At 43.8% G+C, this 140,453-nt stretch overlaps 11 protein-coding genes across 41 annotated transcripts; 6 read left to right on the forward strand and 5 right to left on the reverse strand.

Moving 5' to 3' along the window:
- Window positions 1-11,531: 11,531 nt before the first annotated feature.
- LOC133468534 (terminal nucleotidyltransferase 5A-like) lies at window positions 11,532-18,293 on the reverse strand. The gene is made up of 2 exons (XM_061754552.1): window positions 17,119-18,293; window positions 11,532-14,592 (listed from the first exon to the last, which is right to left on the reverse strand). The coding sequence occupies exons 1-2, from the start codon at window positions 17,518-17,520 to the stop codon at window positions 13,777-13,779; spliced, it is 1,218 nt and encodes a 405-aa protein (XP_061610536.1). The 5' UTR covers window positions 17,521-18,293; the 3' UTR covers window positions 11,532-13,776.
- A 5,927-nt stretch (window positions 18,294-24,220) lies between these two features.
- On the forward strand, window positions 24,221-28,931 carry LOC133467933 (inactive serine protease 35-like). Of its 2 annotated transcripts, none has more exons than XM_061753127.1 (2): window positions 24,221-24,511; window positions 27,560-28,931. In XM_061753127.1, exons 1-2 carry the CDS (start codon window positions 24,414-24,416, stop codon window positions 28,818-28,820), a joined length of 1,359 nt encoding a protein of 452 aa, XP_061609111.1. In that variant the 5' UTR covers window positions 24,221-24,413; the 3' UTR covers window positions 28,821-28,931. The 2 variants fall into 2 exon arrangements, with proteins under 2 accessions (XP_061609111.1, XP_061609112.1); XM_061753128.1 differs by lacking the exon at window positions 24,221-24,511 and adding an exon at window positions 26,900-27,119.
- Window positions 28,932-30,486: 1,555 nt separating this feature from the next.
- Window positions 30,487-55,212, reverse strand: snap91b (synaptosome associated protein 91b). 16 transcript variants are annotated; one of them, XM_061753117.1, is made up of 25 exons: window positions 54,973-55,212; window positions 54,609-54,849; window positions 48,711-48,853; window positions 48,565-48,640; window positions 47,631-47,733; window positions 47,467-47,560; window positions 47,266-47,377; window positions 46,848-46,954; window positions 46,441-46,482; window positions 45,353-45,426; window positions 44,042-44,054; window positions 43,832-43,956; window positions 43,522-43,595; window positions 43,393-43,407; window positions 42,354-42,539; window positions 40,036-40,152; window positions 38,768-38,971; window positions 37,230-37,322; window positions 36,782-36,856; window positions 34,651-34,737; window positions 34,456-34,517; window positions 32,710-32,763; window positions 32,030-32,101; window positions 31,832-31,941; window positions 30,487-31,551 (listed from the first exon to the last, which is right to left on the reverse strand). In XM_061753117.1, the coding sequence occupies exons 2-24, from the start codon at window positions 54,736-54,738 to the stop codon at window positions 31,855-31,857; spliced, it is 2,145 nt and encodes a 714-aa protein (XP_061609101.1). In that variant the 5' UTR covers window positions 54,739-54,849; window positions 54,973-55,212; the 3' UTR covers window positions 30,487-31,551; window positions 31,832-31,854. The 16 variants fall into 16 exon arrangements, with proteins under 16 accessions (XP_061609101.1, XP_061609086.1, XP_061609085.1 ...); XM_061753102.1 differs by lacking the exon at window positions 37,230-37,322 and having other exon boundaries at window positions 36,782-36,858; window positions 38,767-38,971; window positions 54,609-54,759; XM_061753101.1 differs by lacking the exon at window positions 37,230-37,322 and having other exon boundaries at window positions 36,782-36,858; window positions 38,767-38,971; window positions 54,609-54,762.
- Window positions 55,213-55,233: 21 nt separating this feature from the next.
- pgm3 (phosphoglucomutase 3) lies at window positions 55,234-62,404 on the forward strand. 9 transcript variants are annotated; one of them, XM_061753120.1, is made up of 13 exons: window positions 55,238-55,364; window positions 57,940-58,148; window positions 58,198-58,401; window positions 58,691-58,758; window positions 58,870-59,003; window positions 59,222-59,414; window positions 59,490-59,647; window positions 59,778-59,861; window positions 59,927-60,025; window positions 61,224-61,343; window positions 61,416-61,536; window positions 62,018-62,193; window positions 62,298-62,404. In XM_061753120.1, exons 1-13 carry the CDS (start codon window positions 55,293-55,295, stop codon window positions 62,385-62,387), a joined length of 1,728 nt encoding a protein of 575 aa, XP_061609104.1. In that variant the 5' UTR covers window positions 55,238-55,292; the 3' UTR covers window positions 62,388-62,404. The 9 variants fall into 9 exon arrangements, with proteins under 9 accessions (XP_061609103.1, XP_061609102.1, XP_061609107.1 ...); XM_061753126.1 differs by lacking the exon at window positions 55,238-55,364 and adding an exon at window positions 57,264-57,424 and having other exon boundaries at window positions 58,217-58,401; XM_061753119.1 differs by having other exon boundaries at window positions 55,234-55,364; window positions 59,222-59,647; window positions 61,416-61,532; window positions 62,020-62,193.
- A 271-nt stretch (window positions 62,405-62,675) lies between these two features.
- ngs (notochord granular surface) lies at window positions 62,676-68,315 on the reverse strand. The gene is given in 12 exon segments (XM_061754909.1): window positions 62,676-63,076; window positions 63,575-63,669; window positions 63,745-63,889; window positions 64,137-64,260; window positions 64,440-64,518; window positions 64,520-64,539; window positions 64,613-64,695; window positions 64,698-64,746; window positions 65,436-65,559; window positions 65,592-65,731; window positions 65,804-66,339; window positions 67,315-68,315. Coding segments are annotated over 11 exon segments (1,110 nt in total). The 5' UTR covers window positions 65,960-66,339; window positions 67,315-68,315; the 3' UTR covers window positions 62,676-62,981.
- Window positions 66,717-73,036, forward strand: ccnc (cyclin C). Of its 2 annotated transcripts, XM_061753130.1 has the most exons (12): window positions 66,717-66,876; window positions 68,337-68,443; window positions 69,035-69,119; window positions 69,228-69,297; window positions 69,706-69,757; window positions 69,857-69,912; window positions 70,673-70,708; window positions 70,883-70,974; window positions 71,047-71,114; window positions 71,184-71,263; window positions 71,654-71,772; window positions 71,841-73,036. In XM_061753130.1, exons 1-12 carry the CDS (start codon window positions 66,845-66,847, stop codon window positions 71,893-71,895), a joined length of 852 nt encoding a protein of 283 aa, XP_061609114.1. In that variant the 5' UTR covers window positions 66,717-66,844; the 3' UTR covers window positions 71,896-73,036. The 2 variants fall into 2 exon arrangements, with proteins under 2 accessions (XP_061609114.1, XP_061609116.1); XM_061753132.1 differs by lacking the exon at window positions 70,673-70,708.
- A 260-nt stretch (window positions 73,037-73,296) lies between these two features.
- Window positions 73,297-79,438, forward strand: faxca (failed axon connections homolog, metaxin like GST domain containing a). The gene is made up of 6 exons (XM_061753129.1): window positions 73,297-73,731; window positions 75,260-75,395; window positions 75,992-76,188; window positions 77,054-77,271; window positions 77,356-77,472; window positions 77,943-79,438. Exons 1-6 carry the CDS (start codon window positions 73,487-73,489, stop codon window positions 78,239-78,241), a joined length of 1,212 nt encoding a protein of 403 aa, XP_061609113.1. The 5' UTR covers window positions 73,297-73,486; the 3' UTR covers window positions 78,242-79,438.
- A 1,635-nt stretch (window positions 79,439-81,073) lies between these two features.
- Window positions 81,074-86,442, reverse strand: pou3f2a (POU class 3 homeobox 2a). The gene is given in 2 exon segments (XM_061754845.1): window positions 81,074-84,200; window positions 84,203-86,442. Coding segments are annotated over 2 exon segments (1,323 nt in total). The 5' UTR covers window positions 84,264-86,442; the 3' UTR covers window positions 81,074-82,938.
- A 24,960-nt stretch (window positions 86,443-111,402) lies between these two features.
- tmem63a (transmembrane protein 63A) lies at window positions 111,403-123,226 on the forward strand. 5 transcript variants are annotated; one of them, XM_061753734.1, is made up of 25 exons: window positions 111,415-111,636; window positions 113,104-113,301; window positions 113,378-113,457; window positions 113,666-113,744; window positions 113,831-113,868; window positions 113,948-114,090; window positions 114,407-114,458; window positions 115,168-115,276; window positions 115,357-115,427; window positions 115,511-115,591; window positions 115,755-115,872; window positions 117,119-117,252; window positions 117,496-117,639; window positions 118,005-118,158; window positions 118,225-118,331; window positions 118,405-118,491; window positions 118,719-118,784; window positions 118,928-119,090; window positions 119,364-119,469; window positions 119,937-120,104; window positions 120,229-120,344; window positions 120,419-120,469; window positions 120,549-120,599; window positions 122,005-122,078; window positions 122,364-123,226. In XM_061753734.1, the coding sequence occupies exons 2-24, from the start codon at window positions 113,131-113,133 to the stop codon at window positions 122,059-122,061; spliced, it is 2,346 nt and encodes a 781-aa protein (XP_061609718.1). In that variant the 5' UTR covers window positions 111,415-111,636; window positions 113,104-113,130; the 3' UTR covers window positions 122,062-122,078; window positions 122,364-123,226. The 5 variants fall into 5 exon arrangements, with proteins under 5 accessions (XP_061609716.1, XP_061609718.1, XP_061609717.1 ...); XM_061753733.1 differs by having other exon boundaries at window positions 122,005-123,226; XM_061753730.1 differs by adding an exon at window positions 111,737-111,924 and having other exon boundaries at window positions 111,416-111,636; window positions 120,549-123,226.
- A 3,464-nt stretch (window positions 123,227-126,690) lies between these two features.
- rsph9 (radial spoke head component 9) lies at window positions 126,691-129,344 on the forward strand. 2 transcript variants are annotated; one of them, XM_061753737.1, is made up of 5 exons: window positions 126,691-126,818; window positions 127,629-127,785; window positions 128,067-128,196; window positions 128,274-128,420; window positions 128,919-129,344. In XM_061753737.1, exons 1-5 carry the CDS (start codon window positions 126,712-126,714, stop codon window positions 129,077-129,079), a joined length of 702 nt encoding a protein of 233 aa, XP_061609721.1. In that variant the 5' UTR covers window positions 126,691-126,711; the 3' UTR covers window positions 129,080-129,344. The 2 variants fall into 2 exon arrangements, with proteins under 2 accessions (XP_061609721.1, XP_061609720.1); XM_061753736.1 differs by lacking the exon at window positions 126,691-126,818 and adding an exon at window positions 126,825-127,555.
- mrps18a (mitochondrial ribosomal protein S18A) lies at window positions 129,175-131,672 on the reverse strand. Its single transcript, XM_061753735.1, has 6 exons — window positions 131,473-131,672; window positions 131,321-131,352; window positions 130,637-130,741; window positions 130,436-130,559; window positions 129,733-129,802; window positions 129,175-129,632 (listed from the first exon to the last, which is right to left on the reverse strand). Exons 1-6 carry the CDS (start codon window positions 131,615-131,617, stop codon window positions 129,488-129,490), a joined length of 621 nt encoding a protein of 206 aa, XP_061609719.1. The 5' UTR covers window positions 131,618-131,672; the 3' UTR covers window positions 129,175-129,487.
- Between the last annotated feature and the right edge of the window lie 8,781 nt (window positions 131,673-140,453).

Raw genomic sequence — 140,453 nt, forward strand, 5'->3', positions numbered from 1 at the left:
GAAATTGTAATCTCACTATCGCAGCGTCCATGACGTCACTCGGGTCAGCTGCAAGTTTGATTGCAAACAAACAGCTGCAGTTTACTGAGAGGCGTTATCCATTAAGTGAATCTTGAACACATTTAAACTTATTGAAACCCATTTGAACTTATTAAAGTATTCCTTATATAACATCTTCCCTTGATAACGGGAACCGCCTTAGATGGGCTAAAGTAAATTATCGTGGATGTTATGGTAATTATAAACCTAACAACTGCTACTTTATCACGCACGGAGCAGCAACACATACAAACAGCATAAAATAATACTCACAGGCATATATTCTCTGCTCTGTAGGAACAAGGACTATTACTCAAGCTTAATTGAGGACCTTCTCAGCCTCTTTTTCTTTTTTTTTTTTAACTTATGCTGCATGTCTTCCAGTAGACGATTGCGGCACAATGTGGTACTAAACTGAAGGCGCTCCAAATTCTGACTTGCCTGTATACTGCAAAAACCCATTAAAAAAAAAATAAATAAAAATCATAGCTTCAAAATTCTTTGCAGAGTGTCCATGTGAATCTAATATTTTGCCCTGTAACCATAAGTTCGGCACATAAATCTGCAAATGCTCACAGATAACCGGCTGTCTCTATGACGACGTGCAGTCGTGACAGCCCACCCTCCTCGCTTCCTGGGCCGCCTCCTCCTCATCCGGCCAGCAGCTCGAGCGGATCACACGAGACCAGCTGCACCTGAGAGGAAGGGGAGGACGGGGCTTGTCTGGTATAATGCTGCTTTCATGAGCAATGTGGAAGCGAGAAACCTCTTGGGGTTGGACCACGTGCTGAAACGTTGGGGAGAGGGGCAGGTCTGGCGTGTGTGTAGAACGATGTGCTCATCCATAAGTCACATCTTTCTTGTGAGTTGAGTGTTTGTTTGAAGTGCAATAATTCTTGCTTCTAGCACCTTGGATAGTGTTTACGATCTTTTAGTTAATGCATTAAGTTCATTTTATAGGAAGTGATCTTATTTTACCATATTTGATGTATTGAATAATATTGTCTATTTTATTTATTGAAATAATTATTTTTATTTGTGTTTATTAGTAGTAGTAAAACTTTTCTTTTAAGCACTAATATGATTGCGCCGCACTGTCAGAGATAAAGTGAAACATCTCCATGTAAGCCTAAATGTATTAGTTATTAATATTTTTTGTATCCATGATATATTTTAGTGTTAGAGAGGTAATTTGTTTTTACAAATGCACAGTTTCAAAACATTTGACCAACCGGAAACATGCCGGGGAGAGAGAAGGGTCTGCTGCCCCTTTAGGGTCCCTGAAGGTGTGGAAATGATTTCTTCCTTCCATGGTATCGAAAGACGAATGGTGCTTTCATTAACAGAGTCATCTTCAAGCATGACAATGTAACACGCAAAAGAAATTCAAGCAGAAACTCTCCAAAAAGTGTAAATGGATGTAAGACTTGTGAAGCTGCTGTCAAAATCTAATTTGACTTTTTTAATTTTTGTTGTTGAAATAGGGGGAAAAATGCCACTTGTTCAATCAATGATTTTTGATTTCTGTTGTGTGTCATAATTTGGAGCATTGCATTTTAAGTTTATTTTTCAAAAAAATACTCGTTATTGGGAGGTTTGTTGAAAAGTTATATTCTGACTTGAAAAATGTTATTGTAATAATTTTTTTATGGGATTTTGAAGTTCTGTAGGAAAGGAGAGCCTCAGTCACAAAACAAAACAGTACAACACACTTGTGCAAGAGCTGCTGTCAGCCACAGCTTACACCCAGACGCTCACACGCAGACTCATTGACGTCGAGGCCCTGCCTCTTAAAGGCACATGCATGGACACAAACATCACAATTCTTACTGTTTGTTTTGTTGTGTAGGACTACATTTACGAGTGTTTAAATACATTGAAGTGTGATTAAAGGATGTTTAAATGTCAGAATCTTACTTAAAACTTAGCCTGCACTGTTAATTAAGGTCTTATGATGCGACTGGTTTGAGTCTGGAAGGCGTTTATTTAATTTGGTTCCATGGAGAAATTGTCTTTGTACCCAAACAAAATCAAGTTGTCAAGCATATTGAAACTTATTTCGGAGGTGTGTTGAGAAGCAGTACTGTAAATATGCGCTGTAATTGTTGACTGAGAAATGGTCTCATTAAAAACCTGTTATCTGCCCTGCCTAATTAAACACAATGTACTTGAGTGTATTAAATGTACCTCGTTATTGTCTATGTCTATGACGAACCCGACTTGTTTTTGTCATGAGAACGGTCTCTGCCCAGAAACGTAAAGTGCCCAAATAGGAGCTTGCCTAATTCCCAGCTGTCTGAGAGTATAATAATAAAACTTGGGCTTCCAGTCTCTCTCCCTTCCTCTTTGGCTAGCCTTCCATACCCTCACGTCTCCTTCCAGTATTTGATGTAACTTCCTGGCACTGTTGACGCAACACTCAATTCACGCATGCCTCAACACCACCTATAGACACAAAAACGTTTGATTGATGGTGATTCTTGGATGCTTTTGTGTGAAGGACTCCACTTTTTTTTTTTCTCGCAAGATGAGCATGCGTTTCACGACACTCGGCAAGATCCAACTTGCTGAAAATGTCAAGCGGACGTACGGTAAACCCGTTTATTGTGGGAGATGCGATCCAGACGCCCTCAGCAATTGGTGAAAATCCACAATATTGAGAGACCATATAAACATTTTTAGTTTTACTTCTCCCGCCTGCTTTCAACACATTTAAAGCTATTAAAACACATCGTAAACATGTTTGAACACAGAAAAAAAAAAACATTGCAAAGCATAAAATGTATAGAACAACGAATATATTGTAGCGTCTGCGTACACGCATGTGCCTTGTAGAGGCAAGGTCTGGTGGGGTGGCGTGTGACGTTGGAAAGTCCATCGCCGACTGTGACTCTCCTTTCCCACAAATGAGGGCATTACAGTAAGAAAGTGTCTGGTAAAAACGCCGAAAAAAAACTTCTAAAAAGCAATATAGCAAGTGTGCAAACGATGAACCGCACGAAAGCGAGGATCACTGCATGACGCAGTTTCAGAGAGTTTTTAGGTGTCTCCATAAAACGTCTCCAATGTTCTTTGCTCAACATGCAAATGAGATAAAGAATTACAGCCATTTAACATTATTATTATTATTATTTATTTATTTATTTTATCCTCCCCGATCTGCTTGGAAAGCGGTCAGGGCCAATAATCGTTCAACCTGTTCAACAATAAGCTTTAAAAATAACCAACGCGGGAACAGGAAAATATGGCCCTATAAAAAGCAATGCGAGCACATGGCTAGTTTATCCTCATCATGTGTGGGATCTCTCACATTTTCAAAAACAATTCAGATGTTAAAAATGAAAAATGAAAAGGCGTGCAGTCACTTTTCATTCCACGATTCCATTTCGGATCGTGGTTACACAGCGTGTGTGCACCTTACTTAAGCTTCACAGTCTCTTTCATACACACAAACAACCTCTTGAAAGTTTCAACAGTAAGCAGCCACTGACTCACTGTTATCCGACCTCATACATGCTCATTCGAAGACGTGTAACCTTTGAAAAGTAAAAGAAATAGCATAGCTGTGTCAAAAGCGGTGGGGGGGGGGGAAAAAAATGAAGTCGAGCAAAAGTTCACCGCAGTGTAACGGTCGGAACGTTGGTTAACATGAGCGCAGACCACGCATGGTCAGTACTTTAGTTGCGCTGTTACTTGATAATTGCTTCATTTCCTGATATGCAACTCTACTTCCACCATGACAGGCTCTCTTTACAGCTTAAAAAGAGAGCTATGATTTAAGACGTAACAAGGATAAAAAAACCTCTTAAATAACGCTTTTAGCCACAAATTACTGCAGCATGTTTGCACACTTTGGCTACAAATCATACCCGATTTAAAAAAACTAAGCCCGTCACTCGCAACCTCAAAGTAGAACAGTTATTTTGAGCCACATCTTTTGCGAGTCCAGGCACAGGGAGGACTATACAGTATTTGGCACCGACACTACTGGGGGTTTTCTTTTGTCCGTGTTATTGCAGTTTTCTTTGCCAGCACATTGGCCCTATTTTCAAACATTCTAAGTAAAAATTAATACATAATACATTGCACTTTAAATTAGGCCTTTGTTCAGCAGACGTCAGGTTTTTTTTGTTTGTTTTTTGTTTTTTTTTACTTTGAAAGTAGCAGGGATTACATTGCCGCATGTCCATGAGTAACAAACTAAATTGTAATTTAAAAAAATATATCCATTAGTACCATTTTTACAGCAAACCAGGGCTTTTCTTTTTACTTTTTTTTAAATAACCATGACAAGGCACATGACTAATGACATTTTGGAAGCATGTAGATTATTCACTTCAGTGACCTATACCTCACAGGTGCAGGACGAATGATGGGCGTACACTGCCAAGCCTTTCATTCCTTCTTTTGCCAGCATATTTGAGGTCAAAGTCAACAAAACATTTCAGAATTTTCCTGTCAGGACTATCAGTGAAGTTAATTTTTCTGCCATATTCCCATGGATAATGGTGCACTACTCACAAAGAAATTTTGAAATGAACCCAATATGCACAATAACCTTTCCTGGTGAACTAAATTTGACCTTCACTAAACGTTTGATTGCACATGTTCAAATGTTCAATGTTTTAGTACCTTTTTTTGCACAGCTTGCGGTTCTCTTACAAGCAGCTGAACTCAACTTGATTTATAGAACATTTTAACAACAACTGTAGCTGTAATAAGTACTCTACATAAGATTGAACATAAAACATCAACCACAATGATGATCATGACAATAATAATAATAATACAGGCGCCATTGTTGTTCAAAACGAGTTAGCAAGATGCAAAACAAACGCGAAATATTTTTTTTAAATGGGTGGAAAAGGAGAAAATTAGCAAAGCTTTTGTAACAGGCTACTGGGCGTTTTCAAAATGCAAAAACAAATTTCAAAAAGTAACAGATGTTTTATTCTTGAATGGACCAATCATTTTCCTGATTTAATTGGAATTGGTATTTAACCCATCCTCTTTATCTTTATCAAGCAGGACGTTCTTACTGAGGGTCACAGATTGTCATCAGCAAGTTGCAACGGAGAGACCGGAAGGGTCACAGAAAGTCATAGAAGTGGACATACTTGGAAATGTATTGCTCATTGATTAAAGAAATTCAAGTGAAGTTCACCCGGAAAGGTTACAGTGCACTGCAGGTTCATCCTGACCTTTCGCTCGAAAGGTGAATATCCCAAACTTTGTGTGAGTTGTGGATGCGGCACGTACAGTACCAAAGGCTCAAAGTTAGAATTCAGAGCAGCTTGCCCACCTGTGCCAGGTCCTAAGAGGTTACTTTGACCTGCTACCTTCACTTCTAACAAATGTAGGGATGAATCAAATTATGCACCAACTCTCCAAATAGTTCCTAACAGAAATGAAGCTATGGGATGCTTTTTGCACGCCGGTGGAGACACTGCCTATCTACTTACTTTATAGATTTGTATTTATTTCGTTTTACAGCAAGACTCTTATTGTGCAAACAAGCCAATCACTGCCACTGCCGCGTGTCGGGTTACACATCATCGGCTCCGTTGCCGGGGGCCGGCCGCTCTCTGCCTCGAAACAAGTTAATCTCTGTTCCAGCGCTGGCCTCCGTCCAACTGGCCAACGTTTACACAAGCCGGCATAAACACTTAAGATTGTGGATGAGTCTGATTTATTGCCACAGCCCAGACGGCTGTTTGGCATCTGATGTCTCGGAAAACTCTCATGGCGATTGGTTTATCCAACAAGTATGACTTATTAGTATTATTATTTTTGTCCTGCCTTATAATCAGACCGATCGAGTTTTGCTTACAGCTGCTTTTTGTAATCTCTAAGAGCAATGGGGTCCGAAAATGCATCACATCGAAAACTCAAGAGGAACATTTCACACACTGTGTGCACGAAAGTATCGGGACACCTGGTCCTGCTGCTTTAACAGCTTCCAGCTCTTCTGGGAAGACTTTATTCATGTTATTGGAGTGTGTCTGTGGGAATGTGTTTGTGCTTGTATTTCTAGTGTTAGGGGTACTGAAATATAAACATTGAAGATAAAAGGCTTCTATGACATCTCTAAATTACAATTTATTTTGTTTTTGGTGAGTTTTTTTCAAGATTTTGGAGTGTGTCAATGGGAAATGTTGTCAGTGTGCGTGTGTGTTTATGTACTTCCTAATGTTGGGTAGCCCCGATCTGCTCGAAAAGTGGTCGGGAGCCGACAATCGTAAACGTTAAACTTGTTCGGTATATCCCTCGTGTAGCATTTTGCCGCAGTGTAGTTAGCAAGATAAGCTAACATTTGGCCTCGTTTTTTCCGCTTCTTCTTCTGCTTCTTCAGGTCAGTCTTGGTACTACAACAGACATCTGGTTTGGGAGAGGATACTCCCGATTGTCACTGGAGATATCTGTATGTGTGCGGTGTGTTGTCGGACATCTGGACTACACCACACAATATAAGAGCAGTAAACACACAGCATTTTTTTCCTTGTCATGTGTGGGGTTGCTCACATTTTCAAAATCGGTATGCGTGTACTCCACTGCAGGCAGACTTTCTAATTTGTAGAATGTCTGTGGGAAATACTGTGGGTGTACATGCATGTGTGTGTATTTGTATTCCTGGCATTATGGGTCTCCAATTGGAGACAAAAGGCATCCATGACATGTCCAAGAAACAGAATTTAACGTTTTGGCTTAGGCAGGCTATGATCCAGTCTCTGTTCCATTCCATCCCAAAGGCATTTGGTGGTGTTCTTCCACACCACCTCATCCAAGCATGACTTTATTCATCTGTCTTTTTGCACTGGCAACAAAAAAGGGGCTCTCCTCACACTGTTTTCCCACAGGGTTGTAAGCATACAGTTATCCATAATGTGCAGAATTAATACATTGGTGCCTTGAGATACAAGCGACGTGACTTGAGTTTTTTGCGATACGAGCCGTCGTGGCGAGTGAGAATTACACGTGTATTCAAAACAACCGGACAACTTCAAGTTTGCTCGCTTAATGCTAACGCGTAATAGGAAATGCCATAGACGGACTAACGAAAGCATCCATGCGGCGGTGTTGTAAAGCTTGAAGGAACATCTATTTGAACACAAACGGTGCAGCCATACATGGAGGCAGATAATATAACTACTAACAGGCATATATTCTTTATCCTCTGTGAAAAATGACTAATATTACTGCCAGTTACTGAGTCACTTACACTAATTGTCTGAAACTCTTCTTTGTTTGCCTGCATGACTGTATTATACTGCCACCCGGTAGCAAAGTTGCACACATCACAAGGAGCTGCAATTAATTAATCATGATGTTCAAACTCTTTAATTCTTTCAATTCTATTGTTATGAATATATATTTTTAATAAAGTACAATGTTATGCAGTGCCATTCAACACATTGCAAGTTTTTGTTGTTTTATTATTTTGGGGGGAGGGTGGCTGGAATGGATTAATGGCATTTTCATTCATTTCAGTGGGGAAAGATAATTTGAGATGCAAGTTTTTTTTTTAGTTACTGTACAAGCGTGGTCACGGAAGAAATTATACTTGTATCTCAAGGCACCACTGTATGTTCCATCCCAACCAAAAATGGATCAGTGAATTTGAATTGGCAAACAAAAAAAAAATCCACCCAGTTACGTCCTTCTCGTCAGTCCCCCCCCCCCCCCCCCCCCCCTTACACAGAGATGCATACGCACACACACGGACACACACACACACTTGTTGATTCTCACAGTCTGGCTGTTGTTTGATTTACTCGCTGACCTCCGATCTAGACTGGGAGGAACTGGACTCTTTGGCCCTGCTGCCGTTCCAACTGGTCCAGCTCCAACATGACTGGATTGTGTACGTGTGAGAGTGTGTATGTGACGATGATGACCGCATCAAATTTTACATTTCCTGTCTCACACACACACACATTTAAATGTGTGATTCAGTATGTGCGTGTTGCTCTTCTGTACAAATGTGAGCCACAGGCCTGCGCACAAGCTGCATTTTGAGGTTCTACAGTATTTATCATCATTTCCTCTTTTGATGAACCGTGCAATCAACTAAAGATGGAACTTTAAAGACGATGCACATTACAAAGGAATCTTTTTTTGTATGTGTGTGTATGTGCGTGTACCTTGGGTTGCTAATAAAGTCCTGCTGCCCTGTTTCGCCTTCACATGTAGCAAATGCTGGGTGAAAAAAGTCAGCTGGCTCGTCTGCTTTCAGAGCCCACATTTGGTGGGAAGTCCGATGTTGCGCGTATGTAAATTGAGACACATACCAAAACCCTTATGCATCATTCCTATTAAAAATTACTGCACACATGCGCACAGAATGATACTGCAGCTTCTACTGAAATGGGTATGGGGGCCGCCGCTATACAGTGAACCCCCCCATGCCGCTAAATCGGTGTTCATTTTTGGCACAACCGCTATATTGCAGATGTTTAAGGAATATATTTTTAATGGGTTTTTACAGTACTATATACAGGCATCTCCACATTTAGAGTAGTGCCTCTTCAGTTTAGTACCACGTTGTTCAGAACTAAGGTCATAATTAACAGCAAGAAGATGATGCCCCTTCTGAGTAATACGGTACCACGTTTTGGCATTTTAATAGTTGTTGTTGTTCCCACAGAGCAGAGAATATATTTCTGAGTGTTGATATATGCTACTTGCATGCGTTGTAAGTGAAGTAACAATTGTTGGAAGGTTTATAATTACCCTTTACCTGTCTAAATTAGCCTGTCCATGGCGTTTTACATGACATTTTAGCATGGAGCTAGCAGACTTTGGTTAGATTAAAGGATATGGTTTTGGTGAACATTTTGGTGTTTTAAAAAAGGTTTTCTATATGATCTATATGATCGAATTGGGTCAAGTGAAGTCCCACAAAACGTCTGTGTCGGGACCACATATGGTCTCCGCGTGTTTTGCTTTTTCTTTGTTTAGTCTTTTTTTCCCTGTGGGTTACGGCGACACTTTATTCCTAATGAAGAAAGAATAATACACTCAAGGACTTCTATTCAAGATGTGGCGGCGCCATATTTACTTACTCTCGGTCGTTCAAGGTTAAGGTGGTTTTCAGTGGTTGTCTTTTCACACTCATGAAACAAAATAAAAGGAAATAAAAATTGGATGTGTCTGCAACACGACTTACCATCTTATTGCACCTACGTAATTCACCGTGAAAGACAAATTGTTTCCACGCCTAAATAAGAACAGTGATTAACATCTTTTTACGTCCGCCTCACAGCCGAGAGCTTCTGGGTTTGAATCCCAGCTAGGGGACTTCTTTCTGGAGTCTGAATGTTCTTCTCCAAGCTTGCGTGGGTTTTCTCTTGGGGGCTCCGGCTTCCTCCTACATTCCAAAAACATGCATGTTAAGTTTATTAAACTCTAAATTGTCCATAGGTGTGAATGTTGGTCTATAGTATATATGCCCTGCGATTTGCTGGCAATAAGTCCAGGGTGTACCCCGACACTTGGATGACAGTTCATGTTAAACTGTTACTTTTAAAGCAGTGACCGTTTACAGATTATTTCTTTTTCCGTTATGTCCTAAGGGGACTTTTGTTGTTATGAAATCCAAACAAATTGTTAGTACAAAGGTTGAATTCCTTAAAAAAAAAAAAAAAAGGGGGTTGGGGGCGGCAGTGTGGGTGCGATTACACATTTCCTCTTCCCAGCGCTCCTCTTGAGACACCGTACATACGCCACAAACATTCGCACTTGATCTGCCTGCGCTCGTTGGTCAGCTGGTTTCCTCATTGTGCAAAAACACCTCAATCCTTTCTTCTCACTTCCTGTCGAGGCCTTGATAAGGAAGTGGATTGCATTTTTTTTGTTGTTGCTATTCTTTCCAGTGAGAGTGAGCATCGGCGGGTGGACATTAAATCTCGGCACAGTGACAGAGTACATACCGAGGAATGATAATCAGCTTTCTGTAGATGAGCTCAAGTCTTTACAGTGGCTGAGGGGGGGGTGGCAGGGTTCTATATTTAGTGCCCATTTTCGGCCTCTTTAGCAGTGGATGACATTGTTCTTGTTCGCATATCTGCTTTAATTCATCACCACGATCATTAGCTTGACGTGATCAGATCATCGAAAATGATGAACGAGAAACGCCACGGCTCGCAAAAAGTTGGGGATACTAGGCTTGTTGGGTGAAATTTCAAAATGAACCTAAAATGTACTATAACCCTGCGATTGGCTGGCGACCAGTTCAGGGTGTACCCTACCTCTCGGCCCGAAGATCGCTGGGATAGGCTCCGGCAGGCCCGCGACCCTAGTGAGGATAAGCGCTACGGAAAATGGAAATGTACTATAACCTTTACAGGTGAACTTAAATTGACCTTCTCTCAACTTTTGGATGCATGTGTCCAACTGTTCAATTTTTCAGCACAGTAATTTTTTGCACACCTTGCTGTTCTCTAACATGGAGCTGATGGCAAAAAATGTGTTTTCTTTATATTTCCAAGGATGTCCAATTCTCTCCCTGGATCTCTGTTGCAACGTGCTGATGGCAGTCTGGCCACTTCCCTCTAAGGACTTCCTGTTTGGTCCTATTGATCAATTGTTTGGTGTCGTCTTGGTCTTATGATGTCACAATGTGAACAGCGTGACAAACTGTTTTTAATACCAATTCTAATTGGAAATGTATTGGTCCAATTATGGATACAACATCTGTTCCGCATGCTACCATTTAGCTTCTTGTTAGAGAACAGAAGTTGTTCAACGAGTCCTGAAACATTGAACATGTGAATTCAAAAGGTTAGAGCTCAACTTATTTAAGGTTACGGTGCATTTTAGGCCCAGCACACACAATGCGACGCAGCCGAAACCAACTGGAATGAAGCTTCGCAAATAAATGACAGTTGGTGACTCATGCCCACACATTGAGTAAGTGAGTCCTGCACATCCACCGACACGGAAAACTGCAACCCGATATCGGGTTTTTGAGTCTCCACGTACAGTATATATTGGGTTTTTGAGTCTCCACGTACAGTATTTTGTACTGTATAAGGAGTTGCCGAACCATGCACACCGCACGACGGTTTCAGTCAGCTTCGGCCACGTCGCTTGGTGTGTGGTGGGCTACGAGTTCCTCCTCCAATTTCACCAGCAAGCCCAATATCCAAAACCTTTTGTGAGAAGTGTAAAACCAAACAAAGTGGAAGAACGTGTATTACGAGCAGGGAAAGTGACAGCTGGAGCCGTCGCTATCCATTAGCGCGCATCCCCAGGAGGCCGAAGCTTCGCTGGTAGTAACGCGATCCAGCACGCCCGTGCCAACGCACGCTAATGAGGTGATGACGGCCGCCGCTTGTCAGCGACGTCATACCAAGGGAAATCCCTCAGGTTCAGCTGTCACTGGCTGGCAGTGTCCATGTGCGGGCGGGCACCTTAGAGCGTTGACCCGATGCCGCTGCTTGGCTGGCAAATTGATGGGGAAATTCATAGGAAATTGATGCACTCTCAGTCAGTGGTCTTTAGTTTTTATTCATTACGTTTGAGCACACACACATAATCAGATTCATCATTTCTGTGTGTGGAAAAACAATACAGCCAAGGGCAAAATCTTGAAAGCGAAAGCAAACAATGACACACTGATCGCAATTCGCACCTGCGAGTCGTCGCAGCCATCGCTCGTCTTCGGCCCGCAGTAGATCACAAAATGTACAAAATGCAACCAAAAAAAAAAGGACAAAGTGTACAAAAATTGAGATTGATAGAAAAATACGTTTGAGAGAACAACACACTGTAAAAAAGTGACTTGCACCCACTTCATTTGAAAGCGTTTCCTGATAGAAAGTGCGGTCATTTTTGCAACAGTAAACATTAGGGATGGGTGTTGCTCAATCAGGAATGAATCACGTCTTGAAATAACTGAGGCAAAATGGAGTGCACTAATTAATACATCTAAGGCAGAGGCAACTCCTCTGGGCAGTATTATTCTGCTCAACACCACACTGGCATGGAAAAGTTCAGAACAACAACAAATATTTTCAAGAGCGATTGATTGTTAATTTCTCCCCATTGTGGATGGAGCCAAAGGGCCATTCCTATTTCACACAAGTTCGAAACTAGACCATGGTGCATTCTGACTTTGCTGCAATAGGAAGTCCATTGGAAACCGAGGACCCCTTTTGCATGTGATTCCAAACAATGTCCAATCAAATAGTGACCTTGTCAAAGATGCATTGACGTGCGTTCTGTGCACCACAGTGATGTGAACAGTTCTGTTGTCGTGAACGTCAAAGTAACATTTTGGTTTTACATTCTCCATTTTTGTATGTGAACGGAAACAAGTAGATAGTATGAATTTCATTTGTGAGGGAAAAGCCTCAGAGTTCAGAGTTGGTTATGCCTACTTCATCATTTTGCGGCCAACTTGATCCAGCTGATAAGAAATGAAACTGGTCGAAATAGGTTGTTGCCCCCCCCCCCCCCCCTTCCATTTTATTAGCATAAGCATTTTTTTTTTCTTCTCATCACATCAGTCTACCGCTTCCCTTCAATTGTCTCTCTGTGTCGCCGTACAGTTCTGCCATTACTTCCTCTATGATAATCGGCCTGTGTTTCAGACCAGCGCTAGAACTGAAAAAAACAACAAAACGCTTGGTGCCTCAGTGTAGAAAGCCTGAGTCAGCAAAGGTAAACTTTGTTTAGCGATACATTCATTACGAGCTTGCAAATACACCAAATAACACACTTGTAGAACCCCCGACACTCCCAAAGAAATTGAAAAAATATACTTTTCCCTTTTTTTAGAGGCACTTAGTTGCTCTGAAGAATTAAAACGTGCATTGTTGTTTTGTTTCTCTTTTGGATATGTAAATAGCCGTCGCTTACCCTTTGTTGCATTATTAAAGGAGTCACATGGTAACCGACAGAAAGTCCCCGCGGGTTTTGACCGTGACTCAACATCGTTAGCACATCGCTCCCATTCAATCCTCTTAGTCGTTAAAAGAGGATGTGAATTGTATACATGTCTGATATGAGAGCTATAAGCAAAAACATTGGAAGGTAAGAGAAACTCTTCAAACCAGGTTGCTTGTCCTCATTTGTCCTTCCCGTTACGCTTCGTCTAAACTTGGTGATTCTCAGTATTAGTGGTATGCTTGCTTCCTCTAGTTGTACACGAAGAATTACTGAACTTGATTTTCAAACTGACTGTTAAAGTAACTGACAATAATATGAAATGTACAGTGGTGCCTTGAGATACAAGTTGAATTTGTCCCGTGACCACAGTCGTAACGCAAACTAGCGAACGTATCACTATGATAACGCACAGTGATGCAGACACAAACGAAGAATAGACTTCTTCCACTACGTCTGTGACTCAGAAATATGCTGTAACATTAGTCATTTCTTTTATAGAGGATAAAGAATATATGCCTGTGTTAGTAACTGTCTTAAAAGAACAACTCTCGATGCTAACCGTTGGCATGTCAACGACGTTTTGTATTGTTTGTTAGCATTAAGCTAAGATGACTTTTTCATCAAGAAAAGCAAGGTTGTTTTATGTTTAAAGTACACCACTGTACTTTTTAGGAATAAAGCCGCTGCCTCTTTTGGATCAACACAAAATTGTTGGCCACTAGTACTTTGGGACTTGGTGTCAAAAGTTTGAGAACCACCGGTTTAACTCCACTCAAGTCACGAAGGAACAACAAAGCAATGCATGGTTCCGAAAAATTCCACAAGCGCACAGTCGTCGTACAGGTTCTAGTTACAGGACAGCCAAGTGGCGTGCATGGGATGCTGCGAGGGAGGAATGTAGTGCTGGGGCGGCGAGGGCGGGCAGGCGAAGAGGGGCTGGACCTGGGCCACATAGTAGTTGCTGAAATTGCAGTTGGAGACGTACGGGGCGGGCTGGTAAAAGCAGGTGACGTTGGCGGCGTTTGGGATGGCGTTCTGCTCGGCCAGCGCTCGCCACGCCAGCGAGGAGATGAGGCCTAGTGTCTGACGCAGCTCGTAGCCCATCAGGCACACGGTGCTCTCCTGCACCACTTTGTACAGCACGGCCAGGTAGTCATACTTCCTGCCCTCCAGGTCCACAAAGTGGTTCTGCAGGTAGGACTCCAACTTGCGCTTCTGCTCGCCCACGTCGGGGAAGTCGATGAAGAAGCGCGAGCACATGTAGCGCTGCAAGAGTTTCATCTCGGAGTCGGAGGCCGCGCGGAAACCGCGCACCAGCAGGTGGCAGTACTTGAGCAGGCCGCCGCCCCGGATCTCCTCGGGACTCCTGGTGCAGATGAGGCGCTTGCGCAGGTGGTCGAGGGCGGCGGGGAAATCGCCGTAGACGCTCTCGCCGAGGATGGTGGGGTGGAAGGCGTCGGCCATCGGGTGCTCCGAGCACTCGTAGAAGAGCAGCAGCGAGTCCAGGCGGATCTGGAAGGAGTCCACGCTGAACTCGAACTGTCGCCGCAGGGAGTCCACAAACTTGAGCTCCACGTTCTTGCCGCGGTTGTTGTAGAGCGAGATGAGGCTCCAGCGGTCCGAGTCGTTACACACCTTCACCATCTTTTGCACGTAGGCCTCCTGGAAAAAACAGCGGAAAGCAGGTTGTGACGAGAGTCTAAACAGTGTACTCAAAGTACTGTTACTTTAGAATAATATTACTAGTCCTCTAAATAATTATTAAATAAGTATTCAGTGAAAAAAAGGCACCGATGATCAATTATATAATAATATAATTGGATTATATAACTCTAACCCACATGCTAAAAACAATTTGAGATGTGCCGACTTCAAGCTTTGTCGCTGCTGTCCATGCAGTGCGGATTGCTTCTCTCCCTGCTCCATTTGAATGCGCACAACCTTTTCTTCAGCGAGGAGCAGAGAGCTCCAAACGGGCAGATTAGGTCAGGCGAACTGCAGTTTTCTTTCACGTGCTGTGGTTGACCTGCAGCTTTTTTTTTTTTTTACATTTTGCAGAGGCAGCCTTTTGTAGGATTCTCGTGTTCCAAGTTGAGTTCTCATTTGTCCCCAATTAGCTCTTGTGAGTAGTTATGTTGACCCAAATAGAGGAGCAATTCGTTGCGGTGAGCATAGATATGAAGATTAGATACGCCAGCGCACTGTAGGAGCCCGGCCACCAATGTGCCGAAGTGGCGGCCATGTTGGGGAGGTCGACGTTCCCATCAAGGCAATGAATGGACATTGATATTAAGTCATAACTTCCTAATTTCTCAACCAATTTTCATGAGGGGTCAGCACGGCGGTCGACTGGTTAGCACATCCGCCTCACAGTTCTGAGGTCCCGGGTTCAAATCCGGCCTCGACTGTGTGGAGTTTGCATGATCTCCCCGTGCCTGCGTGCGTTTTCTCCTGGTACGCCGGTTTCCTCCCACATTCCAAAAACATGGGTGGTCGGTTAATCCAAGACTCTCAATGTGAGTGCGAGTGATTGTTTGTCTATATGTGCCCTGCGATTGGCTGATGACCAGTTCAGGGTGTATCCCAGCTATAGTTTACAACTGGAATGTAGTTAACAGAGAAGCTAACCGATAGCCTAGCTTCTCGTTCCGGCACCGCATTGTCACAAACCAGCCTATGCAGTCTTATTAGGTCACACCTCAGAAAGCCCTATTAATCATCATTAACATGGACGTCTAGTCCTCTGAACATTTGGGGTTTGCATCTTGTTTCCGCCCTTCCACCCTCAGATCACGGCGCTAGGTGGCTAACCTAGCAGCATCGCAATGCTAGGAATTTGTCGTTGGGTTCTCGCTCTGTATTCTTTCATGTCGTTCTGCAAGATGAAAAAAGGAACCCTAAAAATTGTCATGAAGTAATGTACCCCAATAGGGAACTGTTAGTATCTGTGCCAAGGTCCATTTACAAGATATGAAAGTACCAAAAAAAAAAAAAAAAAAAGCAAAACCAGTCCAGCGACAAACCACAAACATGATACTTTGACCAATCCGCCCAGCTTCTTTCTTGTTGCACAAAGGCTGCTCGTGTTACCCAACACCTCTTCTTGTGTCAGACCAGCTCAAGATGGAGTAGATAATACATCATGTTTCGCTTTTATTGGTGATGTCGATGTCATCTGCCAGCACAGAGCCACTTATTCATGTACATCTGAATCTAATTGGATTCGAGAGAATCCTTTTTGATCTTTTTATGAACAGTGACACCTTGACTAAGAGAACCACAACTTTTGTTTTTGCTTTATGTTATCCGGCAAAATTTGAGGTACTGTATGAGCACACCTTGAGTACTCCGCCGTTTGAGTGATGTGGGGGGGAAAGGTACCATTATAGAGGAGACTTCCAACTCCAGGAAGTAAGACATTTGCATTACGGTCCAATGAAACCGAGGATGAAGCTTTTGGCCATAATTCCAAAGAAATGAAGACCACCAAAACTCAGGCCTTAGTTAAGGTGGAGTGAATTATGAACCGTTCCAAATATCAGTCCGTGTTAGCACAAAACATTCAGTCTTCTGCCAATAAAGAAAAAAAAGCAACAAAACGGTCCAGAAAAACCTACTAGAACATCTGAACTTTATTTGGGGTTAATCAGACGAACTTTAAACGGTGGCAGGTGTCTGCCGACTCCTGTTCAACATGAGTTTGGTTGGATGTGATGAGCGCAGCCACATCCTCAGTTAAGAGGGTGTCCACACTTGTGCAACCACATTATCTCACCTACTTTACTTCCCCTCTCCAATTTTGTTTTTTGTTTTTTTCCAATTCAGTTATACAGGTTATAGGTCACATTAATGGTGGAGAAAAAAAAAAAAAAGATTTGTTCAATGATTTTTTTTTTTTTTTTTTTTTTTTACATGACAAAACCCTGGTGTTTTAACAAGGGTGTGTAGACTTTTGCTATCCACCGTTGAAAAGTGTCCACACTCGCCATTGCCAAATCTTCTAAGCAAACTCCACGGTCCTCCTTGGGGGTCTAGAAAGTGAAACGTGCGTGCGTGGGAGAAATGTATAAGAAAGCGTGTGCGCATGAGTTGTTTGAAGAGATGGATTAATGTAGTCGTCGTTGACAGAAAACTAGTTATAGTCAAAAAGTCCCCACTGCCCACATGCTTATTTTTCTCTTCATTTACCTTTAGGGTCAAGGCTGTGATCTTCTCCTTGTTGACCTCCTCGGGCAACAAGTCCAGCAGGCAGTCCAGCACCAAGTCTTTGACCATCTGGAACTCCTTCTCCCCCTTGAGCTCGGCGCAAAAGATGAGGTCCAGGTCGTTCCAGCCCAGGCCGCTGTCCTCGTGCAGCACGTAGCTGGCCGCCGAGCCGTTGAGCCGCACCTCCCGCACGCGGATCTGCGCTCGCTCCATGCGGCCGCGGACCGCCTTGACGATGTCGCGCGGCTTCACCTCCAGCGTGGGGAAGCTCCAGCGGCCGTGGATGGGGATGGAGCCGGCCAGGATGGCATCCAGCCGCTGCACTTGCTCCCAGTCGAGCACGCTCAGGTTGACGCTCTCCCCTCCGTCTGCATTCTCGCCCATCTTTCTTCAATGCGCTTCCTTCTCACAACTTGCCGTCTCTCGTGCGCATATGGTGGAACTCAGCGTGAGCTCGTCCTACTTCTGGGTCTGCGTGTACACTGTCCAGACAAATTGAATTCAGCAGCGCGCACCGCCTCACGAGCTGGGTCTGCATCGACCGCAGAACTGCACTTCGGGTCCGCTTTCAGTCCCCGGACTCACGTCCAGTCCAAGATTTCGGCGGACTTTTACGCACGCGTCGCTAAGTGCATCAAAACGTCTTTTCAGCTACAGAAGTGCAATTTTCTCTGCACTTTTAGTCCACCGACCCGTCCATGATGTCCTGTCGAAGATCCCCGATACGACCCTCTTTCGGCGGACCACTTAGGCACACGTCTCAAAGTACGTACTATCGACTTCCCCTCTCGCGCGCGCGTCCACACCAACTTTGATCAAGCGGCGTAATGTCGGTTGAACGCTCACATTTTGCTCCGTGATGTCATCGAGTTTGAAGGTGCACAGCTGCAAAGTCAGGGCGAGCCTGTGGCGAGCTTCCCGTCTGCATGCGAGGGGGGGCGGGATCGCCTTGATTGACAGGCGGCACTTCCAGGCTTGGGGTGGGGTGGGGGGGGCGGGTCTGCAGCTCGCCGCGGACCACAGTTACCTAACCTTTATTGAGCTCAGCCACGTCATATTTTGCATTGGAAAAAGTCTCTTTGCTTTGCGCACCACCAGGCTAATATCATCTCCCCGAAAGCACATCGAATTGTTCTGCCTGTCGCTAATGAAAAACCTCCCAAAATAAACGAGCTTGATCATATGCTTGCACAAGTGCGCACACCCTCTTAGAATTGGGGCTGTTCAGAACATTCAAACGCGTGTTAAGTAGGAGTCAGCGCACAATTGCCACCATTGACATGGCCTCTGACTCACTCCAAATAAAGTTCAAATGTTCCCGTAAAGGGGGTTTTTCGGACATTTTTGGAGTCACAGATGCATGTGAGTAATAATTGAGATCACAGGACAACAATTGTTGAGCACGCTACCGAATATTTTTCCCCGCAGCGCTCATATATGTTGCAAGGCCCCCAAACTGCCGTTGGAAAATTATTTAAAAAATACATTCCCGTAGATTAAAATGTTCACAAATTGCTAGATGTGACCAAGGTCATGATATATATATTTTGCAGGTTTTAACGTGGTCCCACAAACCGTGTCGTCACCAATGTCGAGATTCTCACCAAATTCTAATGAGAACACCCGTGAAGCCATCGTTTGAAAACAAAGAAATACAGCTAGAAGTGGCACCCTAACAATTAAAAACATGAAGGTAGTGAGTAATAGAACATTCATTCATTCATTCATTCATTTTCCATGCCGCTTCTCCTCACGAGGGTCGCGGGCGTGCTGGAGCCTATCCCAGCTATCTTCGTGGAAGAGGCGGGCTACAGCAATTAAAACAATACAACTAATTATAACTAAATGAATTTAGGGTTAGGTTTGAAGGTGCAGTGCTTAGACTCATTGTCCACGTAGTTGTGCGTCTTCCCTGATGACTTTTCACTTTGTGTGCGCACAGTTGGAAAAAAGTCAGCGGCGAAGTGCGGTCCGGCGTGAGCCTGTTTGTCAGGAAGTTGGCTGCGCGGGCCGCAGACTGCCTTTGTTAGATTTCAGGGAGAATCTGCAAGCCAGCGTACCTGCGTCACAGCAGACGAGCCCATAAACCATCTTACTGCAGATTACCAGGTGTGTGCGTGCGTGCGTGCGTGTGTGTGTCACACACATTCACGCGATCGTGTGCGGAAGTCATGCATGTGTCCTCGCACATTCTCATGTCATAATTTTAGATTTGACATGTCTATCAAGCACACTGGCAGCAGAGTTGGAGCTGTTTTGTTTGTTTGTTTGTTTGTTTGTTTGTTTGTTTTTACTCAGAGTGGCAAGCATCTTACACGACTCACAAAAAGTTCTGGCTCTTTCATTTCAGGGGGAAGTTTAAAAATGGACCTAAAATGCATTCATAACATTTACAGTAGAGATGCAACAATTAATCGATTAATCAACAACTAGTCGATTATCGAATTGATTGACAACCATTGAGTACTAATACCACGAGTACACTTGGGCCGTAAAGTTTCAATTAACGCAATGACTGATCATTTTGAACAAAGACTTTTCTTTCTTGCTGTTGCACATGGTGATTTACCGATGTGTCAAACCGCTGTGGTGTAGCGCCAACTAGTGGCAAGGAGGACTTAATCGATGTCAGAAGAATTGGGGGCTGTATCGCCAGCCTTCACGAGTATCCATCCGTCCATCCAAATTCCGAACCGGTTTTAAGGCCTGTTTCGGCACGATACCGATACCTGGTATCGATACTCGCAGGCCGCGCTCTCCCACTTTCCCCCATTCATCAAGAAGTTCAATGTCAGACTTGGCGCTCGTGACTCTAAGTGCGAAACGGCGACTTACCTGCCCTCTGACCCGTCAAGTGGATGACACCGGCTTGCTGTGCGCTGTCTGACGACATCGGCGGATTGATGAGGGGATTTCTGACAGCGGCCGTCGTTGGCCTGCCAAAAGGACGGGAGCGGGGCGCGCCGTTTGCGTCATATGCCCCGCGTGGACGAGTCACTGCCCATGTGTCGTTGCATCATATTAGTAACATTTTGGAAATGCAAACTTTTTTTTTTCACCCCCCCAAGAGCTGTAAGAAAAACTTGCAGAAGTCTTTTCGAGCAATTCCAGCGTCCAAGCCCACCTTTTCCCATCCCCTAGCCATATCAGTTGGTGCAGCTTTTCCCCCTTTTCCGCCGTTCCATGTGGAAGTTCATTAAGAGATTACAGTGAGCCCGTTAGCGGAACGTGCCTTCAACCCTCTTCTGCGTTCCCACCTATTTTTACTCTTTTGTTTGGATTTTCATTAATCGACAGGGGGAGTATTCCGCTAAACCTTTTATTGCAAGTTCAACAAAGCTCCACAAGTCGTTGGCTTCTGGCAGCTGCTCATTACAAAGACTAAAACGGCCATCCAAATCTCCAGAGGTATAAATGTTTCGATTTTTTTTCGGGCCGCGTATCCCTGACCCCCGTTGAACCCTGAACCTCGCAGGTAGACCACTGCCAAGCGCCATCCACCTTGAGGAGCGCGTTCGGCGGTCAGCCCGCGTAAGCCCCCGCTAAACTCCCGCAAGCCCACTAATGAGATTTGCTGACGTGCCCTGCTGTGTAAGCCACACTACAGCGCTTCATCACGCCGCTTGTCCACAGCGGGCAAACTAGTTCAACTCCTAATAGACGTCAGCGGGCAAGATAGCTTCTTACTCACATCTCTGCATCTGAACAAAAAAGCGGAAGTGCCGTTGGCAAGGACACAACAACGTACAGAGGAAGTAAATTGATGTGTGGCTGCGTTTCCTTTATTGTCTGCGTGCACGTTGATACCTTTTGACTTTGGTGTGTGTATATTTGTCAAATGAGAACACGTTCCCCAAACAAAACTGGGAATCTGAGCAGATCACTTTGCACCAGGATCGATTACTGACTCAAAGTGTGCACGTACAGAGGGGACGACTCCCACGCACACATTTTTCCTGCATGCCAAAATAAAGCTTTGAATAATCCCCTGCTAAAAGTGTCACAAAAATACCCTGATATAATTCAGTCCATGGTCCAAGAATAATGTCATCTAATCGGGCAAAAGGCCTCAATCCAACTGCCAGAAGGAGCTGGAGCGCCATCTGCAGGACGCCCTCGCTCATCTCGCTGAATCTCTCTAGGTGGCGCTGTTTCCCCATCACCATTTCTTGCCACTCCGATCCTCACTTTCGCCCTCACTGGAGCATGTGCTTTTGCACAGCTGTGTCGGGTAAACCAGCTGAGGTGGTAAAAGTACACACACGTTGTATTTAAGTAGTAAAAAAGTGCAATTTACTTCTGTTGTTAAGTAAATAGAGAAAAGTAGACTGTGAAATGTACTTCAGTACAAAAATAAAACAAGAAAACAGCCGACACAAAAATGCATACAAAATAGTTGCCCTCTTTTATTAACTGGGGCCTTGATGCTATCAACACAATATGTTCCAATAGCTTTGCAAACATTGTAGACAGACTAGCAAAACAAAACAAAGAAATGCTTGCATACCTAATGATAACAACTGAAAAATACACTTCAACTGTATGTTTTTCAGATTACTGTAGATATATATATATTTAGGCTGGCACAAGACATAAGGCAATTAATGGTGGACTTTCCCTGAAGTGTCCCTGTTACGTGTCCCCACGCACCAACACAACCGATGAGAACCCGCTGCCCGTCCGTCGGCCGAGTGGAGCTAGCCGGAGGCTAGCGCTTCTCGCGGTGGCGTGGAAAACCTCACAACGGCCCGGTGGGATATATTCCGGCCACCGGAACCCTTTTAAGCCGTTATATTTTCACGGCTCAAATGAGTCACATCCGAAAGATGCTAGACGTAGTTGCGTTTAATTGAAAGCCGACAGTCGAACGGGGCGTAGTTTCACGATTTTGAAGCCTCGTTTTATATACTGGATCGGCTCCAGTTCAGCCACGACCCTCACGCCGAGTTCTGTAGAAAAAGGATGACTGCAGTCTATCGTTTGCAATACGTGTTACATCAAAAGCGAAAGAAGAAGCAAACCACAAGTGTTAGAGTTAAACCTTTGAGGTTCACTAAACAGAAGTGTGGGAGGATTTCCTGCATGAAGCTGGTTAAATGTGACTTTTTTTCATCAGTTATGTCCCATTTATTTTCTTTTTGTGTTTTGTAGACGCACGTCTTTGTCTTGACGCCTCGCGATGATTAATGTCCACAAACGATGCAAACGCAGAAAACAAACAAAATGGTCGCTGCTGTATAGTGTGTGTGTGTGTGTGTTATCCTGTTTGTTTCAGAGTTGGTGGTGGTTGTTGTTTTGAAAATGATTGACGTTGTCTCACACTGCGACAAGTTGGGCTGTTGAGCCTTGCAGCGTTGTGTCTGAGTGCTTTATCAAAATGATTTATCAGGCCGCATTCTTTGCTCTTGTATCATAAATAATTGCGGCGTGTTTATAATCACAGCTTTTTCCTGTTTAGAGCAGCAGGGATGAGACACTTGAACTGGCCATTGTTAGGGATGCACACGTACGCACAGCATGACACCAGATGGACGACGTTTGGTGATGTTAGCGCCCGTATGTGCTCTATTAATGTGGATTACACTGTGCAGTAATTAGTAATTAGGTCAACATATTGGTCCACGTGCAACGAGACAACATCCTCGGAGCGCAACGGCTCATCACAGCATTCCTTCCACATTTCCTCCGGGCCGATTTGGGGAAACTCGACTTTGGGAATGTAATCATCCAGATTGGGATCAGCAGCTGCGTGTTTTTTTTTGTTTTTTTGGCTATCATTCTCCAACACCAGCTCCAGGATTGAGCCAATGTTCAAAGAATAAATCATGTTGCCTTTTGCGTCATTTTTTTCGTACTTTCATCGACCACGTCATCAGCTATTGGAGAGATGCCCTGATGTCGATTGTTAGCATGTCTATGGCATTTTTTCATTGTTAGCATTAAGCCTTTCTTTAGGCAACAGTTTGGTTGTTTTTAATACACAAGGTGTAATTCTCTTCATTTTTTTGTTTTAGTTTGACAGTAAAGTCCAACTTGGCGTGGCATCAAACAGGTTGAAGCGTCTGTTTAGATCAATTGTTCACGATTTGCCAAACTGCTGCTTCTTGTGAAGTGAAAAACTCTTACGTTGGGTCACTCGTATCTCAAGGCCCCTCCGTACTATGTTATCTAATGGTTTGTTATTGACTTGTTTAAAGATGCTTTGTCTCTATTTAATCAAAAATACAGAGCCCAAAAAGGAGATATTAGGGGAAAACCCCTGGGTGTGCACACATGGTTTTATACAGATGTACAGCAGACGGCCAAATTGTATCCCGCTGTTTCTCATGATAGAGATGACTTTTGTGCTCGATTCACAAACATACTTCTTCTTACTCATATCAGGCTGGATGTCAGTCAAAAGAAATATTATGACTCAAGATAGAGCGGGGGAACTACAGCCATAAGCCGTAAAGTGCAGTGCGTACGGCTTTGAATCGTCGGTCGGAGATCGGCCCCCCGAGCTCCGAAAACGCCTGCGACAACACAGCTGCTTCCACTTTGACAGACCTCAACATGTTCCTCCCGTACACATCCTCGCCTTATCAAGCGTTAAACGTGGTGGTCTGCCTCTCTTGTTGTGTGATGCAAGACTCGGTAAAGTAAATGCAGGGCTGTCTGCGTTGGCCGTAAACATAACGAATGGGCCACACACATGCATACATTGAACAGACCTACAGCAGGCAAAGACACACAAACAACAGTTCTGCTGTGGGGAAAATTCATCACAAATCGTCTTCTGGCTGATGGAGGGATAAGGTTTTTGTTAATGACGTACTGCAAACCTATTTACAAACTAACAAAAGTCTGCTAGCTTAATGCTAACGTATAACATGAAACACCATAGACGGGCTAATGGAAATTAGCATGGATGTTATGCAATTTATAATCAAACAATTGACAATGCATACAAACAGCATACAACAATACTCAAAGGCCTACATTCTCTCTGCTCCATGGTAACATGAATTATTATTGAATGGAGCTTAGTAGGGGACCTTCTCTGCCTCTTCTTCGTATTTTGAATGACTGCATTTCTTCCAGCAGACCTCAGTGCTGCCGGTATGAACGTTGTACTACACTGACGGTACATACCGAAATTCAGTGTCTCCGGTAAAAAAATAATTAAATAAAATTTAAAAAATGATCAAAAACCAATTGCTTAAATATCTGCAATATAGTGAACAATAAAGAGCACTATAGCGGGGGTTAACTGTTTATACACATTTTTAATTTGTATGTGTGTTTCAGAACTTTTTGGTCGGCCCGACAAAACATTGGAGAGGACGGGCAGGACAGGTTCAGAGCATGAGGGGAGCAGCTGGGGGGAAAGAGGGTGAGTCACAAACACAAAGTGCACACACACACACACTCTGTCTCTCTCTCGCTCTCTCTCCTTCCTGCAGCTGTCCCCCATCTTGCTGGATATTAAAAAAAAAAATGTTTTAATTAACAACACTGCCGTCTAGACTGCGGTGCGCAACGTCAAACGTAAATGAATGAACGAACGGTGTTCATTTTCCTCTGCAGCTGACGACTTCGACAGTGGAGTCGCTCCAGGGGAATCGAGTCCTTGTGGTCGTTTTAGGCTCATCCTGAAATTATCCTTACCGTTTTCTGAGGAGTATGCCGAGAGGAAAGGTGGCGATAATAAAAGTAGAAGTATGGAAGGTCGGTTGGTTAATTGATTGATGGATATTAGAAAAAAAATAATTTTGTGGTACGCGGGCTCGCTCTAGTGATTTGCGAAAATCCATGAATTAAATGTTCAAACTGCATAATGTTACTGTTTAAGTTAAGTAAGTACAGTACATTTAAGCACAGTTCAGTTTTATTGAACTTTTAAGTACAATATTTTTGCATTTAGTCTTTTAAAAAGGTTTGTTTGGAAGCATTTATTGAGGTAAGATTTATATATTTGTGTGCGATACGTTTCAATTGAATCACTCAGTACAGTTTTTATTTTCCTGTATTTAGGTACAGTGTTGTTGTTCAAATGGGCATAATGTAAGAGTGCTTTAGCATAATATTAAAAACACTTTTTAGAAATAAAACCTCTGCCTAATTTTCAAACACTTGGGCCTGTACAAACAAACGCTGTATTTTATTTCATGTTGATTGTTATGGAAGTACTGGAAGCGCTAAGTTTCTTCTGATGTGGGACTGATGTCCTTATTTCCAACTACTAAAAGAATCAAAATTTGATTTTGTGAAATGTCATGTCTTTTTTTTTAACATATCAGAGTGCGAGACTAAAAATACAATACTCAGCCAGTCAGTTTCTGTAGCGCATGTCCTCATTCGGGTCACAGGTGAGCTGGAGACTGACCAAGCTGACGTTGAGGTTTTTTTTCGAGATGTCGTGCCTGCCCCTCAAGTACTCTGGCACCCCCCAGTGGAGGTGCGAATAACTCCTTAAAAAAAAATAATAATAAATAAAACTTTTTGGATTTTTGATGAATGAATGGATGCAGATAGAACATTTATGGATGGATGGATGGATGGATGGATGAAGTACACATGCGCTCGTCCCTTCTCGTTTGTTCCTTTTGTCTTTGTCAAAAAGCAAACACACATTTCTCATTTGTTCCACTGGACGTCCTCCAACCAAAACATTTATTCGGTGCCTTCATTAATTTGCTTTCCTGTGAGTGAAACTCTCCCAGAGAGACAACAATCAGTCCCGAGATAACATCGCGATAACCTGAAGATAAATCCCACCTAATATCAAAACAAAACACAATTTAGAAGAAGATATGAATCACTTGCAGAGTTGTTATTAAAGTCAAAATTCAAAGTAAACGGGAAATGGGCTTTCTGGATGAACTTACACCAGACCCTCTTGTGTATTTATTTTTCTAATTTCTCATGTAGTCAGTGGTTATTTGAAGTGGTAACGCCAATTTGTGTCGTGAATTCATATCTCATGCACGACTGTGCAAAGGATATTTGAACGTAGGCATACATTCTTAAACCCCTACGAAGAATGATAAGTATTAATGTGGTTTACTGAGGACAGACCGTCTTCATGTCTGTATTACACTGCCCCCAGGTGGCCAAGGCATGCACACCAAAAGGAGCAGCCCAGTGTCCACAGAACTGAAGCAAAAAATGTGGCAAAATCAGTTTAATTCTATATATTCTATGTCAATATTTAATTCCTGTATGTTTCTTATGAAGTATAATTTCATAGACTGATATATGTCTTATTGGAAATTTGTTTTTTTTAATGTATTCATATCACAAAAAAATCCCCTTATTGCAGGATTTTGAGTGTATGGTGTAATTTTTTTCCTGGTAAAAAAATGCTTTGTTGTTCAAAACATTAAAACTGAAAGAAAAAAAAAAGAAAAAATTCATTAAAACATATTACAAGGAAGTGTTAAGAGTATGGTGGAGGTTAATAGCAGTGTGAGGAGGATTAATAAGAGTCTGGGGAGGTTCATACAGCTTTAAAATATGTATAAATAATCCTTAATAAAATACGTGGACGATACTTCACAGATTTTCCCTATTGCGGGACTGGTCCGGAACCTAACCCCGGCAATAAACGAGGGAAAAATCTGATGGAATAGACTCTAGCTCACCCGTGATCCCAATGAGAAGATTCGAAAATAACCATAAAGTTGTTTATGTTATGTAAAATTGCATCCAAACAGGCGTGACCCCCCCCCCCCCGCAAAATAGCAACACGTCTCTGCGTGTGGCTCCACAATGTGATGTGCTCATGCGATCGACACGTTCCTCTGCGCCCCCCTCCTCCTCGGCCTCCCGCATCACAGCAGTGGGACGTACACTACAGCAGACATTTGTGAGCATCCCCGCACAAAGGTTCCTCCGTTGTTAGGGGTTTAAGCTCTCGAAAAGATGGAACTCCTGAGCGGAGGGGCTTTGTAGTCACTGGAAGAATTTTACTGGAAGTGGATCCTTTTTGTCACATTCAGGTAGATTTTGAACTTGCCTTATTTGCCTCTCGTATTCATTTTTTTTTTTTACATTATGTCAGACACGTATGTCCAAATGGTTGTCATGGTTCGTATTTTATTTGGGTATTTTTTTGCAATGTGGTTGATAAGGTCATAGGTAACAGACACCACTTGCCTCCAAAGTGATTGTTCTGAAGTATTGGCATTGGCGCCATCTGCTGCTCAAAGGGTTTGAAACCAACTCGTAACCACTAACCCTTCTCTTGCCCTTGCTATTCCTGACTCTTGCTCCATTCCAGAAAATTGTCAAGTAGAAAAGCTAAAGCACAGACAAAGAAAAATACGATGAGTTAAAGAGGATCTTTGTTGTCGCGAGTGGCAAATAAAACAGGCGTAACGTGGTCCTCTGCCACATCTCACCCCTTACCTTATTTATCTTGACTGTGTCTGTTTTTAAGAGCCATGGGCCTCCTGGAGCTCCTTTGTCTGCTGCTCTATGCGGCTGTCGACAATGCCAGCGGCGAGGTGCTCCCGGTGCTGACGGACCAAAACACAGAGCTTCTAACGAAACCTTTGTTCAGAGGACCAACAGCGGATGCGAAGGGAGACGAGGTGAAGAAGCTCTGCGGTATTGAGTGTCAAACAGGCCTACCGCCCTTAAACCCGAGCGACCAAGAGCGGATTCTGGGATACGAGACGATGTACGACAACGGCACGTGCACGCGCACCGATGTCAGACTGCGGGGTTTGAACACGACAGGACCGGCTCCCTACGTTTCGTTACCGACTCGCAGGAAGCGTCAGGTTTACGGCGCGGACGGTCGCTTCGTGATCTGCGACTGGCAGTTCATCACCAGCTACCCTTTCGCCACTGCCGTGCGCCTGTCCACGGGCTGCTCCGGGGTCCTGGTCTCGCCCAAACACGTGCTGACGGCGGCTAACTGCGTCCATGACGGTCGCTACTACCTGGAGAGCGTCAAAGGCCTAAAAGTAGGAGTGCTACAACTCAAAAATCAAAGAGGGAGGAGGAGGAGGAGGTGGCAGAGAGCTGCAAGGAAAAGAAAACAGCAAAAAGGAGAGCCTTTGGAGGATGGAGAGAAGAATAGAATTGATGGAGAACTAGCAAGAGACAGGAAGACGTGGGGGGTGGGAGTTAGACGCCTGAGGAGGCAGCCTGGCTTTCGCTGGATACGAGTCAAACAAACGCGCATCCCTCAAGGCTGGATCCGCTCCGAGAACTCCACCGCCTCCCTGGCCGCAGACTACGACTACGCCCTCCTGGAACTCAGACGAGCCGTCAAACTGAAGAAGTTCATGGAGATCGGCGTGGCGCCCCGCACCTTCCTCCCGGCGCGGATCCATTTCTCAGGCTACGACCACGACAAAAGCTTGCTGACTACCCTCGGGGGAGAGCAGGTGGTCTACCGCTTTTGCTCGGTGGAGAAGGAGTCTGACGATTTGATGTACCAGCATTGTGATGCTCGGCCGGGAGCCACCGGGGCGGGGGTTTACGTCCGTCTGAGACGAGAGGACGGACGGGAGGGCGGGAAAGGGAAGTGGCAGCGGCGAGTGATCGCGGTGTTCTCGGGTCATCGGTGGGTGGAAGTCGGGGATGGTGAGCAGAGAGAATTTAACGTGGCGGTGAGGATCACTCCTGCCAAATATGCGCAAATGTGCCACTGGATCCATGGAGACCCCAGTCACTGCAAGACTCTTTGAACTACATTTTATGAAGCTTTAACTTTCAAACTTCTGTCCAACTGCGGTATTGTGCAAAAGGCTCAGGCCACTAAGGGTGCTTTCACAATAACAGCTTGCTTTTGTCTGGACCGAATGACTTGGTGTGGTTTTTAACTTTATCTGTTTCTGGTAAAAAACAAAAACAAAAAAACAATTCTAACCACGTGAGATTGCTAGTTTGTCTTAAACTTGTCATACAGTGTGCAAATAAAGCCCATTTCCAGACCGATTCAAATTGGTTCGGGTGGTCTCGGGTCATCAGTATGTGGAAGCATAGCTGCTTTAATGTTGCAGTGAGGATCTGTCCTTCCTAAGAAATATTTACAGATCTGCCACTGGCTCCTCGGAGACTCCAGTCAACGAACGACAGAGGAACGTTTTGGGAGGACTCCACTGTCAAACCGGCCACGAATGGAGCTTTCACACCAGTACTTAACGTTCTCTTGTCCAAATTACATAAACTGGGTCTTGGTTTGGTTTCTTCCAACTGAACCGCGTGCCATTTCTCTTTAACTGGTAATACACCCTGCAAATGAAATCAGTTTCACTTATGAATCCATTTCAAGACGAGTCGTGTGTAACCCTTGCAATGTACAAGGCACAAGTGAAGGACAATTGGCCACTCTTGACCGTTCAAATGATGATTGGATACATTTTGTGGGGCATTTCCATATGCTACAGTGACAATTTCTTTGCGTTTTTGCTACAGATGAGGCGCCGCTCATCTTGACGTGAGTTGCTTCGTTGTTAGCTTTGTTTTCAGCATTCGCATTCTGATTTTTGGGCGGTGGGCAGCGGTTTGAAACACATACGACCAACACCAACAAGACTTTGGGCATTAAGACTCCACTGAGACATTACGTTCCGAGCTGGTGATCTTAAACTCTGGAAAACTCTGGTCCGTGGTCAACACAAATGAGCCACTGAGAACTAGAGTGGGCTAACTCCATGTCTGCCATTTGAAGAGCTGAAATGAACTGAGAAAAGGTATATCTTGCAAATGAATACTTGTCTAAATAAAGTTTCAATTTCAATTTTGACACATAAGTGGCGCTTTTCCTGATTCATCAGCGCAACAACTGGGCCAACTCCCGTTTCCAAGATGGCTGTGCTCATGAAAGCGGCCTCCACCTCCCACAGAAAATCCCTCCAAAGTGAGGTTCAGCGATTCAGAGAAGACTCAGAAAGTGAGAAGTGCTTTCGCTTGGGTACGTAATCATTACTACATAAGTGCCCCAGATTTTATTGCAGCCCTAAAACCTTCAATCACTCTCCTGTAAAAATGGCAACAACAACAAAAAATAGTTAGTTCACTGTAGTTCTCAGTAGCTCAAGTGCACCCAAAGACTGGTTCTACTGGGCTGGTCGTGGTCTAGTGTACTGTACCAACAAATAGTTTAGCAGCCAACACACTTTGAGCGGATGATATTCAGAGAACGAGATTGAACAGGGATAAGTGAAGAGCCGTGAGGGTCATTTGGGTGATTTGTATTTTATTGCATCTCATAGGAGGACTCACATGCAGGTTAAGGAAGAGGGGGTGAGGTTGGGGGGAGACCATCCATTTTAGATCCCACCCCCACAAAAAATACACAGCCTTCATGGGAATACTGAGCAAACAATCTATCTGCATTGTCTTTGTATGTAAATGTCATTGTCCCCTTTATTATTTGTTTCTTTCAACATGTAATTGCCACAATGGATTAAGATACAGCACTTTTGGAAATAAACAACACAGAGAACATCCAGCGTACACGCGAGTGCTTTACAGCGGGCCTTCCCACTGTGCAAATGGACCAGATGCCTTCCACGCATGCTCGAATGCAAGCAACCTAATATTTCATTCCTATGCACGCCACACCAGCAGAGGGCGCCACATCAAACAGCCAGCAATGCTTTTATAATCAATACTGCCTCGACTAAACTGATGTTTTTTTGTTTTTAACATGTACATGCTTTCCCCCTAAGATATGTAACTAAAATATATGGTATTTTTTTTACTGAAAAATAAAGTATAATTTATCAGCAAAATAGTCTAAAATGCATAAGTAAATTTGAGCACAAATGTATGCCCGTTTTCATATAATACCTAAGTTAACAAAAGTAAACATAAAACAGTAGATAAGGTCACATTTGCATGTTTTTCATGACCAATCGGGAGCATGTTTGGCTAAGCTTGACATACTGCAGGTACAACCGTGACACACGTAGCTTCAGTATTAGCTGGGACGCGGAGGAGGCTAGCTCAGTATTAGATGGGACGACAAAGGAGTGTTGGGGGTTGGGGCGGACGGGGGCCAGTAAAGTTACACCAAAACACAGTCCACATCGAACAACACAGTCCATGTCTGCGAGATGCGCAAAGAAACCACCGTACCATTCCATTCAGGTCAGCTTTGTCCAGAATGAACATTCTTTTTTTTTTTTTTTTTTTTTTTTTTTTTTCCCCCCCACCGTGGTATCGTAAGTAAAGTTTAACACTGATTTACACACACACACACCCACACACGTAAAACAGAGTGTTTTGTATCTAGGGTTCACATTCACGGTTGTGCTACAACAGTTACATAATGGGGTGGGGGTCTATGAGGGGTTGCGGCTTCTGGGGTGGGGGTGGGTGGGGGGGCGTTGAGCTGATGGTCAGAGGGCGTGGCTGAAGGGAGGCAGTGGGGAAGTGCAGACATCCATAGAGCGCCCCACACAATACCACCTGTAACGTCAGAAAGAGATAAGTTCAAACAGTACAAATAACAAGTTGCTGTTCTCTAAAAAGCAGCTGAATGGGAAAACGAACAGCGGGTTTTTGTGATCAGAGCACGTTAAGTTACAGGATGTGCTTAAAAAAATAAAAAAATGACATCATTTCGTGGTCAAAAAGAAGAACAAAGATCTAAAATTTTACTTTGATGTGTAAAAAAATAACTTTTAAGGGAGACTCCCCCCCCCCCCCCCCACAATTCTTACAAAATCAAAACAGAATGGCAGTGCACCTTTTGAAGGTCTGCGTGTCGGCCTACATGAAGTCCTTGATGTTCAGGTCATCCAGAGCGTTCCTGGGTGGGGGAGGCTTTCTGGGGCTCTGGGTCATTCCGGGAGACATCTGCACACACGCGTACACAAGCCCCGCTCGCTATGTCAGCAATGCAGTCAACTGGACTTCATGTGGACAAATATTGGAGCTGGGTTACCGGGGCGCCGGTGGCAGGGAAGCCCGGCCTAACCGAAGGCATCAGGGGAGCTCCAATTACCGGTGCCCCGGGCTTTTTGACGAGACACACAAACGGGAGACGCTAAGACACAGGTGTGACATTTAAACTCAGGCTGTGTTTGGAATCATTCACTCATTCCCGAATCGCTATACAGAGATTTTCATACAGTGAGCCATATAGTTCAGTCCTTTAATACTTTAATACAGAAGACTGTGGTTACATCATCTTCCCAAAAGCTTTCTCAAATGTCTTAGAGACATGAGTGATGCAACTAATAAAACGATGTGCTGACAAGGCAGTTTCAATAGGAATTAACTTCATGCCTGACCAGTTCCTTCTGCACCGAAGCATTACGTTTTTAACCCCCCCCCCCCAAAAAAAAAAGGGCTTACGCAAACGTAACTAACCAAACTAATTTCACTCATCTATTTTCAACAATTTCCATTGGTTAACGTGGCTCAAAAATAACAGTCGACATGGGGATTGACCCTTGGTATAAAACAAAATGGCCAACATAAACTTAACGGCTACAGAGTCATTTCAAACACAGCCTGTCTGTGTGTGACAACTAAAAGGGAGTTGAGGAGAGTCAGCGTCCAAGACTTTTTTTTTTTTTTTTTTTTTTTACGGCCATTAATGGACCGGACTAGTGCTCTTACCATGCCGTAGCCTGGGTGAGTCCCCATAAATGGAGGAACACCCATGGGTGCTGGCTAAAGGTGAAGATGGGAGGGAGAGGAGGCGGAGTTGGGGTCACTACATGTAAGACAAAAACAATGCAAGACGCACGCCAACAAAAAGTGACACACAGCACAACACAATTTGAAACCGTAATACTAGTGCTTAGCACGTGTTAGCATCCTTACAAGCATTAGCCTCCTAGCATGCGAGTTAAGTCAGAGCGTGTGTATGACGAGCCGTTTGGGCAATTATTCCGTATCCAGTTTAGGTTTCAAGTACCAGTTGTTCTCACTCAAATAAAAAACACTACGTAAATTATTAAATTAAAAATGATTTCGCATAAAACTTAAATGAAAATTGCACCTAAATAAAAGTTTACGAACAAACAATTCTTTGAGATTCAATGCAAATATATTGTAATAAAAGTTCAATACAACTGAACGGCAGTGATTCTTTTTCCTACCACTAGAGGGAGCCTGCGCACCACACTTTGAGAATCACAGCACTAGTTGACATCTGCATGCTCCGAGTACTACTCCATGTAGTGAGACGCGAGATGTTAACTAGTAGAATTCTATAATGTCACTAATAGCACACCATTGTAAACTGGCACACAGTTTTGCCTCACTAGTAACATGTATTTGTACTAGTATGCCGAAGTTGTCCTACAAGTGAGGACGACAGCAAACTGGTACATGGAACTTAAGCTGCATTTTAAGGATATCAAATAAACGCTCAAACGGCTTTCCATAAGCGTGCGGACGAGAGCATTTCAACTACCAATAAATCTGTTATAATTGAAATAACACTTGAGTAACAAACTAAAAAAGTGGGGCGAGGGGGCAGAGTTAAGCGCAGGGGTGGGCAAAGTTGGTTCTTTATTTCAGCCCATTCTCAACAATACTTGTCATATTTGTTGCATTCATTTAGCCATTACCCCCCGCCCGCCGAAAATTGGTAAATTAATGTTTTATTCATTTATTTTTCATTCAGTTGTCTTACCAAATGATTGGTTAATTGAGTTCATGTAAATAATAAAATATTTTAAAATGTACATTACAATATATTAATGTTATTCAACCACTTCTTAGTTAATTATAATTAAATTAAGTATTAATGATACAATTTAAAAAATGAGAATACATTACTGGTATTTTATTTTAAGAAACAATTTTTTTTACCTCATTCACATCATTAATACAATAATTACCATTTTTTTCAAATTGTATTATTATTATTGTTATTATTAATGATGTTAAATTTGACAAATAGTTCAATAAATTTAAATATATTCATAGATTATTCATGAGTTGGTTGATTAATAACAATTCAATCAATTATAAATAATATTTTAAAAAATTGAATTAATTATTCTTTAAATAAACAATTTTACCTATTTCTCATGAAACATTTTAACCATTTTTTTTTTTTTTTTTAACCTCATCTATGAATGACTTGGCTCTGTTCGTGGGCACCAAAGTTTACCCACCGCTACTTAAGCTGCAAAGAAGGCAGCTTGCCATGCTTTTTTGTTTTGTTTTTTGTTTTTGTAATGACTTCAGCCAAGCTGTCCATCATTTGCCATTTCATCTAAAATAAGTGATTTAGTGTTTTCTGGCTGCTTCTCCTTAGCGGGACCCGGAGAGCCGGATGAAGGCAATGCGGTTGGGTCTCGCCATGCGGCTCCACTCCATGCTCACACGGTAGACACAGACAACATTTACCATGGGGGCACCCCAACTGGGGGGAGCTACCTGAGGGGCCGCTGGGGATCCCATCGTCAGATCTGAGTCAGAAAGAAAGCGATAAGAAGGTAATGCAAAATGACTTCCTGTTTAACACACCACAAATAATAAATCACGTTTGCACAACGTCACACCACTAGTGAAACGGCTATGACTAAAAAAAGGACTACTTACTACTCGCCATGTTAGCCACGGAGGTGTCAACATCGCCCGCCTGCGGGGTCAGGGTGGGCTTCATTACGTCCCCTAGCCCGTCAAACGCTACAGGGAGGGGTGGGAGAGGGAGACGTTAGCCGGTCTGGCAGCAGACACGCTTACGCTACGGTGCGGTTCTCGTGTTGCCGTGACAACCAATTGCCGTTGCCCTGACGACGGAGGGAGGAGAGCTTTCAAGGGAGATTTGAGAAGTGACACCTGTTTAAATAGGACGTGGATTCTTACAGCTAACAAAACAAGTGGAATTTAGCATCTCCAAGATAGTGGAATATTACATGACGGAAACAATCACGATTCGTAACAGAGTCATTCAAAAACACAACTGAAAAGTTTCACTTTTTCAATTGAACTCCTGAAATAAGTATAATTTTCTTATCATCTGTAATTATGAGAATGAATAGGCTAAAGTGAATCCAAGTTTTCAATTGTATGTTTGAAATGTGAGGTATCATATCCACATTACAATGTGACAGAGTGCGTTATGGGAAGGGAAGGAGGGCACTGCTGCCTTGATGGCGTCTTCAAGTCGTTCTTAAAAAAGAAACATGGAAGAACACACCGACAGGATTTATACATGCACACTATGTGTGTGTGTGTGTGTCTGTTTTTGTGTGTAATTAATGGTGTCTGTTTAATCCGTATGTGTGTAATTGTATTTGTGTGTGTCTGTCCATGTGTGTGTGTAATTGTGTCTAATTGTGCATCTATCTCCATCTCTGTGTGTGTGTGTTTGCACGGATGGGTGATATTGTGCCTGTGTAATTCTATGTGTGTAATTGTGTGTGTGTACATATAATTGTAATTGTGTGTGTGTGGCAGAGAGGCTAGTGCAACTCTCTCGCACTGCAATGCAGCACTTGCAACGTTGTGCGTGAAAAGAAGCGAGGGAAGGGGTGTGCGGGGGGAGGGTGGTGGTGGGAGGGGGGGCGGGGTAACTCACCGAGTCAAATGGCAGGAAGCGGGCGAGCAATGAGGCAGCCCGAGAGCCACACGGGGGGAGGGGGGGGGGGGGAGAGAAAGCAGGGAAGAGAGCAAAATGAGAGCCAGCGAGGGAGAGCCAAAAGTAATAAAAACACAAAGACGCCTCAGTCCAGTATGAGAGAATGTCGGTGGTGATAAAGCGATAGAAAAGGTTAAGCCTCAAAAGTTTGGGAAAAGGTTTTGGGTCGCAGTTACCATGGTGACCAGGTGCATGTTAGGGGAAAAGGTAAAGCAAGGAATTCCCTCCGGGCTTACGCAAATGAGCTGACGACGCTGACGTGAGCATTTGAACATTTCCTTCGCTGTGAGCTTTAATCAGCAAAGTGATTTTTTTAAATACATTGTGAAGCTACAGTATATACTATATAGTGAGTTTTCATCAAGATGCACCTGTAGCATGTCAGCATCTACAATGGGAAAGAATTTACCGGTAACACTGCTTATTTGTTTATTGATACTTCCATTTTAACAACTGAAAAGGACTTTGTTATTTTAAATGTAAAAAAAAGTTTCTATTTGATTGGATATTTAAAAATATATGAAAGTAACTCCCCGTTACGTGAATTGATTGTTTATAAAGTCTTTAGTCTCCCTCAAAATAATTCAATAATAATGTCAAAATGTGATTTTTATTTTTTTTTTAAGTTATACAGTGTCAACAAATTTTAAACCTCAAAACTAAGCTCAGGCTAAACTAGTAAGAATCCGACTTTTTCAAAATATACCTATATATATTAATAACTGAGCTATTTAATTTAGTTCTTTTTATGAAAACTATCAACCCTAACGCCAAACACTATTAAACCCTTTATATATATATATATATATATATATATATATATATATATATATATATATATATATATATATATATATATATATATATGAGTGCTATGACTGTACAGGTAGATGCATAAAGCCAGCCTCGTTGTACTCCTGTCAGTAGTAGTCGTGCATATTGGTGGCAGCATTATAATATGCAGCATGCAGTTACTGTTGTGTGTATAAAAAAGCAATTTGAGCATGAATTCTATACAATTGATACGGCTTTTCCATCTACAATCAATAAAGATGAAATGAGATGCAATCCATCCAGCCGTTCATTTACCTGACACGAGATCCGCTCCGGGGGCGGCGGCAGCAGCGGCGGCGCTGGCGGCGGCTGCTGGGGCATCTCCTCCTCCTGTGGACGGAGCCACAAAAACACATGATGCCCATCGCAACATGAAGGAAGAAGGGAGAGGGGAACCTATCGTCCGTTACTTGCTGAAAAACTCAACTTTTTGTGCAGGGTTGTTAACGACACTCTTATGTGTGTTGTGTCAAATTTAAAAGACGTTATTTCACTTTACAGGCATTTTTAATGTAAAAAGCTGTAAAAAAAACAAAACAAAAAAAAACAATCCCAAAACAATCACTTAAAACCTCAGTAGTAGATAGGTTCCACAAAAAGTCTGCAATAAAGTGGGGGGGAAACTAAAAAAAAAATGTGTTAAGCATCACAGTCCACTACAACTTTGAGACCTTTGGCACTTCCATGGCGTGCAGCTACCCACCACAAAACAGGCTCACGATGTCCCTGCTGTCAGTTTTGGGTGGGGGTGCGGCGGAATGGATGGGTGGGATGGCTGAGGAGTTGAATAAATCCGCTGGGGGGGAGGAAGGGATTCATGGAATTCATTTGATGTACCAATCTGTCATGCACACAAGTGGCGCGTTTCCTCAAATAGTGGCCTCTCATTCACATTTCGGCCGAGAAGCTAAATAGGTACAAGTAAGAATTCTGCGTCTCTCAAAGAAGTGAACGCCCTCAAATAAATGCTTGGTGCGCACAGTTAAATAAATCATCTCCGCTTGGCAACTATTTGAGGATTTACACATTTTGCGTGCAGAACATGCTAAAAAATGCCAAAGAGGAAAGCGTGATTTAGTAACACCCGCCTAGAAACTCTCATTCTCTCTTTTCGAGGCGCAGTGACGCAGGAAGTGAGAGCACACCAGAGGGGACAGCACGTGCGAAAAGGAGGCGGTACCTGCTGTCAACAAGTCAACTGTGGGCGTGGCGTCTGCTTGGGTGTCTGGCGTCGATGCAAAGAAGGCTACAAACACGGCCAAAATGCTCAAACATGACAGCAGGCAAGTAGAGTACGAGCGTGCTTGCATTCAAGCCAAGCGGTTCAGGCAGTGGCGGGCGGTGCGTTTGGGGACCTGCTACGACCTAATCCACTTCTTTATCACGTTGCAAGTGTAGAAACCATTAATAGTATACAAAAACGCAATACAACAGCATGCAGCTATGCTATGTACATCATCTGATGTGTCTAGACGTTTTTTAACGAGTCCAACTCGTGACCAACCAATCAGAGGACAGAAGAATTCTGACATCATGGAGGGCTAGCGTTCTGGCCCAGTGAGGACGAATTTCAAAGCTGATTGGTTAAAGGAACAGTAGCATTGCTGATGAAGTTTAAATTGCGTGGGCCAGCACGACTGATTCTCAAAGCTTTGGGCAGATTCGATTGACATGGCAACACATAGAAGCTGAAATCTGATTGGACAAATCGAGCATCCGCAAACTCTACTGGAAGCTGTGCAGATGAGAAACGCTACAAACTGAAGAGAATACAGTGAACCCCCACATAATTGCGGTTTGGCATTGGCGAATTTGATTTGAATCAGATCAGAATCAATTCTTCGCTGAATCTTTTTTGTGCTCAGGCCAAAGCCATGTCAAATATATTTTGAAAAAATGCTTCAATACCATCTCGAGCCAAGGAACAATGTTCAACTGTTCAGTTCGTCAGGCCACAGCCTTGTCTAATGGCAAACAAAATTGATTTGCCACCATCTTGTGGCATCTATAGGAAGTTACAACCCTTTCCGGTTGGGTGTCAATTACTCGGTCTCGAGCCCTATCCCCCGTGAATTGCAGTGGTTCACTGTAGACTGTTGTGAATGAATGAATACAATTTCATGGAACCAATTTAGCTTGTAAATGTAGGTCAGGTTTGGTCATGACCGCCCGCAACTGGATTCAGGCCAAAAATGCATTTCAAGAGCAGAGTTGCACACACACACACGTCTGATGTTTTACCGCTGAAAAGGTCGGTCGTAAGGTTGGCGTCGGGCACCGAACTGGTCGCCGTGGTGACAATGGTGCCGGATGCGGGGGTGAAGAGCGATGACGGAGAAGCGGGGGCCACCGCAGTGCTAAAACTCGACATTTCCACACCAAAAAGGTCTAGACCCGAAGGCGCTGCGGCGGCGGCGGTGCTCCCGTTCGAAGAGGCGAAGGGGTCTTGGGGGAAGCGGTGGGGGTGGGATGTGGAGGAAGCGATGTTAGGCATTCAAAAAATCAACTCAACACAAAAATGGAGGTTTTTTTGCTGTGGTCATGAAGGAGTGAAAAATGTTGCATTCAAGAAAACTGGGAAGTTGGACATTTAAGAACGCAGAGATGACAATCAATAATTATTACACCCAACCCAAAAGTATATAAAAAAGCGATTATGGATGACTGCACAGAACTTTGGTATACGTAACCCGTTACTCCACCTATTCCTCACTCTGTGGGAGATTTGCGGCATGATGGCTCATCAAGATCGAAAGTCACAAAGAGTAAGAAATTCTCGATTGACAATAACGGGGGGGGATAGTTTGGCGCAGAAGGTAAGTTTGTGTTTAGATTAATTTCCGACTATTAGACAGCCTTGTTAGTCGGGAAGGAAATTGAGGACCAGGTGCCGGTACTTCGATTTCTAGGAATTCCTCTTATCGAATCCTATAAAAATAAAAAGAACCATGCCACACTTTGACCGGGGCTTGCTGCTGGTGAGGCCGCTTAAGGCACCCTGAATGACAGAAAAACAAGGAGGAAGTGATGAGAAATGGCCAGTTTCATTTATACAGCCCTGTCTCATGGAAAAAAAAAAACTCTTGTAAACTCTATAGGCAATTGTAAACCGATTTTTACTATTTGCAGCAGGGCTCAGTTCTTGTCCCTCGCAAATAGCAATGCATGGTCTTCGGTCTCCGTGGCAACTAGAGAAGCACAGACGGCAGCATTGTTCTTTCTGCATCTTACAACACGTTAAGGACAATTGTATGCTTGGGAACAGATTGGGGGGGGGGGCCTTTTGTCTTCCAAAGTGCACCTGTACACAATTTGAAATCTGCAGTTAACCTAGCAAGCTGGTCTTTGGAATGTGGGAGAAAGTGGCAGTCCCGGGGGGAAACCCAAGCAAGCACAGCGCGGACATGTAAATGCCACACGGCAAGGCCGCAGCCAGGATTCGAACCCGGAACCGATTGCCCACAGATGCACTCCATTGACACTCTTTGACGTAACATTGAGTCACCCACCGGCTGCGACTGCGGCTCCGGCGACCGGGGCGGCGGGCGTGGAGGTGGCTCCGCCCTCAGCTGCCGCAGCAGAAGCCTCGGTGGCGTCGGCGGCGGCGGCGGGCGTGGCGAAGGCATCTGAGGGTTCCGCGCACAAAAACCCCGGTGGACGAGATGAAGATGCCCAGAGAAGAAAAAAACGCAAGAGAAAATGAGATGCAGAAGAGAGGAAGGAAAGACAACGTGGCTTGCGGGCCGGGACACAAAGGCGGACCGACGAATGGGAGCACAGACGAGGAGGCGTTGGAACGTTACGACACGGAGGGAGAGAACTCGCTCCGCGCGCCGTGATGCCACGGGACCGGAGTTTGATAGACGGACGGGTCTATCAAACACAAGTGTCTGAGGGAAGCCGTTTGAGCATTTAGTCCGCAGCCTTGACATCCTGCTTCAGGCCCATGTACTAGTATGCTCTTTGTCCTCGCTAGCAAGACAATTCAGCGCACTAGTCAGGCGACTGTGTCTTTTGGCCTACTAGTACGCGATCGAACCTTACGAGTCAACTACTGTGCTGCAGTAGTAATATTGCTAGGTCCGACTAGTAGTCATGTGTCACGCACTAGTCACCTCCTGGACTCTACTAGTAGCCCCACAATGCCCATTAGTCGTATAGCCCCAGTAGTAACATGTAGTTGTCCTACTAGTACACCAAAGTTGTCCTAGTAGAGTGCAGAAATGTCTTATAGTAGTGGGGAAAAAACCTTACTAGTAAGACAGTTTTTCTGCTAGTGTGCCCTAGCTCTACTAGTGCACTAAATTGAACTACTAGAAATCAAGGATATTGAATAAATTCTCAAACAGCTTTTAAGACAGAAGTTAGAACATTTATTCCACATCCTTGATGTCCAGCTTAAGGCCCATGTACTAGTAGTATGCTCTTTGGCGTACTAGTATGACAACTACTAGTGCGGCAAACCTTTGCACTAGTTGGCACCTGCGTGCTACTAAGTACTACTACTGACATGCCAAATTTGTCCTACTTGTGTGTCAAAATGTCATAAAGTAATGAAAGGCACTCGTGGAACAAATGTAACACAAAGTCGTTCCATGAGTGTGGCCGAGTTATTCTACTAGTGCACTCAATTGTCTTACTAGTGAGGACAAAAAAGCGCATTAGTCCATGGACCTCCCGTGTCAAGAATAAATGCTGAAATAACTTTCCATAAGTGTCAAGACGCTGACTGTGTTGGCCATTTTTGCACATCAATGCACTGCCACGGATTCATTGCTTTGCTCGATGCATTTGGAAAAAGAGTGGAACCTCCCGAAGTTGAACAATACGCTTCCGACCGCCGTCGTCAGTGGAGGCTGAAGTGTACCTCGCTACACCTCAGTACAGCGAGTAGAAAAGTCTTAGCTCTGCATGTGCCTTTTAAGAAGGCGGTGTGTACAAAGTAATAACACCGTTTACATTGTCACAGAATCTGTATAATTGGACAGTATGAGTGTCTCGTCGGTGGCAGTCGGAAACCTCGTATGTCCAAATACGGTCGAGTTGATATTTTTTCACAAATCGAAACTATTGGTCTGTCCCCATGTCAAATGTGTTTTTTTTTTTTTTTTTTTACAAATGATTAACCATATTAAGTGTTCAAAATAGCTTAAGAACACATTTATTAACGCTTTTGAATTCTTGAAGTGTCTGAGAAGTGGTATGAAACGGCGCCTCTTCCCTCACTCTGCGGGCGCCGTGCGGCATCATGTCGCCTCAAGATTGAAAGTCCGGATGTTTTTTTTTTTTTTTCGAGACAATAGCGAGTGAAAAAAGTTAGGTTAGATACATTTGAGTCAGCTTGTTTTGTTAAAAATGGATCGCTGTAATGCTTCGGTGTAGAAGGAACTGCTCCTCTCCTGCCGCCTCTTCCTGTCCTTTCCATGCGGTTTGGGTCAGCTTAAGGCAATTGTTAGTAACTTTTTCGACCGTTGAAATTTAGCTCAAATTCTGCCTGTCATCCCGGGACGGATCATGTCCGACCTGAGAGGGTCCGCTGTATTGCAGTTTTTCTGTGGCTACACTTTAGATTACAGCCTGGGAATTGTAGTTAATTAATCACCACTTGGTAGTCGTTAAGTACAGTGGTACTGTGATCGCCGCTCATCACAGAAGAAGAAGAATTTGGCACTCGGAACGGGGCTGTAATTGAAATGTGTCAGTCCACAGACTGTAAATGCATGCAGCTAAAAGTGGCATCACATCATCAGACGGGTTCTTGTGGGGGTGGAGCTTGCCAGAGAGGAAGTGAGAGGTACAGAACCCCGCTCTCTGGAAGCCCACTAACCTCCTAACAGATCCATATTGGTGGCGCCAGGGGAGGTGGCGGCCGCTGTGCTAGTGGGAGGAGCTAGAGGGACTCCAGCTTCTGGCGCCGCGGGGGCGGGCGTGGAGGAGGCGGCGGCGGCGGCGGGGGAGGGGGCCGCGGCCTCCGCTGCCAGGGTGGGCTCGGCTAGCAAGGAATCGCCCATTTCTGAGGAAAGGGGTGAGGGGGTTGTGCGAGGGGGTGGGGTTCGCAGTCCCCAAATAAAGTAAAACCCAACCCGTGTTGAGCGGGTAAAAAATTCAAATGAAGCCCAATTAAACAAAGGAAAATTCCAATCAATACATTTCAACAGAAAAATAAAAAGTTGCCCCCGTTGTTGTAAACCAAATTCAGACAATGGAGGATGTGGATGGAGGGGGAAGAGAGAGAGACAAGAACAAGACCACTGAAGAAGAACCGCTTCCAGGAGACAAACAAGGAGGTCAGCGTGACACATCGAGAGTCCAACACGATCCAGTACACACTCAAACACTTTCTGAAACATTGAGACTCCAACAGCGGCGGGCCGTGCGTTCGCTAGCTGAGCCTTCAGTTGGGCTTTACCCGATTGAATCCAATAACTTGACGAAAACGCAAATCATTTCCCGTAAATAAAATGCGGCAGACTCTCCAGAGATGCTGATTATTTAATGTAATAAACGTGCGCACGTTGCCACAAACAACTTTTGTTAGTTCAAGTCGACCGGAACAATTTTTGCTCTGACCGACAGAAAAAGGCCATAAATTTGAAATCCGAGTCGCATTGCTAATATAGTTTAAATTCGATCGGCCAGTAGTCCCGATTCTGAAGGCCCCGGGCGGATTACGTTGACACGACGGCGCATTAAAAAAAAGAAAAGTCCAAAGGGAAACGCTATGAAATGTAGAGAATAGACTAATGGTAATAAATAAATGCAATTTCATGGAACAAATCTTTGAATTGAAGTTGTAAATGTAGTTCAGACGGCCCACCGCTGGACTTGAAAAACACGACACTAAAAACCAAGAGAAAAACACTCACCGGATCCGAGAAGGTCTGCGAAAAGAACAACACAAGTCGTCATTTATCAGCAACCTGATTATCTGCCATTCTCTAAAGTCAATCTTGTATTTGCAGTGGGAACTAAAATAGCGGGACGTGGGGTCTTACCTCCCCAGGACGTGGGGCCGGCCGATGCTGCTGGAGGGCCAGAGGAGGAAAGAGGATCCAGGTCCAACAAGGAACTGTACGATCAGGTAGAAACCAAAAGGACACAAAATCATTACGCTCCTGTTACGTATATTGTTAGGAACGATTCGGCCTGTTTATTCCGTTGAGGTGTTTATCGGGAGCATTTTCTTTCGTTTGGGCTTCTAAACCGATTCTAATCGGAATACAAAGTTCAGTGTAAAACAGGCGAATGATGACGCACCGTACCGCACATAGAAAACCTATAAGCGGAGGCAAAACCGGTACGCACTCTTCTGCTGGCTCGGGGGCTGCCGGAGCGGCGGCGCTTTCCCCGGGCGGGGGCTGAAGTGCGGGGACGGCGTTTGAAGATTTGGCCGGAGTGGAAGTCGGAGACATGTTGTTTGTGGGCGAACCCTGCAGGGTGCACAGTCACGCTTTTGCGCTCAGACGCAAGGAAGAAGCACAAGTAGACTGGCTTCATTACAAATGTGCCGCTTACCTTAGTCGGAGACCTAAAAGAATCAAATGGGAAAAGGGAGAATGGGTTATTGTTGAACTTCTGGTAAAAAAAAAAATGTAAATTAAAAATGCAGTTAAACAGGAAAAGAAGAAAAAAGAAACGAGTGCATCAAGGGATCATTTGAAGGGTTTATCCCTAATCCAATATCAAAAATTGTCCACAATGTTTAGAATTCAGTATTGTGCTAAAATAGCAAATAGTTAAACCTCTTCATATTATGCAGCCTGGTCTCATAGGAATTTAGCAGGATTTTATACTTTATATAATATTCATAATACAAAAAAAAATGTACATTCATTGTAATTTTAAGGACATTGTGAAATACAACTTATTTAAATGACAAATTTGATTTACCGAAAATATTTCAACTGTAGTGTCAATGTAGTGCATTGACTGGAAAAACAGGTCAAATATTTGTACGATTTCCGACGAAATTCTTGCGCGAACACATTGCATTGCCATTCCTACTGCAGGTCTGCATGGGTCGATGCACTCTCTTATGGCGTGTGCGTCTTGTAGCGTTCACACATGTATTCAAATCAACACACACACACACACACATTTTATGACCTACGGTGTACTAAACTCTATATCTATTCCCAGGGGATCACCTGCTTAGTTCCCATGTGACTAGTGTGTCATTTTACCTGGCTGGGATGTGATACATAAAACAAGACAAACAAAACATTGAAAGAGGTTTATGCTCACCCTTCACTGGTGAGCCAAAATGAATGAAAAGGGAAATAAAAGAGAGGAAGGGTTAAAGGAAATGATAGAAATACATCACCAGTCCACTTAGAACCTTCCTACCGTGCTTCCTTAAATAAGTTCATTTCAAAAGTGTATGCAGTTCCTAGTTTTGGCCCATGCTGTAGCAAGTGTTTTAATAATTATATAATAATCAAAATTCATAATAATTGAACTTATTCCATCTTTTTTTAAAAGAGTAGAAAAAAAACCCATGAAACTTTTATTACTATTTATCAATTGGTGGAATCTTCCCCTCAATATGTAACATGCATTATGAAATTAACGACATTCCCCTCCCCCCATCTTGCGGTGTTTACAGATGTTGGGAAAATCCTGCAAAATCCCACAAGGTCGACTTAAAAGCGATGAGGTAGATTTTGCGTAACCCAAACAAATAGTCATTACTGTATATCACTAACAAGAACGTTACAAGTCTCCTAAGAAACTTCTGAGTTTGACATTTTATAGCAAAACAATCCCAGCATTAAAGCCTGAAAAAAAAAAAAAAAAGAAATGGAAAGATATTCCCGGGTGCCTTACCCCTTCTTGCCGCCCTTAACGTCCTCCAGGCCATTCATGTGCGTTTCCAGAGACTCCAGGATGCTGCTGGGGGCCTGGCACACAATAACAACAATCAGCAACATGGAGAACCAAAAAAGAACAGGGTATGCAGTCGGTACCCAGGCATTCAGTGGGGATTTGCCCGACTTAATCCAACTCTTAATACTACCACAATCAATGTGGCAATTATAGAAACCACCAATAATATGCACAAATGCCATAAAGTATAACAGCACACTACTGTGCCATGCACCTCATCTGGATGGAGCAGTTCAGAATCACTATTGATCTCCTAACATAACAAAAGCTTATACAATTGTAATGAAATACATTCCTTCTCACCAGAGGCATAAATATAGTCGAATTATTAAATGTATTCGTGCGTGCAGATCGTTACAGAGGACTGAAACAGGCTGACGTCATCGAGGGCGGAGTGCTGGAATTTGCAATCGGATAGGTTAAGGGAAGTCTCATTGCGAGTATAATTTCAGTTACATCAGCCAGCACGACTGATTCTGAAGGCCCTTGGCAGATTACAGTGACATAGCAACACATAGAGGCTGAAATCTGATAGGACAAAAAAAAAAAAAAAATAATCTAACATACACACGCTCTACTGGAAGCAGTGCAGCCAAGAGAAACACAATGAAATGAAGAGTATTGACTGTTGGGAAGAAGATTGATATCATTTAATGGGTCAAAATATTTCTTTCTTCTTTGAGCTTCTGCCAGTAAAAAAAAAAAAAAAAAAAAAGACTTTAGAAAGCAACCTCCAACAACAGTGACAAGGCTTTTTGAAGACTACACACACCAACACACACGATCAAGAGTGTGTGTATCTGGCTCGGGTGTCAAACGGGATTAGACTCAGCATGCCGACACTCCATCCTGCAAGCGGGCACTCGCCCGTTGCTACGGTTACCGGATCCTCCGGAGTTTTAAACGGACAGTTGTCGTCGTCCGACTCTGCCAGGTCCACCGCCGCGCCGGGGTGGAGACACTGGGTGTGGGCGGGGACACGTTGGCGGGTGAGGCGCTGTGTGCGTGTGTACATGCAAGCGACTTACGTAGTTGATGTCGGGAATGTCGTTTTTGTCAACTCCGACGGTCTGAAGAGAGAAATAAAGTGTTGTGTTGGGAATCATCCACACGTGCCCTACTCCCTAATCACTGTACAGCGGACCGCCGCTATTCGCGGGTCATGAGGGCGGCGAATAGCCAAAATCTGCGGATAATTGACGCCCACTATAATTGCATTGGGGGAGAAAAAAAATCTTGAATAAGTTGGGATAAAGTGCCAACAAGCATTGTTGGGGTTGGTTCCTCCCCGAAAATGAAAAGCAAGAAAACAACATTGAATTGTTTTTTTGTTCTCAGGCGAAAATATTACCATGACACCATCTTGTGGCATCTTGTTGGTGGATTTTTCCCAGATCATATGAAAAAGTTGTGTTTTTTCTTGAAAGTGCTCTACCTCCGCCAGCTTCATGAATTCCCCGATCTTCGTCACCCGGGTCAGGAATCTCTTGTAGATCTCCAGCGCCTCCTTACAGTCGCTTTTTTTCATCTTGAAATATTTCTCTGTGTAAAAAAAAAAAATGTTTTTTTAAATGTCACACATCACATCGGAAAGTTGCTACGGTGCAACATGGCTAAACGACGATAATTGGATATCAATACACTAGTTAGCTTCTTTTCACACTCGCATGATACATGAGGATGTCGTTAGTCCTTTTTCCAAAAATTGGTTCATTCTATATATTTTTGTTGTTGTTGTTGGTGGTGGTGGTTTTTCTTACCTCATTTACAGATGACCTGGCTCTGGACCAGTTTTTAAAACTCGATTCACACAAGTTTGCCTTAGACGCTCCACTGCGCGTTTCCCAACTAACCTAACATGTTGATGATGCCGTCATTGTAGGACGCGAAGAGCTTGACCAGGTCCTTGAAGAGCAGCAGGAAAGCGGCGTTGATGATGCCGTTGTTCAGCTCCTTGGGATGAACCTGCCAGGAACCAGGTGAGACCTTTGTTTTTTTTTTCCATAACGTACTCATGAAAGCCAGCAAATAAGAGAGAAGACGTGGCGACTTACGTCAAACTCCAGGAGCGTGTCGATCTGAGTCTGCAGGACGGGCATGCCCTTCAAGAGCTTCTCCGTGGTCATGGTCCTCATTACGCCCTCGGCCCTGGTTTACAAAGGCGCTTTTAATCAAGTGAACTTCTTACGGCAAGCGTCGCTGCCGGTTGGCGACGTACCCCTTCTTGACTCGAGTGAAGTCGAAAGCCATCTGGCGGTAGGCAAAGGCTTTCTCGTTCAGGTAGCGGCCGTACCGTCTGATGAATGTAGACATGTCGTAGCCTTCGAGAGAGAGCATCTTTAAAGCAACACTTTTCACCATTTCAGTTGCCCTGTTTTTTTGGGGGGGGTTGGGGGGGCGTGTGGCTAATTTGTCTCCTCGAGCACTTTGGAGCCCGGCATGAGTTCGCATCAGCAGTTGTCCGGTGCAATTGCGACGTGCAGTTAGCTAGCTAGCTATGCCAACACCCTGAAAATGCATCTTCCCTTCGGCTAGTCCGCTGGCGTGGCCCCTTTAAAGCGCCTCGTTGTCGGCCGCGAGTGCGTGCACGTAATGTAGAGAAAGACAGCATATACTCTTATGTCCAATACTAAGTACATTTGATATCAGAAAAATGCTGTTGGTACTTAAGTACAGCAAATATCAGATACAATTTTACACTTTTTTTTTTTTTTTTTTTTACTGAATATTTTTCAAGGTTTGTCTAACTACTTGTAACTTATTTTGTGTAAAGATACATTTACACAAGTATCACTTTCAGGTACATATACAGGACTTTCTGTCCATATATGTGGCTGCTAAGTGCGTGTCATAGATTTATAATTATTGAAACGTATATGCTAATTTCCGTTAGCTCATCTATTGTTTTTTATATTATATGTTAGCATTATACTGGTAGATACCCGTTAGATTAAATTACATGGTTTGGTAAATATACAATGTATAATTCCCTTTTGTTTAATGCATCAGTTTAACGGTAAAACTATTTAAAATGTGTTTCTCACATGGTCTCTCGATATTGCGCATTTTCGCCCATCGCAGGCGGGGATGGTACGTATCCCCCGCGATAAACGAGGGCTAAGTTCATTATGGATCAAACATGTTCGTTTTACCATGAGAGCCAGTTTTGTCGATGTAGTTGCTGAGGTTGAACAGCGAAGTCCTGGAGGCCAAGTACTGGATGAACCTCTGCAGGGGGATGAAGCCATTTAGAAAGAAGCGCAGGGATGCCAAAGCTACGCTAGCAAAGTGTACGCACCTCGTTTCCGTGCACGCACATGTGGTGGGTGGTGACGAGGGCCTTGAAGACCACCACCCAGCTGGCGTTGGTGGCCCGCTCGAAAAGCGTGTCGGCCATCTGCGGGATGTTCACGTTGGTGGTGTTGGTGGCCGAAACCAGGTCTGCAAATGCATAGGCCACTTTATTGGCAAATAGCATTTGATAGTCGCAGTGCGATAACCTTACAACCAACGGATATTTGAACACAAACAGTGGCTCAACACATGTAGACAAACAATATAACAATACATATTTTTTATCCTCTGTAAAGAACAACTAATGTTCACCCATTCATACACCAATGGGCGGCTGCTGCCACACAGGGCGCTGCCAGGCCCACATTAAGGTTCAGTGTCTTGCCCACTTACACATGCGGACAGTCGGAGCCGGGATTCAAACCGGCGACCCTTCGGTCTGGACGACCCCTCTACCAACTGAGCCACAGCTGTTGGTAGAGTTGAGATGGTCTCCATTTACAGTATATCCAATGTCTGTCACTGCCCCCAGGTGGTCAAAGTGTGCACACCAGAAGGAGCAGCACAATGTCCATTGAACTGAAGCAAAAAAATGTGTCAAAAACGGTTTAATTTCTTTACGTTCTATCTAACTCTATCATTTCGGTATGTTTAATTTCAACAAATTATACTCGCGTCTCAAGGCACCCATGTTATGTGACTTTTTCATTTGTATTGTATTGTATTATCCCACAATGCATCTTGAAAAGTGGTGAACAACCGAGGGTCACGAGACAAGCCAAATATATCCCGTGGGACCGGATGATGCATAGCGCCAAAACAGATGGACATAAAGTGCTTTGTTTGTATTCATTTAGTAAAATGCGTTCATCTTAAAAGAATATAATGTTCTTAGACTGTATTTATTTTTTTCCATGTTTATCTCAGAAGGTGACGTAAAGGACGGCGCACCCGAGTGATGCTCCAAAACTATTTTTCATTCGACTGGCAAGTGAACTGTACAGTCCGCGGCAGAAAAAAACCTTAATGATTTTTGATATTGTCATTTCAGACAAATTGGACTTTAAAATGTCCTCCCATAAAAACGGCGCCAAATGTGTTTGGCGAGTGCGTAACGAGAGCGCCTCGAAGGCTGTGACACCGACGTCAGCAGAGAGGAGCGCAACAAGTATCGGCAGGCGGCTTCGTTAACGGAAGCGGACCGAGGTCGTTACGCCGAACAGGCCTCGGCCTCGCCTAAAAATAATCGACTCGCCCACTCGACCGCAGACGAGCAGAACAGTCCAGAATAGGAGCGGCCAACGAGACCCGCCCGCTCCGTTCTTCGGTCCGGCCGACCGAGCGTTTATCGAGAGTCCTGTGATACTTCTTGCGTGCATTTAGCCTCGTCTCCCCCTAAAATTGGTTGTTAATGTATTCATTCATTATTTATCTTAAGTCATTTATCTCCATGAAATAATTGGTCATTTATGTTTTGTAAACAAGAAAATGAACATATCATTAGAATCGAAAATGCTACATATACCGTGCATTTGACATTTTGTCATTAAATAATTGCTTCGATTTCTTGTAAATAATAATAATCATTCTAAATGAATGCAAGAACTATTGCAAATTGCCGATTGGTTGGATGAGAGGCGGCGTAGGTGAACTGCGGGCCCCACTTTGCCCCTCACCCCCGTCTTAAGCCTCTAATGAGGAAGGTCTGTCGGGGGTTTACGGGCTCGAGGGCCCTTTGTAAAGAGATGACTTCTCGTCACTAGTCTTGTCTTTGTCTTGCGCAAAATACATTCTCCGATCCCGATCCTCCTCATTTTGCCGGCGCGCGCACGCAACTCTATGTATGTTTATCGCTGTACGTGCGATATGGCTGTGGCCGCCTGGAGTCTTTTCGAGCGGCTGCTTATATAATATCACAACAAGTGAGCGTTCATTCGACACTATACCCCAAGCAGCTTCACCGCTTAGTCGCTCATAAACACCCACCGGTGTCCTTATATGCTCATTGTTTGTATTACGTTGTCGAGATATCCTCGACTGAAGTAAACAAATACTTAGTGTACATACTGCGTGCGTGTAATGAGGATTGGCTGAGCTATATAAAGACTTACGGTAATCCACCGGCTCTAAGAATGAACCGTGAGCTCTCCTGTCAGGCCGGCAAATTCATTAGGTACGCATGGCACACTCCATTGAGAAACCAATACAAAATATATATATATATATATATATATATCATTCTATTACTCGGCATCACACGGAGAGACGTTTTTAATATTTTGCCAAACACGTTGAGCGACACGAGAGGTGCAGAAAAATTCGGGATAGCCGTCGGTTTGACAACGAGGCAAACTGCAACCACGATAAGGCCGTTCTCTAACAAGGAGCTGAATGGAAAAATTCACAATGGGTGTTTGACCCATCAATGGAGAAATAAAGGTCCCGCTTCAATTAGAATTGCTGTTTAAGCGGACCTCGCTGTGCTGCATCACGCTGTTCACATTTTGACGTGACCAGCGCAAGGCGGCACCTAGCAATTGATCGAGAGCATTAAAATAGACGTTCTCGGAGGGAGGGGGGGCCGCTCAGGTCAGGAGCAGGTTGCGAGAGAAATAGCGAGAGACTGGAAGAGTCACAGAAAGGCGCACGAGTGGACCTGTGTACGTTGGGCCTCTTCCAGGTCATGGAGTGACATTACATTACAATCGCCAGCCATGCTTGCTGTTTCCCATTGGGCGATTTTGTGTGTGTAAGTGTGTGTGCGTCGTCACGGCAACAAGTGCTCCTGCAGCGTTCTTATTAGCAAGATAGCATCACGTCAGTCAGCGCAGGACGCAGCACTGGCAACGACATGAAAGGCACAGTACGGAATAAGCGCGCTCAGACGGAGTGCTAGTTTATACGGTGTTTCCCAGCCTTTAGCCAAGGCGGCCATTTTGACTCCCCAACAAAATCTCACGGCACACCGGCAAACAAAAAACTCACAATAGGTATGAATGAAATAAGGATCTTGTCTCAACGTACTCACAAATGTACGTTTCTTTGAACACAAAGCTGATATACAGTAATAGCGAAGTAGCGATATATTTTTTTTTTTATTTAGACATATTTTGAAACCCCCCCTCAACTCTTATTAATCTACCCGACACACCTATTAGCCTTACTCTAATGAACACTTTCTATGCTTAAAAGTATTATCCGTATTTTATTAGGTTTTCAAAGAAATATTCCGCTCTTTATGCATGCACTGACTTTTTTTTTTTTTTTTTATCCCCGTGTCGGGACAGTCTACATCTATGTAAATGTAAATGTGTGTAAATGTAATGTGTGTAAATATAATGTAAAAAAAAAACATTTAAAAATTACATTACAAAATACACTCAAAATCCTGCGATAAAGGTGAATCATGCACGATATGAATATGACAACAACAACAAAAAACATCTCAAAGCACTGAATGTGCAATAGGCGAAGCGCGATATAGCGAGGGAACACTGCAACGCTGCTTTTAACGCAAGAAAATATATTTAGTTAGCATGGCCGCAGGTTCATTTCCAGCCGCCGGTGTTGATTCAGCTGACCTTGCCCAGCCTCGTGTTCTCTATGAATGCCCCCTGGTGCCCATTTGAACATAGCAGTGGCACCTAATTAGGGGGCACAGAGAAAAATATACAGCACGGTGGGCCAAACGGAGGTATACACTTACGCAACATTTTCATTGGACTGGATTTTTCCTGGCATCCTTTTCTTCCTTCACACTTTCCTTTTTTTTTCCATTCGGCCACCATCGATGCACATTGGCATTGGCATTTTCCGTGTTTGCGGTGTATGTGGAGAGAAAATGTTACTACTGCAGTACTATTGAGTGCAATATTTCTTCTGAAAGTACATGTTGCAAAACAAATGGTTGATGTTTTTGGAGCAGGCTGGAACGGATCAATTACATTTTCATTCATTTCAATTGGGAAAGATGACTTGAGATACGCGGCTGGCCGCATAGCGAATTAAACTCGTATCTCAAGGCACCGCTGTATTTGTTCCATGATATTCCGAGCAGTCTATTCTCTTCATTGCATAGTGTTTCTCTTGGCTGCTTCCAGAATTTCGTGTCCAATCAGACTTCAGCATCTGCGTGTTGCCGTGTCAATCTAATCTGCCTTGCACCTATAGAATCAGCGGCGCTGCCTGATTTAAATTACAGTAGCAGCTGGAATGTTTCTTTATCAAATCAGATTTGAAATTCGTCCTCACAGGCGCTGGCCCTTGATGATGTCAGCATTTTTCTGCCCTCTAATTGGTTGGTCAGAGCAAAACTGGTTGCAGCTAACCTCGACAAGCAAAACGCACAGCTGCGGTTCTTTATATTGCATTTTTGCGTTTGATCTGTTATCGACGGTGTCTAAAATTGCGACGTGATGGTACTCAGATTTAGTTGGACCACCGACAACCAGAGTAAGAAATGCATGACCCGCCACGGATAAAAACAGTAATACGAAATATGAAATGATGATGTTATGGGTGAGCAGAATGTGTGTTTCAGAAATATCTGCGTTACAAACGTCCTCCCGCACGCTGGCCTAACAAATACACACGGCACAGTCTTAAACAAGAATTTGTGTTGTGCTACTGCACGTCTAATTGATCCCGCAAGAGTCGTTCGGTGAGTAAGTGCGGTTTCTGCGACGAATACGAGCAGAAACCGCCAACGATGATGATGATATAGCGATGGAGTCCGAGCCTGCGATTTTTAGCTTCGGTTCCAACAAGAGGAGGAAAGAAAAACAATCTAACATTGTCGCCTTTTGCAGCGTAAATAATGCAAGGCGGTCATTGGCTGATGAGTGAATAATTTACAAGGGGAGCGGATCACGATGGAAGACGCGAGAGCACAAGTGGCCGGAAAGATCAGAGCAAAAAAAAAAACAAAAAAAACACGCCCACGTTTGTAGTGCATCCATCTGGCTCCCTGGCCACTCTGTCCTACTTTTCCCCCAATTACACATTTTCTATCAAAAAATAATTCCCATTGAATGAATCGAGACATTTTCCAAATTTAACTCATCCTTGTGTATTTCACAATTTATTCCACTAATTTATAACGTTCTAATTATAAACTGTGAAGCTCATTCGGGACATCTTGAAACTATTTAGCACATTCGGCAAACTGACATTTGTAATAGTCCCGCCTTCGCCGTGACGCCATTCCCAAATCAATGCAGACATTTTATACATTTACATCCTCCAACATTTCTCAGTCGAACTATTCCATCTTCAACAATGTTCCAGGTCTGTCTACATGTGCAGCAACACATGTAGACAGAAAATATCACAGTACTCACGCTCATATATTCTTTATCCTCTGCAAAGAACAACTACTATTAGTGCCATACTGGTGAGCTGGGAGGAGTTAAGACGTCGAAGTGTACGGTATATCTGTTTGTCTGCATTATACTGCCCCTAAGTGGCCAAGGTATGCGGTCACACCAGAAAGAGCAGCACAATGGCCATTCAATTGATGCAGAGTGGCAACATTTTTGTAACTCTGTTTCGTTATATATATAAATTACAATATTATAGGGTGTTATTTGTCCTCATTAAAATATACATTACAACAATTGTTTTTATTGATTAATTTTTTTGGGGGGGGGGGGTGGGCGGGGGGCTAGTACGGATTCATGGCATTTCCATTCATTTCAATGTGGGAAAATTGAATTCAAACGAGTGAATCCAGTTGCAAGCTTGGCCCTGCAATGACTTCAACCCGCAAATCAGGGTAGCAGATGCTACATGCTAACTGCTAATCTTCCTGCACGCATGCAGCGCTGAATGGATTGTTGGCGCAGCAACAGCACGCACGCACGCACGCACGCGCCAAAGGGCAGCTCGCCATGCTTGTACTCACATTCCAGGTGCTTCTTCTTGGGCGCCATCACTTCGTGCGTGGTGGCCTTGCACACGGCCCTGGCCATGTCCGAACCCGTCAGCTGGTACTGGGCCGCGGCGATGCGGTCCGTGAGCGTCTGACCCGACATTTGGACCCCCTTTTTGGAATGCTTCTTGAAAAAAAAAAATATGTAAAAATGTTTTAAAGCGATTTATCTATAATCACCACCAGCACAGCAAACGGGCCTGTGACCTTCTCCCTGTAGGGGTAGAAAAGCATCGCCCCCCCCCCCCCCCCCCCCACCCCAAAAAAAAAGATTAATTTGGCATCAAATTCAGCTTTTGATGAAGATAAAATGCGCTTTTGTGGGAGTTGAACTTACGTGGATGTGCGCTTTTCAGCACCCTGGACAGCTAAAGCCACTCGCTTATGTAACCAGCCGCTTTTTCCTCGCCCTCCAGCCGAATCGTTCAAAATAACACACGCAACCTCCTTTTTTTTTTTTTTTTAAGGGGGTGTTTAAATCAACGCTCCATAGGTGCGCCCGTTCTCCGGTTCGGATTTATTCCTTCGAATCGTCCAAAATGTGCGCCGCTTTTTCTGCGGCACCGAATGCGCAAAACGTGTGCGCACAAAAAAAAAATGGATGATGAGGAGGAGGAGCAAAGAAGCCACGACGGAAATCCCTATTCTGCTTTCTTGATGTATTCGCGTCTGTCAGCGTGGCCCATCGAAGCCTCTCCTGCCCCCCAAGCACACGATCCGTGGACACGGGTGGGTGACACACACGGACCAGCCCACGCGCGTACACACGAGTGCGGGCCGGCAACCAATTGGCTTGATGCTGTGCGGTAAAAGGTTCATAAATGACCTTTTATGACATTTGCCATATTACTTGCACCGTATTACTGAAGTGTAATGTGTTTTTGTTGTTGTTGTTTTTTAAGCCCACTGTGTGGGTTTGTCACTTGGACAAGCGTCATTACGTCATACGCGGTACCCGGAAGTGTCCAGCCCCCTCCCTCTGTTAATCGAAAACGTCCTTAAATTATTTTATTTCGCACAGTTTTTCGCCTCACTCAAGCCAACAGTGATTTAAAACCGTAAATGCTGTTTAATTTGTACATGCAATCAATTAATAGCGTGTGGTGCGTGTTTAACATTGCCGAGAGGCACGTGGCACGTCATGTGACGTACCCCGGCCCCTCTGCCATAAAGCCCCGACTGACGGAGGGCTGCAGTGATGGTTGACTTTCTAGAACTTTGGCCCATCTCCCGAGTGCATCTCTGGAGCTCAACCACAGTGATCTTTCTTCTTTACCTCTCTCACCAAGGTTCTTCTCACCCAATTGCTCAGTTTGGGCAGACGGCCAGCTCTAGGAAGGGTTCTGATTGTCCCAAACGTCTTCCATTTCAGGATTACGGAGGCCACTATGCTTTTAGGAACCTTAAGTGCAGCAGAATTTTTTTTTTGTAACCCTGGCCAGATCTGTGCCTTGCCACAATTCTGTCTCTGAGCTCTTCAGGCAGTTCCTTTGACCTCATGATTCTCATTTGCATTGACATGCACTGTGAGATGTAAGCTCTTATATAGACAGGGGTGTGGCTTTCCTAATCAAGTCCAATCAGTATACTCAAACACAGCTGGACTCCAATGAAGGTGTAGAACCATCTTAATGATGATCAGAAGAAATGGACAGCACATATGCGTGTGTAAATATGTGAGTGTCACAGCAAAGGGTCTGAAAACTTATGGCTGTGTGATATTCCAGTTTTTCCTTTTTAATACATCAGCAACCATTTCAACAATTCTGCTTTGTTTCTGTCAATATGGGGTGCTGTGTGTACATTAATGAGGAACAAAATGAACTTAAATGATTTTAACAAATGGCTGCAATATAACAAAGAGTGAAACATTTAAGGGGGTCTGAAAACTTTCCGTACCCACTGTATGTCCAGAGGAAGCTCAAATCGGGCAAGAAAATCAGTTTAAAGAACGTTTACAAGGTAAAAATATTGTGAATAAGATCAATGTTTCTATACTTTATTGCTGAAGTAATCAATTGAATAGAGAAAATCGCGATTGTTGTAAAATGTGCCGCAAAATATCTCCACATGAAAGCTTGGGAACAAATACAAGAAGAACTGAGAAAGAGGGAAATAGTAGCAAAAGACTGAAACTCAGTCCCAAAAACAGATGGAAAACTAGGAGCTTAGTCAATTTGAATATTGTACTTAGACACAGAAAATAAGCAATTATGAAAATATAGGTGTGGAACCAATTCTACATGTATTTATGGTGAAATTGAATCTATAATACAAAATAATTATTAATATAGGGGTAGAATCAATCATGTACTTATGGAGTGTTAAAATATATAGAGAAAGGAGTGAATTGAGGAGAATGCAGGAGATATTTGAAATGAGAGGAATTTCGAGTAAACGAACATAAAATCCTTCTGTATTTATTAGAATTTCTGACGACAACTGGACTATATAGGAGACTTAGAAACGCAGATACTTTTCTTTACGGTGTGTGTATATAAGTGTATTGGGTCAGTATATGTCCAATTGTAATATGCCATAATATAGTACCGAGATGAACGGTATAGCCTGAAAGCCAATGCAGTTATCGTGGCCGACCAAAAGGTGGCGACAGCGTAATAGTCGAGTTTGCAGACCGCCGTTAAACACCAGAAGAAGCAGAAGGAGACGAAGAAGAAACAGACGAAGAAGAAACAGAAGACGACGTCCCCTTAAGCAGACGTGTCGTGCCACCCAAAATTGGTCTTTGCCACGCCACACGATTGTCACGCTGTAAACAACAACAGCAAGTAAGTGCGGTTGAAGTCAGCGTGCGTCGACGGTGCCGGGTTGGCTTAGTTTGTAGGTTTTCCAGCGGTTTGGACGTCGTCTGCACGATTGAAGAGTGCTTCGAGGGACTTTCAGCGGGTTGGGCGTATCATGCCGTGTTCAATGACTTTATGGAGTTTGAACTTTGCCTTTCTTGTACTCTGGCATTGTTGGTACTGTTTTGACATATTTAACAAACACATCCGTGTCAAAAAATGTTGATCATTCTTTTCCCAAAGTCCAATATGTTTGAAAATGTCTTATTTTGAGGAAACATCTGTTTTCTTTGTTAATATAAATATAATGATTTACTGCTTTAGCATGATTATATATACAATTATTATGGATTGCTGAGAGGCTGAAATTCAGATCATTCTGACAATAGTAAGTTTAAAAAGCTCTCTAAACTATCAATCAATGATCAACTGTCAATTAATCATTCCATCTCTTATGAGAGCCCAACTTCTGACGAACGTGTTTGTGATGTTTATTGCAGCGATGGCCCACTTTGAGGAAGTGTCAAAACTGTCTAGCATGCACCCGAAACCTCCAGGCGTGGTCTTGCAGTATGGCACGGCTGGTTTCAGGACCGACGCCGGTCGACTGGATCACGTCGTGTTCCGCATGGGCCTGCTGGCCACGCTGCGATCCAAACAAACCAAAGCGACCATCGGCGTCATGGTCACCGCCTCCCACAACCCCGAGGTGCTCCTTGAATGACCCGAGTAAAAGTTGACACCTTCCTCTGTCTTAGCTTCCTGTCGGTCTTGCAGGAGGACAACGGGGTGAAGCTGATTGACCCCATGGGCGAGATGGTGGCGCCCGCTTGGGAGGGCTACGCCACCCGGCTGGCCAACGCGGAGCAGCAGGAGCTGCTTTCGGTTCTGGAGGACATCATGGAGAAAGAAGACATCGACAGGAGCCAGGAAGCCTCAGTGTTTGTGGGCAAAGACACCAGGTACAGTAGAACCTTTGATAATAACCACATAGGCATTTTTCTTACACACAATTTTATATTCTAAACGGTCTTAAAAAGTTCCACTATGTAATATAGTTGAAACCAGAGGTTTACATACACTATACAAAAAGACATGCACTTTTTTACACTATCTGACATTAGACAAAATCTTTACTAATTACAAGAATCATGAGGGAAGGATTCATTTTTTAAAATGTTTTTTAAGGCAATTTTCATTACTTTAAAGTCGGTGTTAATCCCACATCCTGAATCTGAGTAATGTATGCAGGAGCAGCAGTGCCAGCCTGTCGCAAGCAGTACTGGACGGCGTGTCATCATTGAGGGGACGCAGCAAAGGTTGGTGTCACTCACCCGTGTCGTGCAGTACAGTGGAACCTCGACTTAACGGATTAGTTGTTGTATGTTTAGTTTTAAATCTGACCTTGTCACGTCGGTCTGTCCAATAAGACTACGGCTTGGTGACCACCCCGCAGCTCCACTACATGGTTTGCTGTCACAACACACAGGGCCGCTACGGCGAGGCCTCGGTGGAAGGATACTACATGAAACTCTGCCAGGCGTTCATCGAGCTCACCAAGAATGTAAGCCACTGGGGTTAGATTGCTTCAGATGTGTGGAAGTAAAAGTAGGGGGGGGAAACGTGTCGTGACTGACAGTTTGGAAAACAGTAATGAGCTTGTTTTGACAACGTCAGGAGTTAAAAATCCAGATAACTGTTTTAAAAGTAAAAAGTCATCAGGAAAATAAATATTCGAGTACTTTATTACTTACCGCCACTGTCTATGTGTCCGCTGTGTAGACACCCAACCGTACGGACGACCAGAAGCACCTGACAGTGGACGGCGCCAACGGCATCGGCGCGCTGAAGGTGCGCGAGATGGAGCGTTACCTCAAGAGGGAGCTGCAAATTACCCTCTTCAACGAAGGCCACGGAAAACTCAACCACCAGTGCGGGGCTGACTTTGTCAAAGTGCAGCAAAAGCCGCCCACGGGTGTGATTTGTAGCCTTTTGGATTTATATACAAACATACTGTTAAATGTTTCATTCCCCGGGTTTCCCATGGTAGGCATGAAGGTCTGCAGCGGCGAGCGCTGCTGTTCATTTGACGGCGACGCCGACCGCATCGTTTATTTCTACACCGACTCGGAGGGTCGCTTCCACCTGCTGGACGGAGACAAGATAGCGACGCTCATCAGCACGTTCCTCCAAGAGCTCCTCGTGCAGGTATGCGCGGGAAGCGTACACAGCAAAAAAGTGCAGCCCAGCGCTTCCCAATTATTCTTTTTTTTTTATTGTTTTTTGTGGCCCTGTGGTTGAGGACTGCTGCTAATAAACGTGTGTATGCTTTTTCAAGGCTGGTCTAAATTTGAAGATAGCCGTGGTGCAAACCGCGTACGCGAACAGCAGCTCCACACGCTACCTGGAGGACACCATGAGGGTGAGCGCACGTGTTAGCATATTGACTCAACGGAGACGCTAACGTGCTCTTTCGTGTTGGTTCAGGTGATTGTGAGATGCACAAAGACTGGAGTGAAGCACCTCCATCACGCGGCGCAGGATTTTGACACGGCCGTTTACTTTGAGGCTAACGGCCACGGCACCGTAAGTGACCTCACATTTCCCCGTCGCTAACCAAAACGGCAGCACTTGCCAAGACACGAAATCGGTTTCGAAGATCAGTTATAGTGTAGAGTTACACCACCGTGTTGTAAACAAGTTCGCTGCGTCGTATTAATCACGATCTGATGTTTGAAGCCCATTGGTAAATAAAACAGCAGCACTTACCAAGCCAGGTTAACAGTTTTTTAGAGGAATGAAAGCGTCTGAGAGTCTTTATAGCGCTGTTGTAAACAAGCTCTCCGCACAGTATTAAAGACGGGCTTATGTTTGAACTCCATTGCTAAGCAAAACAGAAGCACCCATCGGGGGCGCGCTAAAATTCTCAAAGATATAAATTTGCAGCTATTTGGTGGTTTCATCGTTTTTCATTTTAAATAAATGCTTTAAATAACAAACATTGTATTTGGAATTATGAAGTCAGTAGTTTGTAGAAGAAAATAGAAATGTTCATTTGTGTCAACGAATGTCAACTATGTTCTTTTTTACAGAACAAGTTATTTGCTTTATGTCTGAGTTAGTTTCGGATCAAGTCGAAGGAGCTTTGCAAATCTTTCCAAATGTTAGTAGCCCAAGTGTCATAAATTGGAAAAAGGTATCCAGTGGAAAAAACTTTTGTACTTGGTGGATGAAAAGAGAGCTGAGATCCTGGCAGGAATGATGAAAGTTCGAAGCTCTCCGTTGACTGTTCTCAGTCGGACTTAAAAACTCAAATATTTCATTTTCTCTGCCTGGACCAATAAGAATGGAACTGGACAGTAAGCTTTTTGGTCACTTCGTGACATACTTTGAGTTACAAATTAGAAGTGCATAATCCTGCATCTTCTGTCCAAAACTGAAGATATGAAAGAGTTAAAGCAAACAAAAACCCATTTGTATTATTTCATTCCCTCACCCATTGGAGGAATCGCATTGATAAGCAGAATCGGAATCGCTATATTCGGAACATCGCGTGACCAAACCCGGAAAGCGGTTTAGCAGGCTTTTTGTATATGCCGCAGTGACAAGCGAAACAACAGACTTACGACATAATTTGAACCCGAACTTGCTTGCTTCGCCATTCACTCAAACCGTGTAGAAGTGCTCTGACCCGTTTTGCCCAATTCGTACATAGGTTGCGCATATACCGGATTCCCATCCTGAGCCATCACACACCCCACAGTGACGGCGTGTGTGTGTTCAGGTGTTGTTCAGCCCCGCGGCCGAGGAGAAGATCAAGCGACTGGCTGAGGACATCAGCACAGACGACACCAGGAAGAGAGCGGCCATTCTTCTGCAGCACACCATCAACGTCATCAACCAGGTACCGCCTTAATAACACCAATGTAGTCTTTTAACAGTGCTTATTATTCCTGCTGCGCTTATTCTCCCGTAGACAGTCGGTGACGCCATTTCCGACATGCTGCTGATCGAGGCGATATTGGCCTTGAAGGGAATGACCGTGCAGCAGTGGGACGCCATCTACACCGACCTGCCCAGCAGGCAGATTAAAGTAAAGGAAAGTACAACGTGTGCCGTGGAGCCTTGACTTACATGTTGTTTTTGTTTTTTTATGGGGTGCAAGCTAGCTTCTGATGCGCTGCCGCTCGAACAAAAAGTGGATGCACAGGTTACTTACTGTATGTATTGCTGCCATCTGGTGGAAGAGTATTGCATTGTTCTGCCTGTCACTATACGTCACAGGCATAGGTAGCTAAACAGAGATACATGAAGTAAACAAAGAGTTTTCTGACTTATGAAGTGAAATTTTGTCATTTCCCTTGGAACGACTGATGATCTCTCACAGCATAGGTGTTTCTAGTTAATTTTTGCAGGTGCTGAAGCGCCCCTCAATTGAATCCCAGCACCCTTCAAATTTTTTTTACCGAAAGTCCTTTTGAAACATTATTTTGATCACACCACAGTTGCTGAATCATTGATCAGAGTAAATGTTAAGCATCCGGTGATACAGCGGCGCTGTGTGTGCGTGCGCGCGGCAGGTGTCGGACCGGCGGGTGATCGACACGACCGACGCCGAGAGACGGGCGGTGAGCCCGCCGGGCCTGCAGGACACCATCGACGCCTCGCTCGGGAAGTACCGACGCGCCCGCTCCTTCGTGAGGCCGTCCGGCACAGAGGACGTGGTCAGAGTTTACGCTGAGGCCGACACTCAGGTGAGGACGGCGTCTGTCTGCCCTCTGATTCGCCAGTATTGTTTACACTGTCTGTGTGTGTCTGTTGTATGTTTACTGTAATTGAGTGTGTGTTTGTTTTTTAGGAGAGCGCTGACTCCCTGGCGCATGAAGTGAGCCTTGCTGTGTATCGCCTCGCCGGCGGGGTGGGAGATGAACCAAAACTTTTGCACTAAAACAATAATAATAACTCTCTTAGGGTACGTTTGACTTTAAATTGATACTTGAACACAACACTAAGTTGCAATGCAATCATACGTTTTGTAGCCATTTTCAGAGGGGCCAAATATTGCACGGTTAAATGCTTTTTATTCCCGTGACATAATTGTCACACCATCAGGAGTAGGAGTTTTATTACAGAAAAACAGTTTACCTCACGCATTGGATCTACTCTCGCATATAAATTATTACTTGACACTTTGTGATTTTCTTTTTGATTTTATCCCGCATTATCGGATAAACAGAAATCATGTTTACACTTGGCAATCCGACTTCCTGGTTGGACTTGGCTGCCCAAAATGAATAATAATCAATAGAAAGTTGTCTTTTTTTTTTTTTTTTTTTTTTTTTTTATAAATTATTAAATCAACACAGTGTACACTTTCATTACTTGCATGTTTTTTGTTGTTTAAAAAAAAAAAGCTCATCCACACACGCTCTCACACAGGATTATTAAGACATTGAGGAGGCTCACAAGTCGTTGTTGTAAGAGAAGCCACGCCACTTTTAGATGTTAATTTTGTTTCCAGTAACTATGGAAGTTTGGGGGCTTAGTTTGATGATTGTTCCTCAGCTGCAACAGAAATGGTGATGGTGCGCTCCTGCGTGTCGCTCTGAGTAGTGTCCTCCGTCTTAACTGACTGTTCTACAAACAGAGGAAGAAGAAGATTAAATCCAAACAAATATATGAAAATTATGCATCAAGAAAGCAAATCAAGTTGACGTGTGTTAGTATTCTGTATTTTTAGACACTTGATCACAGGTGATGAATTAGACTGGTAAGCACAATGTCAACACAGTGCAGGCCAAGTTAATGTAATGTCATCGATGGAGACTGAGGATCACACCTGAAGTGGACCACGAACAGAACTGGATCCTCTTTCAAATGAACTCGCAATGTGAACACAAATAGGAGTGCCTTTTCGGTTTCCTTCGTTCGCATCTGAGGCTATCTGGCGCAGTTATGACGTGCAGTTAGTGACTTCGCTATACCTACGCTATGAATATACATAGTCCATTTCGTATAGTCTTCCCTTCGTGACCGTTTTGGAGTGCCTCGTTGTGAGCAGTGAGTGCACACATGCCCCGCACAGAAAGGTGAAGGAGCAAGGAGGTGGAAAAAAACAAACTAAAACAGGCTGACCTGACATCCAATGAACGTGTGGACCGGTTCGCCGCACTGGTGTGGCTGTTTTAGAGTGCCTTGTTGTCGCGGAATGGAAAAGCCCCGCAATGACTCTGTGGGATGTATTGCAGCCACCAGACGCTTTAAGCAGACTTTACAAAAAAAGCATCAGACATGGTCTACTCTACCTGATGTGGACCATCTTGCTCTCAGACATCTCGGTGGCCTGGTCCTCGTTTATTTCACCAATCTGCGTGTCACGCGGTGAGTGCTCTTCTGTAAGAGCTTCACCGACAATCAGTGCTCCCCACTCCTCCAAACCTTCACATCCTCCTCCTCAACCTTCTCGTCTACCTCAACCTCGACATCCTCCTCCTGAATCTTCTCATCTTCCACCTCAACCATCTCATCCTCCATCATGGGTTTGTTGGAGTCTTCCAAGGAGTAGACTGCGCTCTCCGAGTCTGCCGCCGCCGTGGAAGCGACACAGGAGGACTCAAAGGCAGGACCGCAAATGGCAATTTAGGACTGCATACTGACAAAAGTATTGAGATGAACCCAAATGTGTTCCTTCCTCAACTGTATGTGGTAATCTCAATCTCCAAACCCATCTTGACGTTGAGTAAATCCTGATATTCCCATAGAAGCAAAGCAGTCTTCTCCTTGGTCACCTTCAGCTCCAGCTCGAGGGTTTCAATGCACTCCTGCAGTGTAATAAAATAAATTAATTAAAAAAAATGTTTTAGGTGATTGACACAACCAATGCCGAGTGGACCAGTTACATCAGTGGAGTAAATATTGATGTGGCATAATAGTGAGCGCCCCCCCCCCCCCCCCCCCCCCCCCCCCCCCTTAAGGCAAAGCAGCAATATGCTATACTCACAACTTTCTTATAACAACCTATTTCCTCCCTCACGCCACGGACGCGTTTGGTGGACGCGTGGTTCAGTTCCTGAAACTGCTTTGTACCGAGTGTCCATTTCCTGAAGCAGAACACGCATCAACCTTTGCACAGAAGGCCGACGAGACCCGGCCGCAGCGCTCTGTCCTGCCCACCTGAAGGTTTTTGGCTGCGAGGCAGTCGTATTGAGACTGGATCTGCCTGAGAGCTGACGAGAGGTCCGGGACTCCAAAGACGGGTCGATCTTGGCGGTGGTCCAGTAGATATTTTGCAACAGCTCCTCGAGTTCCTTTTAATGACACTCAAAGATTGTCAACTTTGACAAAATGAAAAAGGAAGCACTTTTGGGGTTAACACTTATTCAAATACTACTTGCTCATTAAAAGATCATAAATGGACAGTTTTTTAAAACGCTTATTAGTGGCTTATGACTTACCGGTAAGGTTTTTCCCCACTACTAGTGAAACTTTAGGCCTCCTAGTATGCAATTAAACTTTACTAGTAAACTACTATGCTGCAGCAACACTACTAGCCCCAAATAGTAGGCATGTCTCACGCACTAGTAGCCTCTGGACCCTACTAGTAGTACCAAAATGCCAACTAGTAGTTGTGCCTCACTAGTAACTTCTAGATGTCTTATTAGTATGCCTAAGTTGTCCTATTGGTGTACAGAAATGTCATGCAGTAGTTGAAGGCAGTCATTCTACGAGTGTTTTAAATTGTTTTCCTAGTTAGGACAAAGAGTCTACTAGTACATGGACCTGGATAACAGGGATATACTGTATAGTACATACGCAAGTAGCTTTCTAAAAAATGTCTCAGCGGCCTTTGGGGTGCAAATGGCAAATAAAAAATTCAGTTCTGCCTAGCAACAACTGGCCAATTAAATAAGCAACTACAAGAATGGGCCCATATAAAAACAGTACAGCTGCAGCTAAGATTAAACCATAGATAATTATTATTTTTTTCCTTTATTACCGGGCGGAGGTTGGTAATCTCGCTTTCTGCCTTTTTCCTAGCACGGTCCACCGTCCCTTCGTATTTGGTCCACAGCGGGTCCAGCTGGCCCAACATGGCCTCCTTGGGAGCCAAAGACGAGTCCTACAGAGAGCACCCAATTAGATGAGATGACTGATTTGATCGGCGGCCCGGTTGAGGTCCCTCAGCTGGCGTTCGTACAGGTGCCTGAGGCCCGAAGGGGGGGGGACATGTCGGCTCTTCAGGGCCTCAATTTCAGCCTCCAGAATCTTCTTTTTGGACTCTAGTGTACGGACCTAGACAGAGCAACAAGTCCATGTTTATATAAACTCCTCGCAAGAAGTTGGGGATAATATGTGGGTGCTGACCTTATCGATGTACACTGCCAGATGGTCATCGAGGGCCACCATCTCCCGCCTCTCGGCGGTCCAGGTCGTCATAAAAGCCTGGTTCTCGGTCGAAGCCGCGTCCATGTCCAGGTTTGGTCCCAGGCCCGTGGACGTCCCCACGTTGGCACTGCCCATAAGACACACGTTACACAAATGCTTCCAAATGGATTACTGATAACGATTACGGTATTTCCTTCAAAGGTGAGTTAGACCTTTCCGCCCACTCCGAATGGGGCTAGCAGAACGGTGTCGGATCTCCTGAGCGGTCGGAGACGCGGTGCGCACGCACCCGGAGTTGGTAGGCGCGAGGCGCCTCTGTGAGGGCACTATCGAACTGACGGCGGTAGGAAGACATCCTGTCTGGACCGGAAGTCGTGCTGCTGATTCTTCTGTGGGACCCTCACGCCTTTGTCTGGCACCAGTATGAGGGTGGTCCTTATATCCTCGGCCCTTCGCTGGACTTCTGCAGGAATGTTGGAGCTGGCCGGCCCATGCGTGACATCGCTTGTAAGCATCTAGAGACGTTGTGCCAAGCAAGTTGCAGAGATGAGATGGTGGACGTCATTATTAAATGTGGGGTTGACGTCTTAATGTGACATTCATGAAAAATAGATCCTCTTTTGATCACACCTTAAGGACAAATGATGTTTTTGAATTGAAGTCAAAAGCAGAGACGAAAAACGAAGGTCACCGAACCAGAATCCACTATTATCATTATTATCAATCTATCCATTTTGCTCACCAGTGTCGCGGGTATGCTAGAGCCTATTCCAGCTGACTGTGGGCGAGATGCACACCCACATTTACACCCACGCATGCACGGGGAAGAACATGCAAACTCCACACAGATTGAGACATAATTTATTATTCTTATTATGACAAGCGGAACCTTCGTTTTTCTTGTCTCACCTGTTTCCTTCCGGACGTTTATTTGCGTTACTCCAGTGTTTCCGGTGTCCACTTCTTTGCAGTAAATTAACGCAAATTTAAAGTATTCTCTTCTACCTCGTCTCGTGCACAATGGCTGGAAACTTCTGGCAAAGTTCCCACTAGTAAGTTTGAAGCAACAAAACGGTCACGATACGTTTTTATCTCTGTAGCCGCCGTCTTGCTCGCGGGGCCTAGCATTAGCTTTGCGGAAGCTAGCCGCCGCTCTCGAACTCTTACTACGAGACCAAATTGTCTTCTTTGGCTTAAACACGAATATTTAAACTTTGAAAGGCAACGCTACTTTCCGCCATAAATGTAAGGTTTTATTTTATTTTATTATTATTATTTTTTTTTATCCCCGCAGCCCCCACCTCCCCCTCCTCAAAACAATTGGTTGCGCTTAGGAACTACTACAAAAATTGGCTACCGGAGGTTATGTCAATATTTGTCGCTTAATTGATGTCAAATTGTCTACTAACGACTACGACTGTGTTCGGAATCACTATGTAGTCCCCTAAATAGTTTTGTAGTGAGAAAGCATACACCAAAACCCTTTTTACCTCCATTCCTCGAACAAATACAAGTACTCAAGTACCTATGCTCGATCATCATCGATTACAACTGAAAGACATGTCAGTTGTTTGTTTTAAGTGAATCGAATATTGTTAAAAAAAACACCAACCAAAGATTGGTCAGGCTGTGCAATTCATTAATTGTGGTGGGGAAATCTCTTTAATGTACAGTGGATATAAAATAATCTCTGCACATGTCCCAATGTCAGGTTTTGGGGGTATTCAAAAAGTTAGACCAAGATCATCTCAAAACTTTTTTTCCACCATTAATATGAGCTCGAGAAGAAAAATACTTTTTTTCCCCCCATTGACGCTGTGGAAGCTCTGCGGACTGTGTCTTGTGCTGTACGATGCAACAACAACAACAACAACAACAAAAAATGATAAAAGCCTACTAGAAAACATCAGAACTTTATTTTGGGTTAGTCAGAGGCACTTTGAATGTTGCCAGGTGTGGGCTGACCCCTCTTCAACATGAGTTTGAATGTGATCGGTTCATTCTGAAAACTGAACACATCCACATAGTCAGTTATAGTTTATTTTTAGTTCCCGTCTCGGACTTACTTAATTAGTTTTCTCCATTGAGTTGTACAGGTTATTGGTCACACCAATGGAGGAAAAAAGTTTACATTTTTCCTGGTGTCAATTTTTGGATCACAAAAACATGGCATTTGAACAGGGGGGTGTAGACTTTTTATAACCACTGTAAGTAGGTAGATAGATAATTGACAACTGATTTTGTGAAATGCACTCGGGTCAAAACAATACGATGTCATCGTAACGTACTTGGTTGTTGAGTATTTATAACGGATGGTCCACCAGCTGATGTTAATCCTGTAAGTAATTTCTGGCATCCCAAGTAGTGTTCCAAAACAAATTTTCATTGGACTGATAAGTCAACTGTCTAGTCCACAAGGTAGAAATCCCTCCATAGCTGATAGGAGAGTGAGTGAATGATTCCGAATACACGGTGGGAAGTGGCTGAACTCCCCAATTTTGTCTTGGCCAAGTCTACAGTGGGTGCTGGACAAGCAGGACCTCATGAAGGAACGACAGAAGGACCTCAAGTTCCTCTCTGAGGAGGAATACTGGAAGCTGCAGATCTTCTTTGCCAACGGTGTTTACCTTCTGTCATTCAACCACAATAATGCCACGCACATTTTGCTCCCAGAAGGAAAATCCAATTAACTGCGATGCAAAAATCAACTTGAATTTGAAGTACTTTGTATATTAGTTTTGAAATTAATTTGAAACTATTTTTGAAATTTTCACCAAATTACTTTGACATTCTATAATGTATTTGAAGTACTGTCTGGAATTTTTGAGATATTTATTGGGTTAATTAAAATGCAGTATTTCTCAAAATACATTTGAAATATTTAATTCTGCAATATTAAATCTTCAGTTGAAATATGTTTCAAATTTAATAATTTCTGAATTTGAAATGTATATTTTGGAATTTTAAAAATTATTTTATTCAATTAATTTACAAATATTTTCTTATTTTTATTTACTGTAATGAGAAATGTTTTTACAATTTCTTTTAAGTGGTGGGAGACGGAACAAGGGTAAATCAAATTTTAGATTAAAGGTTATATTTCAGCAATGGTCTTAATTTGCTCAAAGATTTATTTGGCTTTGTGTTTGAATGAATAGAACATTGATGTACTTTTATTTTTTATTTTTTTTAATTTCTCCCCCTCCCCAGTCATTCAGGCTTTGGGAGAACACTTGAAGCTGAGGCAACAGGTTATCGCGACTGCTACCGTCTACTTCAAACGCTTCTATGCAAGGTAAGCCTCACAGTGTCTGAAGTATTGTCATATCAAATGTGATATTGGCAATATAACACCGTATTTGTGTAACGACCGAGCTAACGGGCATTCTTTCCCTTTCTGCAGATACTCACTAAAAAGTATAGATCCAGTTCTCATGGCTCCTACCTGTGTTTTTTTAGCTTCTAAAGTGGAGGTATGGACTTTTTACGATTTGTATTTAGCTCTTTTTCATACTGTTATGTCGTCACTGAAAAGACAAAAAAAAAACTGGAAAATGACGAGTGGATCTGTTCTCATGCTTTGTAATATCTCACTTTGTTATAAAGGTCAAACTTTTTTTCTTGCAATATTCCAAATGTATTCTTTTAGTATTGACTTAATTTCATTAAAATGAAATATTCCTGACGTTTATTTTTTCGTTGTAAAATGTTTAGCTTGTTTTAGTTTTTGCATGCTTGTTTTAGTTTTAGTCTGTTTTTTGTTTGTTTTTTTGCAATATGATGACTTCAGTCTCATAAAATAAGGATTTTTGTCTCGTAATGTTATGTTTATTCTCATATTACTCCAAATTTATGTAAGTTGCACTTTATTCTTTATTTAGGAATTTGGTGTGGTTTCCAACACGAGGCTGATATCGGCAGCCACGTCTGTGTGTAAGTCAACACACAGTCACAATCAGCTAACTGGTCCAATTGACAGATAAAATACAGATTTGCATATATATATATATTTTTTTTCTCTACTCAAACTAGTAAAGACAAGATTCTCATACGCCTTTCCAAAGGAGTTCCCTTACAGGATGAATCATGTAAGTAATGCGCACGCCTCTGCATGCGCATGTAGCATCTCTCAGCATGGCGTCAAGACATGAGTCTGTTTAATTCCTCCGCTGTCGCCACGGCGATGTCGCCGTGACTGCTGTGCCGTGTTCCCTGTCCATGTCCACCTTTATTTATAGCGTGAGTGTCTGCGAGGTGGGGAGCGGGTTGCCATGACTCCACGATGACAATAACGATGGTGTTGGGCTTCATGTGTGTTCATTTTAGGGATGCAAATGCGACCAAATGTCTTTGCTCACAATCACTTAGAGAAGGAATACATAATAATTATTTAAAATGTAAACATTTTTAGTTATATTTTTCGAGAATTTGAAATGTTCGAGTTGAAATGTATCATGTAAATTTGAGATATTTGTCAAATTTTGTATATTTATTTTTTGACCATTTATCAACTGAAATATTTTTTTCAAATTAACTGAAAGTATTCATGAAAATAAATTGAATTCCAATTGGTTAATTTGAAGTGTTTTAATTTTCATAATTATTTTGCATCATCTAGATTTACATGGAATATTTAAAAAATTAATTTGACAAATTTACCAATTCTTCCATCTAGTGGAAAATACAAGATTAGATGAAGATTATGATTAGCATTTCAAATCTTTGGAACAGAACATACCTCGCTGAGGCCGAAAACTGGTTGGGCCTGAATGAATTGCACCCTGTGATGCTTGGCAATTAGAATCTGTTGAATTGTTCCCGGTGGTCGTAATTGTGGTGTGTTTGCAGATATTAGAGTGCGAGTTCTACCTGCTGGAGTTGATGGTGAGTTGCGTGTTGCCATGCATGTTATTCAAAAGCATTCAAAGGTTGAAAATGCAAAGATGAAGTTATTGAACTGAATTGTGCGAGGAATGAACCGTTTTAATTTGTACTGGCCAACAGTGTGTAAATGATCTTCATCATGGAGGTTTTGAGCTGCCGCGTTTGTCGTTTCAGGACTGCTGCCTGATCGTGTACCACCCGTACAGACCTCTTCTGCAGTACGTGCAGGACATGGGACAGGAGGACATGCTGCTGCCGCTGGCCTGGTGTGTCTCTTGTCCCGTTTATGTGCCTTTTTTTTTTTTTTTTGCAGTGATTTGTAGCTTCTCTGCCACCAGGCGCATCGTGAATGACACCTACAGGACCGACCTGTGTCTGCTCTACCCTCCCTTCATGATCGCCCTGGGTACGTAAGACACGTCTCCCCCCCCACATCGGCTGTATTTACATGGCTTGTTGTTTCCCGCCGTCAAAGCGTGCCTGCATGTGGCCTGCGTGGTGCAGCAGAAGGACGCCAGGCAGTGGTTTGCCGAGCTCTCTGTGGACATGGACAAAGTAAGACTCGCGCACGCATTTGAAGGATGGCATTGGCTTCTAGTGTCCACAAAGACTGATCATATATTCATTATGTCATGTATGAATAATTAATGCAGGTAGTTGAACCAAAGAACATAAATGCTTGCGCCACATGTATGACATAACCGATGTTCATTTAGCCCATGAGTGATCCTGTAGGTTATTTTTGATACACGCACAAGGTATTCATATTAAAAACTTATTTCAAAAATGGAAACGTGTGATGTCTTGTCGCAAAAACAAAGTTTATTAAAAACAGCAGATATCATTTAATACTGAACTTGTTTTGAAAATGTAAATTGAAATTAGGCTCTTATTTCTTCTCATCCTCACACAAAAAAAACCGTCAAAAATGTTGAACGTGTTCAGATCCTGGAGATCATCCGCGTCATCCTCAAGCTGTACGACCAGTGGAAGAACTTTGACGACCGCAAGGAGATCGCCGCCGTGCTCAACAAGATGCCCAAACCCAAACCGCCGCCCAACAGGTACATTTCATCAGCACAAAATGGCCGACAAGACGTAAAACGCGACCTTGGTTTATGTTTGTTTCCAGCGAGAACGATCAGAGCTCCAACGGCAACCAAAGCAACTCGTACAGCCAGTCGTAGCGAAGATAAAAAAATAAATCAAAACAAGTGGTTATTGGTGGACGGCACACCGGACTTTGGCCCTTTTTTTCTCCCCTGAGCAGCCTTTGCGGTCACAAAGTGGAGAGAAATAATGACAATCCTGACGTCCTTGAACATCACGCACGGGAGGCCGCTCCTTTACACAACAAAACTTGATCACAAGTGTGGGTGGCAGGAACGTGTAGGTAACGTGTGTGTGTGTGTGTGTGTAGCAGTTGTGTGTGCGAATAACACGTGTGAGTAACGTGTTCAATATGTGTGTGGGGTGGAATAACATGCATGTGTGGGTGGGTGTGTGTGAGTAATGTGTGGGTGTGTAACTTGTAATTGTGTGACAATGTTTGTGTGTTACGTGCCTGTGTAAGAGAGTAAGGTGTGTTGTTGTCTGTGTATTGCTCAGGGTGTATTGTCCACTTATGATCCTTTCAAATCAACTTTTGTTTTTTTTAAACCACCTCCCTTTTGTAAATATGCCTCACATTCATTCAATTATGATGATTCCACTTTTTGTGTTCATTTTCATCGTATATTTGATGCTTTCCCCCCGCCCCCAACATCAATGGAAGCTATTTTGTTTGTGCATTTTGAGTTTGTTTTTATTCCGCATCTATTTAATGGTGGAATTGTTAACCTGTGCACAAATGTGTGAATGTGTAGTTTTGCAGCTAGTGTGTGTGCGTACCATCAACAAGGTACTTTTAAAGCCTTACAAAATGAAAGCTGCTGATATTACAGAGAGGACACGTTTTGGGTGTAAACTGATTTTAAAAAAAAAAAAAATTCTGGGGGAGGATTTTGGCAGAGTCCTGAAGTGTGTTGGTTTACCTCCTGAGTGACTTTCTTTTCTGTCACTGTTAATTCATATTAAAAATCAGTGACATTTTTAATCATGTGTTTTGAAGTCACAGAGAGAAACACAGCATTTCTTTTTTGGGGGGTTGGGGGACATTTCCCTCGCTTCTGGCAGTGTCCATCTGCTACATGACTGTTGTTCACTTACGTCTCAAATGTTTAAAAGGGCTTTTTTTTTTTTTTTTTTTTTTTTCACCCCTGACCGGAATATTCTGTTACCTGAAACTGTTTTGTCTACTTGAATGCTAATAAAATGTTTGGTGTACAAGCTTGTGTCATTTAGAAGATCTCAAATGTTAATATCACAAAAGCCTCTAATGCGAAATAGGCTTCTAAGCAAAAACAAAAAAAAAACGAGTTGACTTGCCAGGGCAGTGACGTCAGTCAGCTTGTATAAAGCTCCAAGATATAATGTCTCCAGAATTTCATAGTAAAGTGGGGTTGTCCCTCACAATAAACTATTATAACGCATCGAGTCGGAGTTTTACTGCGAAGGGTCCAACCGGAAGCGCCTCGACTTAACGCGTCGAACTTGACGCTCCCATCAAGGAAGAGGAGCTCGGCGGTGTACCGAAGAATGTGGAGGAGCCCGCAGCGGGGACGACGAGCCTCGGCCGGGGTGCTCGTCGTGTCCGCCGGCCTGCCGCCGCCTCCGCCCCCGCGGCACTCATGAGGCCGACAGCGAGGCGGAAAGCGGCCGCGGACGCCCACGACGAGCATGTGCTGCTGCTGGCAAGTGGGCTTCGCCTGGACGCGGTCTTGCGCGGTTGACCTCGGCCGGAGCCAGAGCGTCTCGAAGCCGTCGTTTTATGGGGCCATCGTCGCCCTTCCCCTGGGCGGCGAACGTGGCGCCATCATGTCGGCCTTGGGCTCGGACGCTTGGTGGCGGAAGACGCTCTATCTGACCGGAGGAGCTCTGCTGGCCGCCGCTGCTTATTTGCTGCACGAATTGCTGGCCGTCAGGTAACAACACATTTGGGAGGTGGGGGTGGGGGGATATTACTTCATGTTGCCAGGTTGGGCGGGGTGGGAGCGGAGTGGGCGGCTATGTCGTAACGGAACCCCCTCTCACCACAATGAACACTTCCATTAGATTGAACAGTGATTCCCAACTGGGTGCCGTGGGAATCCATCCATCCATCCATCCATCCATCCATCCATCCATCCATCCATCCATCCATCCATCCATCCATCTCTCAACCACTTACCCTCACTAGGGCTTAATTTGTCTGAAAATTATTTATTAATGCATTGACTGCCATTTGTTTTTAAGGCAGATGACGATTGTCAGACGATTCAGAGCATTTGGACTGATCTTTCAAGATCCACAGAATTGTGTTCTGTGATAATTAAAAGCACCGAATCTACCAAAAAGAACGAGTAGACTCACCAGGTGAAAGTTTTGAGCTTTTTCCATTCTTTAGTAATCATCAGTAGAATATGGGTTTGTTTTACCCAAAACACTGGTTTCAGACCAAATATTCTCAGTAGGATTGAGATCAGGACTTTGTGATGGCCACCCCAAAACAATGACTTTGTTATCCTTTTGCCACTTTGTGACTGGTTTGGTTCGGGTCATTGTCGATGTGGAAATTTGACATTTGCGCCCAAACTTTAACTTCCAGGCTGACGTCCTGAGATGTTGCTTCAGTATTTCCACATAATGTTCTATCCTCATGATGCCATCTATTTTACGAAGTGCACCAGTCTCTCCTTTCGTAAAACAACCCAACAACATGAGGCTGCCTGCCACTCCCGTATTTCACAGTTGGGATGGTGTTCTCAGGATTTGACTTTGAGCTGTGGGTCGTGACGGAAAGAGCAAGATCCCCGATACAAGCGGCCGAAATGAGTTTCCTCCGCAGGGTGTCCGGGCTCGCCCTTAGAGATAGGGTGAGAAGCTCGGTCATCCGGGAGGAGCTCAGAGTAGAGCTGCTGTCGAGAGGAGCCAGATGAGGTGGCTCGGGCATCTGATTCAGATGCCTCCAGGACACCTCCCCGGTGAGGTGTTCCGGGCACGTCCCACCGGGAGGAGACCCCGGGGACGACCCGGGACACGCTGGAGAGACTACATCCTTCGGCTCATCCGTTTTCCTTTCTAGAGTCTATGAACACCACACGTGCCATTTGCACACGGATGAGTGTTCACTGAGCGAGTAGGCTGCTTTTCCCCTGCGAGGATCCACAGGACATCATGCACGATGTCATGTGTCATGAGAGCGCTGCTTATTGTTTTTGACAAGCCAAAGAGCAGAGAGAGAAAAAGGATGAGGAAGGATAAACGAGGGCAAAGACAAATCTGCCTTGACAAAGATGATAATGCTCCCTTTTGGGGGGAAAAAAAACAAACAAAAAAAAAAGCACTAAACTAATGATACCGTAAACTGATGACACCACTGTATGTCTCCTTTATTGTACCAATATGTTAATTAGAATGGTTAGAGTTGTACAACTCTAACGTTTTCTGTGTGTCCTTGTTTGGCCGGCACAGGAAAGAAGAAGAGTTGGGGTCGACAGACGCCATCATTCTGCATCAGTTCTCCCGGCCCAAAAGCGGAGCCCCGTCCCTGTCCCCCTTCTGCCTTAAGACGGAAACCTACCTCCGCATGGTCGACCTCCCCTACCAGGTAGGTCATGTTCTTGACAATAGTTCTTGAATTTGAATGATTACAAAAATCGCCCCGTATATATAAATGAGGCTTCAAGGTGGTGAAAAGTCAAGCCCTTCTTTCCGCTATCAAACTCTGGCGAATGTGCTGAAACCACGCCCACCTCAACTGTCAACTGCCAATCAAATACCACTTCTGGTCCTGGAAAACTGGATGCTCGTTTGTCTCGCATCTTTCTTATGCCTATATATAACTACGCGTTTGAGCGGATCCATGCGTTCGCAACGGGGCACTCCAAAATGGCCACACTAGCCCGAAGCCCCGTTCACACGCTAGCTGTCAAGTCGGACTTTTTAAAATGCCTTTTCGTCCCCTCCTCAGTCAGCTGTATTTCTCTGCATTGCTGTGGGCGCACTCGCATTCCGACAACGTGGCGCTCTAAAGCGACCACACCTTCCAAAGGGGAGATGTATTTTCAGAGTGTAGGCATTGGTAGTTCGCTAACTGCACGTCGCAATTGCGCGGGATAACCGCTGACGTGAATGAAGGTGTTTTAAGTAAGTTTAAAGCATGTGGGAGGGGTAAAACTCATGATATGTCCCACCCCCACGCAGAACTACTTCGACGGGAAGCTGTCGCCGCAGGGCAAGATGCCGTGGATCGAGTACAACCAGGAGCACGCGTGCGGCTCCGACTTCATCATCGACTTCCTGGAGGAGCGGCTGGGCGTGAGCCTCAACGAGAGCCTGACGCCACAGGAGAAGGCCGTGTCCCGCGCCGTCTCCAAAATGGTAGAGGAGCACTTCTACTGGTGAGCACGCTGTACACGTTATGTGCCGCGGCTTTGGAAAGATGTCGTTCTTTGACTCGGAAACGCACTTTCAAATGCTACGGTAAGTTGAGTTATGACGCATGGTATGGTAGGATTATATATGACCTTGCCCACACTCTTATTAACCTTTCTCATGCTCTTAGAAACACTTCCTATTAGAGGTAGTGCTATTAAATATTTTTAGGATTGATTATTATATCAATCATCCCGTCGATTATTGGAATACTCGCATAAAAATACATTTTGCATAATTCCAATACAAAATATGCATGTGAGCTGCATGTATTATTTTTGTTCACTTGGTGTCGCCATCCTCACGTTCTACACAATAGTATCTGTGTGGCTTGAAAAGACCTAACGTTAACATTCATAACGTTTACTGATCGCCGCAAACGATGTAGCGAAAAATCCGCAATCTAAAATGAAATATGTACGATTTAAAAATGCGCAATACAGTGAGACCGTGATACGGCGAGGGATGACTGCTTTCGCTGCTTTTGTGCTCAGGCCAAATAAAAACTACTTCCTTTGCATCTTGGTGCCAAGGATCTACGTTAACGTGAGTTGAGGAGCTGAATTTAGACAAAAGTAGTACTTTGTTAGCAAAAGCAATTATAAACATTTTTAGGGGTCTAAATTACTACTCGCTAATACATTTTGCTATTCATAAATAGGGGAACACTGTGGTACCTTGACTTATGAGTAACTCATGAGTTTTTTCAAGTTGTGACCAAATTATTGCTGGTGGTCTGAAATCGATGAATGGCATTTCAATTCATTTTAATGGGGTAAATTTGGATTTGTTACATGTTCGGTCACGTGACCATCCCGTCCACGCCCACAGGACCGTGGCGTACTGCCAGTGGGTGGACAACCTGGAGGAGACGCAGAAAATGTTGTCCGTGAGCGGGCCGCTGAGCGAGCTGCTCAAGTGGATCCTGAGTCACGTGACCGGCGGCATCGTCAAGCGGGAGATGTACGGACACGGGATGGGACGCTTCTCCAAGGAGCAAGTCGACGCCATGATGGAGAAGGACATGCGCACACTGGCCACGCTGCTCGGTGAACAACTACCAAATGAGCACTACGGCCCGCCGGCCCATTTTTTAATGCAGACCTCGGCTGTGTGCTTCCTGTTTGTCACAGGCAATAAGAAGTACCTGATGGGCTCCAAGATTTCAACAGTCGATGCCACGGTGTTCGGTCACCTGGCACCTGCCATGTGGACTCTGCCCGGGACACGACCAGAGCAGCTCATCAAAGGTGAGTGAGGTCGCGTTTTGATGTGTCGTCGACTTCTCGTTGTCTGACGTTACGTTGCGATTACAGCTTACGTTATGACAGGTTAAATTGCGTTACGTCACGATACAATGGGTTACGTTATGGTGGGTTATGTTACAATTATTTATGTTACGATGGGTTACGTTACAATAAGTTAGGTTACAATAGCTTATGGGTTAATGTTTTAGGCTAGGAAGTGTTTATTTTACCACCTAAAAAAAAAACCATGACAGCATACACTCAAAATCCCGTGATATAGTAAAAAAAAAAAAAAATAGAATCCGTAATAGGGGAATCGCAAAATAGCAAGGGAACACCGTATGCATGAACTGAGTTACAATTTTGGTCACGGAACAAATGAAACTCACAAGTCAAGGTACCACTACACATATCATCATCATAGATGGCGAGCGTGTGGTCATGTTAGCAATCTTGTGCGTGTTGTCGTCCAGGCGAGCTGATCAACTTGGCCATGTACTGCGAGCGGATTCGCCGCCGCTTTTGGCCCGAGTGGTTCGTGGACTTGGAGGACTTGCGCTACGCCGACGCGTCCGAGTGCGGCGCGTCGGCCTCCGAGCTCCCCGACTTGGGCCTCTACTCGCGCACGGACACCTCCCAGGACGACGACACGCGCTCCACCCGCACAGCGCACACGCCGCCCGTGTCGCCCGGCAGTGACCCGACGGGCGTCTCGCTGTACGACTCGGACATGGACACCGAGTGCTCCGAAATGGAGTCGCTCAAGTGTTGACCCAAGTCGGGCGGCGGGGAACAAAAACAAACGCATTTGGGAAATATCTCCTCCACGTGGTCGTGCGCTGCAGCAGCTTGTGTGTGTGTGTGTGTGTGTTACATTACTGTAACCATGGCAACTGTTTGACACCATTGTTGTCCCTTGTGAGCCAATGGCGCCACCTCGTCATGTACAGAAAGGACATGAAACTACACAAGATTCATATGGACGGATGCTCATCAGTGTAAATACATGCAACTATATATAGATGCACACAACATACATATAAATAGTATAGATATCCTGCAAATATTGAATATTCAATTCCCCGCGTGATGGTGTAAATACTTTCCCACCCAAAATTGGTCCAGAGTCAGAATGACAATTATTCATTTGGAAAGATTTAGAGACATTCTTCAAATAGATCTTAACCAGATCTCGGAATTAACTTTGCCTTTACGGCAATAAACTGTGGGTCCACTTTTTAATACTTTGAGTTGACTTGTATTTTTTACATTCTTGCCTTATGGCATCCTTATTCACATTGGGCCTTGTGTTGTGTTAAACGTATTTATTGATATTGATTTGTTATATTTTACATTTATGTATCATTTGAAAATCTATTTTTGAAAAAGGTTTGTTGTATTTTTTTCATGTCAGTAAATTATTTGGGATTTTGTTTGTAAAACCTGGTTTGTCATTTACACATTCATTTATTGATTTGTGGCTTTAATTTAATCTCTTTTCTTATACTAGTCCACGTGTTTTGTTCCCAGTCGTCAATAAGTGCAATAAAGTCAGTCATCTTCGAGGCGCCACTTTGTGCGCCCGTTCCAGTCCTCGCCGTCTGCAAAGTCAACCTTTGTGATGGAGAGAGGGGAGAAAAAGAAAAAAAAAACAACCAAGTTTTACAGGGACCCACTTCTGCTTTTCGACTTTGGAAGCCATACGACACCGTCTTGTTATATGTTTAGTGTGTGCATTGTGTCATTTCATGAGCTGTAAATACACACGCTATGGAAAGCCGTTGGAGCATTTATGGTCCACGTACGACTGTTGTACATCATTGTCCTCGTTCGTAAGAGAATTCAGCATTTTCTCCACGACTTGGATAAGAGCTTAAACGGCTTCCCATAAACGTGGCAATGCCGTGCATCGTGATGTAACGTTACCAATGTATGTAGAGACGATGGATTAAATACGTGTGATATTTTACTCTTCTATGATTCTGGAGGTTGCTAGTGTCTTCACGCTAATGCCTATCCGCTCAAGTCGACAGCACACACACACACACACACACACACACGGGGAAGGTGGAAAACAATTGGGATGGAGCGTGAAGAAGAATCCCAACATGCAATATGAATAACGCATAGGACGGCCGTTGGGGCGCCGAGAGCAAAGGCAGATGGCGGCCTGCTGATTGGACGCAATCCAAACAACAACAACGACGAGGCAGCGCCTGTATTACACAACACACTACAGTCAACCTGACCGTGCTGTATGCAGATTTTTAAGATGTTTTTTTTTTTTTTCTTTCTTTCCAGTATCCAGGCAACAGAGGCGGAACACTTGCGCCCCTTTACCCTTTAGGCACACAAACGGTGCAGCAACACAGGCAGACAGCTAATATAACACTATTCGCAGTAATATTCTTTTGAATTAAATAAAGAGAAAACAGGAGAAAATGTTAGGTTGGAAACTGACTATCTCAGATGACCTTGGGACGAGAGGCCGGCACGCGCTGGACCGGTCGCTGTTCATTTGCGGGTCACATGTAGACAAACCCCCATTCGCACAATTGAGTCTGGGGGAAGGCCCGAGACCCGGAGGAAAGCTACGCAAGCGCAGGGAAGAACATGAAACCACACAAAAAAGGCCGGACGGCGATGAGATTCGAACCTAGAACCTCAGAACTGTGAGCCCTTCGTGCAAACGCCCAGCGCGGTATGCTGCCCTAAGAATTCAGGAAATACACTGAATGGATTCAATTTGTACTTGTAGGACTAGTATAGTACATTTCCTTCTCCTCTCAAATTGACACGGCTAATAATAAAGTATCTTCACATCTAAACTTACATTAAAAGTTCAGCTATGAAACAAGAACAGGAGAAAATTAGAGGGCAATTTTAAACCTGAAATTTGAAAATATGAATCATATCATCGCTTTGTTATTCCCTAAAGTAAAGGACATTGCGAATTTTTCTTTCATAAATTCAAGAAATCCAAGTTGCTTTGGCACATCCTGCCTCAGAAAAAAGGAAAGACTTACTCTTCACGTTGATATATATATATATATATATATATATATATACACAAAGAAAATAAGACAAACACTATACCACTATCCTCCACTGGGTGGCGCTCGTCGCCTGCTCCTTTTAAAACTATGACGTAACGCGACAAGGACAAGGTGCGCCAAACAAAACAAAAAAACAACGGAAACACGTCAGAATTTATCAACATGCCAAATTGCTGACAAGAAAACAAACGTTTCATCGCGAAACGTGTTTATCCTCAAATAAAGCTTTTTTTTGCGAAATATTTAAATTGTGCTGTTGTTGTTGCCCGTTTTTAGGGTTTTGAGGTCAAACGAATAATATTGCATCAACGTTGAATTCGTCATAAACTTAGCACATTTTAAATTCGTCTGAATGGCAAATTTGTTTGGAAATATTTGCCACTTTTTTCCCCGTACGGATGCAAATGAAATACGTCTGTTACTGTTGTCAAATGTATTGAAAGTCATTTCTAGCCAAGCCACCAACATGGGGAAAAAAATAAAATAATTTTAAAAAAAGATTCCAAGAGTTCCTGCAGGTTAATAAGCAACCGCACACCAAAACGTCATAGAAAACAAATCGGATTTAATGACAAAAAAGCATGTAGAAATTGTGCAATTGTCGATTTGTTTCTTTTTTTTTTTTTTCTTCCTCGTCACAGATTTCAGGTCGATAAATGTTTTGTTTTGGTTTTGTATTCATTACCCTCCCGCAAGGCGAAAACTCAAATTCAGCATTGAGGACACAAGACAGGACTCACGCAGGGCCTGTTGCGGAGAGAGAGAAAAAAAAAAAAAAAAAAAAAAAAAAAAAATCATAAATCCGCACAATTATTACGATTTATATCATGAATATTATAAAACATTGCTGGGAAAATTCTGTTGATACATTCAGAGAGCGTTGTTGTCCTAAATGACAAAATTGTCCTCAAGCTGCGTCTGAGTTTCCACATTTTAAGCAGAAGTAAAACCTGCACGCCAGTCCTCGTATAACCTTGCCCTCGTCACACAAGCTTCTATGGAAATCACAGTAGCACAAGAACGTGTGTGTGTGTGTGTGTGTATTGCCACAGACTGACAAATATACAAAACGAACCCTGTACAAAAAACAAACAGCATCAAATCAGAACCAACGAATGCGATACATCCCACAAAGAGTCTGGGTGAATGTAGTAGCTGGTATATCATGAGGACATGGAATTCAGCTTATTTTGAAATTAGTAGTATTTTTTTTTTTTTTTAATGTCCTCCATCTTCATAGGAGACGAAGGCAAAAAAATACAAAATGGGCTGGATTGCTTTTGGAGACTCACAGAATAGTTTTTCTCTCTTTAGTTTTTCTCTCATTTTTTTTTGGAAAAAGTACAGAAATAACAAACATCAAAAACACAGTGCACACAAAAAGCTTGAAAGTATTTCCATTATATTATTATTATTATTATTATTACTGAATTGGTGCATTGCTGATACTATGGCTGTATCATAATTAAGCATCATGGTCACTTGTAATATTGTCTGAATTCCTTGTTGTTATCGTAGAGATTTTATACTTTATATACAATGGTGGGCCCGGCAAAAACTATTTTGTGTGCTCAAGCAATTACTGAATTAAAATGAGAACAACTACAATAAACAGAAAAAACTATACGTTAGTAATGGGAATACTGTAATATTATGATATATAACAATATTAAATAATAATACTAATGTTGCTGTAAAAGTGACCATGGGGAAAGAGCAGGTGCAATATTTTTACATTTAATTATTTAACGAAAATGAACCTTTAAATAATAAAAACAATGAAAGAGCAATCATAATAAACATGACCTTCCTAATAATAATAATAATAATAATAATAATAATAGTAGTAGTAGTAATACTGATGATGATGATGATGATGATGCTGGTTTAATTGTAAATGCGAAGGAGGCGCAGGTGTCTGCAGCTGTTTTGATACTGTCGGCGTGGACCCCCTGTTGCTTTTGTTCCACGCAAAGATGGCGTTTATTTACCCCACTTTTACTCACTGCGGTTCCTCCTGCAGCCCACGCGAGAACCCCCCTGCACCCGCCCCCCGCCCCACGTCCACAAACGACGCCTTTCTTTTTTCTTTTTTTTGGCGTGTGTGAGCGTGAGACTCCAAGTCCACACAATTTGGCACAGTGACGCACAAAAGGGCGTTTGCGTGGCTCCCACGGCAGCACGTAACAATAATTAAGAAGAAGAAGAATACATCCCATAATAGTCGCCGTGAGTTCCGCAGCGTGGAGGGGCTGCACTGTAAATCCCAATCGTGTCCTCGCCACATTATGATTCTTTTATTTTATATATATATCTATATATATATATATAGATATATATATAGATATTTTCATTTTTTAAGGGGGGGGGGACAAAAATGGAAAGAACGCTGCGTGCTCTTTTTTTTTTTTGGTCACTGCACCGGGGTCTGTCCTCCGTGGTGCGGGGGGCTGTCCCCGTACATGTCCTCCCCCCCGGGCAGGCCCCCCCCGGCGGGCGTCATCCGCTTCTCCTTCTGCCTCCTGTTACAGAACCAAACCCGGACCACCTCCTTCTCCAGCTGCAGGCTGTCGGCCAGCGAGTTGATCTCGGCCGCGCCGGGCTTGGGGCACTTGAGGAAGTGGCTCTCCAGGGCCCCCTTGACGCCCACCTCGATGGAGGTCCTCTTTTTCCTCTTGCGGCCCTGCGCGGCGATCTTGTCCAGGCTGGTGGGGCTGCCCGACGTGGAGTCGGCCTCCTCCAGCCACTTGTTCAGCAGCGGCTTGAGCTTGCACATGTTCTTGAAGCTCAGCTGCAGCGCCTCGAACCTGCAGATGGTGGTCTGCGAGAAGACGTTGCCGTACAGGGTCCCCAGGGCCAGACCCACGTCGGCCTGCGTGAAGCCCAGCTTGATGCGCCGCTGCTTGAACTGCTTGGCGAACTGCTCCAGCTCGTCCGAGGTCGGCGTGTCTTCGTCCGAGTGGTCCTGGTGCTGCTGCGGCGGCGGCCCGCCTCCGTGGTCGCTCAGGTGCGGGCTGTGGCCGCCGTGCTGCTCGTCGTCCCTAGGCAGCGGGTGGTGGTGCGGGTGCGGGTGCGGGTGCGAGTGGTGCATGCCGCCTTGCTCGCCGCCGGGCATCATCCCGAAGCCGGACTGCGAGTAGAGCAGAGCCTGGCCCTCAGACGTCGCCTGCATGGCGGTGCTGCCGGTGCGCCAGCATGCTCTGGCGTCGTGATGCGCGGCCGGGTGAGGGTGTCGCTGTTGCGCGCCGCCGCCGCCGCCGGAGTCGCGCTGCTCCTCGCGCTCGTCGTCGTGCAGCACCGGCTTGACGTCCTGCTCCCCGAGCGGACTGGACGGCCACGGGGCTACGGCGTCCCCGTGGTGAGACAGCGCCGCGATCCACTGGTGCGCGTGATGGCTGAGCGGGTGCGCGCCGTAGTCGCTCTGGAGCAGGGCGTGCGCGTCCCTGTACTGCTGCTGCTGCTGCTGCTGCTGCTGCATGGTCCCGGACTCCGACTGCTGCTGCGGCGGCGGCGGCGGCGGCGGCGGAGGGCTGCCGGGGCTGCTGAGGACGCTGAAGTGGTTGGACGTGGCGGTCGCCATCACCGCCCGAGCGGGGAGTATGAGGAGGGGGGAGTCAGGAGGAGCAGCCAGGCGTCTCTCTCCAGCATCTCCGGGGCGCTGTGCCAGGGGGGACGCAGAGGCGCGCACCTGTGGTCCGCCTCGCTCCGCTCTTTATTGGCCGAGAGTGGCTGACACATGTGGTTACCCCTGACAGCACCCCGCTCATTGGTCACGGGAGATTGTGCGCGAGCCCCCCTCGTCCCATCCCCTCGGATCCCGCTCCACTACGAGAGGTCCTGCGGCGTTACGGCGGAGGCAGAGTGTAAACACGCGCAAGACGAGCCTCATTCACGCATCCCTGCTGGGATACACCCTGCATTGATCACCTGTCAATCACCATCATTTTCCTTGGGAGTCTTCAATGGCGGCTGCATGTATCAGTTACTCATCCCTACTCCCGATATCACTACACAGGGATTTGTATATCAAGGGCAGAAGAAAACTTGCTTTGGAACAACTCGCACGCTGTTAATTATGTCATTGCTGTTGCGTATTTTAGCCGAAAATACACAAAATGGCAAACTCACTAGATGTAGAAGGCACCTTACAGTGGGCGTGTCAAACACAAGGCCCGGGGGCCAGATCTGGCCGCAACATTTTTTGTGGCCCATGAAAGCAAAATAATGTGGCAACTTCCAGAATTCTTCCTAAAATGTGTTCCAAATTTTCAAATTGTCATATGTAATACATCATAACGCAGAGATATTGCAAGCATTTTTTGGAGCGGGGGGTTACCAGACACCTTCTTAAAGTAACTTGAACAAGGTTAGACAATTACTCTTGATTTTTTTTTTTCTTCATTTCTTCATGTCTATGCAATAATATGATGAGGCGATTAAACATGAATATGGTGTCACAGTCATAACGGCCCCCTAAGGGAAACCGTAACTGCAATGTGGCTGCAACAAAAATGAGTTTGACACCCCTGGTAGTGATTCCAAACACAGCCTGGATAGCTAACATACAGTAAAAGTTTTGTAAACAACAGAAAGTGTTCAACCTGTTCAACGAAAACAAAACTTATCGTTTCAAAAATGTAGTACATAGGGGGTCCTCGTTTTCCACGGCTGCGATGTAACAGAAGTCGGAACTCGTCATAGTCTATCAATAACCTATGCTAACCAAAAATGTATGAAAAACACTTGGAGGCCACAGATATAAAACAATCAAATTAAAAACTGTAAGTACAGCAGTAATTGCATGCTGTCTTCTGCAGAGTGACAGCATACTCTTGAACATTATTCCATTCCATTATTATCTTGCTCGCCTACCGGAACGTCAAGTAATTTTGACATTCGCAGTCTATAGAGTGGACCTAATAGGGAGCCTTGTGGAACACCAGCATTTTACACTGTCACACCAGTCAATTTGGACATTCATGAAGCGTATATAAAAAATGTGTGGACTGAACAGTGAGCCTTGTGCAACACCACCCGTTTTCTACGGTAACGGCAAGAATTGGGATATTTATGTAGCGTATAACACCACCAGTTCCTTGGTTTATGACGGAGTTCTCTCCATGCGGTAGCAATTTAACCCGAATTTGTACATGAGATAGAACACATGTATAGTCATAATTACAGCAAATACTTGGATGGAAAAAAAAAACTTTTTTGCCATAAATATAAAACAGTCAAAGGAAAAATACGAAGTACAGTAACTCGCTATGCCTTCTTGTGCCACGTGACCACATATTACCCTAACCTTCGCTAACTAGTTTATTCCGCGCCGTTCCTAACCTGAAACCAAGGTCTATGTCCACTGCCTCTCGTCCAAAGTCAGACGAGGACAAGTGCTCTTGAAAATTGAAAATAGCCTCTAAAGGAAAAACATTGAAATGTATATAGACTAGATAGAAAGTGAATTAACATGGATGAGTGAAGTTGAACCTTTCAGTGCTGCAGTAATCTCTAAAGGAATATTTGGGATATTTAGCCACTATTGGAGCCGGAGAGCGAGACTTCCAGCTGGCTGCGCTGTCCAGCGAGACGAGCTGCGTGCTTCCAAGGGCCTTTTGCCCCGTTGCCATGGCGAGGGCGCTGAATGGAACAACAACGCCCACGTCACAGCTGCAATCGCTCTTCTTCTTCTTCTTCTTCTTTTTGCCGCCTTCCAAAAGGGCCCATTGGGGGCTGTGCGCTCAGGACAAATAATGGCGGGGAGGAGAAGGAGGGAGCGAGGGAGGGTGAGTGTTTGCTGAGGGCAGCGAGGGGCTAAACCCTCAGCCCATCGTGCCCTCCTTTCACCTGCTTGTTGGCTAAACTTTGCGATGGAAGCATGCTGTTGTCCCACTAAGCTCACTGAAGAAGAAGAGGAGGAGGAGGAGGAGATGTGGGGCGGGAGGGGGGGGGGGGGGGGGGGGGGGGGGTTGCGGCTGCTAGAATGTCAGCATTTGTTTTGCAACTACATCTGCCCGTCACAAAATGATGAGCACTTGTACAAGCTAAACACAAAATCTGCCTTGACAAAGATAACGTTGCTCATTACCAATGTGAACATTATTGTGGGTGTTGTACAGTGAACCCCAGAGGGAGCAGTAAAGTGAGGCTAACATTTGAATCTTGCTAGCAGTTTGAAAACGGCATATGCTACCTTGTGGACACAAAGACAATTAGGCTGTTTTTTTTGTCCCCCCCCCACCCCCGATTTTGCCCCTTCCCGACCAAGGACGTTAAATGTCAGACTATCGTATGTCGTGTAAAATTTGTTTAGAAGATTATCCTTTGATCAGAGGTGTGTTAAAAGTGGATTTGTCCCATAAAAAAGGTGTTTATGTGCGTGGTGTTGTGTCTTGAGATTCACGAAGCACACAACACAACCAAAACTGTTAAATGTCTTTTTATATTTTTTTCAAATCTTCATGTGTGGCATATCAAAAATCCCCGCGGCCGTTTGCTGTTGTGCTGCTACGACATCGCAGCGTGAGTTTCGCTATTGTGCTACCAGTGGATTGCGGACATGAAAAGTCATTAGCAACACGTCGCTCAAATGCCATCCAAAAAAAAAGTATTCAAGACAGCATGTCTTACCAAAAGCAAAACATAACAGATATGAAGAGGTTAAATGAACCCCGAAGGACAAAATAATAAATATAGTATTTAACCTTCATAGAGGGGAATTGTTCATATTAAGTAAGCTACACGCGTCAAAAGCAATAAAACTTTGCCTGGGTGATGCAAAACACAGGGAGGGCTAATTAATAAACGTGTTAAATCAAATCGAGGACACGCTGACGGAACTGAATTGCGGGGGATCAAAAGAACACTGCTTTACGATTAGAGCGTAATTCCCAGAATCACCAAATGTGTCGCCGGGAGCTCTGGCGGGGGCCGTGCAGCCGAGAGGAGCAAAACATATTAGCCTAATAGTCTAATATGCAAACTACTGGCTGCCCAATTAGGGGACTTAATAACGCATAAACGATGCCAATCCCGCTTCTTACACGCCGAAGAGGTCGCCGTTAATTTGAGTCAAAGGACTGGCTGTGCTGTCAACACACACACACACACACACACGCGCACGCACGCACACACACACACTGTCTCCGCCTGTTGTTGTGTGTCCAAGAGTGGCTTAATGATGGAGAATCTGAGTGTTAAATTAACACTAATTAAACGGCCCCAACTGCAGGGAAGATTCAATTTCTGCACAGGACTAATGGGCCTAAGTGTCCCCCAACTGTTTGTCGGATGTTTATGATTAAATGCACACAAAACAGAACAAAAACAATGTTGCGAGTTCTTTGAAAAGGGCATGTGTGGCTTATTTCCAGAAGAAGTTGACAGGTTTTGTGTTGAATATTCGTGCGCGTCTCCTACTGTAAGAAAGCCCCATTTTGGGAGCTTTTGCTTTTTGTGGGAGCGGCTCGTGTCCCTCCCCCTGTGGGAACGCAAATGCCGGGCTAACTGGAGCAAAGGGTGTGTGTGGGGTGTGTATAGAGTAGAGTGGGGGTTCTTTTATGCTGCTGGACACACTGAGATAATGGCCATTCCTCCACAGCTGGCCCACACAATCAAAGCCGGAGTGCAGCTTGGAGGATTCCAGTTTTAACCAGGCCTTTGTGGCTGCTAATTACATCTGAATACAAAACCCAGAGAACTCACCACCTCGCCCCTCCCTCAGTCTCCCCAAAAGGGAAAACCTGCGCAGAATACCCCAAACAACCCTTAAGGGATGAAGCAGAGTGCGCACACATGCATGCACACACACAGAAAAAGACTCCTTCGTTTCTCTTAAATGTGCTGTCACACACATACACGTACACACACCAGCAGGGGTCTCTTCAAAGAGTCACATCACACACACACACACACATTGACACGCACACACCCTCACTCAGCATTAGATCACATCTCAGCGTGCCGCACTCAGAAGAGATGAGGAGGTCTTAGAGGAGTTAAGGTTGAATAGAAAACACATTCGCCATGAGCGCACCCCCCCCCCACCACTCCGCCTCTGTAATCCCAATCTAGACACACTCGCTGCCGTGCCCCAAACTGCCAGCGTTTGGCTCCATCTGTGCCCCCCCCCCCCCCCACACACACACACATTCTGCACATCACAGACTTTCACTTATCGCAGGTCGGTCTGGAACAAACAGGGGGTTCCCAGTATTTTCTATCAGCGGGGAAAAACGGCTTTAGAATCATAACAACTGCAAGTGTGTTGGAATGGACGAAGGCGGGGGGGGGGGGGGGGGGGGGGGGGGGGGAGGAGGTGTGCGTGTGTGTGTGTGTGTGGGGGGGGGGGGGGGTTGGAGGTGCTGGGTTGGCCTTGAGGTTACTTTGGTTCTCTTTAGCATTGATTTACTCTTTCCCCTATTTATCTCCTCCTTCGCCTAGATCTGGGAGGACAAATGGAGGAGAAACCTCAAAGCGGCACACACACAAACACACCTACACACACATGCGTCCTCCATCCTCCGTGTCGCACCAGTCAAGGGTGGCCACCATTTCGGTGCGTCTATAAATCCCCTGCTGCGGTCCCCACGGCCCTCCTAACAGACGTCTCGTGTTGGATCACGTAAGCGTCTTCAGAGGACCCATAAAGACATAAAAAGGAGGCTCCCCAGCCCTTGGACGAGTCCTCGTAACTCTCCAGCATTCGAGCACCAGTGTGTCATCTCTGGTTTATAATGTCACACAGAGACAAAAAATAAAAAGACAGTAGACGCGTGGGAGATATATTTTACAAGCGGCATGCTGTCAAGAGCGAACCTGAGGTGGTTTCGGCGTGCCAAATTGCACGGCCTTGCGTCGCTTCTGTTTTGCAGGCGTAAAATAATGAAAACTCTCAAGACGGAGACCGGAGGAGGAGGTGCAGGTAAGTCGTTAAACATACTTGAAAGCGCGGCACCCCCGATCGATAGTCCCGGGCTGAGCGGGGATTAAAATCAGGCTGAGTCTGTTCCGATCGATACTGATGGCTAACCCCGGGGTTAAAACACGAGTAAATCTCCATACATGTCCATACACAAGTCTGCACTGTGGCCTCTGCGGCAGAAAAATCTGCACGCTGCCGTGCGAATGGACACGCGTGGAGTCGATACGGTCGAGCGCCGATCGGGTTTCCTGTTGCGACGTACGCCGTATGGACACAACTACTGAGACGCGGGTCGTAATCAATTAATAAATCAATCAGGGGTCGGCCCGGCCCCCTCAAAATCATCGCACTTCTTCTTTACATGATGGAAAATTATATGTCCAACAGTTTGGGGAGGACACTTTTCTGATGCTTCCAACTTTTCAGCATCTTTGGGTGTTCTGGAAAGTGGTGCCTTGAGATACGAGCGACTCCATTGTTCCGGATGCTTTTCTGCTTCAACTTGCAAGTGGAGTGAATTCAACTAAACTCACTTCGCAATAAGCAGCATGTTGACAAATAGTGAACAATTCTTCAAGCTGTTTATTGCCGCTCCCAGTTGAAGTTTACTGTCAAACGAAACATAAAACAAAGACAATTCCATGTCTATTTAAAACAATCATTTTGCTTAGCCTTTCAGTTCGCAAGCTTAATACTAACGCGAAATAGCATCGACGTTGCGGTGCTAAAACGGATTGAACACAAACAATATAACAGTACTCACGGTCTTTATGTTCTTTATCCTCTGGCAAGAACGACTCATATTAGTGCCGTACTGATAAGCTGCGAGGAATTGAGACATCTCAATGAACAATATATCTAAGACTGCCCCCAGGTGGCCAAGGCGGGCACACCAGAAAGCGCAGCACAATGACAAAATTCTTTTTTATTGTATTTAATTATGTTCTCTTGTATGTTTTTATAAAGTACAATATTATGGAGCACTATTTTTCCTCAATAAAATACACGTGACAACAATTTTTGTCATTTTTCTGGGGGGAAGGCTGGAACAGATTAATGGCATTTCCGTTCATTCCAATGGGAAAAGATGATTTGAGATGATAGTTATTATTATTAGTATCATTTGTAAGAACAGTTTGGGAAGGGTCCATGAAGGCTCCCCAAATGCACATGAACCAGAAACACAGATTAAACTGCAAAATGGGGAACCAACTCAACTGTGTCGTCTTGCGCGTTGCGCTTGTAGTGTGCGTGCCGCTACTTTTGTCTGACTGAAGCAGTAGCCGGAGGTCATCAATGGGGCATGCGGGGGGAGGAGTGTTACAAAAGGTTGGAGAAAATCAGACAAACAGACTAATTGTTGTGTCTCCACTCGTTTGGCCACCAAACGCGATAAAAGCGGCGGACATGATTGACTGTTTCACACTCCCATGGAAGACTGACACCAGCGCTCGTATGGATTTCAAGAGCACAAGTCTGCATATCAATTACCGATAGGTGACCAATGCGGCTGTAAAGCGAAAGAAAACGGCACGAGCCAACGGAATTCTTTGGGCTGTTTTCTTTGGTGGAATAGCCAAGTTTATAGTTCGACATTCGTCACTTTCGACAGACTAATTTTCTCAGCATCATGCTAAGCTAACAAAATCTAACTTAACACAGTGTAAATAATGTTTATATCTGTGTTTGTAAGCATATTTAAAAGATTAAAAAAACGATATACAAATTCTAACCAAGGGGCAAAAAAAAAAAAAAAAACATTCTTCCAATCAACTGCGACGTTTTGAAATTGGTTGCCGAATGGTAAACCATAAGATCATATACAGTACATCCATCCATATATCTGTCCCGTCCTAAATAAACCTCAAAAAAAGCATAATGAGTGAGTTATCAAGATTCCAGAATATTTATATGACATCCCCCCCAGAAAACAAAGGAGTAGCTTACTTTTATTTTCTTTGCTTTGTAACCGGAGACCACATGCACATTTACCAAAACTGCTTATTGATGGCTCTGGAAAGGATCCCAAGAACAACAACGGAGACTTTTAACATCCAGGGATCCAACCCGGACCGACAAGGGCGACACCTCATCTATGCCTCGTCTTTCACATCCCTCGTTTTCATTTTTTTCCCAAAATGTGTTTTCTTTTCTTGAACCATAACTTGCAGTTTCCATGAGACATGAAGAATCGTATTAGCTACTCGGAGTTAATGCAAGTTGCCTAACAAATCGTTTAACTTGATATAAATGTCAAGACACTTCCTAAGTTTCCTCCCTCTTGTTACAAGTGTCAACCGCTGCTTTAGAAGACTGCTTTACACGGCTTTTTCCATGCATCTCAAATGCGTTTCGGCAATTTGGAAAGCATCATTTTGGCTAGGAGGATGAGACACACACACATACACACGCACGCACGCACACTCACGTAGGCGAACCGAACCAATTAATTTGCAGCTCAGATCTCAAAGTCTCACTGGAGAGGTGCTAGGCTACATGTACCGCCAGGCTAATTTGTGCGGCAGGTCGGCGTTAAATATATGCATGAGGCTAATTCGGCGAGCGGCGTAGCCCGGTAGAACGCGGCGCTAACTCCCATTAGCGCTGCTTCTGCCTCCGGTGGAAATCAACACAAGCCCTTGCCGCTTTTTTCTCTCTCTCGCATAAAGCAAACAAAATTAATTTTGCTTTCCTAAATCAGTGGTGCCAAATGTGTGACTCCCCTCCCTCCCCCACTTTTGCTAGCCGTGTCTGTCTGCTAGCCTCTCGTAGGGATAAATTACTCCAGCATCATAAAAGAGCAGAAAATTACAGAGAAATAGAGAGGCGGGTGGGGGGAGAAAAAAAAAGAGGGATTTCACTCAAGTGGGATTCCCTTTCCTCAACAATCCCAGCATGCTTTGGCTTGTGTGTCTCCAGTGCTTTGATTTTCTGCCTGTCTGTGCGTGTTTCTCCATGCCACAGCACCCCCGCCCCCCACGCCCCCAACCCCTCCAAACAACCCACCGAGCCACCAGCCTTGTTTTGCGCTGCAGGATGCATGTAGTATATTGTTGTTGTTTTCATCACTTTGATTGCGCTTGTTTGTGGGGAAAATAAGTGTTCTGATGTGCGCCAGCAAATAAATACGTCGGCACAAGCGAAAGCAGAAAGTGATTTGTCAAATCCCCAATTGTGTATATGTTGTGTGTGTGTGTGTGTGTGCGTGGATTGAAAAGGGACACTTATAAAGGGAGGAGAGAGAGAGGAAGAAAAAAAAAGGCTCTTCCTATTGAACTTGACCTGCGGGCCAGATCAATGTGTGTGTGTTAATGTGTGTGAGAAGACGGGGGCGTGTGTGTGTGTGTGTGGAGGCATGCGCCGGCCGACGGGTGAGTGCGTGCTGCCAGATCAATGTGTCTCTGTGCGCCGCGGAATGAGGGAGCACGCTGATTACCAGAGAGGGGGGCGGAAGGAGGGATGAGGAGGATGGAGCGGTGAAGGAAGGAGGGAGGGAGGTGATGAGATTGAGGAGAGGACAGAGCTGAGAGCACGAGGATCAGCAGCGAAAGAGGGAGAGAAGGGAGCTCGGCTCATTTCATTTTCATTTCCCCCCTTCCGCAGCGTGTCGACATTCCGCCAACATTCATATCCACAGGCAGATGGCTGGGATCAGCCGGGAAACAATGTGAAAAGAATGGCAAAATGGAGCCGGGGGGGGGAATTGCGGTGGCTCCCTGGCATGCTTCTGTCATTCCTTTCGCATCTTTTTCCTACTTTTCCTGAAACAGAGGTGTTTTTCTGTAAAAATGGCGGGGCTGCCAGAAAACTACAGCGTTCTTTCTTAACACACACCAACAATCGGGCCTAATTTGAGCATTAATCCTCACTTCCGATCAAAGTCAGCAAAAGTCCCGATTAACAAATGTCTGGGAAAGATTATCTTCAGTGATTATCCTGTGGTCAAGAATTCCACAGTTGCAAAGTTCAATATTTCCGATAGCAAATGCTCAAGCGTGTGGTCAACAGTGAGTCGAGACGGTCCACGGACTCGGTGACTGTGACGTGAAATGGAACGACAGCCAATTAGGGAGTTCGCTGAAGCTTGCGCTGTTGCCGGACAAAAACGAAACAGCAACGGGTCGTGCTGACTGGATCAACGACACAATCGATGATGGAATCGTGCTCGGCGGAGACATGGGAAGCGTTATATCAAAAGCCGGACGATCAGAGATCACAACGCAATAATTGGTAAAGCAAGGTCAGCGTTCCTTACTCGGAAAGCAGTCTGGTAGTCCAAAGTGATCACCAAACTCCATAGCCTCAGCTGTTCAATGTCTGCGAAACGTGGAAAGCAACAAAGCGTCAGACTATCCTCAACGAACGAGTTTGCGATTGGCACTCAACGTCAAGTGGACCGACAAAGTCAGAAACGAAGAACTGTGAGGAAAGGGCAGGACACGAACGTCTAGAGGCTCAAATTGTACGTCTCAAATGGGGCTGGATCGGCCACACACTTTGCAGAACAATACACAACTTCCATTAACAAAGACAATTACACGTATATTTAAAACAACCACGTAGTTTTGCGTTACGGCAGTCTGTTTAGCTTAATGCTAACAAACAATACAAAACACCAAAGAGTGGCTAACAAATAGGATTGTTGTTAAAACCCTGACAAGCGACTGATATTTGAACAGAAACGGTGGAGCAAAGCATGTAGACACACAGCATTCTTTATCCTTTGTGGAAAAAGGACTAACATTATTGCAACTTACTGAAGAGTTGTAAAATAACAATATTGCTTTGGCGCCATCTGTTGACATCTTGGTGCCAAGGAACTGTTGGAGTGAGTTGAGGAACATATTTTAGACAAATTGGTAAAAAACCTTTTTGGGGAGGCGTCAGACATTTTCACTGTCCCTTGCTACCCCGCCTCCCAGTCCATTTCATTTCTTTTTTTCCTCTTTCTTTTACTTTTGTAAGTGCATACGCACTCACGAGGGTATCAGTGAAAACTGTAATGACGATGTACGAAAGTTCCATTTCCAGTGGGGAAATTCATTCCAAATATTGTTCTTCACTGTAAAGGTATATTGACAGAAAATACAGTTTAAAAAAAAAAAAAAAGCAGCTTGTAGAAGAAAGGGTGAAACTTCCCGTGACACCTGAACACTAACGTGAAGCTGCCACGCATAAATCGAAATGGACTGGAACTAACACCTGTATATCTATGCTGCTATTTACTGTTTTACTATGTGAAAATGACTGCTGTGAAGACAATTTATTGAAACAACAAAGCTCTGCTACTACTCCAAATATGCCAAGGTATAGCCAGGCACATACAGTATGTGGTTAGGACAATGAAGGTTCAATTCTCTGCACTGCAGGGGTTCCCCATCTCTCTCTCAGCCTGGTTCCCATCACGAGAAGCGCTCCTTGCAAAGCCCCCCCCCCCCCCCCCCCCCCCCCCCCCCCCCCCCCCCCCCGCCTGAGTATGTGGAGGGTTCCTCAGCCTCCTACTGGAAGCCTATATTTCATCTGTGATGCATTTTCTATGTGCACAGCCTTGGAGAATTGCACGCAGCAGCTCATGAGTCCGACAGTGTAAATGATGTTCATGTAGAAAGACCCCCCCTGCACAAATGCCTTCACCCACCACTAAAAAGCTCCCAATGCATTCCAAATGAAGATAAAACGGTAAACGCTCTGTATTTATGCGGCAATTTGCTCCTCGCTCAACGTGCTTTACGACACTTTTACGCCCTCGCGCGCTGACGTGCCGGAGCACCCGCCGGCTCATCAATAACACTTCAGCGCGGAAACCGTTTAGAAGGGACAAAGCACTTATGGATTTGTGAATGGTAATACGACATGTGCTAAAAATACTCACGGGGACAAAAGCAAAAACTGTGAACTGTCGATCATGCTGGAGCAGTCACGTCAAGCAAGTAGTGGACAAAATAAGCGAGGCGTAGTTGGAGATGACTTCAGCGCATCCCACCAATGTTTTTTTTTTTTTACACCTGTACACCAGGCGGATTGAACACAGACCCGTGGGATTGCTAAAAAGATAAAAATGCTGCTTTCAATTTCAAAATGTTGCGATAGTGACATGCCTAGGCAGCTTTCCGCAACTCTATCAAATGGACAATGACGAAAATCATAATTACTGAAAAGATACATTTCATTAAGTAGAGAGATTCAGCTTTTTTCTCAAGATAAAAGTGCTCACTGCTGATTTAACTTCATGTTTACAATGTAGTTTGTTTTTGGTAATTAGTAGCCTTACAAAAAAAGACTGCTTCCCTGATTTCTACAAAACTGGAGGGCTGGGAAGAACATTTTGGGGAAGGGCTGACACTTATGAATTGTGTGAGGGTTTTTCTTACAACCCCAATTCCACTGAAGTTGGGACATTGTGTTAAACATAAATAAAAACAGAATACAATGATTTGCAAATCATGTCCAACTTATATTTAATTGAATACACTACAAAGACAATATATTTAATGTTCAAATTGACAAACTTTATTGTTTCTAGCAAATAATCATTAAGTTAGAATTGTATGGCTGCAACACGTTCCAAAGAAAACTGGGGCAGGTGGCAAAAAAGACTGAGAAAGTTGAGGAATGCTCAACCTACAAAGCTTCAACAATTAGTGTCCTCAGTTCCCAAACGTTTATTGAATGTTGTTAAAAGAAAAGGTGATGTGACACAGTGGTAAACCTGACCCTCTCCCAGCTTTTTTGGAACGTGTTGCAGCCATAAAATTCTAAGTTAATGATTATTTGCTAAAAAACAATCAAGTTGATCAGTTTGAACATTAAATAGATTGTCTTTGTAGTGTATTCAATTAAATATAGGTTGAACATGATTTGCAAATCATTGTATTCTGTTTTTATTTGTTTATCATAACGTCCCAACTTCATTGGAATTGGGGTTGTAGCATTTTCCTTAATTACTCTGTGGATAATACATTACATTCTTTTCTTCTTACATTTAAAAATACGCAGAAGTTGTCAATTATTAAGGTGTACAATTTAGTTTTGATCGAAATTAGGCGGTGGTTCCACATCGACTGGATTATACTGGAACAGTATGTTCGCCATTATGTTTTCAGTCTGTGTCATGCCGACAGCTCTTTCTAATATCTTATTGGCCCCGTGCGAGGATCAAAATATCAGACAAACCCAATGAAAACTTAACAATATTATTTTCGTAATCATAATTTCACAGCCTTTTGTGTTGGATCCTATTCGAATGGTGCAGGTGTAACCAAGTGGAGAGTCCAGTGAGTGTATAAATCCAAGGTTAGACCGTAACATATGGCCAGTCAGGAGCTGCAATGGGACGCGACCCGATGACATACTGTACAACACACACACACACACACACACACACACACACACACATAGACACACACACACACATATAGACTTGCCCGACCCCTGGCCGTGTGGCTCCATCCCAAGAGGAAATTGAATTGGAGAGTTGACCCCGCCTGACACAAGGCAAGCACCATTGATTTTTATTAAAAGACGAACCATCAATAGTGAGATTGCTTTCGTGCGCCACGCTGACCGCGTGGGTCTGTTTGGCCGGCACAAAGTGAGCGGGTCACTGCGGCCCCTCGCTCTTACAATACTTCATACGTGACATGAGATGATAGAGGCTGTTTCCAGAACAAAATCGAGGCTATTTCCAAAACAAAATTGGCTGGCGATTGAGTGATATAAAAACATCTAAACAAACAAACAAACAAAAAAACAGTAAGTTTCAATGACGTCTATGCATTGTAGTGGCTCTACCACATCATTTATACTCCAATAAAGCAGAAACTGACATTAATTGTGGCCCCACATTAGATGTCCTGGAGAAAAACGTCTTCAAGTCATTAGCCAGCATTGCTCGCATTAGGATTCCCATCACGTCCTTTCATGATGACATCATCGCCGTGTTAAAGCTGTTTCGGCCGGGAGCGGGACGAATAACACACTTTTGGTTGAAGAAGGTGAAAACGAGTACAGAATAACACATGTATAATGTGTGGGGTCACTGTGGCGATGCATCACAATGCAAAGAGCGACCGGAACATTCCGCATCCAAATGAAAACACAGTGCAACATCCAACAAAAGTTATTCTGCAATGATTGCGTTAATTTTTCTTGGAGGAAATAATGGAAATAGAAATAATGTGTTCCAGGGTGAAATTTCTCCACCCGTGACTTGAACAATCAGGCTGGGTGAAGATCCGGAGCCAATGTCAAGCAATGACCGGATGACACCATCACGCGGAAATACCCACATCCCCCACGGCGCCCCTGCTATTATGTCAAAGCCAAAAGGTAAGCAGAGCTGCATTGACCTTTCTTAGATGCACACATAATTGCTGTTCACGCAGTGCAGGACGACACCATGTGTACAGTATGAGACGCACTGACACGTCACGTGTCTTAGTTTTTTCTCATTAAACATTTTTACTTGTCATACACTGCGGTCTTGTGTGGCGTCATACATGACGGCGGTTCGAACTACGACTTTAGAGGTATACAGTGCGCATCTGGAACTTTTTCCGCATTTAGTTATGCAACAGCCTTGTTCCAAAATGGAAATTAGGTTCCTTATCGAAGGAGTGGTTTCAGGACAACTCTGTGAATGTCCTCAGGAGACTCCGACTTGAATTCGACTGAACGTCTCTGGAGTGTAGGGATGCACCGATACCCATTAAAAACTCTCCGATACTACGATACCAGCCTGTCATATAAGCAAGTGTTATATGACAGTGAAACTTATGCCATGTTTAATAAAAGTTTGTTTTTGAACATCCATCCATCCATTATCTGAGCAGCTTATCCTCAAGGGTCGCAGGAGCGCTGGAGCCTATCCCAGCTATCATCGGGCAGGAGGCGGGGTACACCCTGAACTGGTTGCCAGCCAATCGCAGTGTTTTTGAACAATATTTTATGAAAATAAAAACTTTTCACAAAAATTAGCAGCGAGTACTCAAATGTTAGTACTTGGTTGTGCATCAATGATCCCAAACCAACTTGATGGAGGTTGATAGGTGCTGCAAAGAGGAACATTGCTGTGCCAAGCCTGTGCCATTTAAAAGGACTTGAGGGTGAAATTGCTGCCTTTATTTCAGAATAGTACAAGGAGGAACCATTCGATTCTAATTCGGAAGTCATTCGTTACCGGAATTTTTCATATATTTGCAAAAATATTTTTTTTTTTAAAAACAACAACAACAATGGGATGTTGGATGTACTATTTTAGAATAAATAAATGACTTTGGGCTTTGACTTCACGACAACAAAACACAGCCTGGCCTAGTGTGTCACAGCTACAAATGCTACCATTGCTCCCCTGCTTAATACACGCTGATCGACACTCATATTTCCTGTAGTAATGAGCGCAAAAATGGCCCTCATAAAACCAGGTTGGTTTTTTTTGTCAGAAAAAAATTAATAAAATTGAGACATCAGTGGGCTCTATGTAAATAAAACAACACACCATCAGTAAAGCTGGCTTGTTGCCACGACCACATCGTAATGACTCCATGGGGGACTTTTTAGCGGACTGCGTTAACACTTGGATTAGGTGTGTGGCTGTACATAAATGTGTGTGTGGGTGTGTGTGTGTGTGAGGGTAGACCCCCCACGCAGTCATGCCTTGACTTCATTATGTGATATTTCATCAGAAGCAGAGCCAGTGCACTACCATGGCGTCACACAAGTCACAGTGTTCACGAAAGGTGAGGGCGCAAGGGGAGAGGCTAAAATGGACCTTCACGCACAGCTGTTTGTGTGCGCGCCACATCTGCACTTTGATACACAAACACGACGCCCCTATTGGGTCGTTCACACGCGCTAAACGTCTCGACCCGTGATGGATTGGCTGCACTCCCGCCTTGACAGACGAGCGATGGATGCGCTGGAGGTGAGAAGCGAGAAGCGAGCGTGTGTGCGTGATGGTGGGGGGTTAGAGAGGAGAAAGAGCTGAGTGTGGCGCTCCTGATGCCAGGGAGGATCTTTCACGGGGGCCAATCAGATCATTTCCTCCTCAGCAACGTGTCATTTGCTGGGAACAAATAGCCCTTCGGCGGGCAACAGAAAACTTTTCTTCTCTTCCAGTATCCTCTGCGTATAATGCTGGACAATTGAACAGAATTGGGAACTAACTAACTATGACATCCGATACAAGAGCTGTATCATATATTCTACCATTACTAAAAGTAACGCATGGTCAAAGACGATAGCGATGGGCAAGTTGATCCAAATACCGCCAATGCCGATACCACCGTCGATATCAGTGCCATGAGATTGACACTTACATTTTGGTCTCTGTCCTATACATTTATCCCATACAAATGTATATTATAACTTTTGTCTGAAGACACCAGCCATAAAGATTATTATTATGATTTTTAGGATGTTCGGGTTCGGGTTCAAACCATCAGGTCATCAACCCGTTTTCTGGGTTTGGTCACATGACATTCCGCATGAAGCGGATTCAAAAGTTAATTTTTTATACGTCCCCTTCAAAGCTTGTATTGCGGAGTCCGCCTAAAAATGCTGTATCTTACTAAGCATGGATCATTTAAATTGTGAAACATTTTCTAGCAATTTAGGGCTTCGTATTCCTGTGTTGTTATAATTGGTATTTTGGCTCTGCTTGTATCAAGAAGCGGGAACGGACAAAGAGCCATATGCCATCTGGAGTGTGAATTTTTTCGTTTTAATCATAGTTATCGCACCAATACTAACAGGCCAGCATGTTGTGCCACTATCCCACTGCGAAAAACATCCGTCTGTTTATGAGGAAAACGTCAAATGTAGCGATAAGGTGAGAAATAAATCAAAACAAATAACTTAGGCAATAAAATGTTCCTAACCACTAGTGTTACTGGAAAGAAAATATAGAAAATAATAACTGTGCCTTAAATGTCTGAACAGCTCCATCCTGTTTTGTTTCGGTTTTTGCATGAACGCGCTACCTGTCGCTGCAGCCACTAAACAGCCGTGTTAGCGCCGTGTCAAACGTGATTTGTGTTTCACAACCACGAGCGTGTCGTGCGTGCAAACCGCCAATTACGTTCGCCCCCCCTAATTACACACTTAAGGACGTAATTAGGCCCGCAAAGAGATATTGCACGCCACAGCCAGGCGGGAGAAGGTTCACACGTACATATGCATCTTAATTAGCATTTACATCTGAATTGTGTACACATACTGTAACATAGATTGGGGGGGGGGGAGTTGGAAACAAGGATAAGGACTTGTGCTCTCTTAAAGAAAACAGCAACCAAAGCGACAGAAAGAGAAGAGCTAGAGCTTGTTCTTATGACATGATTATTAACGTTGCGCAAAAATCAATTAATACAGCAATTAGATGAAAAGTGACATATTTTGGGGTTTTAGCTGAATCTCTTGCCTCATTTTTTTGAAGGATGAAAAATATTGCTCAAAAGCTCTGTAATGATGAAGAAATAAGAGTTTTTGTTCACAAAACCGCTGGGTACGTATATTGCTGGAGATTAATTATGTTTGATCGTTAACTACGTTTATAAGCTCGTTATTGTGGTATTTGGTGCAAACTGCGACTATGTTTTGCATTTTTGTCTCTGTGTCTTCATGCTTACTCTAGTAACAGAGTGTGCTAACTATTCTACTGTTTTCTGTATCCAGTTATAGTCTGATTTTGGACAAAATGTAATTAGTAGGGATGTAACATATTTTATTGTTGTTATCAATGTATTTTGTATATGTATTCTTTATTTTATTTATTATTATGATTTTATGTTTGTGGGTTTTTTTTTTGTACACCACTTTGTTTCAGCTGCAGTTGGGCTCTATAAATAAAGTTGAGTTGATCCAATTCTCAAGGGATCGGGTGCAGTCGAGTTTATCCATTAACAGCCGCCCTTCTGCATATGCAATCAAGGTGAGCACGGTAGGAGTGAAGACTCGTAGTCACGAGAGAAGCGAGGACAACATTTGCTCGTGTTGTCAAAGTAATTTCATCCATTCCTACCGCAAAAACGTCAATTCAATCAAATGTAAAGGACCCGCACACACTGGGCCGACTGCACCTTGGCATCCAATTCCCGTATTAGCTGTTCCCTCTGTGTCCTTACACGTACACACACACACACACACACATACACACACACCTTCAGATTTCACCTAAGAGGTCAATAAATGTGATCAAAGCAGTGATGCGACGCCCTGGGAACTCTCCCGCACGCGCGTACACACGGTAAGAAGGCGTGCAAACAACCCTGACGATCGCTACCTCGACGGGCCTCGGAGCCATGCCGCTACAAGAGGAATGAGACACCAGCCTTCATCTGAACCTTGAGATATGAGTAGGAGTGTGTGTGTGTGCGTGCGTGTGTGTGTGTGTAGCAGCCCTCTCACTCTGCTTAAGAATCCAGTCACATCTCTTGCTAGCAGGCAGGCAGTAAGGCGCTTTCACGCTGGCAGGTTTGCTTTGCTTTGCTCTAATTCCCCTTTCTTTCTCTGCGTGCGAGTGTGTGCGCGTGTGCCTGCGTGCTTGTGTGTGTGCATAAAATCTGACGCTTTTGTTGTTGTTGTTTCTTTACTTTCTGTTTGTGTGCGACACTTGTGTGTTGCCTCTCAGCAGCACTGATAAACCCACTTAGACTCCCCCCCCCCCCCCCGATCTGTTGGCTCTGGGCTGGCAGCCTCGCTGCATGGGCTAGCACACGCACACGCACACGCACACGTTTCCATACACAGAGCCTTAGCTACTAGCTGATGTGTGACGGCCTGCCACTCAAACCCAGCTCCGTTGAGACGCGGCACAAAGGAGGAGGAAAGATGACTGGGAGTGGAGGGAGGAAGAGGTGCAGAGGAGAAGGATGGGGGGGTGAAGGGTATCAGTGTCTTTCCGCTGGCTGGCTGCTAGCTGTCGCTCTCTGGCTGTCTCCTTATCTCCTTACTCTCCCCCAAGTGGCTGCTTTTGGCAGCTGAACACCACCACCCCCAACCCACCACTCAACTGCCAACCTTCTTTTCCACAGAGCACCCCCCCCCCCCCACCCCCCGTCCCCACCCCCGATCAGTTTCCTCATACCTGACCAAGTGTCACTCCTTTTTAGTCGCAGAGCCCTTCCACACAGACGACATGTAAAGTCAAGACAAAAACATGAGTGATAAGAGGCAGGAGAGAGAGCTAGAGAAGTGGTACTCAGTTCATACCTGTGCAGTCCCCCCCCCCCCCCCCCCGGCCAAGTTTAATTCTGGAACGCCGCCAGAAAGTCACATTCTGCACTTGTGAAGCTTTCATACTGTGAGTTTCTACTAGGGATGCACTGATACCGTACGTCTGTACTTGTACTCAAACTCGTAACAACTCTCTGATACTACGACACCCGATACCAGCCAGTTTATTATGCTGTTCTATCCTCCCTGAGCGTGCAGTGGATAGCAAGCATCCATCCATCCATTTTCTGTACTGCTTAGCCTCACTATGGTCGCAAACAGTTCTTCAGAAAGAGTCAACGCATGCTTGGGTCAAGCTGCTTATTGACACTCCTGTTGACCTTTACTGTAAAATAAACACACAATAAAGAGAAAGACACGTCCTCTTAGCTTCATCTCTGCTAGCTTGAATGTGTCCATGTGAGTGTGAATGGTTGTGTGTCTCTATATGTGCCGTGCGACTGACTGGTGACCAGTTGAGGGTGCAGCCCGCCTCAGCTGGGATAGGCTCCAGCACCCCGCGACCCGGAACAGGACAAGCGGTAATGAAAATGGACGGATGGATGGATGACTTCAAGACAGTATTTATGAAGCAAGAAAACATGTTCCGATGAACTGATCTGCATTCTGCACAAACTGATGCAGTCCTTTGATTGGTGGACAACGAATCCATGTGACACACATGAAATGGTGGATTGTCCTCCACTGGTGTCCTCAGTCTTCCTGTTCCGTGTTAAATTATTCGGTGGCTTACATGTCATGTCGCGATGATGTCACACGGTTTATGTAATTGATGTTATCTACAAATTACAGACAAAAGCAATATCAGGATTGAATATTCCAAACTATATGTTGAGTGAATCATGAATCAAACAGTATTGCCATGACGGAAATGTGATAAAAACTAGAGCTCCGGGGGGACAGAGTGGCCATCCGAGTTCAATTCGTCAAGTAACGAGAACAATGACTTCCAAGAAACTCTAACCTAAATCACGTCTACAATGATTCACTGTCAGGTTAGGATTATTCTGCGAATCAATCACCCGAGCAAGCATCAGCTTGGCAATTGCACCCACCCGGTGGTGCTGCCATCGAGTGGCTGAAGCTGCTACTGCGGGGAGGAAAGAACGAGGCCGAGCAACAAGACAAGAACGAGTGAGATTGTGCTGGAGGAGGAGAAGGCGCTTGCTCAGCAATATGGATCCACAGCTGGAGGTTATTGAAGACAAAGATTTCTCCATCAGCACCTCGGCGGCTGCCGATACCGCTGAGTCATCGCGACTGCCAGACACGCAATAAAAATGTCTCACTCTTCATCGCTGCGCTCATCATCACTTTCTCTGACACTCATCATCCTCGTCGTTATGACAACATAGGAGTGACCGATCAAGAGCTAACGATATTGATGTCGCACTGGCACCAAAAGTACCAGCAATTTTCTGGTTATTTGTTATTATGATGTGAAAGGCCCACTGACAGGCAAAATGGAAATTTGCATCAATGTTACGGTAAATCTTCAAAGTGCTACTTCACTCACATGTGGCAGCAACACATACGAACACAGCGTACAACTACACTCTCGCACACATACAGTATTATCAGCTACTCTGTGGGAAGGACAATAACTGCAGCTTAGTTTGGGACCTTCTCTTCCTCCTCTTCTTGCTGTCAACTGCGCTGCATTGCATGGAATTGTGGCTGCAAGAATTTGCATGCAAGGGTTCTATCCTGGTACTCTGGCTTGAAAAAAAAATTCTTTATTTTGTTTACTACTAACATGCATTTTATTCTCATTTAGGTGGACTGGACTTCCTTAAATGGCATACATTGGTACTGAGTGTATGGTATAATAAACTCCGAGACAACAAAATTAGCCTTTGCTAAATGTTAGCATTCACGATTAGCATTAGTGTGCGAGCGATTACCATTTTAGGTATATATTAAAAAATTAAAAAAAACGCTAACTACCATTCAGCTCAGTCATACATCATGATATATGCACATTACACAACTAATAGTGTCTTTAAAATCACTTAGAGACGCTCCTCTGCCATTTTTGGCAATGTTTTTCACAGTCCACGGACGCACTGTTCATCTGCAACAAATGTCTGTGCAGTATTTTTGTGGTCGACTTAGCCGAGTTAGACTATTGTTTGTTCACGGCCCTAGTTCACTTAAGACTGTTCATAGGTGTGAAGGTGAATGGTTTTCTGTCTACATGGCTGGCGATCTGTCCAGGTTGTACCCCACCTTTTAATTACAGTCAGCAGGGATCGGCACCAGTTCACCCGCAACCCTAATGAGGACAAGCACTATCAAATATGCTGCCCCCGCGACCCGACCTCGGATAAGCGGTAGAAAATGGATGGATGGATGGTTGGCAACCAAGAGGTCTAGCTTGATTAATTGATTAAGAGGTGCGTCTGAAGACTTTTGGATTGGATGATTCATTCCTTAAATGAATAAACTGAGAGTGAATTTTGCCTTCCGGAAGCCAAGTGGGAAAAGCTCGGAGCCATCAGGCTTCTCTCCAAGGCGTCAACTGCACATCTGCCCCTTGGCAAGGCCGGAATTAAGTCTCTGCAAAAAAAAAAAAAAAAAAAATGCCTTTTTCACTCTCCTTTCCTTGTTTCCACCGTCTCTCTTTCAGCTTTTAATTAAAGTGAAGCAGGGGGGCTGCTAAAAACCTGCTACTAATTACACAGCCACTGCCCCTCACGCTCGGTCTTAGCCTCTCTCTCCTGCTCGTGTTTGCTTGTTTGCGCTCTCTCCTCTGGCAACTTCCTTCCCCGGGGGCCGTGTGCTGGAGCTCGGCCAGCGGCCACCAGCACCGCCACGGGCGTTATTAACATCTGCACGCACGGGCAAAATGGCAAGAAGTGAGAATGTGCAACACACACAAAATTGTCATTCTGGGATCCTACGACACGCTCGTGGACACTTCACGCCACTTTTCCAGCCGCGTCGAGCCGCCTAATGGGTGCGAACCGTAATCGGATTTCACTCTGATACAATCACACAAGCTGATATGACGCTGCCAACTTCTCCTTCCTGTCAAATCCTGGCATCATATTACTCCAGACGCCACCAGATGGGGCTATATTTCCTTCAAATGGTGTTTTACATTTAATGCAGAGTAGTGATTTTCTAGGACAAGCTGGATCGAAAATGAATAGATGGATCGTGATTTAACAGTGACAATGTGCTGACTCCCATTTAACATGAGTTTGATTGGTGATTGATAAATTCAGAAGCTGATGTCTTATGCACCTATGATTAAAAATAAAATGAAGTTACTTATTACGGTTGAATGATGGTGACAGTTTTACTCTGGATTTAATGTATTATATTTCCATTATTTTCTATACAAAAAACTGGTTTGCACTCTGAACAAATCATATTGTGGTCTACCGCAAAGGCTCCACTGTACTGCAACCCCAACAACATTGTGGTTCCTGTCACCGCTGTTTTTTTTTTTTTTTTACAGTGTACAGGCAAGTCTGCATTTCAAGTTGACCGCCTTCAGTGTAGTACAACATTGTGCCGCAACATTCCGGCCAGCACTGAGGTCTACTGGAACCCCCAAGCTCCAGTAATAGTTTTCGTTCCCACAGTGCAGAGAGAATAAACAGTATGCCTGCGAGTATCGTTGTGTCTTCTGTTTGTATGTGTTGCTGCCCCTTGTGTGTTAAAGCAGCAGTAGATTGAAGATTTATAATTGCCATTCAATTTATGCAGATTTCCGTTAGCTCACGTTTCGCATTATACTGCGTGTTAGTAGTATGCTAGCGATTGTCCGTTGAAGATTTTGGTGTTCAAATTCTTTTTTGTTGTACGCGTCAGTTTTACAGTAAACTTAACTCAGAGTGACAGACAGCCTGAAGCAAACATGTTTTGCCTCCTTTTTGGATAACTGTGCCAGCGACTGTGAGGACAGGTGCTAAAGAATATTTTGGTCTTTTAAAAATGTGTTTAAAGTGTGTGGGAAGGGTAAAACTTTGATATAGTTTGGCTGGGTCTGGAACGTATCCCGGCGATAAACTAGGGTTCCTAAGTTAACTCAGGTGTGAGTTATAGAGAAGAGAGCGAGCACATCGAGATATGCAGATAAAGTCGCTGGACTGCAGGAGTGGGTGGGACTTTGATGCCCTGCCGCAATCAAGCCTTTGTCACCATCTGGACGCCATTTTAAAACCATCAGCTCTGGCTCCCTCTTGTAAACAAGGGCGCGACCCAAAACGGGCCGCCCTCACAAAACGGACTCTTTCTAGCAGCTGCAGACCCCCACGACCCACCCCGAAATGGCTGATGTTGAAGAGCGAGGATCACAGCCAAAGGGGGCTGAAAATGCATCCAGCAATGCAAGTTAAGTCGTAATTTAACCAGACTACGCTGGCGAATAGTTCAATGACTTGGAAGTAAAGGGTGTGTGTGATTCACTTACATACACTCACTGGCCAAATCATTAATTAGTTACACCTCAAAATTTACAGAGATTTAAAAAAACATAAAACAACAAACATCTTGCTGGCGCTACAATCCTCTTCTACTGATTCTCTTTAGATTGTACAGGTGTGCCTAATAAAGTGGCCAGTACACCGCCATTGGAGTCAGGTCAACCTCGAGATTTCCCATTGTTACGTCTATTCTTTTAAATATACCTTTAACTTGCGCTCACATTAGCATAAAGACAAACGGAATTATGAATGGCAGATTATTGAGAATTAGTATGCGTTTACATGGGTGGAGGGCAAAGATAAAAGCGATGGGGTTTGTGACAGTGAAGGAGTCGTGTCAGGGGTGTGTGTGTGTGAAACAGTTGATCTGATGCAAAGTTCACTCACATGCACAGAGAAATTGCACACACACACACACACACACGCACACAACTGTATGGGGCTCCTGGGATAATGACATGGAAATGATATGATAATTCTATGCTAATCTGGCAACATTATTCTGCCCACTGGGGACGGCTGAGGAACTTGCCAGAAACTGTGCACACGCACACGCACACGCACTCACACACAGCAGAGTTGGTTAAAGTGATGTCAAAATATCGACAAAGGAAGTGTACAATAGTGATACAAACTTTTGCAAAACCTATGGGTAAAAAAAAAAAAAAAAAGATGAAATTAAACTTTTGGTCACATGAACTGTGATGACAAATTGCGTTTATAATTATGAATTACATATCTACAGGCGATTTTAGATGGTTTTTTTCAAGCAATGGAAAGCTCGAAAAAAAAAAAAGCATTGAGACTGATTTACGACAGAAATGACATTGAGAGCAACAGCGCCCCTTTCTGGATGAACAGCATACCTACAGCATTTACACCGTTTAAATTTGGGAACAAAATTTTCATTCAAAATAACATCTTGGTTGAAGTGGGGTTTCTTACCAATTTTTTTACATATTTTCCTGTTTTAAAGATGTGAGAGACCCACACAAGATTGGGGGCAAAAAAGTCATTATCATGTATATATTTTTCATTGCCTTTCAAGGTTTAAAAAATATACTTTCAGCAGTTTATTGAACGGGACAAATGGTCAGACACGCGAATCCAAAATGAAAATACTTGCAAGGAGCATTGGGAAGCATTGTAACACTGAACTAATCGCGTGGTAAATGGCGCCTGACGTCACTCACTAGGCCACACCCTTTAAAGGCACACGTAAACACACAAACACTACAATGACTGTGTGACTTTTGTGTGTAACAGTCCGTGTGGAGAAATAATCAGCGCAAAAGCCAGCAGTATAAAAATACAATTGTAGTATGGAAAAATCCGCAATACAATGAAGCAGCAAACAATGAAGCGCAATATGGCGAGGGACGACTGTATTTCTTTACATTATTTTATTATGTTTTTACAATACAGTGCTATTTTTGCTATTAAAAACATAACAAAACAAAAGTTTTTGGTCCGGCTGGAACTGATCAATGGCATTTAAAGTCATTTCAGTGGGGAAAATGTATTTGATATACAGTACGAGTAAATTGAGTTACAAGCTTAGTCAGGGAACAAATTAAATTCATAAGTCAAGGTACCACTGTATTTAATACAAAGCAACTGTGATAATGTCCACAAACTTTTAAGGGGGCTACTGTAAGTGTTTGTTAAAACATCCTTACATTAAAATGAATGATAATGATGGTATACAAATAAAGCTGTGTATTAAGTCAATCAAATCCAAATCCATCTTTTGCCAGGAAGGTGTCATCCCTTCCCTCCTTCTGACTGTCGACGTTTTCCCTGCCTGTCCCCTCCCCAAGTGGCCGTGATTGACAGGTGGGCTATATCCACGCAATATCACCCAGCACACGTTCCTATTCCCTCCTGGAGGCTTCATCCGCTGGTCAAATTAACCTTCCATGCCAAGGGGAGGGGAGCGACGCTGGGGGGGCTGCGTGGGCCAATCAGCAGGTGATTAGGCCGGGGGCGGGCAGGGTGAGGGGTCACCGCAATGGGGCCATCGCAAGCCTGATTGGTTTCAATCAGCGGCTGGTCGGGAGGACAGCTGGGAGCTGAGCCGCGGCGAGCGCTAATCAACGTGTCCCACAGTGAGGCATGAACGCTCATACACACACACACACACACACTGGTGTACACACAGCCACATCATGAACATCAGTTTGAGTACACATTGACACAGGACAGGAAAGACACAAACACACAGCAGGCAGAAATGAACAGTCCAGGCGGAAGCCTACGAACAACCACCTCATGGGAATCTGCAGGGGGAAACAATGCGCAACCGCACGATGTTACAGTAAATTGAATGACTAATTGCATTGGCTTCATTAATGTGACCGTCCGATCGGCGCCCGTGACATTGCTTAGCGATGCTTGGTCCCACACAAAATCACTACCCGTTCCCCCGATTGCCTCCGATGTGGACCCGACCGCATTCTGCCCGCTGTGTCGTATGCCGTGCTAATTCCAGCCCAGATCTCGGTCGACTGATGTAATGACTGATGAGGCCGACCAGCCAAGTCACAAACATCTCATTTTGGCCTTCTGCTGCTTTTGTTGCACGAGGCTCGATGTTACGGAACAGCGGCGGTCACATGAGACGAAATGTGTTTTTAAAATAGTCCCCATCGCGTCACGCTTCCGTCTGTGAAAAGAATTATGTATTTGCATCTAACAGTACTTCAAAGTTCTGCTGTTTGACATCACTATCTCGCACAGCATGACAGCTTGCATCCCTCTCGTGAGGAACCTCTAATGTAATAATCTAATCTAACTAATGTTAAAATATGACTTTGGCGCTATCCTGATGCTAAGAAAAAACATGTTAAAGTGAAGGGAGGAGGTTCATTTAGTCACGCCATAGCTCCTTCTAATAGAAAACGAGTGCTTTGCTGTTATCTTGTGGCATCTGTCAGTAATTATTGGGGCGGGGGGGGTGGGGGGGTGTCAATTACTTGCAGATTTTCACTAATCACTTCAAGGTTCGGTCCCTCAGAACACTTCACGCATACTGACAATCGGTCCTAATTTAAGAATATTTTCCTCTCTTCCAATCAAAGTCAGCAGAGGCTCAATTATTGGATGTGTTCCAAAGATTATCCTGAGCGATTATCCTGTGGTGTGGGGTTTGTTCAAAGTGATTTTTCCTCCCAGAGACGACAATCGTGAATGTTAAACTGTAAAGTGAATTCCGAGATTAGTTTCCAAATACATTACTACATGTTTGAAAATCATTTGTGAAAATGTGTAGAGACTAAAAACTATGTACTAGTGGTACTGAATTGTGGCGCTATAGCATTTAACTGTTTTTCACCATTTTTGGGGGGGTCTTTGCTAAAACAGGGCCCTGTGACTATTCCCTTCGGGGAGGGGGAACATTTTCTAAAAGTCCAACTTGACAGCCGGCGTGTGAACAAGGGCTATGCACTGGCGTGGCTACTTTAGAGTGCCTCGTTGTGCCGTGGAAATGCCCCGCGACGACCCCGTGGGATAGATTCCAGCCACTGGAGGCTTTAAGCAGATATATTTCTCAAACATGTGGTTACGTATAGGCAGAAGAAAAATGCAAGACAAAGTAGTATCCATTTTTCCAGGTCGTAGTACTGGTATTTGATTGACATTTGTCAATTGAGCGGGGTGTCGTTTCAGCGGATTCAGCGGACACGCCCACAGTGTTGAACGTCTTGATTTTTCCCGATTTTCAAGCCTCATTGATTTTTTAAATCATTCAAATTTGGCAGGATTTTGAACAACACTCTGTAGTGAGTCACATTTCGAAACTTCAATATTTCTGATGACATCATCACAGAGGTTGTGTGATAGATAGAACACCCACTAACATTACGACACTGATGTCAGTGTATAAGATGCTACAAGCGTGTGGAAAGATTTTCCCAAAAATGAGACCACTTACAAAATATGCAAGTCTATCTTCAAATACAATAAAAGCACAAGTGAAATAAAACAGTTCAATTTTTAAAACATATGGGAGCCTGACGACGATATCCCGTTTTACAACACACTATGCCATGGGAAAATTTTTTAAAATAAATCTCCCAGAATATTACAAAAAATCTCTCGTGGTTCAAGCAGAAATTTGAGTTACGAAAGTGAAGGGAGAGAGAAACAAAGACAAAAGACAAAGCACTAATTGTAAACAGGATGAGAGAAGTAAATCATTACATTATCTACAACAATGAAACATTAAATATGAGTATGCTTTCTGAAATCACATGACATGACACAGCTCTGCTTACAACTGTCGACTGTCTGCGCATGCGCGGAACATGTCTCGCGCGCGCGCGTGGGGTTGCACACAGACTTTCGCACAAGTGGGCGTCTTCGCGGCTTTAAAAAGTTGACTTTGCGGCTAATCGACCGGCGCAAACACAACACAGCAGGGCGGGCCACGTAAGCAAACACGCCGTGCGTCTCCCTTTCGAACAGGCTGCTCAACTTTGTGGATGGCGGATGTTGTTCACGGTGGTGACTTGTCAGTGAGGTAGGAAAAGTTCTGCGGCGACGTCTCCGGTTCCGCATTCGCTACTTTTCACCCCACAACTAGTGAGTTAGTGTTTTTTTTGTTTTTTCTTTTTGCTTAGGGCCAGGTGTCATTAGCGCTAAAAGAAAAAAAAAAAGTAAGCAAAAGTATTTCACTCCAAAAAAAAAAAAAAATGGCGGACGCGTCTGTCATTTGGATTTACAAGTGTCACTCGTCGACTTAAAGGCCAACTCCAGATGTTAGACGGAGCCGCGCTGCAGAACCCGTGACTTCGACCGCGGCGTGCGGGTCAGTTGATTTGAGTTTCACACACGCGCAGAGCAACGTGCGTGACAAAACCCCGTGGTCAGAGTTTGGAACTTGGGAAGCAAAACATTGGGACGTTATACCTGTCTATCTGTCTATCTAGCTATCTATTGTAGCCAGAGGTGGCAAAAGCGCTCACACTCTCAAGTCTAGAGTGCAGTAGAGTGGACCCCGCATAATCACGGTTTGACACCCGTGGATTTACGGGTTTGGATTTTTTTTTTTCTTTCTATTTTGAATTCTTTGTAAATTATGGGTGGCGACGCAACCCCTGTTTTTTATTGGAAAATTCTTAGTAGCGGTCCCTGCTTATTGAAAAAACAAACAACAACAAAAAAGATTGCACAACCAATAATAGATACCAATAAATGTAGCGAGCAGAATCAAGATTTATGTAATTGAGTCAAAGAAGTGCTTCTTCTTAACAAAAATACACAAGTAAGATAACAAGTATGTTTTATTTAAAACTACTCTGACATTGGTTACTTAAGTGAATTAAGTTAAATAAACGTAACGGGGGAGCCTAAACGTAGCACGTTACTATCCGCCTCTGTTGATAACTGCACAATGGAACAAAAAACTTCTCTCCATACAAAACAGGTTGCCTCTTATTTATCATATGGTGCTTTTACTAAAAAAATAAATAAATAATAATAATATAAAAAAAGAAATCACATGACATATCGTATGTTGTTTGACTTTTATGCAATCTAAGCTGTGTGACAGACATGCTAACCACTTGGTCACACTGAAAAAAACACCTGGGGCATAAATATAAAACAATCAAATGGAAAAAAAAAAAAAAAAAACCTGTAACTGAGCGTGCTGTTGTTGAACTATTTTGATACTATTATTGTGTCGGCAAAAGATCACAGTAATGTGTTGTTATATACTTTGTTATTCCCACTCCTTTCTGTTGTGTTGGCTCATCTCTTTACACATTCATCATCTACCTGTTGTATTAATGTTGTATCTATCATATTGGAAAATGTCAGTGTCCTATCTAAATGTTAGGGGGGAAATTGTCTAAAGAGAAAAACAAAAAATATTACCATTTGGAGGTGCATCCTTTTCATTGCACTTGCCAAGGTGCAAAATTTCCTATGCTTATACAAAAAAAAAAAAAAGGACTAATTCTCAGATGTATGTCATTGCATACAGACAAAAACTGCCAGTTCCCCCGCAGTAATGTCATCTTGGTGGTGGGAGCAGTGGTCCCCCGTGGGCCCGAACAGCACCATTGGTTCTAGCGGCCCCGATGACAAGACCTGCTTCAACAGCACGCAGAATACCGTCCTGAATGGAGTCAACTTTGGTGGAGTGCCTGTTGTGCTGCTGCTCAACTTTAGTGTCTTTTTGGTACGAGCTCTTGTTTGTCGACAGTTAAAGTAAAAGGTGTGCCAGATGGACGGACTTTTATCTTTTGGTCCTACAGGTGTTGCTGATCCTGTTCTCGGTTATACGGAGGAAGTTCTGGGACTATGGACGTTTGGCGCTGGTTGCAGACAACGAAGGGTTGGTTTTGAATTAGACTCTGGTTTTGGGTTTGCCAAAATGTTGGCTAAAGCCATTTTTGGTATTTGTGGACAAGAAGCAGACATTCTGGAGCAGATTGTTGATCTTGCGAAATGTTCAGGCTTTCTTGCGTCGTAGCAAATTAATTTCATGTCGAGGTTGGATATATTTTGTGTAAGGAATTGAGTTGCTAAGCTTTGTGTTTTAGGTTCACCGAGTCGACAGGCCATCGTTACAGACACATGTCGTCTTGTGTGTCCAGTGGGGATGACCTCGAGTATGAAATGGTTTGTTGAATGATAAAATTATTAATGACGATCGGGCGAAGGAATTTGTCACAATCTGAACATCTATTATATGTCTCTCACTTAAGGGCTTCTGTTCTTGGCTACCCTTCATCCTCAGAATGGAGTGAGTGTGATTTGTCAACATCTGCTTTGTGGTTGAGTGCCGATCCACTTGAAATCACGTCTCCATTTGTATTTTTCAGCGACGAAAAAATAAAAGCCAGATGCGGCACAGACGCTGTTCACTACCTGTCCTTCCAGCGTCATTTGATCATCCTGCTGCTGATCATTACGGTCACCTCCCTCTCAATCATACTGCCGGTCAACCTGACGGGTGACCTGCTGGGTGAGCTTTGGTGCTTCGTATTTTTCAGTTTGTTTCACTTTAAGTATATAACCTGTTCATTGTGGACAAAATGGGCTCTACCAGATTCACTTCCCCCAAACTCCAAATTCACTTGCAAAGTCTAAGATTCCCTTTATTGTTGCTTCTCCTTTTTGCCGACGTCGGTTTAAAAGGGGCCATTATGTAAACACATTTTACAACAACTCACAGCTTAATGGCAAATGTTACAGCTGAAAAAGGTGGGGTGTGGACAACAAAATAAATAAATCAATGACTCTCTCTTAGCATATTTTTCCATCCTAATTATGTCTTTCAGGCAACAAGCCACAGAGTTTTGGAAGGACGACTATTGGGAATCTTCAAAAGGGGTAATAAACAGCAACATGGAAGCAAAAGAAACTGTGATTAGAATACAGTAGCACAACTGTAAAAAGTCTTAGGCCGCCACTAGATTTATCGCTTTAATGGTCATTACAGGGGTCCTTGATTTCCACCAGTCCCAACATATGAGGTTATGAAGGTGCGCAATGACGTAGCAATAAGTCGTCATGCGGCATAAGAAGGCATGTGCCGTGTTTTAGTTTTTCGTTAAGTTTCATGTTTAAGGATTCAAAGTGAATTTTCATACAAATATTTTGTGTAATTATGACTTTACTATTTCGTTAGCGTAGGTTGGTGATGGAAAACGGCTCCCTCCGATTTGTATACATATTAGGGTTACGTTGCCTCCGTAGGAATTGAACTCTACTGTTAACCAACCCTATACATGGATACTTGTGGTGTTCTCCAAGGTGCTATACTAGGCCCACAGATGTTTACATTAAATGTTACAATTACTTGCTGTAACAGTAGAAAACTGGTGGTGTTCCACAAAGCTTACCACTGAGTCCAGAGATTTGTTTGTTTTGCATACAAATGTTTCATGTAATTATGACTTCACAACTGCGTTGGCATAGTTTCGTTATAGAATGCAGTGCATTTCCATTTAGGTACACATTTGGGTTATGTTGCTACTGTGGAACGAACTGCACAAACACTACCGGCTGTGTTTTAAGAGTGTTTTATATTTTTCCCCAGAGACAACTGGTTGTGGCTTCACACTGTGTTTGCCGTCCTCTATCTTGCCCTCACTGTCGTTGTGTTGCGACACCATACGTCGCAAATGAAAGGCATGGGTCAAGACACAGTGAGTTTTTGCCTAATCTCAAATCTTAATTTGACACTTAAGAGGCATTTGTGCTTGACAGTAATCTGCTGTGTTTGCAGCCCAAAAACACCTTGTTTGTGACTTCAGTCCCTAAAACAGCCAAAGAGGACGACCTAAAGACTCATTTCGCGTGAGTGGACTGAATGGAGTTTGCATGACACTTGCATGGTTGCTTCCTTCACTGTTCGTATTGTTTGCTGTGCTTTTGTACAGAGAGGCATACCCCACCTGCCAAGTGTGTGCGGTCAACATTGCCTATGACGTGGCTAAGCTCATGCACCTTGATAAGGAAAGGTAAGACTAAGAGGTTTCTACATTCAAATGTCTAAAAACAGCTACACCACTCTGACATGCCTCATAAATGTGATCTGAAACATTTGTTCAGGGATTAAAAAAAAAAAAAAAACACAATTCAATGCAGGGTGTGACAAATATGCCACGGTGTTTTTCACCCTAGGGTTCGAGCTGGAAAAAACCTGCGTTACTACGAGCGCGTCCTGGAGAAGACGGGCCAGCGGGAAACCATATACCCCAGACTGTGCGGTTACCTCTGTTGCTGTGCCAAATGTGACAAGGTAAGGATGGACAAGACGACTTCACGTTGTCATGAAAGGCGTCCTATCAGGTTGCCTTTAATATTTTGGCCGAGGTTAAAAAAAAATACACTCTTATTGGATGCGAACTTCATGCAAGTAGTGTTTCCCCGCTATATTGCGGTTCATCATTCGCATCCTTGATATATCGTTTTTGTGATAAGTGATCGTTTTTTTTAATGAGTTTTTACAGTATACTTACTGTAATGCCCCCACATGTGGAAGATAAAAGCTACAGTCACTGTTGCACTTTTTAGCTGTTTATTAAATGCCGTAAAAACACCAAAACACTCGCACAGAAGCTGCTGTCGGCCATAGCTCTTGCCCAGACGCTCAAGCAGACTCTACAACCACCCCACCAGGAACCGCCTCTTAAAGGAACACACAGACACTACAATATGTACAGTATTTTCTATACCGGTTCACGCTTTGCTTGCAATTTTTTTGTTTTTTTTGCATTCAAATACATTAAATGTTTTTAGAAAGTTTGTTTTATTATGTTTAAATGTGTTTGAAGGCTGAAAAAATAATAAGAATTGTCTTTCTATATTATATTCTTACCAGTGGGTCAGGAATGTATCCATGAGATAAACGGGGGTTCACTGTCGTTTGAATGAAACCGGAACTGTCAGGTTACAGTACAGCATTGCATGTATATTTCTGTCATTGTCTGAACGTCAGAAGCGTCAGGCACAAAACATTTGGTCTGATTTTTGAGTCGCCCATCTGTCTTGCATACACGTGGCTTGAATGTGGAAGAAATCAGATGAAATCTGTAGGACAAGCATGTCTGTGAAAGACCCCCTGAAATGTGTCTACTCGTGTTCCAAAGTGAAACTGGCTTTGGGGGCTGAAGTTTCTTTTAAGGACCCCTGGAAATATCCCAAATGACCTCTTCGCAAACCAGACAGAAGACTTCCTGTGTCTTTTCCGGAATTGGTTCTTGAGACTTTTTTTATGAGTCGACTCGTGACAGAAATATTTCATGTTCCTAAGCTCAACTGGCTTAAGAGGCTGAATTTGCAAATTGTTCAAGAAGCGGCAACTGAGCCTCGTGCACTTGCCCTAATAAGTCTATCCAAATTTAAGACAGCGAAAGGCATATATCTGGTTTTGGAATCCTTGTCTTTCCCCAGAAATAAGCTTCAATCTGACTGTCTGTGGGGTGTGACTTTAATCCTAGGGATGAATCATTTGTACATGCTCATTCATGTGAGCCTTCCCTCAGGTGGACGCTATAGAGTACTACAACACTAAGGAAAAAGACCTCCTGGAGGAGGTGAGGCAGCAGGTGGAAGTGGTGCCACAGCGCCCCCTGGGGCTTGCCTTCGTCACCTTGCAGACAGAGGCCATGGCCAAGTTGTGAGTAATAGTTTATCTTTTTTCTTCCCACATCCGTGCCAGCTGGGAATCCATATTAGAATCTTGTCCAACGTGGTCAGCATTGCTAAGCGGCGTTAGCTGTCACAGACACCGTGTGATGTGTTTGGGCCAGGGGCCAAAATGGACTAAACTCTTTTCTGGCATAACGGGAAACCTGGGCGCCTGCCATTGTTGAAAGGTTCATCATTGTTGTCACTAACGCCTGTCCTCCATCCTCATTAGCATTCTGAAAGACTTCAACGCACTCGAATGCGGCGGCACGAGTTGCTGTTGTGGCCGACAGCGTCAGCAGTCGATCAACAGCGCAAGTCTCAAAGTGAGCAAGTGGAGGGTCAGCTCTGCACCCCATCCCAAAAACCTCTATTGGTAAGCCTACCGCAGACTTTCACACAGCGGAGCGTCGTAACTTCAAAAGAACTCGAGTGGATTTGATTTAATTAAAAATATGGATTCAGTTTCCAAAGGAAAATGGGATGAGAAGAAATAAAAATGCTCTGAATCATTTGATTTGAATTACTTTGCTTTTTTTTTTTCCCCTCAAGTGACCTTTTTCATAAGGGCAATTAATGTTGACAACAAAAGGAAATGGTCAGGATTACAATAGGGTGAATGAGGACAAGCCCCATAGAAAATGGACGGATGCATGCTTAATCTTTTAAGTACGACTTAAATGAACGAGGTTGGACTGTGTGGTGTTTAATGTTGCCTTTGGCTCTCCTCTTCCTGTCCAGGGACCATCTGTCAGTCCAGGGCTTCTCTTGGTTCATGCGCTACATGATGCTCAACTTTCTGCTTTTCTTCCTGCTCACCTTCCTCACAACGCCCACCATCATCATCAACACCATAGACAAGTTCAACGTCACCAGGCCCATCCACTATCTGAATGTACGGTCTTGAGACTCGCACACCCTTTGGGCTGCAAATCTCACCTTTTTCTTGCCTCCCCCCCAGAGCCCAATCATCAGTCAGTTCTTCCCCACGTTCCTACTGTGGAGCTTCTCCGCACTGTTGCCCACCATCGTCTACTACTCCACACTCGGGGAGGCCCACTGGAGCAGGTGTGACGCATACTGATTGGCGAGCGACGCGAAAATTGCACTTTGGATTGAATTGTTCCGCGTGCTCTTTCAGGTCCAGCGAGCAGCTGAGCATGATGCACAAGCTTTACTTCTTTCTGCTCTTCATGGTGCTCATTCTTCCCTCGCTAGGACTCACCAGGTAATTTCAATGGGCTTGCTTTAGCCATATGTTGGCGTTTCTTGAGAAGAAAAGATTAAAGTGGTTGTATAATTTTTGTATTGAATCTCATTGGCTTGTGTTAATGTTCCCTTTCTGTCATCATAGACTATATGCTGATTTAAATTGTACCCACAGAATAATAATCACTTGGGTTATAGTTTGTCAAGTTAATAACTGTACAAGTGGTTTTGTTTCTCCACTTGTAGCCTCGCCTTGTTTTTCCGCTGGCTGTTTGACAAAAAATTTCTCACAGATGGGAAGCTGAGGTTTGAGTAAGTTCCTCTCACGGTTGCACAAATCTCCTTTTTACATACACCTCCAGACTATGAATGTTCTGCACATTCTCACCACATTCTGCTTTTAATCAGACTCCAGAAAGAGCCATGATGTTTGACATATTACCTCTTTATACTAGATGTGTGTTCTTACCTGACCAAGGGGCCTTCTTCGTCAACTACGTGATCGCAGCGGCCTTGGTGGGCTCGGCCATGGATCTGATGCGGCTGCCCGGTTTGCTTCTTTACACCATCCGCCTCGCGCTCGCCCGCTCGGCCGCTGAAAGAAAATACGTCAAACAGGTTTGCGACAGGCCTGGAATGAGATCGCTTTTAGATGATTAATGCTCACAGAAATGTATCAAATTTAGTGACCAGAGACTGACTCACGTTCACGAGAAGCAAACTTATCAGATTTTTTTTGTTTGTTTTTTAGCAATGTTGTATCAACAATTGCTCTGCTTATGACTCCACTATACACACTTTTAAGGTTTTGTTTAGAAGACTAGACAGAATATATTCCAAATAAAATGTATTTGTTTCATGAGATGATGTTCTTTTTCTTTCTCTTGCCAGAACCAAGCCTTTGAGTTTGAATATGGCGCCATGTATGGCTGGATCCTGTGTGTGTTTACTGTCATCTTGGCTTACAGTGTCATTTGTCCCATTATTGTGCCTTTTGGTGAGTACTGCAGCACACTTATGCACATAGGGAATATTCCATATGCTGGCGACGTAATCAGAATTTCTACGTAATTTGGAATGAGCCGTAGTCTTATCACTAACCTACGCTAACGCAGTCGTGAAGTCATGATTACAGGAAATATTTGTCTGATAAACACAAAGATGTGTAGACTTAGTACCAAACCTTGTGGAACACCACCTGTTTTCTACTGGAACAGCAAGTAATTGTGAAATGTATGCATCATTTAAAATGTGTGGACTACATAATGTTTGTATGAAAAATGCATCAAGGCCATAAATATGAAACAATCTAACAAAATACAGATAGTACTGAACGTAGCTTTCTGTACCGTGTGACCACAAATTCTTAAGACTGCACGTCATTTGTAACTTCAAAATGTCGTAAAGAGAAGACAACCCTGTATATTGCTTGAATGTTCCAAATGGCTGTGTGACCTCCACTAGGTCTCCTATACATGACGCTGAAGCACCTGGTGGACAAGCACAACTTGTATTTTGCCTACTTGCCAACACGTCTCGACCGTCAAGTCCACCTGAAGGCTGTCAATCAAGCTCTGGCAGCACCCATCATCTGCCTAATATGGCTTTATTTCTTTTCTGTCCTCAGAACAGGTTAGTGACATGCAGGGGGTCACAACACTGGTGTCGTCCGAACAATTGTGCTTGTGGTGAAATATTAGGAACCTCTCCCAGTATAATAATAATAATAATAAACAGATCAAATGTGACATTCCAGGTTTCTTGACATCCACTTCTCTGTTTACCTTGGTGGTGCTTGTCATCACTGTCCTCATCTGCCTCAGCTACACCTTGTTTGGCCATTTCCAGTACCTCAGTCCACACAATTACGTGGTGAGTCACATTTCGTGTTTGCAGACTTGCACATTTCTTCTTCATCTCGTAACATCTCTTGTGTTCCATTACAGGTGAAGGAGGAAGATGAGGACACACCTGAGGGAGTGGAGGAAAACACCATGGTAAATGTTGTAAATACAGCCACAGTAAAGCTTCACTAATTCCTATTTATAAACAGTTTGGGGTGTTATTTTATTACAGGTTTACCTTCCCAGAGTGCTGAACCCCAAATCGTCAGCGGGAGCTTCGAAGGTGACTCAGGCCCAGCAGTCGTACGGTTCCACAGAGGGCAGCCCCAGTCCTGTAGAGGGCAGCGTCACAAAAAAAAAAAAACACAGTTTAACATCTTGTTCGTCATTCCGCTCCCTTGTGAACTAACTCAGCCATCGAAGGACACAGAAGTATGGAGAGGCAGTGTCAAAGATTAATACAGGGGAAGGGATCCCACTTGTTTGATATGAGAGAGCCATGTTTACAAGAAAGCACACTTCTGGGTCTCTGTGATTACTGGTAAAAAAAATATCCTACACAGCTTTGTTTGGGAGAAAAAGAACGGTGGATTGAATGTTTTGACAAATGATGAAACTAATGTTGCATGAGAAAAAAATAAGCGTTAATGATGCCAAAGATGTAAGCGTTTAATGATTCAAATGGACACCTGCCAATGAAAGCAACTTGTACTTCCCGTTAATAATGCACTTTCGATATCACAGACCTGTTATTTATAAACAAGTGCTGACTTGAGTTACTAGTCAAGCGGACAATTGGTGTTTTTTAAATATTTTTTAACAAAAATACTTTACCTTTTTTTTTTTTGTTTGTTTGTTTTTTTTAACCCAAAAAGTCCCTTTTTACAGTTTAGACATCCATCCAGTTTCTTTTACCGCTTATCCTCACTAGGGTCGTGGGCTGCTGGAGCCTATCCCAGCTATCTTCGGGCGGGAGGCGGGGTACATACACCCTGAAGCGGTTGCCAGCCAATCGCAGGGCACATAGAAACATACAAAAACATTCACACTTACATTCACACCTACAGGCAATTTAGAATCTTCAATCAACCTACCACGCATGTTTTTTGGATGCGGGAGGAAACCGGAGTGCCCGGAGAAAACCCACGCAGGCACGGGGAGAACACGCAAACTCCACACAGGCGGGGCTGGGATTTTATCCCCGGTCCCCAGAACTTTGAGGCAGATGTGCTAACCAGTCAGTTACCGTGCCGGCTCAGTTTAGAAATAAAAAAAAAAAAACTTTACAATTTTCAACATGAATCACTTTACATATTGTTTTATTAGTTTTTTAAACAATTTTAAAAACATTTTTGTAAGTTCAATAAAATGTTTTTTTTTTTACAGGTCAAAACATGTTATTGCACATTTCTTTAAATGTTTCATACATTCTTTTTAGTAAAAAAAAAATAATCCTTTTGATTAATTTACTTTTTTTGCAGTTTTTAACAAATTGTAACATTTTTTAAATTCCCCTTTCAGTTTAATTTTTTTTAAACTTTCCTTTTCACACTTTGAAACTGTTTTTAAAAGAAAAAAAGAACTGAACAACTATACTTTTTACCGTTTGGAAAAGTACATACTAAAACCTTTGTATTATGCTTTCACAAAATCCATTCCTTGAAGTAATGTGCGTGGTGTGTCTTCAGGGGGCGCTGTTGATCTGCAGCTGCGAAGCTTTGAAGCACTTCAATGCACAGTCTTGACTGGGGATTTAACCTTGGTATGTGGCCCGTTACTGGACAATAATAGCAGTAGCTCCGCCCCCTCACCTGATCTCTCTCCACTGTCGCCCCCTGTTGTGCTCTTGCCATTTTATCCACTTTCACCCTCTCTTTCTCATCACACGCTTCCCACCCGGGTTGACTGAGGCCTCCGCCAGTCTGTTGTCATGTAAAGACTTTCGGCTGCGCTTGATTAGCGCGGTTGTTATGCGTGGCCAGTGGAGTGCTGCGCTAACGACATATGTAGGTTAGTAGGTGACGAAGACTTTTTTTTTTTTTCCAAGGCTGCTCGACACGGATCAACGTGCTAGAATGGGACCTCACAACACTGACAGATATGCACAACAGATTGCGTCATGTATAGCTGGGTCCACAAGTACTTGGACAGTGAGTTTTTATGATTGATGCCTTTATACACCACCACCATGTGATTGAAATAAAACTACAGTGGTGCCTTGAGATATGAGTGACCCCAATACGAGCTGTCATTCAGACAATTTAAAAAAAACTAAATTTTTTGGGACTTGCAAACGCACACTTGAGATACACAACTAACTTCCCAATAAGCAGCAATAAGTCAGCTATCTTGTTTTCCAGGTTTGGTCACGTGACGTTCCACATATAGCGGATTCTTCCCCCCCCCCAAAAAAGGTGCTGTATAAGGTCACTACCAGTTGAGGTTTACTGTCAAACCAAACAAAACAAACAAAATCACGTTTATTTAAAACAATGTTGCCAAATGGCCCCGCTAGCTTAATGCTAACATATAATGGCCACGCTCGATTATCGGCGCCTTGTAAGTCTCTAAGCAACGGATTTCTGAACACCGTGAAGCAACACATATACAGAAAATATCACAATACTCACAGGCATATATTCTTTATCCTCTGTGAAAAACCAACTAATATTACTGAAGCTTACAGAGTCACTGAGAATAATGGTGGCTCCTCTGCGTTTGTTTTATACTGCCCCACGGTGGCCAAGGCGGGCACACCAGGAGGAGCACCACAATGAATTCTAGAATGAGTTCTATCATGATGCTGTGTTTAATTCTTCATATTTTTAAATTGTTGTTATTCTGTCAGTTTGAAATAAAGTACAATATTATAGAGTGCTATTTTCCCCCATTAAAAACATATTACAGAAATTGGTGTTTTTTTTGGGGGGAGGCTGGAACAGATTGATCATCATGATTGACTCCAGCTGAAAGTTTCTGTAAAAAAAATAAAATAAATGTTTTGGGCAGATTAACCAATATTCAAAACAATGGGAAAGTCCAAGCAACTCAATGAAGATCTGTGAAGGAAAATTGGAAATGTACAGCTGTTTGGGAAAGAAAAGAAAGTTCTGTCTCCAGTAAGTGAAAGGAATACTCTATTGGCTTGAGATCAGGGGGCAGACTTGGCCATTGAAGAATATTAAAATACCATCATGAAGACCAATTGAATTTTAAATGCCTGAAACATCTGCAATGAAAGCGGAACATCTTCAGATAAGTCACATATTCATTGCTTTATTTAAAATCCATTGCGGTGCTGTATAAAGACAAAATACTAAAAACCGCCGCTGTCCAAGTCCTTGGACCTAAACTGCATGTGCCGACATTTATATGTGGACGATGTGGAGGCAGCTTTCTAGAACCACACGCTGCCCGAAACACACCACCATGTCGGTGGCGCACAGCTTGATCCACACGTGGCTCCGCTAGATTTAATGAGCCTGTGAAAACCTCAGCCTAATTCAATTGCGGAACACATGAAGAAATTTGGCTCGTGGTGGAAGGACTGCTGGAGGTGGTCTAATAAGCACTGTGCAAGTTCAACTAGTTCAAAAAAAACAACAACTCCAGATTGAGTTGTGCGTAGGTGTGCAACCCAGTCCGTCCAGTTCCTTCTCAATGCATTCTTGCCATTGTTGCTGTCTGTGCTTTTGTGCGACACAGACACCATTATTGAGTCGGCTGGCCGGCTCCCTTTCAGCATTCGCTTTACCCGTCACTCCCAGGCTATTGAAGTGCGGCAAGAACAACAGTGTTCATTCATATTAAGTGCATCAAATAGAAATTAAAGCCAGTTTCGTGCGCAGGTTTCGCCCACGTGTCAGCGCCAAGATCGATGGCCATGACCCCCGAGCCAACGGGAGCGTCTGGCGGCGACGTGCGAAGTGACGCTCCCTCGCTTTTTGTGTGGCGGGATTAGTGTCGTGGCAACGCCGGTCGCCCGGGGCGGTGGGTTTCCCAGAGCGAGCGGCACCGGGACCGCTTCCAAGTTTTCTTCCTATCCTGTCCCAAGTGGGATTGGGTTTATATTTAATATATTTATACATATTTTAAAGTTTTATGAACCTCACCACACTTTTATGAATCTTAACCTCTATCATACTCTTATAAACACTTTTTATTCTCGTTAACACATGTTAAACATAAGAGTAATGCACAGTAGTACTGTATGTACACTATGTACATTTTCTTCCTTGTAATGTGTTTTAATTCATTTTCTTTTTGTTTGTTTAAAGGTTTTTAGGCAAGGAGGCATTTATTTAACCAAATGCACTGAATCCGCAATAGGTGAACCGTGACATAGCGAGAAACACTGAATTTGAAAGGCGCATATCTTCTTTATCAGCTGCTGTTTACTTAAATCTACAAAGTATTTGGACGTTTAAAACATTGCATCTGGCTTATGTACTCACTTAAGGGGGCCGCCATTTTTAGGTCTTATCACGAAAGTGTTTGCCAATTCCTGCCCGATTTATTTTATTTATTTTATCCTCAGCCTTGATGTGCACAGGATCGAATAAGTAAATATTCTGCAATTTCTGTTTGCAGTATTTTCTTTTTGCAATCGGTGTTAGCAGGCAATTCTCTACTGTAGCTTTGATGTCATTTCTGATCTGCAGCTGATAATGATTTCACCCATCATGGTGCCCCCCTTATGTTGATTAATCTGTTGAATTCTTATTCCACAAACACAATATTAATCAGAGTACCGTGTTTTGACTAGTGCTGGCACATACAACGCGTTATTGCCTAATACATTGACATTTTAAACATTCAGCAAATTAAAATGAGCCGTCAAACTATGTGCCTTGGCTGTGCATGGCAATCCTTTCTTGTCATCCAGAAAATCAATGTGAAAATGGTTGCAATCAGGGTTCCATTTTTTTTTTTTTTTTGCGCGGGAATTAAGCTTGTTTTTTCTGTTCGCAGTATTTTCATTAGTGTAACCAGTGCACATTAATTGCCTTGCCCTGGTGGTGACTAAATGTCCATGTCATGTCTGCGACCCTGAGCTCAGAGTGTGTTGCTCTGTTGTGAATGCGTGCACCGTCCTGCCGTGGTCCCCTCTTGTCCGAAGAGGTCACCCCATTCCCCTCCTACGAGTAGGCGACACTAACTTGGCAGGCAGCTGAGGCCACCGTTGCTGATGGAGCATGTGACTACAAACTGAAGCGCTTTTGTTTGGACAACTGAAACCAAGGCTTGGGAAGAGGCAAGCATGGGAATGAATGGACATTTTCAATTTATAAAAAGGGGAATATTTTATAAATGCTGTTTTTGAGTACTTGCGTGACTCAAGGACATAATTTGCCATACTAAAGGAGCCCATGAAAGGAGTACAAGAATTTACTGAAATAAATACAAATAAATAATACAAGTGCTTATAGACACTATACCCCAATTTATCAGCAGTTGCATCTTAAAAAGAAGAACACATCACAAATATTTTTTTCCACTTTGTGCTCCCGCTATAATGGTGAAATATAATTTGCTATCTAGCCTCGTCAGCTAGTAAATGGACACTTTTTATTTATTGGTTAAACAAAAAGAAACTGAAAACAATTAATTCTAACAATGTAAGGTCTACTGGCTGGTCTACCAATAGTTCTAACAGATAAAGCAGCAAGATATGCTACTCTCTGCGTTACGAGCTTGTATGGTCAACAAATGACAAAGATGCTAGTGAATTTATGCATAATGTGTCTTTAACAATTTATTTGTATGTGTGTGACTGTAGTCTACTTTCTGTAGTAGATTTAATTGGTGGTTTACTACAGTCACACTGGATTCAAATTGCTTCATAAAAATAATAATAAATACAAACACACACATCCTGTATTTAACCAGCATTACAAATACACAACTATTGCTCCACTAATAGCACAACCTTACCATCACTTCAAATTGTCACCTTTGAATTACAGCATCCAAATGCTACACGAGTATACAGACACAAGGTCAATGGTGTTGGTCACTTACCATGTACTCTTGAGTCCTGTAATATTTCATTGTATAGGCCACCCCTGGTTTTCCTCCCGAAAAGAATCTACAATAAAAAGGGGTTAAAACGATGGTGTTGTATCACATATGAAATTATTTTGGTGAACTTTTCTTCAGTTAAGCACTTTGTGTTCAAATATCTGACCTCTTGAGTTTTGGGCTGATACATCCAAGGGCATTACAATACTATGCCACGTTACCCAACTAATTTTGTCATTTTCTTGTCATTTTGTTGACTTGAGAACAATACAGTATCGCATCAAAAAAATAGTAATGTGAGACAAACAAGAGGAAGTGGAATTTCATAGTAAAGTGCAGCAGGCATTACAGTATTTATTAGCTGTGTCGAGCAAATGCTAGCATCGACGTTTCAACTTCCGGACCTCCTTGAGAGGGACAACGTTCTGTTCTCTAATTGGAGAAAGGCGAGTCACGTGGTGCGTTTAACACTCGCCAACAGGTAGGTCGTGAACGTTAGCATTGCAACAAATTAGCATTTCGAAAGTAGCATGATTGTTTTTTAGTACATATTACATGTGACAATGTTTATAGCATACCGTATGTGTGCTAAACCACACACCGGTTTACAGTAACAGAGTTAATATTCTCCAAGTTGTAGTTTAGTACTTTTAAGTGTAGTTTGTTACTGTCGACGTCGATCCGGGCTTCAAATGACGTAACCACAGCTGCTCCGCCCGCACCAACCAAATTGTTTGTTGAAACGTTGCCATGGAAACCCGGTAGTAGCGCAAGCCCGCCCGTCGAAAGGTGACGCTAAATACATGACCAGTGCATAGAAAACTGACGAAAACGACGCCAAAGACGAAACATTGGATACTAATTTGTGACGAGTGGGTTTATTGACACTCTTAACAACCAAATTCCCTTTCCGGAAGCGTTGTCTTGCGTTAGCAAGCAAGCTAATAACGTACCAGACAGCGATCGTAAAGTGCTAAAATCAACAACAATAATGGACGCTAACTCGTTATCCTACTCATTGGAGCTGGTTGCGGGTAGCGGGTGCATTTTGAACTCGGAGCAAAGGGCAGCTCTGCAAACTTCACTAATTATCTTGAAGAAGAACTACAAGTTCAACCGAGTGTTGTTTTGGGGCAAGATACTCGGTTTAAAGGAGCACTATTTCATCGCTCAGGGGAGGAGGGACGACGAGCTGAAGGACACGCAGCATTTCTACAGGTAACCCCTGTTGTTGAATGCAATTTAAGCAGCATGTTCGTCTTACTGTCCCTATTATGGTGTGGGCGTGAAGCTTCAATTGCATCGACTGGTTCCTGATCCCCTCCACCACAAGCGCAATGATCGAGGACGTGTCCAAAACAGCAAAGGGCCGATTCGAAGGCGACCCATCATTTGTGTACGAGTCCAGACAAGCAGAAAGACTTGATCCTTCAGCAGAGGAGTCGACAGTGAGTATCAGCCTGAATGAGCACATTTAGATGAGGAAGTAATACTCGTTACATACAGAAAGTGAACGTACCTATGATAAAATGTTATATTTGTCTGATTAAAAAAATAAAAAAAAAAGACCACAACTCATTTTGGGTGTCATATTGCAAGGGCACCTTTTATACAGAATGGCTTACAGAGAGAAGACGAAGAAAGGAAAAAAAAAATCATGTTGCAACCACGTTGTACACTTCAGGAATAAATCCAGCTGCTATACACTAAAGTTTGTTCTTGTGTTCAGACCAAAGTGACGGAGGAGACGAGGCTGGCGGTGACCGTTCACCACATCAACGAGGAAGCTTCGGTGGTGCCGCGGGGCGCCTTCATCAACAGCATGCACGGCGTCGTCCAAATTAATCGCAGCTTCGGCGGTGAGTATGGCGTCGAATCTCCTGTGGTGGTCCACAGATGCTCGGTGGGAAAAATGAGCGCAATGTCTGTCCCTCAGGTCTGTCTTACACTCAAGCTGGGAAACTTGAACATTTTCTTCACTTCTCTCAGCCCAAGAATCTGAAGAAAAAGTCACTGTCGGAGATGGCTGATCTGAACCCGGCCTTGGACTTTCTGGATCCGCTGAGTGAGGACATTCCAAAAGGTAAAAGGGCACACGTGACATCAACGGAAGTAGAGTGTCCCTCGCTGTACCGCGGTGTAGCCTTCGCATCCTTGCTATAGCGCAGATTTTTAATACTCCTTATGAGCATTCAACTATCAAACATCCGTGTTAGTGATTTAAAAAAATATATATATAATACTTCCGCAAGTCAGAATTGAGAGTTGAGCACCTTCAGTGCAAGGTTGTTATAGTTTCACAATACTCTTGTAGATATTAGCATTAAGACAGCAGACTTTCGTTAAGAGGAAATATAGTTACAGGTCGATGTACTGTTTATGTACACATTTAATTCACTAGTCTCTCATTTCTTTACAGCGAGAGAGTGCGAACAGGGGCTAGGGAATACTTAAAGAAATGTCTTTTAATAAGTTTAGAGCATGTGTGTGTAACTCCATACAAATGTTTTTCTTTGTTTCTATCGCTGATTTGCACCTTCAACTGCAGTTACTGATGTAATGTAATCTTTGTGCATTGCAGGATCATGGAGTCTTCAATTTGAGAGTGCCAACAAAGTGTGTGTGATTCGCAGCCTGCTGTGGTTGGGCCTTACTTTCTACCACGTGCCCATGACGCCACTGCATGGATTCATCTACATCGGCTACGGGACCAAGAATTTCGACCTGCCCTTCATGCTTTAAAAAGAGAGATGCGGTGTACTGTATGTCTAGATGTAATTGTTTTTTTTGTTCCATTAAGTCTGCATGCTTATGAAAACAATCAATACAAAATGAGGTAAAAAAACAAAAACAAAAAGCAGACTTTATTTGCCCACCGACAGTACTTTGGTCTCCATTACACCTCTTTAAGGGCTTTTTGAAAACCAACACAGGAGATGAGAGGATGTATGACACGTTTATAAACAAAGAATGTACGATAAATAGTTTTTGGGGGGCCATGCCTGGAGCAGTGGACAAAAATCAAAATTTGTTTTTGTTGACCAGTTAAATATCTAGGTGGCTATTACTTGTTTTCAGAATTGCATTGTCTTCCAGATTCTTCACCCTGATTTAAATCTGCAGTTCAAGCAGCTACAGCGCAGGCATCACTCAGTGTTTAATGTAAAGGGGCTTGGGACCGTATCGCACGTTGTCCTGGAGCAGAGGGCTTCCAACAGGCATGCGCTTCTTGCACCACTTTAGCCCGCGTTTGTAGATGGGCTTGACGGATTTGACGGACCAGCGGGTCAGGTATCTGCACGAGGCGGGGGGGGGTAAGCAGATGGCACAGGCGGAGCCTTTAGTTTAAAACATAATAGTCTGAATAACAAACCAAACACGTGTGTTGGCGTCACCTGTTGAGTTGTGGCTTGGGCTTTGGGACATGGCCCTCTGGACGTTTGGGTCTGTGGTCGGGAAGCAAACCTTGAAACCAAAAAAAAAAAAAAAGGTCAGTTGTTTACAGGCTGTATGATTGCACCGTAGGCTGTCACTAACATACACTGAAGGCAGTAGTAAATGTATAATTACAGTAAATATTTTTAAGATAAACACTATCCCATAAATATAAAACAAAAAAAAAGCAGCACAGGAGTAACTTGAGCACACCTTCTTGTGTCACATGACCATGTATTCTTACCCCGCTGCACAAACTAGTTCATTGTGTGCCGTGTCTAGACCTTTGTTAACCAAGGACCTCTTGTATCTAATCTAATTGGAATGCCAAGTAATTTCAATCTTTATGTGGAAGAGACCTTGTATCTAGCCTTGTGGGAGACCATTTGTTTTCTGCTCTTAACACAAGAAAATTTTGACATTTGTATAGAGCACACTGTAAAACAAATGGTGGTCCAGGTAGTGAGCCTTGTAGAACGCCGCAATCTTTCTACTGGAACAGTAAGAAATAATGACCTAGTATAGAGCCATGTGGTACACCCCCAGTGTCTATCTACAGGGGGTTCCTGGATAAATATTTGTATGAAAAACACTTCTTGGCCATAAATATAAAAATCACTTGTCGAGATGGTGGGGGCAGGGGGGGTGGTCATCAGTACACACCAGCTCTGTGAGCCATCTGCACACACACGGCAACCTTGCGATGCTCCTCAGGACAAAGACCGGTAATTCGTTTTGGCAGCATCCCTCCATCTGACCTGATGAACTGACTGAGAAGCAACACATCCTGAAAAGGTAGGGGAGTTTTATTTTTTTTAGAGGTAATTCAGTTATTACCAACCATAGGATATAGATCTAATTTACCGTGTAGTTGTATTTGTGCTGCAGGTTCCATCTATAGATGGGACACTTGGCGGTGGGGTTTGGAGGTTGAGGTGCAGCTGCTGTGTTCAATATTTTTCCTTCAATCTGACAGACATTTGTTAACATTAGCTATCAATTGCAATTGCAAATATTGTCAGTATCTATGTCTTAGTTTGTCATTCACTAAGGCTGGTCCAAGTGCTCAGTTTCCATTTTAATGCATATATGCAAATTTTGTCTTGTTCCATGTACACTTCTAGTGACAGAAGACTTTGATAGTATAATAATGCATTAGAGAATTGGTCAAATGTTCATCTTATATATCTTAGTTGCGTGTTACGATCACGTTGGTTATGGTCCCTCAAAAAAAGGATTCCAATCATCGGAAACTGAGCACATTTACGAAACACGGGTACAATTTGCTGGCCAACAGAAGAAAAAGCAATATCTATCAGTAGTTGGAGTCATTCTAGTTCTATAACCAAAAAACAAGACACAAAATACACATTTATCACATCGACACAAATAGAAACAGTTTTGACAGCTGCACATCTACAACATATGTTTAATCCATGTATTAAAAAAAGTAACACAAAATTCCATGAGCATATAAAGAAACACCATAACACAAAGGATATGACAGTACTTGTCATTAATAGTTGGATGTTTGTAGTTTGTACTTACGGTCACTGTTTTACCCTCCTGCTTTTCCACGACTGTAGAAATAAACAGTGGAAACCAAAAGAGGAAGAATTATATTGGTGATATTCATACAGATGCATGTTAGCTAGCGATAGCTCACGTACTATTTTTAAAAGCCTGTTAAACTGTCTCACCTTGTCGGATTCCTCTCCTTTGACTAACCGAATGCGACAATAGTGGCACTTTCATCCGTCGTAGCGCACTTAAATTTCCACTAATAGCACAATTTAAGGACGCAAATGAGGACCGGACGGCCCATAACACACAGCGGGTTGCCATGTTGGATTTTTGACCTTGCTCGCTTCCGCTGACGAAATTGAAAACAGCGACACGAGTGGCCAGGATTACTAATTGCAGCCAATGGGTGACACAAGAAGAGCAAACACACACAGGACATCCTAAAGGGGATATCATACGATGTATGGAAAAATGAAACTTTTTAAATGAATGGCTTGTATACAAATACTTGAGTCTCTGGAGTGACATTGTAGTATGAAGTAAAGATCTGCCTATTTCTAAAAAAAAAAAAAAAAAAAAAAAAAAGGTATGTGAGCGAGCCGTTCTGCGCTAAATATTTGGTAACAGTTTGGCTATCATAATAACCGAAGTTATAGAGCCAAAGACCTGATGACGTGAAGGTGGAGGCGGTATAATGTCAAAAACCAAAAGTAAACAGAACTGCAGAGTCGCCAGCACTGCTTCAGCGGGGATTTACCCCACTTAATCCACCTTTTAATACTGTCAAATCGCAATTATAGAAATGAATACTATACAAAAACGCAGTATAGCAACTGTGCCTCGTACACCATCTGGAGAAATTTAGAAGCAATATTTATCTAATAACATGATCCAAACATAAATGATTGAACCGCGTTTTTCTACATTTCTTGTTTCAATTCAATGAACGTTGTGCTGCTCCTGAAGGTGTGCGCACCTTGGCCACCTGAGGGCTGTATACCACAGACAGAGACAATGCGAAGAAGAGTTTCACAATTGACTCAGTTAGCGCCAGGAATATTGGTAATTTCTCGCAAAGGATAAACAATATATGCGTGTGAGTATTCTTATATTTTCTTTCCATGTGCTGCTCCACCGTTTGTGCGCAAATATATTGCTTGCAGGTTTATCACATCGCAACACTGATGCTATTTGTTAGCCCGTCTATGTCGTTTTGCATTGTTTGTTAGCATTAAGCTGAACGGATGATGATGATGATTAATTTAGCGGTGGCTTCGCAGAGTAAGTGACGTTGCATTGAGTTTTTTGGGGGTTCACATATCAGCATGGGGTAACAACACTTTCTTGATTGTTTGCTGAAGTTGCTGGCAAGGCGGGACCGTGTTAGTGTTTTTGTTCAATCTCTTCTTCACCTACTTCTTATTCTCGGAAATGTCAGTCAGTCTGGATGGCCTGTTGCTCCACGCTGCCACTCACAGGTCAGTATTGGTATTACAACAGACATCCTCTCTGTCACCCTCTCTTGCTTGCTCATGCCGGGTGCAATTAATGTGTCAGGAGCGTGCTTCGAGACCCTTTCCATATGGAAAGCGCCATGACATAACCTTTGTTGTGAATTGGCGCTATATAAATAAAACGGACTTGACCTGACTTACCCCCCAACTTTGCGAATACCATTCTACTTGAATTTATGTTTTCCTGGCTTTCAAACAACAGTTTACACAGCCAAGCGGAAATTCCTTTTTCAATCTCAAGATAGTTATAGGAACTTTTATCAGAAACATGTCCCCCGAAGGATATGCAAGATGGGTCAAGATGTTAATCGGGTTAATCTATGATCACAGCTTTGAAGCAAAATGCCGGACCAAAATTAAACACAAGGGAGAATAATACAATGCGTAATCTGAGGAATAGCGCTTCTCCTAAATGTTTAAGCGTAAATATTAACAATGCGAGAACAAGTTCAATCATGTGTCTTCAATCACTCTTTAAATATTAAGTGTGAGGGGAATAAAAGCAAAAAATTACAGCAGCCAGCCTTTTTTTTTTTTTGGGAGTGTGTTGCAAGGAATCTAAAAACAAAGATGATGTCAGGATTCTCTGCTCATGCTGGGGGAGAATGAACAAAATGGTCAACAGTGGTTGTGAAACAAGATGAGGCCCTGTTTTGCAAAACCAAAGGATGCTGGTTCGGTCTTAAAAATAAAAAAAAGACTCAGGGGAGAAAAAGAGTTTTTCTTGCTCATGAGAAAAGTTCGCCTGTAAACAATTGCAGTGTTTTTGTTTGCCGTTATCGCTTTGCCTGATCTGTTTGCATTGAGCCAGCAGGCAGTTTAGCTGCGCGGACACAATAGCGTTCTTTATTTTCTTTTTCACCTTTGATTGCCCTTGACTTTTAACATCTCAAATGTAAAAATAAACAAAACAAAAAACAAAACATAATAGCACTGCGGGACATTGAACGCATCACTGGAAATGAGACAAGGAGGAGAACAAGGGTCTTCTGTGTTTAAAACTCAATGTAAGCATGAGGGTATGATAATGTTATCGTGTGTTTATGTTGGTTATTTCTAGCCATGTATCATCAAATGTTCAAATCAATGACACTGCGATTGAGGAGACTAGAGGGCAGCAATAAAACGAATCGCTGCGGCAAAGTGGAGACTGAAGAGTATAAATAGCACATGGATAGCTTTGTTAATGTGAAATGACTAAAAAAAAAAATGCAAAATTAGCTAATGATGACAATTGGTTAGAAATTTGTGTTTTTGCTCTCTGGTTCACGTTCCTCCATGCCGTTTCTGTCCCTGTTTTTTTTCCCCACCTTCCCCAAGATCTCAATGGAAGTTGATTTTCCCTCACTTTATTATTCTTTTTTTTTAATTTTGTGTCATCATCCACTGAGGTAAACTGTATACTTACAGGAAAGTTCGAATTTGGAGTTGCGCGCCGTCAGTGTAGTACCACGTTGTGCCGCAACATGCCAGGCAGCACAGAAGTCTACTGGAAGACGTAGCGTAATTAGAGCAAGATGAAAAAGTAAAAGAAAAAGAGCGTTCTTTTGTCTCTCCAACAGATGACTTGACTCTGTCATTGTGACTCGGCGTGGCAAAAAACAAACACGACACCAGACAGGACATGTTTGCCACCGCAGTTTCTCGGGGTTAGCGGGGAAAAAAAAATCAATAAATGGGACCAATTCCTCCAATGGCGTTTTAAGCGTGGAGAGGCGCGCACTGAGATGCAAATGTGATTGTCTCATTTGCGGTGGAGAGATTAGCATTGGGCCGCCGCCACAGTAGCGCCATTGTCTCACTTGATCAGGTTTTTTTGTCAGGCACGTTGAAGCGGTCACATTCCTCAAGGGAAGTCCGAAATATTGCATCTAAAGTGTCTGGCCACCTCCTCGCCCGCCTTTGATATTCAAATGAAACATGGCCCCGTACAAACAGGCGCCGCAGCCAAAGTAAATCAGATAGGATTCCCCCCCAGATGAAAAGAGATCGGCTGACATTCTCACAGCGAGAGCCGAAGAACAACTGAAGCGATGTTGCTTCGACGTCATGGTGGGAAGTTATTGCTTTGTGGAAAAGGTTAGTGTTTTCACCTCACTTCCCAGGGCTCAGCGTGGAGCGAGCAGATGAGCTGAGAATCACCGCAAAAATGAATCCACCCGGGCCGCATTCCCCTTTTATTGTCACGCTGCTCACTTGGTTTGGCCGTGAACGTTTTGGTGCACAGAAAAGGCCCCGATGGCTCATGCGTCTGCTGAGGGGCCCCAAAACTCCACAGGGCCTAAAGAGGAGAGTTGGAATAAGAAAAATTGCTAATTATCACACGGTTGGAAGAAACATCTGACTGCCATCCCCATGTGAACAATAACAATTGGTTTGCCACCCATCTTCCATTTTCTACAGTCATTAGGGTTGCGGGTGAGCTGAAGCCTATCCCAGCTGACTTTGGGGCGAAAGGCAGCGTACACCCTGGACTGCTTGCCTGGTTGAGGTAGGAAACTCGGGACGCACCTCAAAGTGCAATACATTTGTGGAGGCAGAGGGAGAGGTGCTGCTCATAGCGCTGCTGTGAGTTGTATTCAAGTGCGTCTTTGCTCTTTTCAATTTTCCCTCCAGGCACGCATCGCATTTTGATGACGCATGCAGCGGTGCGACTGTTGGTGGCTGGGGTTGCCAAAGAAGGCGCGAAGGCTCGTTTACAGCGTGTTTGGACGGGGGTTTACCCTGGAAGTCCCTCACGAAACCTGGCACTCTTGAACGAAAATCAACTGCCGTTCACAAAACCGTTCGCAATAACGTTCATCAGGCATCTATCTATACACTACGTTCAGTTCACGTTGGCCCAAAATATGAAGGGGTTCATGAACTTTCGTTCATTGAACCCGATGACGAATGGATTTAAAAAATGATACGATACAAATTTACCGATCATGTCGGATTTTTATCGGTGAACATTTTTCATCCGCACCTCCCCCACTTGTAGTTCTTGAACCGGATTCTCACTCGCTCACTCGTATCTCAAGGCACCACCGTACGTTTTCATATGAACCCCCAAAATTTGGCATGGAAAAAAAGATAATCTGGTGAAGATTTGCCTCATCCCAAAGCAGACGTCCGCTCATTCCCATGCGGATGGAATGTGAAGATTTGCTGCCGACCAGATTGATGGCATGCAATTAAGGGCCCGGCTGTCACTAAGAGGCTTTGCTGCGTGATTAACTCATGAGGTCCGTTGCATCCAAAGAGGTCAACTGAATACAATTAGCCTATTTCAAGGGGATGACTCCGGTGGAAGGCGCCCGCTGCTTGGCGAAGGAGGAAAAGAAGCGGACAAGTGGAAACAGGTTCGGCCGAGATCAAGGCCTGGCGCTCATGTGTCATCGTCTCCTCTCAGTAAAGGTTCCGTAAAGGTGACATGAATCTTTATTCAGTCTCCTCAGCCACTAGTCTTCCCACACTAATCAGGACACTGGCTTCTTCAGTAGATGTGTTGCTTTGAAGAGACTCTTATCCTTATCCCCCCCCCCCCCCCCCCCCCCCCCCCCTGGCCCTGCTTGCCTGCCACTCTCTCCCAAGCTCCCCATGCCTCGCTCACTCCCGTATGAACACATTCCCTGCATCAGGAAGGCCTCTGAATCCAATTTCCATGCAGGTTGCATTGCCAGTGATACAATGGCTCCCATAGCCCCGAAGCGGGCCTCTTCCAATGTTTTGAAACACTTCTTCGGACTTCTCCCCCCGTCGTGAGGTTTATTAGGGGGCGCTTTGGACATGTCCACATAAACACTTGTTGTATGGTTTCCAGGAAATTTAGCATTTTGAGCACACATAAACAGAGCTGTAGACGTCTGAGAAAGTGAGCTTTTGGAAAACGCAGACAAGGGTGACGACGTACAAAGGTGTCTTGAGATACGAGTGAGCCGACTTTTTCCGACAATTCTTCAAAAGAGAGACTACGTGCAGTTTAATGCCACTCCCAGTTGAAGTTTAGTGTCAAAATTTATAAACATAAAACAAAGAGAATTACACATGCATAAAAAAAAAAAACACACACACTTTTGCCTTTAAGTTGCATCCTAGCTTAATGCTGACACATAATGAGAAATGCCATAGACAGGCTAAGGAATAGTATCTATGTGGCGGTGTTATAACGCTTTAAGGAACAAACTGTGCAGCAACACATGTCGACAGACAATATAACAATACTCTCGACATATATTCTTTATCCTTTGTGAAAAATTACATTACTGAAGTTTACTGAGTCACGTTAATATGTTTTTTCATTTGATATTTTGCTTTATATTTCAATAAAATGCCTCATGCTCACCAAAGATGCTGACTGTTAAATGTATTAATGTGTGCAGATCGCTACAGACGTGTTTTGCTCGTCGAAGTTGGCTTTAGCAAGTTTTGCTTTGACCAACCAATTAGACGACGTAAAAACGCTGAAATCATCAAGGGCCAGCCCTCTGGCCCCGTGAGGACGAATTTGAAATCGGATTGGTTAAAGAACCTCAGACTAGTTCATTGTGTGTGTCGTTTTTTTTTGGGGACCATCGTAAAACAAGCAATTCAAATTTTGATGCGCCTTCAACAATGTTCAAATGTTTCCAAATGCAAAATGCCGTTTGATTGAAACATTGATCGTTACGTTTTGATCTGTCTCATGTAAAGCGACCTCTCGTCCGCCGGGCCTCCTGCAGGTTGAGTCTTCCTCTGCTTGAGTTGTGTTTGTGCGACCTTTCAAAGGGTCACCTCCCCTCGCCCCCCCCCCCCCCCCCCCCCCCCAACTCCCTTGGCGTCTCGGAACAAGTAAATCAACAAGAAAGCAAGAGGGCTGAGGTGAGGTGAAGGGGGTGTTGGAGCCGCTAGCTGCTTCTTGTCGGGGATCGACGCTCGGGTTTCAGCTTCAGCTTCAGCTTCTTCAGCGAAAGGAGGATTGGGCAACGGCGCGTTGATTTGTGTGCCACTTGCCACTGTAGTTTCCCAGTATGTACTTTACTTCCTCCTTGTGTGGCTGTTGTCATGGCGCCTGCAGTGGCATTTGGAGTCCCTGTACTTAAACCTAATGGTTAAATGATGGTGCACTTGTCACTTTTGAGACTGTGTCTTATTCGCTTCCACTCACATCCTTCTTCCTTCCGACATACAAAAGCATTAAATTCACTACAGAGTTGATAAGGTTCAATCCTTAATTAGTTAAGCAAGGCGTGTCCGAACTCATTTTTGTCACAGGCCACGTTGCAGTTCTGGTTTCCCTGAGAGTGCCATTGCAGCTGTGAAAACACGTGTGCCATCATTTCATATACAGGATACAGTGTATGAGTTTATTAGTTCTGTGACCACGCTTGAAACTCAAACCACTCGTATTGAAAATCATCTTTCCCCATAGAAATGAATGGAAATGCAATTCATCTTTACGAGCCCCACCCCCACCCCCAAAAAAAAACAGAAAAAAGTTTTGCCATGTTTTTTTAAATGAAGAACTCAGCACTCTTAATAATAATTATTTTGTGAAACATATCGTAATAAAAAAATCTAAAAAAAAATACACCGACTCCTTCTAATGAGCATGACTTGGCCACCGGGGGGCAGTATAATACAGTCACGCAGTCACAAACAAAGACGACTTTCACAACTAATGGAAGTGGCTCAGTAAACTGCAGTAATATTAGTCGTTTTTCTACAGAGAATAAAGAAAACACCTGTTAGTACTGTTATATTGTCTGTCTACATGTGTTGATACACGGTTTGTGTTCAAATATCTGGATCTTTCTTTCTTTCTCTCTCTCTCTCTCTCTCTCTTTTCTCTTTTCTCTTTTCTCTTGGGCTCTCGACAGCAAGTTTCCAGAAGGGGGCAGTGGTGATTGCCAGGTGGAGCTCACAGCAGAAGGCCATCCACCAGATGAGAACACATAGGAGGTCAGTATGATGTGAACTACAGTCGCGATATTAATACTTTACCTCTCTGTCTCGGACAGTGTCAGTCAAGAGTGAAGTATTTCTTGTTATGTATTGGATTTTGAATGTGTGTCTCTAATGCTGTGGCTGCTGAGTGTACTGTATGAGGAGGCCGGGGGTAGTACAGTGAACAGCAGTCAAGAGCTTTGCAGCCCGGGCGCTTAATGAAGAGACGTTTGGACTCAGAGAAAAAGAGCGACGTGATGCAACAAAAGCGAGCGCGCTGAAAAGAAGCCAACCTCAAGTCCTTCCACGTCCCATTCACTGGCCTCTCTAAGGGCCGAATCTTCAGTAGAATTCCACTCCGGCTAAACGCAGGGAGAGGAAACGCATTGCTGGAACTGCTTTGTCATGTGGGAGCCCTCACTCATTAGACGTTTTCAACAATCTCAGTGAGAATCACGTGAACAGATAATAAAAGAAAATTCAAACATATCAATTTTGATGCTCATTTTGCTGACGTTGTGCGTTAAAAAAAATGACCGTACTGTATTATTTTTTTTACCTTTCATGTCATACGTGACTACAAGCAGCGAGGGACTTTCTATCTTGTGTTGCTCACTGCGAAGATGACGTGAGTCAGATGAACTGAAAATGTCACAAGTAACCTCAAGTGGAGAGTTTAACCACAACGTCCCATCACACATCATAAAAGTATCACCACAAATGTAAAAAATTGTTGAGCAAGTCTTATGTCACAGCTGTAATCCACATTAAATACGGACAGTAAGAGTGAGTTTCGCTAAGATGGAAATTACTGCACGGGCAGAATGGTAGCTTAGTGGTTAGAGCATCTGCCTCGCAGCGCTGAGGTTCTTTGTTGAAATCTTGTGTCGTTAACATGTTAACACGGATATTTGAATTCAACAGCCGTCAATGGCAGTGAATGAGTTAGGTTTCATGATCATTTTGAGAGGATTTATCACCTCTTGCAGCTTTAATTATCAGTCTTTTTATAACAATGTGATTAATGCATTATTTATTAGAAGAAAAAAATCTCTTTTTAAGTAAAAAAAATAAAAAATAAAAATAAAATCTGTCCGTCATGGAAATCAGTTCCCAACAAAGCAAAAATGGTCCAAGGAGAAAAAAGTTGGCAATGAAGCGGGACCAGTGTGATGATTTACAAATCCCCAACTTCTTGTATCATCACAGGAAGTATAATAAAAAGAAATCTTCACAATCTCTGCAGGGCGCTGGAGGCTCATATCTGTAAACTTAGAAGGATGATGTCAACCGCAGAAAAATTAGACGTGGTCACACGTTTTTTGTTTTTCTTTTTTTTTTTCTTGCCGCCCGACAGCCATGACAGAATGAGGAGAATACACGCCGTCCTCCCCGCTGCTCTGTGCTTGTTTTAAGAACACTGCTGACAAATGTGGACTGTTTATCTTTGCTGCGGTCAGCGCAATGATCCCAAACACAAGGGACCTTCATGGCGGCCGAGAGGGATTAAATGCAGCAAAGTGAAGCAAAAGAATACAGAGTTTCCTCGGCTGACTTGGTTCTCTTTGTGCCTGGTAAACACCCTGTTGTCAGTACAAAAGCATCAAAGACGGCGACCGTGCAATGGAGCAACCCTTTCATGCCTTCCACCTTGTAGATGTTTTCTGTTACCTGGGCTCCAACCACGATCATGCAGTGGACCCCCACTACTCGCGGGGGATAGGGACCGGACCGGG

The sequence above is a fragment of the Phyllopteryx taeniolatus genome, chromosome 18 (genome assembly GCF_024500385.1).
Source record: "Phyllopteryx taeniolatus isolate TA_2022b chromosome 18, UOR_Ptae_1.2, whole genome shotgun sequence".
NCBI lineage: Eukaryota > Metazoa > Chordata > Actinopteri > Syngnathiformes > Syngnathidae > Phyllopteryx > Phyllopteryx taeniolatus.

Bases quoted from the DNA above. Each gene is read 5' to 3' on its own strand.
- snap91b (XM_061753117.1), bottom strand. From the start codon at position 54,738: ATGTCGGGTCAGACGCTCACGGACCGCATCGCCGCGGCCCAGTACCAG. The intron at 47,561-47,630 runs GTACGTCGCCAA...TTTGTAAACCAG, and splicing joins TTCACTCGAGTCAAGAAGGG to GGCCGAGGGCGTAATGAGGA. The intron at 46,955-47,265 runs GTTAGTTGGGAA...TTTTTTACACAG, and splicing joins CGGCATCATCAACATGTTAG to AGAAATATTTCAAGATGAAA.
- rsph9 (XM_061753736.1), top strand. From the start codon at position 127,329: ATGGACGCTAACTCGTTATCCTACTCATTGGAGCTGGTTGCGGGTAGC. The intron at 127,556-127,628 runs GTAACCCCTGTT...GTGGGCGTGAAG, and splicing joins GACACGCAGCATTTCTACAG to CTTCAATTGCATCGACTGGT. The intron at 128,197-128,273 runs GTGAGTATGGCG...TCTGTCCCTCAG, and splicing joins AATTAATCGCAGCTTCGGCG to GTCTGTCTTACACTCAAGCT.
- faxca (XM_061753129.1), top strand. From the start codon at position 73,487: ATGTGCTGCTGCTGGCAAGTGGGCTTCGCCTGGACGCGGTCTTGCGCG. The intron at 73,732-75,259 runs GTAACAACACAT...TGGCCGGCACAG, and splicing joins CACGAATTGCTGGCCGTCAG to GAAAGAAGAAGAGTTGGGGT. The intron at 76,189-77,053 runs GTGAGCACGCTG...CCACGCCCACAG, and splicing joins GTAGAGGAGCACTTCTACTG to GACCGTGGCGTACTGCCAGT.
- LOC133467933 (XM_061753127.1), top strand. From the start codon at position 24,414: ATGTGTGTTTCAGAACTTTTTGGTCGGCCCGACAAAACATTGGAGAGG. The intron at 24,512-27,559 runs GTGAGTCACAAA...TCTGTTTTTAAG, and splicing joins AGCAGCTGGGGGGAAAGAGG to AGCCATGGGCCTCCTGGAGC.
- LOC133468534 (XM_061754552.1), bottom strand. From the start codon at position 17,520: ATGGGCGAGAATGCAGACGGAGGGGAGAGCGTCAACCTGAGCGTGCTC. The intron at 14,593-17,118 runs GTAAATGAAGAG...TGTTTTTTCCAG, and splicing joins TCACAGCCTTGACCCTAAAG to GAGGCCTACGTGCAAAAGAT.
- tmem63a (XM_061753732.1), top strand. From the start codon at position 113,131: ATGTCATCTTGGTGGTGGGAGCAGTGGTCCCCCGTGGGCCCGAACAGC. The intron at 115,873-117,118 runs GTAAGGATGGAC...GCCTTCCCTCAG, and splicing joins GCTGTGCCAAATGTGACAAG to GTGGACGCTATAGAGTACTA. The intron at 118,159-118,224 runs GTACGGTCTTGA...CCTCCCCCCCAG, and splicing joins GGCCCATCCACTATCTGAAT to AGCCCAATCATCAGTCAGTT.
- mrps18a (XM_061753735.1), bottom strand. From the start codon at position 131,617: ATGGCAACCCGCTGTGTGTTATGGGCCGTCCGGTCCTCATTTGCGTCC. The intron at 130,742-131,320 runs GTAAGTACAAAC...AATGTCTGTCAG, and splicing joins AGGAGGGTAAAACAGTGACC to ATTGAAGGAAAAATATTGAA. The intron at 130,560-130,636 runs GTAAATTAGATC...CTACCTTTTCAG, and splicing joins AGCACAAATACAACTACACG to GATGTGTTGCTTCTCAGTCA.
- ccnc (XM_061753130.1), top strand. From the start codon at position 66,845: ATGGCTGGAAACTTCTGGCAAAGTTCCCACTA. The intron at 68,444-69,034 runs GTGTTTACCTTC...CCCCCTCCCCAG, and splicing joins GCAGATCTTCTTTGCCAACG to TCATTCAGGCTTTGGGAGAA. The intron at 70,709-70,882 runs GTGAGTTGCGTG...TTGTCGTTTCAG, and splicing joins TCTACCTGCTGGAGTTGATG to GACTGCTGCCTGATCGTGTA.
- pgm3 (XM_061753118.1), top strand. From the start codon at position 55,293: ATGTATTCGCGTCTGTCAGCGTGGCCCATCGAAGCCTCTCCTGCCCCC. The intron at 58,149-58,197 runs GTGCTCCTTGAA...CCTCTGTCTTAG, and splicing joins CCGCCTCCCACAACCCCGAG to CTTCCTGTCGGTCTTGCAGG. The intron at 59,862-59,926 runs GTGAGCGCACGT...GTGTTGGTTCAG, and splicing joins ACCTGGAGGACACCATGAGG to GTGATTGTGAGATGCACAAA.